Source organism: Lontra canadensis, unplaced genomic scaffold, assembly GCF_010015895.1.
Source record: "Lontra canadensis isolate GAN:19392208 unplaced genomic scaffold, GSC_riverotter_1.0 scaffold55, whole genome shotgun sequence".
Classification (NCBI taxonomy): domain Eukaryota; kingdom Metazoa; phylum Chordata; class Mammalia; order Carnivora; family Mustelidae; genus Lontra; species Lontra canadensis.
This window is the reverse complement of record NW_022631049.1, coordinates 10,661,218-10,805,396: the sequence shown is the minus strand read 5'-3', so window position 1 is coordinate 10,805,396 and position 144,179 is coordinate 10,661,218. Positions and strand designations below refer to the sequence as shown.

The 144,179-nt window shown below is 41.3% G+C and overlaps 1 protein-coding gene across 2 annotated transcripts; it reads left to right on the top strand.

The window, feature by feature from the left end:
• Window positions 1-47,727: 47,727 nt before the first annotated feature.
• TMEM260 (transmembrane protein 260) lies at window positions 47,728-115,724 on the top strand. 2 transcript variants are annotated; one of them, XM_032875315.1, is made up of 16 exons: window positions 47,728-47,954; window positions 52,795-52,826; window positions 53,549-53,700; window positions 70,625-70,802; window positions 71,898-72,011; window positions 84,268-84,447; window positions 86,440-86,480; window positions 89,914-89,997; window positions 91,653-91,767; window positions 93,067-93,236; window positions 95,630-95,801; window positions 99,824-99,972; window positions 107,082-107,258; window positions 108,749-108,802; window positions 110,738-110,828; window positions 114,817-115,724. In XM_032875315.1, exons 1-16 carry the CDS (start codon window positions 47,795-47,797, stop codon window positions 115,069-115,071), a joined length of 2,124 nt encoding a protein of 707 aa, XP_032731206.1. In that variant the 5' UTR covers window positions 47,728-47,794; the 3' UTR covers window positions 115,072-115,724. The 2 variants fall into 2 exon arrangements, with proteins under 2 accessions (XP_032731206.1, XP_032731207.1); XM_032875316.1 differs by lacking the exons at window positions 91,653-91,767; window positions 93,067-93,236.
• The last annotated feature ends 28,455 nt before the right edge of the window (window positions 115,725-144,179 follow it).

Sequence of the window (144,179 nt, the reverse complement as noted above, 5' to 3'; positions counted from 1 at the left end):
ACCTCCCCAGACCAGCGGATAAATCAGCCAAAATTTTTAATAGGCGACAGATGAATATATCACAAATTCCAGGTGATAGACTAGTAAGCATGAACCTTCCAAAGCCTTGGTTTTCGACCTTGGCTGCATCTTGGAATCACCTGGGGAGCTTTTTAAAAGAACTGCCCGGTCTCACACCCAGAGATCCTGAGGTATTGGTCTGGAGTACGTCATGAGTTTTGAGGATTTAGAGAAGCTTCTCAGGGGATTCTGATGTGCATCAGAGTTGAGAACAACTGCTCTAGCAACATCATCATTTGAGAAATTCTAGAGTCTTCAAGCATTCTGCCAAGTCAGTCCATTAAAGTGTAGTTGGAAGCAAAGGGTCATCAAACCATATCACCCTGGGAAAGGAAACTCAACAAAACACACGCTCAAGACCCTTCTAAATTGTCTCTAGAAACAGAAGGAGCTAGAGAAAACTGCACTTAGTAGGACACGTTTCAGGGACAGAATTGTGACAGGTTGGAAGGAATTCTCTGACAGTATAATGATTCAAACCCCAAAAGGCATGCTCCGAAGGGCAAACAACAGTTACCATGCTGTCTTCTATGAAGAATGGGCTCAGTTAATGATAGGAGTTTTGTTTTGCTGGTTGGGAATTAGAACTTTGGGGTCAGAAGAAAAAAGGAAAAAAAGAGAAATTTGGGACCAGAGCTGAACCGTTGACACCAGCAGCCGGTGTTCCCAAACCTTCCCACCTGAAGCCCTAAGGCTTTTTCTACATATTGAATAAAATTGTAAAGAATATCAGCTTGAATGAGGTCCAAGTTATGAAGTCCTCTTGTCTCACTCTTGTACCTTCCTCCCGGTAGAAAACCTCTGGTCCAGGTCCTCTGTCTGCAAAGACAGGGACGTCCAGCCCAGTCTGCCATTTGGTAATGAAGGGGGAAGGTCAAAAGCATTGCTTTATTTTGAGACAACATTTTATTACAGCTATTGTAAAACCTCTGACCAATTTAGATTTTTTAAACTGTGCAGTTATAATATATTTTTGCCATGTTTCATTTTTTTTAAATCTTACTGATGCTGATACTTAAGCTTAAGCATTTTTAAAATTTTAGTTCTTTTCTTTCTTTCTTTCTTTTTTTTTTTTTTTTAGTTAATTCTTAAACCTTCTTAACAGATACAAAATGAAAGCACGGGTTACCTAAGAAGGAGTCTTGAGTGGAAAGAAGCATCTTTTTGGCAAGTAGTCCAATGACAAGGCAGTAAAGAGCTAAATTCCCCAGTGGAGGGGCATCAGAGAACATGTAACTAACCGCCATATGAAGTCAGCCTGGTACCTGGATGCAACCACACAGCTAAAGCATTTTCAGTTTCATGACCCATGTGTTTGGGCGGCTGCCAAAGGGGTGTCTTATCCTCATATATCATAAACTATTAAGTAACTGAATTTAACAGGCACTTTAAACCAAGCCCTGGAGTAGGTCTTTGGTAGGTGTGGTCTCACGCTTCCAGGAACTTATAATCCTCATGGGGAGAGAAGACATTTTCCTACACTAAGCAGTTAGATACAAAACTGTATCTCAACATAGATGTTAGAACAGGTACCTATATTTTAACTCAGGCAGTTCACCTGCAAAATGGAATAATAATACTTACCCACAGGGTTGTTGCTGAGTGAAATAACTCTATGCCATTTGAATAAAATATTTAAGCCCTGAGCATACAGTAACAGCTCAAGAAATGTTATTTCTTTTCCATCTATTCATCAAGGGAAGAGAGAACTTAAAGATCACCAAGACTCGTAGCTTCATTTTTTTTTTTTTAGATTTATCTACTTATTGTGGGGGAGGCAGAGGGAGAGAGAGTTTTAAGCAGACTCTGTGCTAAGCGCTGAGCATGGACCCCAACGCTGGGCTCCATCCCATGACCCTGAGACCAAGACCTGAGCCAAAACCAAGAATTGGGCACTCAATTGACTGAGCCACCCAGGTGCCCCAGTATCTTCGTTTTAAAAGTAAAACTCAGAAAGGTAAAATGAACTGCCCAAAGTCACACAGTTAAAAAGAGGCAGAGCTAATAACCAAGGAAACAAATTGTATTTCTCTTCGAATTTCTCAGAAAGCGATTGCCAGTGTTCTTCAAAATTCCACATTGCTCCCTAAAAGGAGGGCCCCAGAGCAATAACCTGAGGTCCTTTAAATGACAAAATACAAGTCCCCCATCTAGGTTTAAAGCCACGGTCATCTGTTTTCAGTTGAGAAAGAGGCTAATGGCTCTTACCATGCCTTTCCCAGTTGAAGCACAGAACCAAAACATTTGCAGCCTGAGGATTCCCTCCCATTGCTTGTAGATCAAACACAAACAGAAGCAGTGGGAGCCCGGGCCATCTCTAACTGAGAGAATCAATATCAATGAAACAGACAAAATCCCAAAATCTCAAAATAATGAAAACAAAGATATCCAAGTAATAAAATCTGCTAGAATCACAAAGACAACACAACTCCGATCTCAGCTGGCTCAAAGAAAGTGTCCATTAACAAGGGATTAACACAAGGGAAGTACACAACCAGTCAATAAGAAATGAAAACATTTCACGCAGTCTAGTCGCATTTGAGCCCACCCTAGGATTATGGATGAGGGTGTGTTGAGATGGTGTGGTCCAGACTAGAGGAAGACAGTCTCCAGAAACCATTAGCCAGATGCCAACTTAAACACCCCAAACTTGACTGAAAATTTGGGCTGACCAGCCAGCAGATAAGGCAAAACACTGATTAACTGCCCTTAATTAGTCTTGTCCATTGCAATTTTCAAATGAAAATTTGAAAGAAAGTCTCCATTAAAAAGGGGGGGGGGAAGGCAAAAAAAAAAAAAAACCCCTCAAAAAACCCCAAAAACTGTGGAATAAAATTTTATTAGCTTATTATAAAATAAGTAAAATGGCATTCCCATTCCCAGTATGAAGACAACATGGGCACTTTTCAATATAAAATATTACAGTTTGGATGAAATAGAAGGCAAATATCAAAATTAAATATAGCTGACCAGTGCGCATAAATTAGTATAATAATTATATTCCTCTAATGGCTGTAACATTCTTAGTTAGCAGCCACACAGTCCATAGAATGGAATCAAAAGTATGTTATTTGTAATATAAAATTCAAACATTTCTGCAAGGGTTAACATTTAAAGTAAAATGAATATTTTTTTTTTTTGCTCATTTTATTTGAGGAAAATGCTCTAACTACATTCACTTGATTAGCATATCTGTAACCAGTATATTGATTTCAGATAAAACAGATCTCATGTATTTGTGAATCATTAGCAATTCCAAGAAGGTTGTCAATTTAAAAAACTGCCTGGCCCCATGAGCACACCAAACTCTGTAGTCTGAACCTAAAAACGTGAGTTGGACCCCTGGAAACTTGTTACAAAGAAAAGCAACAGAAAGGAACAGAGAAGAGGGAATGGCCAAAGTTTGAATCTTTCATAGATGCTCAACTATAGCAGTTCAGACTATTTTAATAGAAAACAAGCCCAATAATCATCAGTCTCTCGTGGCTAAAGGACCAGAGTTCACACATGACAGATCGGGACATGCCATCACACATTCAATCTGCAATGGGATAGATTATCTGAAAGTGGGACTGCCTCAAAAAGTCTGACTCGTCCCTAAGAGTTTCCCTATGATGGCCTCCAGGGTCACTATTCCAGAAGAAAGTCTTATTTACGATGGATTCTCCCATTCCATCCAGAGCTCAGCCATCCAGGGTCAGTCTCAGCAGCTGCTGTCTGAAAAATCTTTCCTCCACATGTTTTATGTCTACACGTGTAGATATAAGCTCACGGAAATCACTTATCTGTTTCCCAGTTACTAACATATTCCTCATTTCATCTACTAAGCATCCCATGTCTCCTAAGGAGAAAACATTTTTAGCAAAAACATGAAGCTTAGTCCCCAAAGCTTATTCCTTAAATTCAAAGGATTTGAGGCAGGTCTTTGGGGCTATTAGAAAAGGCTTAGATAGAAGAGACAAGAGAAGTTTGGAATTGTTTTCTGTATCTAGCTGTTGGGAACATCTTTTCATGTAGATGCTCTCCTAACCTTTAAACACACACACACACACACACACACACACACACACACACACCCACCCCTTAGCGAAGTGGCAAGGGTTTTGAAACTGGGTCACCCTAGAATCCAGTCTCGAAGTGACAGACAATATAGTTACTTGCCTAATTATTCTCTCCTTATCCTTGCTAAAAGAATCCCACTTTGGGATCTTTATTCAGATAAAAATGCAGTTTCCTGGACTTTGTACAGACTGAGTAGCTGTGAAACACATCCTGGCCATGAGATGACTGGATGTGGGTATGAATTCTGGGGAAACTTTTAATTGGGAAAGGTGGCCTCAGCTGGCAGGATTCTTGTCTCCCTGTCCTTCTTCCTTCTTCCTGCTAGAGTTCCAGCAGCCACACGGCAATGATGAATCCAAGGACAAAAGTCAACACACTGAATGGCGGAGTGGAAAGACATAGAGCCTGGGTCCCTGGGAATTTCAGGCCAATGCAGTGACCCTAGACTGTCTCCCCATGACATCTTGTTGCATGAGCCAAACAAGCCACCAGCTGTCAGATACTCTACTATTTGCAGCCAGGGCACCTCTGAATGATAAACTGGTGTCTCTATCTTCATCTCCTTACCTGCAAAACGGGGATGGAACCTTCACCAAGTGTCAAGATTTGCTGTAAAGACTGGTTGGTAACTACATAATTCCTAGCCCAATGCTCACAGTAATAATTGGATGCTGCCATTATTATTTTTTATTAATAAGATTGAAGTGAGTATTTCTTTTTCTTTGGGAAAACTTAGAGGAGCAGAGTGAAGCTTTTCCTGAGATGAGGACTATCTTCCGGGCAAGGTGTTGAGGTCATACTGGGTAGAAACTGCTGACTGCACTCAGCTTTATAAGGACCCTTACCTTACTTAATAGGCAGCCTATACACAGTCAATATCCAAAGACTGGGTCCCTCTGTCCTTAGTTTAGGAGATTTTTCTGGCTTATTGCTAATGCATACTAGCTATTTTTAACACTTGGAGAGCAAACTGTTGCTTTCTTTATAATGAAACCAAATCCCTTGGCTGCATTTCATTCCTAAGCAACAATCACACCAGCAAACTGTAAAATTAGTATCTAATAGCTCATTTCAATGAAAAACCAGAAAAACGTTCTTCGAGCACCATGGGTTTTTGCCTCCAAAGATAGCACTTCTTTTTTATTTCCTGAGTATGTGAAATTGCCCTAATTCTGATTTATTTAGTGTGATATGCATTTGGCTTCCTGGTTTCAATTTTGTGGCCAGAATGATCATTGTTGCTCTTTTTTTTAAGCCTGTATAAATTAGTTTTATTTGAAGCCTGTTGGTATGTTAGTCCAGCACAATCAATACAAGGGGCTTAAACATAAATCCCATGTAATGATTTAGAGCATCCTCTGTGATGTACGTCCCAGCATCAAGACACTGGGCTGCAGCCCTTTCCCAGGCTCTTCCATTGCTTTGCTTCAATTTGGCTTAATAATATAACCTAAGAAAATTAAGGATGCTGGTCAGTGGTGGTTGAGATTTGGTTAGGGCCAAACCAAACCAAACCAAACCAAAACACCTGTTTGCTAAGAGGCCCATTTGAGGAGTAATAACCAAAATAAATGGCCAAAATGAATCTTATGGTCCGTTAAGTAGGAGTTTTTCCATACCACAGAGATTTCAGTCCATTACTGCTAGGTATTTCAAATTTCTCAATTGTCTGGAGGAAGCTCTGTACCAGCTCTCTCCAACAGTAGCATAATGTGAACCACTAATGTGAAACATACAAGTAATTTTAAGTTTTTTATTAGTCACGTTGAAATAAAAGTAAAAAGACCCAAGTAAAATGAATTGCAGTAGTTTATTTTACTTAACCCCCATATATATCCTAAGTACTATCATTGAACATACGATCAATAATAAAAATTACTAAGATATTTTTACATTTTTTCTTTGTATGAAATCCTTAAAAATCTGTGGCGTGTTTTACACTTACAGCGCGTCTCGGTTCAGAACAGCCACATTTCAGGTGTTCAATAGGTACACGTGGCCAGGGGCTAACATATTCAATAGCTAAATTTTATATTTAGCTAACATTTTATATGCTGCCTTGACATCCTTGAACCTCATGGGGGCCCCCAAGTCCTAACTGTGAGTTCCCCTGCTTTTGCCACCCAGTGGGAAAGGCTCCCTACCCAGCTGGTTTCCCTAGCAGCCAGACCAGCTGTGTTCCACCTGGTCCTCAACCTAACGAGCTTCACGTCTCTGCAAGCCTATGGAATTATTCAAACAAGCCAATCACATCCTCCTCTGGGAAGCGGAAGTCACCTTACCTTCTTGTTACTACAAAGCTAGCCTCCCGCCGTCCCTGATGCTACGAGGCTCTGCATGGCGCGTGGCGTCCCCCTCCCCCAGGCTGTGAGTATATGGGACTAATAGACTATGGCCGATCTCCAGTTCTGTCCAGTGTCACACATTCAGCTCTCCCTAGAACCCTAGGCCAGGGCTCTCTCTCCCACCCATGAGGCGGAGAAGAGGTGAGCAAAACAACAGCCTGAGTCTATACTTTTTAAGAGAGCTATCGAGTCAATTTTTCAAAAATATCTGGAGGAATCTGGACTCCTTTCTCAGCTTTTTGACATTTACATTGTCGGAAAAACCTTAGTTGTAACTTTGTAATATGTTTCCTCACTTTGTTAATATTTTTGATATTCCCCGGTGCTAATGTTTTAGCTCAGCTTTGTAGCTGCTTGTGCTTGGTTCTGTATTATTTTGTTGTATGTTCTGATCTTTAGCACTTACGCTGAAGGGACTGATGAAATCACCATCATTAGACAAGAACATGAATTTCCTTCAGAGATAAATGCCTATTCTGTGGCAAGTAGTTTAGTCTGAAAAGGATGACATTCATTTAGTCTGAAAAGGATGACAAATTCCTGGCAAGCACACTGTCCAGCTCTTCCCCGACCTGAGGCAAGATCACTAAACCAGCTCTCCAGCTCAGAATCCTCTTGACATTGGAGGTGAAATCTTATTGTCACCTCTGGTCTAGAAAGCCTGAGCTATCCTTGAGCGTTCAGGATGCCCCGTCTACAAACAGCAATCAATGGGCTGCCTCTCCTTCCCCCAACATACTACCTCCAAAGCACCTTTTGAATATATATCCCTCTTCACGCACATCACATGCCCTTTCATCCAGGTTTCCAGTGTGTCTAAGGGGAGCCATTAGGTTTGTGTTCCAATGGGGCTCCCTGTCTCCAGGCCTCTACCTTCCCTCCATCCTCCACTATGCAGCCCAGGTGGTCCAAAACTCAGAGTTCACTCATGACTTTTTGTCTTAAATACCTCCAACTTCTCTTCTTCTACCAGGTAACCCCCAAATCCCTTAACCTGATAATCAAGACTGTTAACAATCAGGTCCCAGTCTATCTTTCATTTTGTTTTTTTTTTAAAGATTCTATTTATTAGAGAGCTAGAGAGAAAGTGAGCATGAGCAGGGGGAGGGGCAGAGGAAGAGGGGCAAGCAGGCTCCCTGCTGAGCAGGGTGCCCCAAGACAATGCAAGGGAGGATCCCAGGACCCTGAGATCATGACCTGAGCCGAAGTCAGATGCTTAATCGACTGAGCCACCCAGGTGCACCTACCTTTTCTTTTTAACCTTCTGCCACCTTTTCTTAGTTATCCCTACGCCAGATTATTTCCAGAAAAACCCAGGACCTTCATGCTATGGAATCTTTATGGAAGCTGCTCTTCACTGGGCTTGGACTGTCCCTAATTCCTACCCTGAAAAAATAAAAAGGTAGAGAGATTGGATTGAACATATTAAAGGAAAACCACTCCTTAGAGTGTGGGACACTGCCTCATAGAACACAAGTTCTCCCTCATAAACCAAGCACAGACTACTCTGTCAGCCATGTTGGACATGAAAGATAGCCCTGAGTCCTCGGCTGCTCCCAACCGATTTATTCATGTGATTAGCATTATCAGGATAAGTAACTGTAAAGAAAAATTTTATCTATAAACACATCATAAAATAAAAATTATATTTCACTTCATTATAGTTCATCAAGGCTCAGCTTTGTGAGGATGGCTCCTAGAGTGGAAGAGGGTGGAGAACACCATCACTGCGTTCATTCGGAAGGAGCCATAAATCCTGGCTCTAGCAAATAGTTCATGTGGTTAGCCTCCCCGGCCTGTTTTCTCATCTGTAGAATGCAGGTAATAAGTTACCTACCTCCTAGAATTTTCAAAGGATGAGGGGAGAAAAATCTGTATCATGTCTTCACACAAGACCTACAAATAGCACCAGTAGTGGGAATATCACATGTTTATTTTAAATTCTTACATTTATCGTAGTAATTAATCTTAGAGAAAAAAAAACTGTCTCTGATTGGAAACACACTTCAGTAAAAGCCTGCTATAGAATAGAGGACCCCAAAGGTTTTTGTTTGTTTGTTTGGAGGGGTTGCTTGTTTTTTGTTTTGTTTTTTTTTTTGTTTTGTTTTGTCACAAGAATACACTGTTTACACCAACCCTGCTGGTGGTAAGAGCCAGAGGCGAGTGGTATCTTGGTATCTCCAGTGTCTGGCACTGAAGGAAAGAAAGCAGCAGGCTCCCCTAGCCTTGGGCAGGTGACTAAACTTTTCTTAGAGTTTCATCCTGCTTATCAGTTATTTACCCATATTTTTCAGCTTGGAGAAATTTCAGATTTTTTTCCCCCAGAATAACTGGTGTGTGTGTTTGTTTGTTTGTTTTAAAGATTTTATTTGACAGAGAGATCACAAGTAGGCAGAGAGGCAGGCAGGGGTGGGGGGCAGGCTCCCTGCTGAGCAAAGAGCCCAATGTGGGGCTCCATCCTAGGACCCTGAGATCATGACCTGAGCTGAAAGCAGAGGCTTAACCCACTGAGCCACCCAGGCGCCCCAATAACTGGTGTTTTAAACAAAAGATGCTGGAGTGTAGGAAGAGGAAGCTTGCCAGGGTGGAACGGGGACACACGGGAGAGAAAGTGCTCAAACTAGATTTCTCCCACTTCACCACCACCTGAGGCCAGTGCCGAGAAATTATCATCTTAACTGACAAAGAGGAAGGAACTGAAAATCTATTGAGTGTCTACCTCACACAGGTGCTTTGCTTGGCGAATGATAGAATAATAAAAACAACATTAGCTATCTTTTTGCCATGCACTATACTAATTTTCTTACATTTTTTTCAGTTTATTCGCATGATGATGTTGTCAGCATTTAGATAGGTATCTCCATTTTACAGAGGAGGAAACAGAAGCTCAGAGAGGCTAAGTAATTTGTCCAAGGTCACACAGCAAGTTATTTTAATTCCAGCTAGAACTAGACACTGGATCTGCCTGACTCCAGTATATTTGTATGCTCAAATCCGTGTACTAACAATAGCTATCAAAAGGCAAAGATCTCCAAGGGAAAGACTACCATTTCCTACTAACGCCCAGCTCTAGTAGAACCCCTCACTCATCGTGGGTGCTCAGGTAATGTTTACAGAATAAATAAAAGTAGAAAAAAGATGGAGCAAAGTAACCATGGAGTGTTTCTATATTGCAAAGAAGCAAGCGCAGGAAATAAGAGAAGGGACACGAGGGTATCCTTCATAATTCAGAGTGACACCCTGTAACACGGGTGTGCTGTTGTTGGTCAGCTACATTTAATGATGCCCATAGTCAGAAAGAAAGTCCGCTGCCGCCACCATCGTTTTGCAAGCCCAGTTGGACTCTTTATACCTGCTGATTTCCATTAGATGCTGTTTAGAAAAATAATTGTGTGACCCTGTTGTCATTAAGTAGAAATCATTGGTTTGGCTGCTAAAATGGAACACTCGAGGACTGCAGAGAGATCAGCAATTTTTTTTTTTTTAAAGATGCTTTCAACGGAAGGCAGAAGATACTAGATGGCCTCCCATTGCAATCGTCCACACGTGCAAGGCTCACTCTGCTGGAGGCCCTGGGCAGCCCAAGTCACAGAGCCATCAGTCACGGATTACGGCTGCGAGGGGTGCCTGTGCTTAATCTCATTTTTGAATGAATTAATATTATTAGTTTTGACAAATTAATGGTATTAAATGTGCAAGGTGAGTATGAATTATGTCCATATCCACCTATAACTAAATGTGCCTCATTCTTGAGTAAGAAAGCTTATTGAATCCATTCAGTGGAATCCCCTCTACTTTCTGTGTTTGAAAATGCCTTCTTAGAAGCCTTAAAGAGATAGGCTTATGCACCTATGGACACATGTTTAATGATCCAAATCTGGACTTCAGCAGGCTGAAAGGGGCTACGTAATTGAGTCAGTCAACAGGGGAAAACACAACTTTGTGGGGACTTACTGTACATCCTTCCGAAGGTAATTCTAAGTATACTCTGTCCGAGAAAATCCTATCTTTTAGAAAAACTCTGAGCCTCCCTGCCCGCCCTTCCACCTTCCAATAAGTCAATACATGCTAAGGTATATCCATTTCCTTGGTATTAAAAAAGAAAAGGAAAAAAAAAAAAACAGCCATATGTTTCTGTGTATCTTTTTCACTTTGAAACCATTTTTTCCCCTAACTTAAGTCTAGATGAAATGCATGCTGTTAAGAGTCCTAGGTCAGCAAAACTAAACATGATTTCTGTGGTTGTAGATGCTGATCAATGAGTCGGAATGATTTTCTTAATTGATGCTTTTCATGATTAATTTATAATGTCTATAGTCTATAATGTCAGATACTGTCAACCTGCTCATTTTCTTGACCTGGACATTGTCACAGCAAATGTCACATGTATTCCCTGTATTAAAAACTCAAGACTTTGTTCAGATAATAAGCAGAGATTCCTTGATTTCAGGAAACGTTGATTCCCTCCCCCCATACACACACATACACCAACTATGGTAATCCCATTATCTTTTGTAGTGATTAGTGACCCAGTTCTGGCCACAGAGATATAAGCAGAATAAAGCTTTTGAACCCCAGTGTCAGACATAATACCTGGTACTCAATAACTAATTATTGTACTAATGAGATATATTCAATCTATATGTTCTCAATGGGTATTTAACAAAAATATTCTTTTTTTTCTTAAAAATTTTATCTATTCATTTGAGAGAACACAAACAGTGGGTAGAGGCAGAAGCAGAGGGAGAGGGAGAAGCAGACATTCCACTGAGCAGGGAGCCCGACACAGGGCTCGATCCCAGGACCCTGAGATCATGACCTGAGCCGAAGGCAGATTCTTAACCATCTGAGCCAACCAGGTACCCCAACAAAAATATTCTGTATACCCATTCCTTTAGTAAGTCTAACAGACTTTCTCAGAAAATGTACATATATGTACTCAAGTGACCGTATCATTCCCCACCGGATTCCTCCTGCATCTTCTCACTTAAAATTTCCACCATTTTCCATTTATTAGAGCCTTTTGCCAACATTCAATAGAAGTGCTGTCCCATAGAAATATAATGCAAACCACACACATAGTTTTAAGTTCACTGGTAGCTACATTCAAAAAGTCAAAAGAAACGGATGAAATTAATGTTAATGACTTGTTTATCCCCAAATGTCCAGTATTATTTCAACACAAAATAAGTATAAAAATTATAGAGATATTTTACCTGCTTGTTTTCATTTTAAGCCTTTGTCTCAGTACATATTTTATACTGTAGCTCATCTCAATTCAGAATGGCTTTCTCTTTCTCAATCTAACTTCTCATCCTACTGACCTGGTTCATTCCACATCATGCTCAATGGTTTGAAATGTTCTCTACTCCAATTTATCAAATTTTCATTCATTTTATATCTTTCAATTTGGTGAGTATGTGTTATTTAGTGCCTACTATAAAGAACAAAATATTTCCTGCCTTTGAGCTGCTTACATGGAGCTCTGCTCCAAGCTCAGGACTCCTTCTTTGCTGTTCCCACTGTATTTTATATGCATCTCCCTTACAGCAATTGTTAGGCTTCCTGCATCTAGGGAAGGGCTAAGGAGACAGAAAACCGTGTCTACTTACAGAAGTGGTTTTGCCTGTGTATTAATGATAAGTCGGATTGTATATCATAGGAGTTTGAATTGAAAGAGACTTCAGAAAGTGCAATGCTTAACTTTATGTGACAACTTGACTGGGTCACAGGGTACCCAAATACTTGGTCAGACATTATTGTAGGCATTCCTGTGAGGGAGTTTTGGATGAGATTAACATTTAAATTGGGAGGTTGAGTGAACCAGACTGCTCACCATAATGTGGGTGGGCCTCGTCTAATCAGTTGAAGGCCTGAATGGAATAAGAGGTGGACCCCTCCTCTGAGTAAAGAAATTCATCCTGCCTGAACACTTTCGATGGAGACATCAGTTTTTTCTCTGCCTTCAGACTTGAACTAAAACATTAGCTCTTTCTGGGTCTCAAGCCCGAGGACCTTCAGAATGGAGCCACACCATCTGCTCTCTAACTCGCTGACTCACCCTACAGATGGTGGGACTTGCCAGCCTCAATAATCCTGTAAGCCAGCCCTTTATAATAAATTTGTGTGTACACACACACACCCTTCCTTGGTACTTTTCCTCTGGGGAAACCTAATACAGAAAGCTTTTTATCCAACCTCTTCATTTTGGAGTTGAATCAACTAAGGACCAGAGAGGTTACTGATGGCTCAAGGTCACACAGGAAGTTGGGAATGGATCAGGACTAGAAATAAGTCCTTGAATTCTTATATTAGTGCTCTTGCACACTATACCCCACTGGTGTGCACGGGTGTGTGGATGCACACACACACACACACACACACACACACACACACACACACCTTTTTAAAAATGAAAATGACCTACTTAAATGAGAATTTTGTTTTTGTACCCAACAGGAAAGGATATTTGGAACTCAAGTAAATCATGGTGAGAAGTCCATCAGGTTACACATTAGCAGGGGGTACAAATAAGGTTGGTGGTAAGGAGTTTGAAGAGATGGTAGCGATAGCTTTTCAGTAAGGGTGGAAAAGGCTGCCAAGGGTTTTGGCCCTGCCAGCAGATCTGGGTTGATGATTTCATGAATAAGCAAATGTGAGATTTGAGGTTTCTGTTAGGCACATTTTCTTGCTACAGTGCATTCCAACCCAGCAGTACCGGAACCTTGAGGAGCTAGGGGTCACGCTCAGCTGGAGTGAACTGGAGGTCCCAGAACACAGCTGCTGAGGCAGCCTCTCATTGCCAAGATGCAGTAAGAACAGCAATAACCAACATTTATGGAGTGCAATGGGCTGGGCATTCTTCTAAATCTTCTCTGGAGTTAGCTTATATAATCCAACAGGAACTCTATGAGGAGCCGCTGTCATTATCCCCTTTCTGCACTTGGTGAAACTGAGGTAGGGGGAAGTTGATAAGTGGCGGGTCCGGATGCCGCTCAGGTGTCCAGCTCCAGAGCCTGCGCCCTTAACACCACCCTACCCCTCTCATGTAGATGCCTGAGTATTTCCTCTGGAAACTCAAGCAGTCGTAAGTTCTATTCAAGTATCTGGGCCAAGAAATCTTCTGACCTCCTAACGCTGCTTCCTGAATGAAGGCGAGATCTGCTTTAGTCCTAGCTCTGTCACTAATTAGCCACCTGCCTTTGGCAAGTCACACAACCACTTCTAGGCCTCCATTTCCTCATATACAAATTATGTTGCTAGGTGAATTCTGACCATCACATCTAGGATCCTAACTGCTTTGAGATTATACTTTGAGACAGTCATTATACAGATTCTTATTGCAATCTTTTTAGATATACTCAGGAAATACCTGTAATAATATATAGATGACTTGCTAATTTGAGAGTAAAAATCTTCAGAGGGCATATGTCTTATCCTTTGGATGTTATTTTAACACCATGCACCTTCTAGTATTTTCAAATGGGATCAGGCAAGAAAAAGGGTTTCTGAAGGAATTTTTTTTTTTTTTTTAAGGAGACAAGGCTGAGATGTGCATTAAGGTAAATGTTCTAAATATACATGGACATGTCACGAATGGGGAAAAGCACAACGGTTTCATTCATAGAGTCCCTTGTACGTAGTTTTCATTAGCCGTTGTCCAGTGAAAGAGCATGGTCTAGGCAGACTTGAGACAGGGATTCTGGCTCTAGCTCTGGCACCACAAACACCTGTGACCTTGGTTGTCTCCTTGCTTCCCCGACCTCAGAATTCAAAGGGAGCTGTTTCTGTTTAGTTCAACTAATTTCCTTGTAGGTCCAATGGTGAAGACATGGGCGGGGCCTCCCCAAAGGGTTGGGTTCTGGGGCCACGCCCCTAGTGCCGACAACCGAAGGCAACTGCACCTGAAAGGAAGTCTCACTCTTGGCATCTCTCACAGGCTCCATCAGATATAGGGTTAAAGCTGGGAATTTCAAAGTTGTATCAAAATAATGCTGAGAAAAGAACAGAAGGATGAATGCCCCTTTCCTTCTCTCTGGCTCGGAGCATAGGATCTAGTTCCTGCCCCATGTATCATACCCAGGAGACAGATTCCAAAGCTCACGTTTTCCTCAGAGTGTAATGCAAGGCTACTGTCTCTGTGACTAGTTACCTTAGAAGCAGGGCTCTCAGAAATAATTCTCAGTTTTCACCAAATCCTAGCATCGTCCCTATTACACATGTATTTTGATTCACTTGGCCCTTTGGTGAGGAGGCCACATGAGATTCCATCTGGATCTTTCCCAGAAATTCACTTTAATTCGATTCTGTTCAGTTCCACATAACCCGCCTCTGGATATGCCTCCTGAGGGAGGAGAGGTCTGGCCCCAGCTCTCTCACTCTGTTCTAGACCTGTGATCTTGGACAAGCCCCATTCCCTGTGACCTGCTCTAGGCCCTTCCCAGGAATGCTCTATCCCAATTCCTAAGCTAATCTTACCATGTTTTGCTGGCTGGAGAACTAGTCCATTAACTGCTTTATGAAACGACTGGACAGGTAAAGAGACAACCATTCCTATCTGTGGCCTCTGTGTGTGTGTGTGTATGTGTTTCCCAAAACTTCTTCCAAACTTGAGTTCTGTTAACCTTAAACACCTCTTTGGTTCTTCCTGGAGACCCCTGAATGTTATTTTTGTACCAGTATATTTGGTACCATACTTACCAACCCTCAAGCAGGCACTAATCCCCCACAGTGATTAGCCCTAACCAATATTTAAGTGCTTAATTTTTTTCTGGTTCTGTTTGTTTTGCCCATGACTCTAATTCATGGGTAGGTTATTACAATGGTGACCATTTAGATTGCTAGAGACCTTATTTTGGGGAGAGAAAAAAAAATACCTAAAGGGTTGTTTATGTTGTCATTATTTTTGTTTTAAAATTCTGCCAGGATTTTCTCCCCGCACTTCCCTTCATTCTAGGTATTTTAGGAATAACTAACAGTGAACTTGTCGGTGTAAAACTGCCCTGAGCTATTCTTTAAGTTAATTATCACTTCTTTTGGTTCTGTGAATGGCTGTTCAATGACACTGTCAGCAAGTGGAATGAACCAAATTACTTTAATTATGGAGTAATTGCATAGAGTGATGGTAATTAAATCTTGATCAGTTTAAGTGAGTGAATTAATTGCTTTAACTTGGAATGCATACCACAGCAAGAGGAGTTGTTTTGTAGTTTAATTAACACCATCCACTAAAGTCTTATTGAATCTAAAATGTAGACAATTAATGAGTTTGATATTATTCTCACCTTCACAAGAACTAGGACAGAATACATGCTGAGAAAGGTAGTGTATTAGGGGAATGAAAGAAAACTTAATATTCTTGTCCCTTGTATAGATGTATTGGTTGCAGTCTCTGCCTTCTGGAGAAATGTGCAAATAGAAGTATTTCCATATAATTAGCTTCTGGCCCCATTTCATTTCAGTATTCCCTGATCTGTGCAACAGTACACATTTCCAAATTTGTTAATGTTTTTCATTTCCACAGCCTGAATTTACCCATCACTTGCTTCCTTTTCGTTTGGAGGAGTCTTGGCCTCGTGCAGGTGTGCTTGGGGTCTTCATAGAATTTGATCATTTATCAGTCATCACTTAGTGGTTTTCTATTTCCATGCTTTCTATTCCCGGTGCTGGGAAAGGCTTTATGCCCAGATCTACATCAGCGATACTCAGCCTAGACTCTGACTCTGACCTGCAGAACTTTAAAAAATTGCCAAGACCCAGACCCCCTCCGGAATTTTGAGGGGGTGGGACCTAAGCATGAATATGTTTTAAAAGCTCTTCTGGTGAGTCTAATGTGCATCACAGGTTGAGAACTGCTGCTTTAAAAAGTCTATGCATCCCACCCCATTAAGCCTAAGAGAAAGATGGTATTGTCATGTATTTCCCTACAGAGACCTTCTGCTCGTTGGAGTGGTCAGGACTGGTTCCAATCCTCAGACTCTCTCCTCCCATGTCTTAAGAGACAATTCCTCATAAATCTATTACAGCTGTACTCTAGAATAAATCAAGCTGATAAGTCCTAGTTTGCAAACTAGAGAAGCAAAGAAGCAAAGATTTATTTGGCAGTCTTGGACATTGTCTTATTAAGCTCCAAATAAGGAAAAGATGTATTGTTCTAAGCCCCAGGACTGTTAATATGTGCACAGTTGGTTTCAGGGTCATTTCTTAAGTGTCAAAGAGTCCTGATGATTAAATAGAATTAGTTGGGGGGATGGCATTTGCCAGCTCGGCCCTGATTTGAGTTATAAGTAAATTTCTCAAGGTCATATGTTGCCAGAACTTGAATCTGGTCTTCTCTCATTTCAGTGTCCACAGACGTGAGCCTCTACTTTATAGGATCTGGCTCAGAGTTAATCCAAGACAATGGCAACTTGGCCCAAGAAAATGTATAGGTTTTTTGGAAGTGTTCACACATGAGTTGACAGGTGAGCTGGATTCTGAAAGTAAGATAATTTTCTATGGGCAGAAAGAGAAAAGGTCCTAAAAGCTAAGGTGCTAAAAGATACGTGTGTGGGAAACTGCATGTGGTGTTGTTCTGGCTACAGACACACTGTGGAGGGTGGAGGTATGTTAAAGTCAACGGCCCCAAACCATCAATAACTCCTCCTTGGTCAGAAAAGCAACTTTATTTAACTTGTTGTAGCAAGAGAGAACCATCAGCAGAAGGTCCATGGAGCCTCTCAGTAATAGAGAGGTGGGAGGGGCTCATGACAGGATGCAGGATCTTGCTGGGCAGTTCTAAGGAGCGTTTGAGAAAAGTGCAGAGTGTTCTGAGAAAGTGTTCCATATGGAGGGCTATTAAGAGCAGGGGTGATTCAGTAATTGGGCTTTTAATCGTTTTATCCAGGGGACAGAAGCATCGCACTGGGACTAGCATCATCCCTGGTGAGATCTTCTGTATTAGCTGGGAAAGGGGGATGGTCAGCCATTCTGTGGTCTGTGAACTCTGCGAACCAGTTCGTGTTGCGTTGGGCATGTCACAGGCTAGCTGCCAGGGATGCTTTTTCCTTTTTGAGGGTCCAGGCCCTTGATTGTCATTTAAGGAGCTAGGACTAAAATGTTGAAGAGTTTTGCAAAGTGGAATGACATAACACAGTTTCTCTTTTGGGGAGACCAAAGGTGGCAAGACTGGATTCAGATGGCCAGTAGCAGCAGAGGCAAGAAAATGCCCCAGGAATGGAAATGCAGAGGAAGGGACAGCTAAGAGATGCCACAGGGCAGACAGGGGATACTCGTGTGACATAACAATTCAAAAAGAAGTGATGATACCAAGCTACGTGGACAAATCAAGCATGCCTCTTTATCGCCAGTGTTTCACTGGGGAAAACCATGACATTTTAAAGAGTTTCCTTTTCTTTGAAAACTAAAAGTCAGTGTTTACTATGTTCTTGCTGGGCGAATACAAATTCTTTGGCATGTGAAACTTGTCACAGCTCTGGTAATGTCACCATAGTAGGCTTTTCTTAGTCAGGATGCAAAGTTTGCAATATATTTGTCCTGGTACAAGTCAGAACAAATACACCAAACAAAGAGACTGCTGGTCCCAAGGTTTTTTTTTTTGGGTGGGGGGTGGGAGGTGGGAGATGGACTCTATATGTTGGTCTAAGGCCATTAGCCCTGAATCAGCTGCCAAGAGACTGAGCAGCAAAGAGGAAGGACAGGTGGGGAAAATAGGGTCAGATTACCTGGCTCAGACAGTCTCCACCCTCTCCTCATCCCATTCTACCCCAATGGGCAAAAAAGAGTAAATGGACTATTCTGGGAAAACAAGAAATCAGTAGAATATAGTAGAACTCTGGAGATTAGGAGAACAAGAACAACAAAAAAGAAAATTTTCTTTAGGGTAAGGCAGAAGATTGGCAGCCACTAAACATAAAGGAGAGGAGACCATCTTATTTTTTAGAAACAGTACTAATCATATCATTGACCTGCTTTTTTTTAATCCATGAAATTGTCATTTACTGTTAAAAAAAAAAAAATCGATGTACGGAGAACACTCAAGTGATAGAATGGAAAATGAACCAAAGGATGAAATCCGTCACCGTAAATCATAGAGCATTACAGCTATTAATGGTCATAAGTTAAAGTGGGAGAAAGGATAGGAAGAGACCCAAAAGTCTTTCCTTTTAGTCTTTTTGTTTGTTTTTTGGGAGATTGCCACAAGTCACTTAATTTTAATCTGTGGCAGCACATTTATATAAATAGCTTTGCACAGAGTGCTTCTTAACATTTACTTCTACTCCATTTAACATAAACGTTTTGAGGAGCAGACATTGGTTCGAGAGCACCATTTCATAAAACTCAGATGTCTTATTTCCCTAGTACTTCTACAAGCCTATCCTGTGGATTAATCTTTTCTAAAACTGGTTTGTTTTTTTAAAGCCAAATGAAACCCTCAGAAAGTGAGGATTCTATTAGTTCATGACCTTATGTTTTAGTGGAGAAAAAGTGGCTTTGCAACCCATAAAATGCATTAATGTGGGATAGAAATCTTTATCCTTCTACTTATACTAGGTCCAGTCAAAAGGATGTATTAGGCCTTACCTAATCTGTCATTAGTATTAAAACAAACATTTAAAAACATATGTATCCATTACTGGAACATTAGGTATAGGGCTTTATTTCTTGGTATTAAGATATATCCCGACCCCAAAAATATTTAGCAGAAATCATGACTATATGTGAAGTTGGGTTGGGAATACAGATTGTGACTTACTTATATCACTTTTTCAGGTAAAGATTGATGGCCACTGAAGAACTGATCAGTGAGGCAGCAGGTTAAAAAGATGGTAACTTGGGGCACCTGGATGGCTCAGTCCACTGAGCACCCGGCTCTTGGTTTCAGCTCAGGTCATGGTCTCATGGGTCTGAGATGGAGCCTGTGATGGGCTCTGTGCTCAGTTGGGGGAGTCATCTTGAAGATTCTCTCCCTCTGTCCCTCCCCCCTCTCTAAAATAAATCTTTAAAAAATAAATAAAAAAAATAAAAAGAAGATACCTTGTCACATATTCTGTTTCTCTGCCATTGACGGTCCACCTGCAGTGTGGAAGGACATCTGCGATGAGCAAACAGCACATCAGTGTTCAGATCACACAATGAAACTGTGCTGTTGTTAGCAAAAAAGGCATGTGAAAGTCTTCGAAAACCATAAGCAGTTCAATTATCAACAAATTGGAAGTGGCATTACATACCGCTACAGATGTGGTTAATTTAAATTATTTTCTGAATATATAATTGTACATATTGTAAAATGCTATCCGATTGCCCAGGTTTTTCCAACACCTAATTATTACTCGTTTCATTAACGCATTTTATTTTGAGCTCCTGCTATTTGTTTTCATTCTGACAAAACCCATGGAGTATAGAGATGCATAGTATATTGTTCCTGATCTCATGGAACTTAAAATCTACAGGAAGATTCATTAAAGGTTAAATGGTGGCATATTAAAAAAAAAAACCACAAAATCGATGATCAAAGCCACAATATATTCTCTGCTTGTGACTGGCGGGAATCATTGTGGGACTGAAGTAGTCAGTTGAAGCTTTATGAGGAAATGGGTATTAACCTGGCTTGTGAAAGACGGATAAGGGCTACAGAGTGCTCAAAGCTCCCAGTTCTTGGGCTAGGGGAACCTGATTTGTAGTTCTTGTGGTTTCCCAAAATACTTCCACCGTGTCTGATTTAAAGCTACGGAGCTCACGTCAGGGATCATGAAGTGGGAGAGAGATGCTCACAACTGGGTCTTGTGAGCCTGTGTAATCTGAGTCCAGCACACGGAGCGGGAGAGTTTTAAGTGGGGAAGATTCATTCAGTTCAACAAGTGCTTTGAAGAAAAAGAGAGGATGGTGTGGTTTTAGGTCCTCCTAGAGACAAAAATAGCATTTTGTCTTATCTTTTCCCCCTGTCAATCCCAAATTCAAGCTCAGTCCTAATTATAAATCCATTACCTTTGAAAACTGCACTCAGGACCTTTCCTATTAAAGGTGACAACAGTGATCTGGCACCGGCAGGGCCTTGGAGGTGCTGTCCCCAGGGTTGGTGATAGTCTCACCCTGATCTACGTACCCCTTCTTTCTCAGCATCTCTTATGAGCAGGACACACATTTCCAAGATGATGGGCCCACATAAGAGGCCCAGATTAGAAGCCCAGGCTGTGTTTCCAGAACAGATCAAAGTTACATACAAGCACAGAATTACGAGATTTAAAAATTGGTAGAACTTGGCCGATTTGCTCTCTCTCAGCTATACGTTTGAGGTGTTCAGCAGAGACACCAAATCCTGATCTCGTCGCTCAAGAAATGTTAAAACGCCTCTAGTGATTCTGACTTTAATTCACCATGACTGCTAAAACAGGCGCTTTGGAAAAGAAAACGGTAGTAAATCTGTGTGAGATCAGAGCTCTTAGGGGGACATTTCGTGGCAGCTTCCTCAGATATATGCGTGTATCCAAAAAAAAAAATTAACGTGACATATTCCTAGCACTTTTCAAACTGCAGATGTATGACTGGGAGGAGGGGGAGAAAATGTAATTTGCCCATTCATTCATTCATTCACTCGTTCAACTATAAAGAGACAAAAATAGACCTCATTCTCTCTGCTTCAATCCTCGCCTCCTTTCTCCTTCTTTTTCCCTTTCATTTTCTCTCCCCACCTCCTTTTATTTCCCTACCTCCCTTCCCATGAACCTTGATTAATGCACAACCTCCAAGCTTACAAAAACAGCTTTTGGGAGAACTGTTCTGACAGTTCCTGGGATGAGACTGATCCAGGGATCTCCTGCAAGTCATCGAAACCCAGAGCAGTTTCCAACTGTTGGCCACACAGCAAATATTGCAGCAGTTAGAGATAAAGAAATTGTAACCTGGGCCAGACCACAAGGTCCCACATCCCTCCCTTCTCAGCCAGTAAGATCCCAGACTCCATCGTCTTGGAGAGTTAATGTGTCTTCAGATCCAGATTTGCATCAGCTGAATAAAGCCTTTAACCTCTGTTAGAAAGACTTGAACTATTTCTTTTTCCCTGACACAAGAAATGCTTATGGAGCATTTCCTCTGGCCCCCACACTTACCTCGTTGCTTTAGGAACATCTGTGAAAAGACCCCTGAGCTCATGGGGTCAACATTCCAACTATCCACCAAACCACGGGCTGACTGATTTTGGACATGGGACAGTAGGCTTATGTAGGGGAGTCATAAATATAAAGGCTGAAGGCATATGTCTAGGATTCTAGACCTACTGTCCATTCCTCAAATATTGTTTATGTCCATAATCCCCTCTCTGTTGTCCCATTTTCATTCTAAATTGGATAATGACCTTTTATCGAACACTGCATTTTCCAGAAAGGACCCCCAAAGTACCAGACTCTTAGTATGGTATGAAGTGGGAGACTTAAAATACAAATCTTAATTTATTTGACAGAAGAAATGGAAGTTCAAACACTTAAGACAAAAAGACTATTGATTTCTCTGAAAGTACATAAGAAGCACCCAGCTCAGTGTTTTGTAAGAATTACTAAGGCAATAAAGGACTACTACCAGGATAGTCTTTTATTGTCTAGAATTCCTCATGTACTGTGATAATAAAAAGTGGACTCACTTTTAGTTGATTTTATTGTTTTTAGACTCTCTTCAGATAGTGCACTGCAATTCTGCCCGTACCCCTGGGCTGAACCACCCTGATCAGCTCCTACCCTTGGGGACACCACTGTTCTTCCTTCAAACATTTTCTTAGATTCATCTCATCTGGAGAGTTTTTTAAAAAAAATATTTTTATTTTATTTATTTGTAGGCAGAGGCAGGCGGTGGGGGGTGGCGGGGAGCAGAGAGCCCAATACGGGGCTCGATCCCAGGACCCCGAGATCATGACCAGGGCTGGAGGCAGAGGCTTAACCCACTGAGCCCCTAGAGAGTCTTTTTGACCCACCTATGTCAAGCTGATTCCTACTATCTGTTTCTTCCATGACCTCTAGCTGTTACAATCCATTTCTCTTAATTGGCCCTTATTTAAATGCAACCTGGAGTGTGTGAATTACTCCTTCCTGCATATCCTGTATCTTCTCAGACTTAACATAATGAGGGCAGGACTGGGTCTGGCATCCATCACCCACCAAATGATAGGTGCGCAGTAACTTTATCAGTTGGTAGCAAAGAGGATGTGGATGGCTTTGGGCAAACCACCGTCCCCCTAAAGGCCTGGTTCCTCTCATGGTAGGGGAGCTCATCGGTGTCCCGCCTGGGCCCAGACGGGACTTCCCCGGGAGACTCAGCTTCGTCTCATGATGCAGTGCAACCAGCCTACTGGGGACGGAGCTATCAAGCCCTAGCTGCCCTAGCAGGGACATTCCAGGAAGAGAGGGCAGAAGGCTGCTCAAGGGCAAGGTGGGGGCTTATGCAGGAGTCAGAAAGAGAAAAGGAAGGTCAGGCAAATCTTAGTGAGACCTTGAAGCCCAAGCAATACTGCCTGGAACCTGGGTAACAGAATGTGTCTCCCGCAGGGCAGGACTCTGCCCAAGTTTGCCATCAGTCCCCGTGAGGTCTCCAGACAATGGCAGGAGCTCTGTGAGAGAGCAACAGGATGGGGAAAGAACGGCAGCATCAGGGAAAGAGCCGTGGTGACTGGCAAGGGTGCCACCTACTCATTATAAAAACCCTAACTTTCAGGGGCACCTGGGTGGCTCAGTCTGTTAAGCATCTGCCTTTGCCTCGGGTCATGATCCCAGCATTCTGGGATCGAGTCCTGAGTCAGGCTCTCTGCTCAGTGAGGAATCTGCCTCTCCCTTTCCCTCTGCTGCTCTCTCTCTCTCAAATAAATACATGTTTTTAAAAGCCCTAACATTTATTGAAAACCCACCTTTTTGCAAACACTAGGCTAAGGTGCTTTATGTATATTATTTTTTACTCTTCATAATCCTTTGAGGTCGTTTGATCTCATGGATATGATGTGACAGAACCGGGATTTTGATCAACACACGTGAGGCACCTCTCAGGAAACATCAGACACGCTTGTGGGGTGAGCTCTCCACGGGCTGAATATTGGGGTGAATTTTTCTGGTGGCTATTTTATTTATGTGACCCCATTTGATGTCACTTCTGGTAAAACCCCAGAAAATATAGGCGATGATAATAAAATAATCGTACCAGCTGAAGGAGAAGAGAAAGTAGATAACCCCAAATTACAGATAAACAAAGTAGTCTGCGCTCCAATATCTGGAGGGCTGGGCTGGGCTGGGATGGAGGGCACTGTACTGCCCTGATGTCCCCAGGGCAGATCACTAACTAGGGAAAAACCCATTAGCACTGAAGGCTGCCAGATTGCTGTCCCCACAGGAACTTGGAGAGGAACAAGCCTTGAGGGTACGCATGGGAGGGATGTGGGAAGTCTTCCCCTTCCCTCCCCACCACCCTCGGGGAAGCTAATTAGCCCCTGCCAGTTCCTAGGCCAGAAAGAAGTAACTGCTCCTTACACTGAGACCTGTTTCTCAACCTATGCTGAATGCTGGACCCACCTGGGGGCTTTAAAAATGGCCCTATTTACTGGCTCAGAGATTATCATCCCCTGGGCTGAGGTGTGGCCTGGAGGGGCAGATCAGGGGTTTCAAAGCTCCCCCAGGTGATTTTAATGTGCAGCTGTCTTGGTTGAAAACCCTTGGGTTAGGGCAAGCCCAGATGAAGCACCTAGTATTTATTGAACCACTACTATTCCCAGGCACTGTGCTGGAGGCTTACGTGGGTCCTTTCTGATCCTTAAAATCAGCTCACAGGTAGGTAAGCCTCACAGCTAAATTGAGGTCTATCCCATCTGCCCGCCCCCAAACCCAATCTTTTCCGGCTCTATGTCCTGGCCGGACAGCTCCGCCATTGCAGACTCTGAGACGTGGAAAGAGACCAGAGATTATCTTCTCAAACACTCTTTACGAGAGAGTATAAAGACACGAAGAGAGACCTCAGACACCTCCTCCTCCTGCATCCCATGACTGCCTTTGAGCCTGTGTCCTTCCTCACAGCGGAGCTGCCATCACCTCTGAAAAACGTTTGCCTCTGTTCCGGGGAGTACTTCACCTTTCTCGTTCTAATAGTGGTGCACGCCAGGTGCTAGGGGGGTATCAGGGAGACAGAAGACGCAGTGCCTGTCTTCGGGAAATCTTTTGTTGAGTCGAGCAACAACTATTAAATGAAACCACTTTGGAACAGTAATCTGCGGTAAGGGGGATTATTTGAAAGGCAGAGAATTGCTCTAGCAATGGGTGGTCCTGGGGGGCTCAGTCAGGTAAGCAGCTGACTCTTGGTTTCCGCTCAGGTCATGATCTCAGGGGTGAGAATCGAGCCCCAAGTTGGATCCCACCCTGGGCGTGGAGCCTGCTGAAGATCCTCTCTCTCCCTCTCCTTCTGCCCCTACCCCCCAAAGAAACAAAGAAGTCTTTAAAAAAATAAAAGGAAAAAGCAAAGGTGGTCCTCAGACCAACAGCACAAACAGCCTACAGGAGCATTTCAGACAGAAATGCAGAGTCTCAGGCCCCCAACCCAGACCTAGTGATTCAGAATCTGCATCTTAAAGAGCCCCCAAGCGACACATTTATACAGTAATGTTTGGAAGCAGTGGTCATGAGCAATATTGGCATTACCTGGGTCCCATGTTGTTGCTTTAGGAACATCTGTTTTATGCACTTTCTCCTATGACTTTCCCCCGTCACACACTTTTTTTTTTAAGTGCATCATTGCAATCTCCCTGCCCTTCTTAAAGTACATGAAACCGAGATGAACAGGGAACGGGGATCCTGTTCATAACGAAGTCTTTTGTCAGGTTTCCCTCCATGGCCCCAGGTGCCCTGGCACAGCTGCTCATATTTAGTGACGTTCTGCACCAGCAATTCTAGCATTTGGGAAGTGAAATTCATTTTTTCTCTCTGGCTTATGAAAGCCTGGGGCAAAGGAGGTGGGGAAAGGGGAGCTCGGAAATCAGTATTGCAAGTATCAGGTGTAGCAGCAAGGTCAGCCCATTTTTTATCTTAGGGTCCTGGCGTTTTATTGAGGCCTGGCCAATCTATCCCTTTAAATGCAGATGGGAGAATTTCTTTAATAAGGCCACAGACAAAGGTTTGTAGTTCTAAGGGGCTCTACATCTGACTCACAAGTCCTTATATTGAGTTACACCCTCGACGGGGATCGTGTTCTGCTCTCTGTTTAATTACTCTCGGAAATGATCAGTGAGGTCCCCTCAAGCATGGTCTTCAGGCACTTGTAATATTAATTGTTCTATTTAATAAGCAAACCACAGGCCCATTTAACCTTTCATGGATGTATGATTTTCATCTAGTCAAGTAATAAAGCCAATCACTTTTTTAGGTCCTAGATCGCCTCTTTTACAAACAAACCTGTTCTCCTTGTTTTAGCATTAAGACTAAAGACCTCCCTTCGCTACTGAACGGATTAAAAAACAAAATCTACCCAAAGAGAGGAATGAATTTACAGATATTGGGAAACTTTGGAGTTTCCGGATTATGGGTGACTTTGAAACAAATTGTATTATTCCTGCAAAATTGCAGAATGATGCTATATAATGTCTGCATTTGGGAAAATTAATCATGATCTGAAGTCATGGGTCAGAAATATAATTAAACTGATTAGTGTCATAGGATAAAAATAAAAAGCAAGGCCTGTGACAGCTTCCTGCAAAACCCCCCTACCCAGCTCCCCAGAAAGGCTCTTAAAGGAACATTTAAAACACAAGCCTTTGTTCCCTCAATCTATGGTGCTCAGGTCAGGTGGACCCTGCGGCGTGGCTGAAATATTTCAAACAGTCACTCACAAATGTGTCATTTGACCTGCTGTTCTTCCAAAGAGGTATGAAAAATGTGTTTCTTGCTGAGATAACTTGAAATCAAATAAACATAATCTCTTTAATTCTTTCTAAATAGTTCCATATTTTATGTCTAAGCACAATAGAACACAAAGCTTCTAGCTTAAAAAAAAGTTTATTTCTTTTACATGTGTGTTGTTGGATATTTTTTTTTCCTTCTGGTTTGTGTTAGTTAGATTTTAAGGGTATAATTTACACTTCAAACCAAGCGAATATATTTCCTTCGGTTTAGAGAGATACATACACGAAAGATGGCACCATCTTTACTTGATTAAATGTATACGTGTGCTTTCACAAGAGTGCTATCTTCAAGCAAAGACAGACATTCTTAGTTATATTAACCATCACTTGTTAAACCAGAGGAAAGTCTAAACCGAGGCTTGCAACAAAATTGAATGATATTTCCTTATGCAAAATTGGTTCTGGTCCATTGTTTTTATTTATATGCGATAATGGCACTCACTCAAGTTTGTAATAACACTGTCATGGCTGAAGGGAGTTTGTTTTAGGTATTATATCTATTATCTGCTTCCTCTCCCTTCTTTAAACAGAATCTCCAAGGCGAAAGTCTGTATGTGGCATGGATTTAAGAAGAAATGGAAAATCAAAAGCTCTCCTAAAACCTCACTGGGTAGGATGCTATTTTAGATTGTTTTAAGATTTTTAAATAATTCTTGTTTGTTTGCCCTTGGCATTGAACATTGAATAACACAGAACGTGCCTTATTCTTAGTGGAGAATTATAAGGCTTGGAGTCCTCATATAATGTTCTATTCATTTCCTTTGCTGCCTCCAGGCAAGCCTACCTAACCTTTTGCCCAAACAAGGAGTATTTATCTAGAGCTCCCCGTCCACGGATAAATTGAGCGGTTTGGAAGTGTGTACTTTGCATCACCACCACTAGAGTGTGCTCTAGTGCCATAAGATTTGGAAGGTTTGCTGCAGCTGGTTGGCAAGGTACACGGTTGAAAGGCCTAGAAAAATTCTTTCCATCTAATTGCATAAGTGTTCCTTGAAGTGTCTTGGTAAGACTGGATTATGTTCATGGATTTGATTAAGGTAGAACTGAAGACTTTACCTTCAATATGAACACATGACAGTATTGGGCAGAGTGCATTTTTGGATTTGAATTCGCTCCACTTAGCTCCAGTGGGGTGGCAAGACATAGTAATTCCCCCTCCAGCCACATGCTCTATCACCAGGCAATAACACTGTCAATTTACTTGTAAAATAGCGTCGCTGTGGCCCAGGGCCTGGATGTACAGTGGGGTGACCTGGGAAGAATGGACTTCTGTGTGTCAGTGGTCCTTGTTGCAAGTCTCCGGCAGAAGGGTCATGACGAGAGCACAGTCTCCTCGGGTGTCTGAGCTGGAGGCCGCACGTGCTCCTCTGTGTGCTTCCAGCCCCTGTTAGCAGCAGCTCCCTGGCCTTCAGCACTGCCTTTTGCTTTACTTCTCTCCCCGCCCCGCCACTGGGAAAACCAGATCAGTGAGACTCTCTTCAGGCACTGTGGCCCCTCAGTTCCCAGTGACCCACAGTCCTTTTGCTCTTGGTACTTTCAGGAACTTCAGACCCAATGACACCTCCTTCTCCTGGGGTCAGCCACCGTTGCTCCCCCACAGTCTGCAAGGTCCTTGTAGCTGGGACTGCCTGTCTCCCTGAGACATCTAAGGCTCTTTGCTCAGACTTCACGGACCACCAGCTCTGACCAGAAGTAGCCTAAGACCACTCTCGCAGATGTCCCTGGGTCTGCCTGGACAGATGGAGCTTCAGCCCAGGTCCAGCCCGGAGGCCACCCTCTAGAGACCACAGCCCAGGGAGCCATGTGAGGGGGCCCAGTGTGCCTGGCTTCCTTTTCCCCCAGATGGGCCTGGATGGATCCCCAGCGCCTGTATGGGACTTTGTGCTTCCCTCTCTGTACGAACCCAAGTTAGGTCGGGAACAGACAGTATCCCAGTGCTCTTTTCAGCAAGGCAGTGGTGGCGCCTCACTTCAGCTGATGGTTTCTCTAGTACAACAGGAACGCGAGAAGGTAGCTTGGGAAGTTTCAGGGACACCTCTTCTCCCTGTGCACAGTAACGTCCACCTAGCCCCTTTCAAAGCCACACCAAATAAAAGTGGAATCTAAATAAAAACAGTATCCTTGCTATGTAAGTACAACTGTAAGCCAAGTCATGCGATGAGCGGCCTCTCCAGCTTCCAACCAGAGCCCCATCCATATGGACGTCCAGGAGCCATGTTTCCTCTGATGTGGTTCCTGGGCCTTCAGTCCTGGAAACCCAGGGCAGCCAGTCCCTCCCGGACTCAGCTTCCTGTGGCAAATGAGCACCCTCTGTCCTGCTGCTGACCCCAAGATTCTATCAGGACCAGAAGCCCCAAGAGGCCCCTTTTGGATACTCCACAGGTTTCTAAGAACATTCATGGAGATTTTGCATGTGACACCAAAGCCTCCAAGCCGACCCTGACTCTCCCTTTGCTCTCTTGAAGTTCCTTCAGCCTCCGTGTTTGTATGACTTGCAGACAATCTTTGATCAGAAAAACAAACAAACAAACAAAAAAACCCACAAAAAACACAGAAACCCAGCCACCAACTTCTTACTTGGGCAGCGGCACAATCCTGTGTATGGGAAGAGCCTGTGCCCTTTCTCCAAATTCTTCAGTGTGTCAGTTGTGCGATCGAGGGAGTTTGCTCCAACTTCCTAGACCTCATTTTCCTTTTTTTAAAAGGAGAGGTGCTATGGGAACAAGGCTTAGTGCGGTATACTTCTAACCCCAAAGTGAAAATCGGCACTGCGGCCTCAGGCAGAGAATGGGGCAAGCTGAGTGTGTAACCGATCAGCTCATCGGCACACCGTTCTTGGATCACATTTGCCCAAACTGCCTTTCACAAGGAAGTCATCTGTTCTTCCTTCTTGGGTTTCTCTTACTTACCGAACAAGTTGTCATTTCAAAGCAATGAAGGTTTGCCAGACTTGAAAAGAGAAAGAGAATTCTGAGAGTGGCACAAAAATAAATATTTTCCTACCACAACATGGTGTTTGTACCACCGATCATGCCATAATATTTTGGCTTTTAAAAACCACTTAGATTACTTAACTGCAATTTATTCAATGTGCCATGGGAGAAGTTGGAGATACAAAGGTGAAAAACCAAAACCAAAACCACAGGGGTTCCTGTTTCTGAGCTTCTCTCATGCCACATGGGGACAGACCCACACAACTAGGAACTGTAGAGATTGTTAAATACAATCCATTGTGCGTAATTATAGTTGCAGTCTATGATGACGAACACCAGCTGATAATCTCAAACCAATACACATACACTAATATTTGAGAGTATTTCCTTCTAAAGCATTTTATTCTTGCAGCATCATGGCAGGAATAGAATATTGCGGAAGAGCATTGGACTATAAAGCCAAGTTCCGGTTCTGCCATCAACAAGCTGTGTGGCTCAGGTGAGACCCTTACCTTCCGGATGTCTGCTTCTCTATCAGTCAAATGAGGAGCTGTAACTTTCCATCAGGGAGCCCCAGAGCATGCTGATCAACGGGGTCATCTGGGGAGCTCTGAAACGTGCGGCTATCCTGGCTCTACCTGGAACTGCTAATTAGAATCTTTAGGGGTGGGCTCAGGAATCCACACTTTTTTAAGAGTTCTGTCACATGTTTCTGATGATCCACCAGTTTAAGGAATGCTTTGTTAGGATGCTGGCCACATCTGGCCTTTCTTTAGCCTGCCTCTTTTCTCACCCTGCTTGGAAAGGTGTCTCTCAGTCTCACCTGGTCTCCGTGAAAAACCTGCTGCCTGCTCTGGGATTTCATGACATACCCCTTTGCATCTGTGGCCTTATTAAACACACCTCTGCTCCTTCGGTGTCCTCTGTTCCCTCCTCCCCTGGGAGCCCCACACTGCCCTTACTGCTTGGGTTCCTGTCCCCCGCAGCTGACTGATCCCCATGGGTGAGGTCACCTATCAGGATGAACCCAGCCCCTCTCTCACCCCCACCCCCACCCCCCACACATCCACACATCCAAGCTCCAGGGCCAACCCTAGCCCAAGACAAAGGCACTCCAAATATTAACTCAAGGATTCAGTGTCCAATCAAGGGGTACAGACAAGATGGTTTCCCACTGTGGTTAAAGTGGGGGCCCTGCGATTAAATATGGGGGTCTGAACACTTGTTCCACCACTTACTGGTTGTGTGATGTGGGCAAGTTACCTAATCTCTCCATAACCCCCTTACCTCACCTGTAAAATGGGAATACGAATGGCTTCTAGCTCACAGGTTTCTGGGAATGTAAAATGAAATCAGGTATCACAGCTAATGTTTTTTGAGTGTTTGTTATGGAGCAGGCAGTGCTGTAAGCATTGTATGTGCATTAGTACATTTCGCTGGTGGAGGGCAGTCTCAAACCTGGGCAGGGAAGCTCAAAATCCATAGTCTCAGCCACTGCTCTATAATTTATGTAATAGACTTGCTGAAGTGCCTAGCATACGGTAAGAGTTGAATAAACGTTTAAAGAAAATCCAGGATCTGGGCTCTTGCTCTGTCCACTGTGACTATTCCTTTATCTTATAGTTCAACTTCAGCCAGACTTTGCATTATTTTTTAATCCCAGATGCCATCTTCCCGCTTTGTCTACTTACCCAGTGACCCCAGGACTCAGCCACCTCCTAAGAGCTTCCTTTTATAAGGCCTTCCTTCCTGACCTCATGTCTTTAACCCCACGTGGTTTCTCTGCTCTTCTGCCATTACTATGAGAAGGACATGACTGTGCTAGCCCAATGGAAGGTGGGAGACCCACAGAAGGGACTTATGTCACATGGGTCCTCCCGGCCAAGGCTGTCCGAGACCAGTTAGCAGCCAGCAGGTCCTCAGACCTGCGAGCAAATTCAGCCAAGATCAGCAGTCACCATGCAGACTCCCCCATGGGCAAATATAAACCCTTATTGTTCTATGCTGCTGAGGTTTTGTAGTGTTTTCTTACACAGCCTTAATGAAGCAATAGAGGACTGGTGCATAGTTGTTAAGTGATACCACATGGATGCAGTAATAAAGGTAGAATGTGGGGAATCCTACAGGATAAATTATCCAGTTTCTTCTTTTGTCCTGTAGAATTCCCCAGATTTTGAAGGGAGAAATGTTACAGATTAAAGGAGACTTAAGAAACAGATGAGCCGGGGCGCCTGGGTGGCTCAGTGGGTTAAAGCCTCTGCCTTCGGCTCAGGTCATGATCCCAGGGTCCTGGGATCGAGCCCTGCGTCTGGCTCTCTGCTCAGCAGGGAGCCTGCTTCCCTTCCTCTCTCTCTGCCTGCTTCTCTGCCTACTTGTGATCTGTCAAATAAATAAATACAATTAAAAAAAAAAAAAAGAAAAGAAACAGATGAGCCAAAGGCAGTATCTGGATCTTAGATGAACCTCATTCAAATAAAACTACTATTATAAAATATTTACGAGACAACCAGGGAAATTTTAACACTAATAGGATAGTTGATAATATTAAGAAATTATTGTTAAATTTTAGGTGTTATAATGGTAATATAGTTATTTATTTTTTAAGATTTTATTTATTTGACAGAGAGACAGCAAGAGAGAACACAAGCAGAGGGAGTGGGAGAGGGAGAAGCAGGCTTCCCACTGAGCAGGGAGCCTGATGTGGGGCTCAATCCCAGGACCCTGGGATCATGACCTGAGCTGAAGGCAGACACTTAACAACTGAGCCACCCGGGTGCCCCATAGTTATCTTTTTTTTTTAAAAAGAAACCGTATCTCTGAGAGACACATACTGCAACATTTATGGATGAAATTATATAATGTCTGGAATTTTCTTTAAAAATAATCCAGTGAGGCAAAAAGTAGGGGAGAGTAATTGGTGAAATAAGATTAGCCATATATTGGTAAGTGCTGAACCTGGGTGATGGGTACTAGAGATTCATTACACTATTCTCCATAGTTCTGTGTATGTTTGAAAATTTCCATTATAGGGGCACCTGGGTGGCACAACGGGTTAGTTGTCTTACTCTTGGTTTTTGCTTGGGTCTTGGTCTAGGGTTATGGGGTTGAGCCCCATGTCGGGTTCCACACTCAGCATGGAGTCTGCTTGAGATTTTCTTCATCCCTCTCCTGCTGCCCCCTCACTTGTGCTCTCTCCCTCTCAAATAAATAAGTCAATCTTTAAAAAAATAATGAAGAAAATTTCCATTATAAAAAGTAAGGGGAAAAGGAAAGAAAGAAGGGAGGGAGAGAGAAAGGAAGAGAAGAAAATGAACAAAATGGTAGGGATGAGTGATGAGTCACAAAATAAGATCAGAACTAAAGACCTGTCACCAGTGTCACTTATGGTAGAACCCCAACTGAGCTATTAAGACCTAATTCAAAGCTGTCGATACTTCCATGTTAAAGGGGAAGCAACTATGATATGGTCTTAGGTATATATGAGGAGAAACTCACAATAGAATATGCATGCAAACAATCATCTCAAGATAAATGAGGGTCTAATAGAGTCAAGAGATCCTAGAAGTGGCAGAATCCATATCCAAGGACATAAATACAATAGAGCAAGTCTCATGACATTAAGAAAAAAATAGCAAGCATAAAACAAAAACTGGAAGTTATGAGGAAAAAATCTTATAATTATGAAATAGGAATAGGACAATAAAGAATAAGAATTAGAAATCATGAAGTGAAAAACACAGTTGATTATATGTACTATTAAAAAATTCATTAGATGAGCTTGCTAGTATAACTGAAGAAATATTTAGTAAGTTGGAAGAAGGAATTGAGTAAATCTCTCAAAATGTAGCTCAGAGAGATATGAAATGGAGAATATAAAATAGATGTAGAAACAAAGAGAAATCCAATTGGAGTTCCAGAAGAAAAGGAAAGATTTTATAATAAAGAGGCAATCTTTGAAAATATAATTGCTAATAATTTTTCAAAACCTAAAGAACAAGGGATTAGCAAAAAGAATATGAAAGCTCTATGTAGAAAGTTCTATGTCCAGCTATATCACAGAAAATTTAAAAATAATAAAGGTGAAGAAAATAAAATACTAAAACTTGCCAAGGTAAAAAAGAAGGCAAAACAGGTGAAAGAATGATAATTACATTAATGGATTTCTTGGCAATAGATGACAAGGGAAAAAAATAGAGTAATAAAAGTGCTGAGGGGAAAATGATAAATCTAAAATTCAATACCCAGCTAAATCATCATTCAAAATCAGGGTGAAACAAAAAAGATAAGCATAGATCTACAGAGATTCAAAAATTACTAAAAGATACATTATTTTAAGAAAAGATGAACCCAGAAGGAAATGTCATAATGAAAGAAGAAATAATATCAAAAAAGTGTTGGTAAATCTAAGTATTGCCTGAGAAAGCACTTTATTTTTTTACAAAGTTTTTTTACTTGTCAGAGAGGGAGAAAGAGAGAGAGCCAATGCACAAGCAAGGAGCTGATATGGGACTTGATCCAAGGGTTCTGGGATCATGACCTGAGTCACACAGGCATCCTGAAAGCACTTTATTTAAATATAAGTATTATAATGTGTTTGATTGCATTTTTCCCTGTCTCCACTACCATTACTCCTTAGGACTGAAGTCAGCTCTCACCTAGATTACTAGTTTGGTTACTGATAACCACTTTCCCTGCCTCTAGTCTTACTTGTCTTTCTTCTCCATTCTGTAGCCAGAGTGAACTCTCTATAGCATAAATCATAAAGCCCTTTGACAATTTCTTAAGAGTTTTAGGAAAGAGGTCTTAGAATTACATGTGTGAGCAGATAAAATACAACACCAGCTTGAGTTTTGTTTTGGCTGCTCTAGATACTTTTTCCTTCTCCATCCCAGAAAAGAAGTTAGATCTCTGTGTTCACTTGGCTCTGTGTTGGAGAACTAAAAAGAGAGGTTACCAGTAAGAAGACAACTCCAGGTTCAGATTTCACTTGTGACATTTGGGCTTATGAGTGTTGGCTTGTCCCAGAGAGGGAGAGGAAGGGCAGACGAGCTGAGGATTTAAGACACAGAAATAGCCAAACTAGAGGGGTGAGAGAGATTGCCAGAGAGAACAGATCAGATTCTTGAAGGTTTCCAAGCAGGTAGAGACCCAGGTTCACTTATTAGCAACACTTGAGACTAAGCACTGATGAAGAATGCCAATAGTCAGGTAAAGGGAACAAGGATGAGGCTACATACACACAGAGATATCTCTTTCGTATCCAAGGGGAATATTTCTGCAGACCCAAACTTGGCACTGGTGTTGATGACATCTGCCTTCAAAGAAGAATATGGCTTTGGACAATGGGCACACCAGTAGAGGCCACCATACAGACTAAGCCTAGAGTGTCCTGGCTGTATAAGCCTCAAGACGCTCATGTGACCTGGATAAAGTGGAAAGGAACCTCAATAAGGACTGACAACCAAGTGGGATAGAGACTCAAAATAAATTAAGTTTGATTTATTGAAATAAAGTCAACGTGCCCTTATGGTGTACATTAAAATTCCTCTGCATTCCACTTGGGTTACCATCTCCGCATGACATAGCTCCCATCCCCCTCCTCTAACCTATTTGGCCTCCCCCTTCACAGCCTACCCTGTGCTCTGCACTCTAGGCCCCCAGATCTGTTTGCCTGAGTATACCATGTCCTCTTCAACTCCAGGTGTTTGCACATGCCCCATTCTCTCCTTCCCCCAGGCAGCCCTTATGTGGCAAACTCCAAACTTTTTCTTCACTTCAGGTCTCAGCTTCTTTAAAGCCACCCATGTGATCCTATAATGTCCTGCATGTCCCCTGTATAGCCCTCATCACACGGGGTTGTAATGGCCAGATTATTTACTGTCTTTCACAATAAGGTCTGTAAACTCTGCGAAGACAGAAATAATGCCTACCATACGTCTAATTGTTTACCAATACACACAGTAGATAGAATCCCAGTTGATATTTTGGAGGTGAATAATAATAATGTTAGTAATATATAATTACTATTAATATAATAAAAATGTTGTTAGAAACATTTGTTGAAGTCTTTACTCTGTGCCAGCCTGGCTGCTGAGCACTTACCCTAGATTATTATTATTTTTTAAATTCTCATAATACTCCCATTTTATAAATGGGAAAAATAAGGTACAAGAAATTAAGCAACTTACCTAGCCAGTAAGTGATCATGGTGGGACTGATCTCAGGCAGTCTAACACCAAAGCCCATGGAGTTAACCACTGCATTCTAGTCCTGAAAAGAGCATGGGCCATGGTAGGTCAGATACCACATGCTCTCAGACTCCAGCAAGACTACCACTCTGCTGAGAGGCCCATCTCACCGTTCATGACCACTTCTGGCAATCCGTGCATGCTGCCTGCTCACTCCCTGCCCCCACCTCTACCACTCTTGCAACCTTCCCTCATCTCTACAAATGTGTATGCTTGTGTACTACCCTCGTGTCTAGGATGTCGCCTTCTAAGGTGAAAACCTACTGAACCCATCTTCTTTCATGTGCATGGGGGAGGAAGTTCTCATTCGTCCCTCAGCATATTTGAATCCAAATGATAATGTGATGAATGGTGCCTTGAGTGACTCCACTCATTTAGTCAGCTTATTGCAAATCCTGAGCCCAATCTCGTGATTCTGTCAAATGATGCACTTGACAAGGTGTATTCCTACAAGAAAACAAAGCCCTTTTACTGGGTTTGTGGAAAAAACAAAAAACAAAAAACAAAAACCCACACTGGGAATGGCATTAACTGCCAGGTCTCCCATATTCCTTCTCCTGATGCCTGATGGAAGTCTCTTGTGTTCTTCATCTTGGCTTATCTTTGGCTTCCTTTGGACTCGCTGTTACTATCCTTCCAAGGTGGGGATTCAACTCTCAGCATCCTCACCTTTCCCATCTCGGAGAGACAGGAAATAGAGACAGATCTTGGCCGTCATCTAGCAGGATGTAAAGCCAGCCCCAGAATCCATGGGGCTCAGACTCCACAGCCACCTCCTCTCCCTACTGTACTTAAGTTCTCATCTTTATTGCAGCTCCCATCCTTCAGAGAACAGCCAGTTTCCTATTGGGCTCTGTTAACTGAGAAGTAAGGGGCTTCTCCCTCACTTGTCCCATTTCATTCCTAAGGTCGAAACAGAAGAAAGATGACCCATCTTATCCTACTTAGGCAGACAAATTTAACAAGACACTCTTCGCATGGGTCGTGAAACAAATCTTTTGACTCTCGAAACACTTTGAGCCAATGTTTGCCTTCTTCTAAACCCCAACTACTACTGTACTGCTATTTATCTAATGGGAAAGAAAAGTATCAGTCTCAGAAAATCATTAAAATACAGTCTGACACCTATTGTACATTTTTTTCTCCCTAACTTCCAAGGTTAGATCATCACAAGGAAACTGACAATTTTAAAGGCAATATTCCCAACTTTGGTGTTTAGTGTGGCTGAATGACTGACTAATCATAGAACTTCAGGTCAGGGAGAAGTAAAGAACAGGGTCACAGCTTGACTGGTCAATAGGGTCTTGGGTAATTGATCCTCCAAAGGATCTCCACTGCCTACATTCATAGACCACTGCATACTCCGTGATAGGTAGACTTGATTTATTTATTTTTTAAGAGATTTTATTCAAATTCTAGTTAGTTAACATACATTATAATATTAGTTTCAGATGTACAATTTGGTAATTCAACACTTACATACAACACTGTGCGTTCATCACAACAAGCACATGTCCCAGTCCCCATTCCCTATTTAACCACCCCCCCCACCTCCTCTCTGGTCTTCATCAGTTTGTTCTCTATAGCTCCGAGTCTGTTTTACATTTGTCTCTCTCTTTTTACCCCTATGATCATTTGTTTAGTTTCTTAAATTCTTTGTATGAGTGAAACCATATGGTACTTGTCTTTCCCTGACTGACTTATTTCACTTAGCATAACACTCTGTAGTTCCATCCACGTCATTGCAAACGGCAAGATTTCATTCCTTTTTGTGGCTGAGTAATATTCCATTGTTTATATGTACCACCTCTTCTTTATTCAGTCATTAGTTGATGGACATTTGGGGTCTTTCCATCATTTGGCTATTGTAGACAATGTTGCTATAAATGTTGGGGTGTGTGTTATCCCTTCAAATTAGTATTTTTGTATCCTTTGGGTAAATACCTAGTAGTGCAATTGCTAGGTTGTAGAGTGCCCCAGTTTGCATTCCTACCCACAGTGCAAGAAGGTGTCCCTTTCTCCACAGCCTCACCAAGATCTGTGCTGTTAATTTTTGCTATTCTGACAGGGGTGAGGTGATATTGCATTGTAGTTTCAATTGTATGTAGAATCATGACTTGTATGCATATAATTGAAAATATTTGATTCATTTTATCAACTACGTTGAATTCATCAACATATTTCATATCTATACTTCAGTAACTTTTCTTTAGATGTTGAAAGCCTCAGTGCTGGAACCCCAAAATAAGAAAATATACTAAGCTGAGAGTCAGGTGTTAGATCATTATTCCTGTGATTCGGAGCTTGCAAACCCTGTCACATGGAAGCTCCTTTACTGTACTAAGTAAATGCCTCTGATGACTTTGGGTATGCTAGTTTGGGCAATGTGACATGCTGTACAGAAAAAGGGGGAAGAACTTGGAGTTTGCAGAGGCATCTTGGGAGAGAGGAAGATGAGGATGAGAGCAAGTAGGAAGCTGAGGTGATGGCTGTGGGTGAAATACTTCTTTCCATTCTACTAGAACCAACTCATTTGGCACAAGTGGATTTCCATGGAAACTGGAGAGAGGGCTGAGTTTGGGCTGATGCAGCATGACAGAAGAGCTAGAGGCAGAGGAGAACATGGTGGAGATATTTTCCACCCTGAAATATTAGGAAGGGGTTTGGACTGCCACTGACCATGGAATTGGGTGTTTATCCAAGTTAGACAGAACTCCCAGGGAGCAAGGATCTTCCCAGATCACATCTAGGCTGCAAATGAATGCTTTGTTTCTTTCACATATTTTCATTTCTAATATATTAACTTTGAAATGGAAGTAGAAAAGTATAAGTTTTACTTGTCCTATTTTAAAATCACATCCTTGAGTATTTCTTCCAAAGGTTAGATAATAGTAATGATAGCAAATATTTATTGTGGCTAACAACGAGCCAGGTTTTGTTCTTTCTATTATTTTATTTATTATTCAGGCCAAACTTATTGAGGATGGCACTATTGTCATTCTCATTTGTTGTTTATTATTTTATTTGCCATTCTCATTTTTTAATCTGAGAACCATAAAAGTTGAGAAACTTGTTGAAATTCACAAGGATAACTACTAGAGCCATCCTTGCCTCTCGCGAGCTGCTCCCTGAACTATTATGAAAATGTTTAATGTCACATATGTGCTATAATTTCTTTCTAAATTAGCTATGTAGTTATATGTCTCTTAAATTTGTTTTGTCATTTAATTTATATCTTCTTAAGTCTGGTTTAGGGAAGGATCTTCCTTAGAGTGGGTGGTTTAGATATAATCTCTTCTGAAAACAATTGGTAAAGTTAGATATCCTCTCTATGACATTTCTACTGCCAATCATCGAATACTATTTGAGTACTTATTATGTAGGTACTATGACAGGCACTGGGATAAATCCACAGTTTTAGTATTCAATATCCATATTCAATCTGATAGGTACATTTTAATATCATCTTTACATAAATTTTTTACATCTGAATGTAAAAAACTTCATTATTTGACTCTGAATTAGAACAAAGATTTAAACAACTCTAGTCATATTATTCAGGTATAAGTCCACTGGACTTTAGTACCATAATATCTGTTATGGGAGTCTTCTGTGTGGGGGCCAGATATTTTTCTTAAATGCGTATTGTGTTAATGGTTTGACTTTTCTAGCCATCCTGTGTCAAGTGCGTTTTCTTTGGTCAGGCAGAAGAACAAAATAATATTTGCCCCATATATCTTCTTAATTTTTGAATCAAGGGTCTTATTGGAGGGAATATTAAAGTTGGCTATAATTTCTTTCCTATTCTCTCTTTTTTTTTAAAGATTTTATTTATTTATCTGACAGATAGAGATCACAAGTAGGCAGAGAGGCAGGCAGTGGGGGTGGGAAGCAGGCTCCCTGCTGAGCAGAGAGCCTGATGCCAGGCTCGATCCCAGGACCCTGGGATCATGACCTGAGCTGGAGGCAGAGGTTTTAACCCACTGAGCCACCCAGGCACCCTCCATTCTCTTTTATAGGTAGAGCCTAACTTCCCTTTCCTTGAATCTGAGTTTGTCTTAGTAACTTGTCTGACCCATGGAATAGAGCAAAAGCAACATTCTGGGTCTTCTAAAGCCAAGACATTAAACTAAACAGAATAAAACAAATACACCTGCAGCTTCCATCCTTGCCTCTCATAATTCTTTAGGGAACTTGAACAGCAATAAGGTCAAGTATCTCGAGAATGTGATGCTGGAGAAGCCCTATGTGGCCCCTCAAAGCAAGAGTTTCAGCTGAGCCCAGTATTCCGGCCATCCCCACCCAGGCATCAGACGTGTAACAAAGGCAGCTTGGACCTTGCGGACCATGGACCTGCTGAACGCCACCAAGTGACCCCAGTCACACCACACAGAACAGGAGAAACTTAGAGCTGAGCCCTGTCCACGTTTCTCACTCGTGAGATTGCGAAACATAGTAAATGGTTTTGTTATATGCCACTAAGTTTTAGGGTAGTTTTGTTTTTGCTTTACTTTTTATTTTTTTAAAGATTTTATTTATTTATTTGACGGAGACAGACACAGTGAGAGAGGGAACACAAGCAGGGGGAGTGGGAGAGGGAGAACAGGCTTCACACTGAGCGGGGAGACCGATGTGGGGCTTGATGCCAGGACTCTGGGATCGTGACCTGAGCCAAAGGCAGATGCTTAATGACGGAGCCACCCAGGCACCCCTGCTTTGCTTTCTTTCTTTCTTTCTTCTTCTTTTTTTTTTTAAAGATTGATTTATTTATTTGAGAGAGAGAGAATGCTTGTACGTGTGAATGGGGGAGAGGGAGAGGATCTCAAGCAGACTCCCTACCACGTGTGGAGGCCAGAGGGGAGAAGGGGTTTCGATCGATGACCCTGAGATCGTGACCTGAGCAGAAACCAAGAGTCAGATGCTGAATGGACTCAGCCACCTCGGTGTCCCTAGGGTCGTTTTCAACACAAAAGCAAATAACGGGAACAGAGATTTTCAAAATACTTCATAAACAAGTAATTTCTCTAATATGGTTACAATTATATTTGCAAATCAAAGCAGAATGAGTAAATGAGAAAATTTTTAAGATGTAATTCGAACAGGAACAGCACGAGGGCAGACATGTATAGGTCTCTCATAGTCCAGGTTCTTCATACACATATAAGCTGCAACTCAAAGCAGCTGTGGTTTTGGCCTTTTTTGCATTCTCATTTGTTCCCTTACAAATGTTTTCTTATTCTTTATCAAAGTAATACAATGCACATGGCAAAATGTATAATAGTACACGACAACTTATAATGAAAGCAGTACCCTCCATCCCGCTTCTCCCCTTCCACTAGTCTCCTTTTTCAGAGTCAACCACTTTCAGCCTTTTCTGGTTTGGGTCCTTCCCATGACTACTCCCCCAATAGTAGGCCTCCAAAGCTACCTGTTGATTTATCGGTTTAAGACATTATCTCCTGATGAATGAGGAGGATAGACAGACAGACAGCATGAGGATGGGGTTCATCACTATGATCCTCCCCTCCACTTCTAATTTGGAGAGTCGTTAGGGTTCCTTGTCTAATTGTTGCTTTTGTGCCTTTAAATAGTATTCCTTTTTTATGCACTATCTTAGAATTTTGTTTAAAGAAACCGGTTCATCGAAACTTTGAAGACTGCTGATAGACACTATAAAACCAAGTATTTGTTTTTGCCAAAGGTCTGGAGAAATTTATGTTCAAAAGTAAATTGGTTTCAAGAGTGAGTTTGGTATGCCATTACAGTAGATCACCAGAAGGGATTCCGAAAGGAAATTTACTTTCATGCTGAAATCTATTTTCCTTGAGTATAAAACACTTCCCTATAATCTCTTATATTACAACAAACTAAAAAGATGCAGGGACAATCATGAGTTATCACATGCCAACTCAGAGTAATATTCTGCTTAGCATTCATTACAAAACTGTTCGCTAGACAACTGAGCCACAATCTCCCTTCCTTCCTGTTTTTTCATGGTGAGATGTATCACATATAGATAGGAGAGAGTGTAAAACATTTATAAATAATTTAAAGAATAATTATAAAGAGAATACCCAAGTAGCCACTGCCCAGGTCAAATACAGAAACACAGACAGCACAGTACGGGTACCCCTCCCCATCACAGTCCCCCAACAACCCCCAAGGTAACTACCATTATCCCGACATCGGTGATGATTTTTATTTTCTTTATAGCTTAAAACTTTATGGATACATCTCCAAGCCATTTAGCTTAGTGAAACTTTAACTTTAAATAACTAGAATCATTCTATCTCTACTATTAAACAATTGTTTCTTTTGCTTGGTATTTTTTATGAGAGGCATCCATACTTTTCCAAAGTGGTTAACTGTAGTTGGTTCAATTCTTTTTGTTGCATAGCATGTTATTGTATAAATATACCGGGATTCATTCCTCTGTTCCACTACTGAGGGGTGCTTGGGGTTGTTCTTATTTGAGGCTCTTATGAACAACACTCCTATGAACATTTTTTTGTAACGGTCTCTGGCTTCTCTAAGAATTGCTAGGATCCAGCCTCCACATATCTTTGTCTTTCCTAGAAAAATGTGTGCTTTCCAAAGTGGTTGTACCAATTTACACTCCTGCTAGCATTTCCATTGTTCTACACACTTAATGACATTAAACATGGTTGGACTTTTATTTTTGCTAAGTTGGTAGGTGTATAGTATCCCACAGGGGCTTTATTTTGCATTTCTCTGATGACTAATGAAGTTGAACACATTTTCATACTTTCACTGACAACTCTAGGTCAAATTATATAGATATCTTATAGATTTTTGATACATGTAGCTAAACTGCCCTCTAAAATGTTATACCAAATTACTTCATCACTAACATGCTATAGATTTTAAGTATTTTCAACAATTGGAAAAATAAAAAATTACGTTTGGTATTTATTTCAAATTCTTTTGGTTACTAGTACATTTGAGTGTTTAAAATTATTTTTCTAAGGCCCTGTACAGGGAAATTTATGTCTTCTTGTACCGTCCTATTGTAGATGGATTATTGGGTGGTATTCCAGCTATCTGATTTCTAATCTAAAGTCCTGAATCTAAAATTTCACAGGCATTAGTAAGATTAAGACACATCTGACTATTTTACGTGGGGCTTAGTTATAATAATGACTTCTAAATGACAATTTTTAAGGCAGATTTCAGTGCATTAATGTCTGTGAAGATGCTGCAAATGTTCAGAAAGAATAAAACAAAGGGGAGAGACTCCTGCTTCCACAAAGGTGGAGTAGACACACTTTTCTCTATTCCTCTTGCTAAGTACAAGTAAACATTATATGTAAGACAATGATAAGACGACTTCAGGTGGAGAGAAGAAGCCAGACCAGATAGGAGCCTCAGAAGTTAAAGAACAACATGCTAGTGAGTTCCCTGGGTTTTCTTTTTGCCTCATAGATCCTAGATTGAATGCTAGAGAAGCTGACAAGCCAGAGATGCTGATTGGCACAGACCAAAAAAGCCCCAACAAAAATGTGCTCTTTCTGGTCAAAGAATAGGGAAAATGTCAAGACAGATATGTTAAGAAAATAACATCTCGGGCGCCTGGATGGCTCAGTGGGTTAAACCTCTGCCTTCGGCTCAGGTCATGATCTCAGGGTCTTGGGATCGAGCCCCCGCATCAGGCTCTCTGCTCAGCAGGGAGCCTGCTTCCTCCTCTCTCTCTGCCTGCCTCTCTGCCTACTTGTGATCTCTGTCTGTCAAATAAATAAATAAATAAAATAACATCTCTACTAGAGCCAAAAAGCAAAGAAAAAACTGTGGCCCCAGCCCCTACCCAGCAAAGGTTCAGTAGGGACCTAAGCTTCCGTCCTCTCCAGTGTCCCCAAATACCCACCAGGGTGATGTTGGAGAAGATGGAGGAAGGAGCCAGAACTTTCATCCTGGTTGGGTCTTAGTGGGGCCCCTCATCTCCACGGTATCAGTGGAGACCACATGGGGAGCCCAGACTTCCACTCCCACCCAGCAGTAATGAGCTGTCCCTCTCTCTCTCTGATAGGATGGTATCAGATGGGCCTAAAGGAGAGTCAGGATTTTCATCCGAGCCCCCAAAAAGGAGGTCACTTCTCTGTCCTGCTTCCTCCTCGCTGTGGAGTCAGCAGAAGCCACAGGGGAACAGTAATAAGATGCTCCTACCCCCACCCCGGTCCTCCCCCCAGCTAGGGGGTATCAGTGGAAGCCTAGTGGAGAGCTGGAATTTCCGTGTCTGCCCAGCTGTACCAAGCCATTCCTTTAGGTGTCTACAGAGGCTAGGTGCTGGTAAAAGGTGCCAGGAGACTTGGATTTTCTTGGGGACCTAAGAGGGTAATGATCTTTTTTTTTCCTTTTGTTTTGCTTTCAAGAGTCCCAGAGTCAAATCTGGTATACCATAGGCCTACACATTCATGTATTTACTTTCCCTCAATCTGATCTTCTATTTCTGATGTTCTTTGGATGAATCACCTTGGCTTGGCTACGTTCTTCAGTTTTTCAATCAAACATTAATCTGGGTTTTTTTGTGAAGGTATTTTGTAGCTGTGATTAAAGTCTGTGACAATTGACTTTACGACAGGGAGATTATCCTAAATAATCTGGGTAGACATGATTCAATCAGTTGAAGGGCCTTCAGAGCAGAGCTGAGGATTCCCTGATGAACGAGAAATTCCACCTGTGGATAGCAGCTTCAAAACCCCCCACCCCATGCCCAAGACTTCCAGCCTGCCCTTCCTGACGACCTGCCCTAGGGATTTCATACGTGCCTAGCCAGCCTCCACAAACACAAGAGACAATTTCCTACAATAAATTTCATAGCACCCATGTATCTCCTTTTGTTCCTCTGGCTGAACCCTAAGTGGTACTCATATTTTCCTAATTTATAGTATGTGTTACAGTAGCTGCCTCTAACCCACTGTGGAATGAACCAGAGCATGTATAATAGGTATATGTTCCTTATATATTTCATTTTCTCCTCAAGGGTTAAGTTTAATTGTTATGTGTTCCATTAATTTCCCTCCTAAACTCTAATGTTTTCATCCTTCCTCTTCTTTCTTCCTTGGTTCCATCCCCTCAAGCCTCCCATCTTTATTTCACTACTATCTCTCTCCAAATATTCTCTTAAATTACAAAAAACTCATTTGACACTTCAATCCCTATGAATTCCCATACCACTTCTCTCTCTCCCTTTGCCTCCACACTTCCATTTCCTCATTTCCTAGCCACTACTGCATGGTTTCCGTATCTACAACTCTACTGAAACTTACCCCCTGAACTTTCAAGGTTCAAATACTTCCAACTCACCAAATCTAACTACAGCAGCACCTGCTAGTTGCATTCTGATAACCATTCTCCCCTTCCTCCTTGGTAATAGAATCCTGAAAAACCATCTAGCCTCAAAGGTACATTTCTCAACTGCCTTTTCCCCTAGGAGTGGCCTGTTACTCAACTGTGACCAATGAGATGTAGCATTATTATGCAATGGCATTTCCATAACCCTCTTTAAAAGGATGGGACACTCCCATTGTTTCCCATCCTTTCTCTTTCCTTCTCAAATACAGATGAAATGTCTGGAGCATTAGCATCCATCATGGGTCAAGAGATGACCTTCAGGACACAAGTTGAGAAGGATGGGGCAGAGAGATAAGAAGAAGCTCAGTTTCTTCCTTAAGGACACGAGAGAGTTGCCAAATCAATGTTGGATTGACTGCTTTCAGACCCGCGTAAGAAAATAAATGCCTGCCTGTTGAAGACACTGTAACGGAGTCTCTGTTACCAGCTGCTAAATGCAATTCCCTAATGGATACACCAGTGGTCTCTCATTGTGCATGTATCCCTCCATTACACCAACATTTGTTAAGTACTATTTTGTGCCAGTCATCATTTTAGGCATGGCATACAGCGCAAATAAGACAGGCAAAGTGGGCCAGGTTTGAAATGTTGTTTAGATACATAAATAGGGAAATTGCAGTGCAGTTATTTTCTTTTAAAAGCAGCTGCTTAAAGGAAAGGATGGCAGTGTGTAGTTTTGAGATTTATTAGACTACATTTGCTACTTAAAATTTCAATAAAATTATTTTGGGAAAGGACACAGAAAAAGGAAAGTTAGTCTACAAGTGAGCCCTGGCCCCCTCCAGTGTTTGGAGGTCTGACAGAAGCAAGGCAGGGGCAGAGAGGCCAGTGGTACAAAGAGCCAAAGCAGTATTGTCTCAGGGAAGCCTGGAGGAGATGGTGCTCCAGGTGGGAGGGAAGCATCAGCGCACATCCTGAGAGGCAGAGCCGGGCGCAGACCGAGAACTGGCCCAACTTCATCCTCAAAGGAGATCAACCGTGAGGCTAACAAAACTTCAGTTTCATGGTCTGTCACTAGCAGGGGCTCCTTCCAATGCCTGTACCTAATTTTGTATCTGCAGTTTTGTATTCTTTTGCTCAGATGATTCTCCAAATTGTATGAACTCAAGCCCCACAAAACCTCGATCTGGCCCTCTTCACGTCCTTCACCCCTCTGTGACAACCTGACCACAGAGCCTGCACCGACATCTTTTCTTTCTGAGCTTCTTGGGACACGTTACCCTTTGCAACCGTTCTCTCCTCCACGCCTGCCATTCTGGAAATGAAGATAGGGGCTAATACTTGACCTTAACCTTGTTCTTGATACACTGTGCCTCGGTGAACTTATTCATCCTTCTCATCCCTACAGGAGAACTCCCAAATTCCTACTTCCAACACTGATCTCTCCTACCCATACATGGGCAAAGAATTATGCCCTTTCAAAAATAATTTGCCATGATAAAAATGTATCTTTTTATAAAGCTCAGGAGCAAAAGATGAAATGGACATGCTTGGCTCAGTCAGCATGAATCACTGGCACGCTCTTTCAGGAAAGAAATAGAAAGCAGCCTGTGTTAGCATGATGGAAGTCAGTTTTTTATAACCCTAATCTGCAAAGTGACATCCGTCACTCGTGCCTTATGCTCCTGAGCGCTCTGGACCCCACACAGGGAGAGGATCACAAACAGCAATCAATACTCGCAGTCCGGGGATCACTGGGCACTAATTTAAAAGCTGCCTACCACACGGCCCCTCACCTCCAGGAACCCCCAGTATGGCCGAGAAAGTATTATGTTAAGTACTTAAGACAAGGGCCTTGCCGGCACAACCACCTATCTCTGTAGGTGTATGTCACTCTTCAGTTGAGACACTGTGTTCCCATCAGAGTACTTGCGACATGTTCCAGATTGTCACTAATCTTCGGTGTATTTGGAGAAGCATTCCGCAGAGGATGCCCAACTCGCCTCCCACTTCAGAATAATTACTATAATAATGGAAAACGTAAGCTTAAAAATCTTACTAAGAGCCGTGCTGTGTGGTTGTCCGACAGTCCCCGTTCTCTCTCGCCTCGTAGCTCTGTACAGAGTACAGTGTCTCCGTTTCACTTGTCATGCTGTGTCAAGGCTCTACCGCAACAGCCCTGTTCATTAGAGCAGGAGACAACTTGAGCAGGATATAAATTACTGGCATTGACCCAGACACTCAAGTTTCTCAACTCATCGGTTGAGTTTTCCTCGTGGCATAAGGAAAAAAATAGACCAACGAGCGTACTTTCATCTCTCTGGAAGCAACTCTGCGATTTAATAATTCGCACACGGGATCGTCATGAATAGTAGTGAACAGGCGATGGGGTGCGACGTACCGGCCTGCTTCGCGCCCACCGTGCGCCCGCTTTGCGCGGCGCTGGCGCGATGCGGGCTCGGGCTCTGGACCGCAGCCCCCCTCGTGTAGTTCCACCCCACACCAGAGGGGGCAGAAGCGGGCCCGGCGCACCCCGGTTTGCGACCCCGCTCTGTCTCTGGCAGACCCGACCAAGTCAGTGTGAGGTGTGTGTGTGTGGGGGGGAAGCCGTACATCGGCAGCCCCGGGCCAGGGCTTCCTATATTAAAAGAAGGCTCTTGCTCGTGGTGGGCGACTGTAAAACACATTAGAACCCCGTGGGTCCCACCGCGTGGCGCGCTACTCGCGAACCCCTGGCCGGCTCGTGCCAGGCGGGCCGTGCCCTCTCCCCGCGCCCGGCGGAGGAAGGTGCGGTCCGGGGAGGGAGCCGACGCCCGACCCGGAAGCCGCTGAGCGGGGTGCGCTCGCCTGTGGCTGGGGAAGCTCGGGGCTGGCCGAGTCCTTGGGCCCGCCGCGGCCTCCTTCCCCGGGCCTCACGGGCCCATGGGTCCCCATGGCGACGTCAGGGGCCCGGCCCGGGGGCGGGCAGCCCGGGTGGGGCCGCGGCGCTCTGGGGGCCTCCGCGGCGGCGTGGCCGTGTTCGCCGCCGTGGCCGCCGTGTTCACCCTCACGCTGCCCCCCTCGGTGCCGGGGGGAGACTCGGGTAAAGTATCTCAGGGCCGCCCTCCCGCCCCTCTCCCTGGTGGGTCAGCTCGCGCCCCCCGCTCCGCCCGCCCGTGCTCCGTGCCGGGTTCTGCGTGCCAGGACCACCTTCTGTTTTCCATTCCCGTAACTGGTGTCTGTAGTTCTCCGACTTTGAAGAAGGGACTGGCTGGTTTCGCCTGGTGGGATTTAGCGACCTCTGCACCTGGCCAGGTCATTTTTCGGGACCCGAGTTTTTGCTTTCCATTCCCTTTTAGCCCACCGATGTTACTTACTGAGTCCTCATTGCGTTCCAGACAAAAGGGGTCAGGGGGAGTGTTCTAGGGCGGGTAGAGACTGTACACACACTACTGACCAAACAGCGACGCACCGTCGGAGGGAAGGAAGGTGGGATAGACGGGGGCGTGGGGCAGAGTGCCTCCTCCAGAATGGCCAGTCGGGAAAGGCCTCCGAACGCGGTATTTTAGTGGAAACCTGCATGTTGAAAAGGAGCCGGCCACGCCGAGTATTTGAGGGAGAACACTTAAAAGAGTGGAAGCCAGTTGTGGCTTAAAGCAAGCTGCTTCTGTTAAAAAGAAAAGTGCGGACCACTGAGAGCACATCAGCAATTGTTACCTATTTGTTACAGGATGGTTACACGCTTGGGCTGAGAAACAAGAGCCGGGGTTCGTTTTTGGTTTTGTCTTGCTGGCAGGTTAAGTGCCCATCCGATAATGCCAGTAGTGCTGTAACTTCTCGAGGGGGATCTATAGATTGAAAGAATGGAGTGTACTAGTTATGTCTTGCTTCGTAACAAGATGACCCCAAAGTTAGTGGCTTAAAACAGCAGATGTTTGTTATGTCACCTTTCCTGTGCATCAGGAATCTCGGCGCAGGTTAGCTGGGTGCCCTTCCTCAGGACAGGGTTGTTGTCATGGGTGGGCGGGAGCTGCGGTCTTCCCAGGGCTCATCTTGGGGGAGGATTCAAGCTTCTCACCTCAATCCCGTTCTTTGCCACGTGGGTCCCTCGGGAAGCCGACTGTTGTGAAGAAAAAGAGATGGCACCTTCATCTCCCACGTCTGTCATTTCCCGAACCGAGTCGTGGAAGTGATTGATAGACCACTGCCCGGTTTTATTCTTGGCAGTTCGTTTGTAAATCCAGCCCACGCTCATGGGGGAGAGGATTATATAGCTAGAACACCAGGAGTTGGGGGTCACTGGGGGCCATCTTCCCGGGCTAACTTCTAACTGAGGCTTCTTGATGTTCCTTTTATAAATCATTGCCTTTATTCTTTCTTTCAAATCCTACTGAACAAATAGGAAGTGTGTTTCATTAGTATAGTTGGAAATGGAGTTACTGTGTTTCCAAGGCTTACATTAAATAATAGAAATACCTATAGTTTTGAGAGTTTTGACAATGGAGAGCATTACTTAAAGATTGAGTAGTTCTGTACCTTGAGAGAAAGAAAGGAAAAGAGAGGAAGGAAGGAAGAAAACATTGACAGTTGCTTACCATGGTTCTTCCAGCCTGAAGTTTTGGGTGAGATGAATAAAAATAATTAACACTTACTGAGCACTTACTATAGGCCAGGCACTCTTCCAGGTGCTTTACATGTATTGTTGTTTTAATCCAGTTCTTAACCCCCTGTGAGGTAGGTACTATCAGTATCTTCCATCCAAAACTGAGGCTAAGCTATGTCCAGAATCACACAGCTAGAAAGCAGGGGCAGTCAAGGAAAGAACTGAAGTAGATTGACTTTAGAACATACACTCTCTTAACCCCATATATAGTGTTATTTAAAATCTGTGATTGGTGTCTTTATTAATACTGTTATTTTTTCCCAGTAGAATAAAGTTACTTATTTACATTAAGGTATCAGACTCTTTAGGTATTCTGATTTGTTTAGTGTGATGCTAAATAGTGGTCACATCTAATATTTTGGTGTTCTTTGTTGGGAATGATAAACTTTTCCAAGTATTGCCAGTAAAATTTGTATAATGATATCTTTGATAATCTTGTTTATATGTTGAAGGTACTGTCCTCCTTGAATGTTGTGGGTTTTTTTTTAATCAATAAACAGAACACATCTCAAAACCAATATAAAGTATGTATTTTTCTTCTTGATGAGTCTTAAATTATGCTCCATAAATCTTTCACATTGGGTAGCCTTGCCAAAATTATTTTTTACATTGTTTGATGCACAGTTGGTTTATGGGTGGGAACACTCATGATCCTTTGGAGGAGAGTATAGGAATCTCGCCTCCACATCGTTTACTTGGGAAAAATAAAGTAGCCTATTTATGTGTTTATATATTTTAAGGATACTGTCTAACAGACTTGATAGATGAGAATATAGTTATGTAATTAATATTAGAAAAGGTACAACACAGAGGGAGCTGGTTTTTGTAAAGGTTAAGCATCTGCTAACAATTCTGAGCTTGCCTCCCATTTGCATCTCAGACTGAAAAACTGTAATTCTCAAACTTGAATGTACCTCAGAATTGCCTGGGAAACTTGACCCTCAGTGCCAGAGGGTCTTAATATAGGTAGGTTTGGTCAAGGAATCTTCATTTTTAAAAAGAATCCAGGTAATTCTGGTGCAGGTTGTAATAAGACTTAACTTTGAGGAAGCTGTAGGTTAAGAGGTGGGAGTAACCATATCCAGGAGGCTCGTTTTCCCCTCCTAGTCACATTCTCTTTTCTCTTTATCATACTCAATTTTAAGAATAATGTTTCCCCTTTAGCTTTTTTCAAGGATATATTTATAGACGTTGAACTGTAGCTATCTTCCCTATTTAGATTTTAGTTTTAACATTTGATAAGAGGAGGTGATGGAAGTTTGTCACATTCCTGATTTTTATACCTACAGAAATTCGGTAAAGAGTAACAGCATTACGATTTTTTAATGGTAAGAAGTTAGAGAAAGTAGGGTATTTTTCTTAATGTTAAGTGCAATTCTAAATACATTTTACATGGAGGAGAATAAACCTTGACTTTGAAAGTTTGAACTTAACTGTGTTTCATCATACCAACAGAAATACCAAAAAGCTGATTAAAGCAGTTTGGGACTGAAGACAAGCTAATCCATTCTGGATAAAATGTCTTTGACAGTAGTTACAAAGGGAAATTAGTTTAAATATTTTTAGACCATAAACTATTTCTTTAAAGAAGTCTATTAAGATACCGAAAGTGCCTTTGGTTTCCAAAATGCTCTTGAATATGTCCAGAAAAGTTGAGGGTATCCTTGAGTTATCTAACTGACTTAGATAAGTAGTATCTGTCTTTGGGTGCCCTTATGGGGCTTCCATGACACGAGCAGTCATTCACCCTAAGATAGGGGTGTCTGAGTAGCAAGGATGACAATATGATTTGTCTTAACTGTCAACCTGTATGCAGGACTTGAATTAGTTTCTTTGTGGGACCAGAGGAGGAAGAGGTGGTGGTGTCTTCGACAGGCCCCTGAAATGGATAGGATAATATTTTCAACTTAGAAAAGACAGAAATGAAAACAACTAACTAGAATATAAAGCAATCTAAATGAGTGCTAAATAGAGAAGTTAGAGCAGGTTCTATGGAGGAGGAAGAAGTGATTCATTCTAGTGGGGGAGGCTGGGGAGGGGTGTGTATAAGGAAAGGTGTCACTGAGAAGGTGGCAATTGAACTAGGCTTTGAAAGATTTAGGAGAGAATACTGGGTGAGAAAATGAGTGATAAGAGGTGCAAAAGAACCATTCCAGAGGAACAGTGGGTAATCAGATTTGACTGAAGCAAACATAGGTTTCACTGATCTATGCCTTAAAAAGGGACCTTGGAGCCTTTAGAGGGCTGAGGAATGTGAACTTCATTTAGGAAGCAGAGAGTAGCCATTGAGAAATTTTGAATTAGTGATGACAATCCATCCTGTTTCGGGGAGATGGCATGGCAAGAGGTGATTTCAGTAGGAAGATGAAATAGAAAACTGGCCAAAGCTCTTGCTGTCATCTAGGCCGGAGGGTAAAGATCTACATCGTGGCTGGGACCTAGAAATTAAAGAAGAGCACTGATACCCATCAAAAGGTAGAAAATGGACATTAATACATTAACTAATAAATACTAGTAACTCTCATAAGCCCATCAACACTGATTACTTACATTGTTCTATACTGCAGTGTACAGGAATGAGTCATAAATAGTCCTTGTGCTCTGGATGCTTAAAATATTAACAAATAGACATTGAATTACTGCATTGTAATTTTAGAAATAATCACGGATGGTGAGGAATTACAAGGACTATGTAAATAATATAATGATTAGTGGTTTGCAAAAATATATGGTAGTCAGAGCTTACCAAAATAACCTGGAGCTAATAAGTGCTTGGCAATTATTTAAAGATACCCGACATAATCAATGTAGAGAAGGTATTCAAATGCCAGTTTAGGTCAGAATGGTACATGTGACGGAGTGTCCACGCCTCAGAGGTCTGCACATTTTACATTATCATAAAATTGCATCTTTGTAGACATTTTTATACTAAATTCTTGAGGACCATTACAGCATATTACACTAACATTCTATGAGAAGTTTCTATGTTTTTGCAAGTGTGCACAACTTTTAGGAAGGAAAATAAGCACTTATTAAGAACCAGAATTCACCTATGTTTCCACTGACCAGTTATTAAAGACTGATACAAAGATCATTTGTTCAGTAAGACCTAAGGGAGAAAATATCCTTAGACTATTTCATGCTGTTAAATCTCTACAGATTTACAGTTTTATCCAGTCAAATTAATGCAAAACCCCAGTGCAAGCATTTGGATTTTGGAAACTTTGGAGGAGTGTCATTTTCTAATAGTAATTATTGGTTTTACATTATTTTTTCACAGGGGAACTGATCACAGCCGCACATGAGCTTGGAGTAAGTATTAGTTTTATTGTTTAATCAATGCTCTCATTAACAGTTTTAGGAATTAAGAAAGTTTAATTAAGCATGGAGTAAAGTAGATTAATTTATTTTCAAACCCCAGTTTTTAGTAACTTATAAGTACAGTACGTGACAATTTACTTTAAGTTTTAAATCCAATTAAACTAAATTATAAAGCAAAGCCTTTACTATATGTACAGTAGCTAGCTTATTATCACCCCAAATTTTGTATAAGCTATGGAGAATAAAATAAATCGGGTTAACAGTTTTAATAAGTTTATTATTTAATAAACTTTATTATGGTTCATGATCCCTTTAGGCAAGACCTTAGGACTGTCAGCATGGTGGTAATCCGATAGCGGTGTGGTCTTTCAACTTTCTAACCAATACGAAATTTCAGAACCTGCTTTTTTTCAATAGCCTTTTACATGACCCTAATGTACTGTGAACCCAGAGAACAAACTGCTTAAGAACTGACAATGAAATATGTCACCCTTTCTCTAGGTGACACACCATGTGTTAGACGTTGCCAAATCCGCTAAAGAAAATATTTATTTGTATTGGCACAAAAGGATTACAATAGAAAACCACTATTCAAACATGTCGTCCTCGCCTCTTAGTCTTTATACTTGCCCGAGCAAAGGGCTACTTTGCAATTAAAGCCAGTGTGACTCTTGTGGAGGTGAAAACCTTCTAACTCGCTGATTTTTCCATAGGTTGCCCATCCTCCTGGCTATCCTTTGTTCACGCTGGTGGCTAAACTGGCAATCATACTCTTTCCTTTTGGTTCAGTTGCCTACCGTGTCAATCTCCTGTGTGGCTTTTTTGGAGCAGTAGCTGCGTCATTACTTTTTTTCACCGTTTTCAGGTAAAGTAGTTGATGAGTTAATATTAAGCTTGGCTAATTGGAGACGGAGCGTTCTGATGGCCTAGGTACATACATTAAATGAAACCCCAAAACGAGACTCTTTCATTGCTTGAATGGTTTTTTCCTAATCACTGCTGTGAATTCACTTTCTTAATTTCCAGTAATTTCATACGTACTTGACCCCTCAGATGATTACACAGTTGGATGTGCTTCCTGCAATGGGGTCAAGGTGTCACCAGTTCATTATCACAGTTCTAGAGTTAGGCAGAACTAAAAAGATTTGTTATTTTATGAAGATGCAGATGGGCCAGTTTATTTCAACAATATGAAGTTCCTATTTTGGGAAATGGTAAATATCATTTAATTACTCACAGTGTTGCTGATGGGCAGCTGCTTACCAGGTCAGAGTTAATGCCTAATTATATTGTATTCTAAATATATGCATCTTGTATACTCTTTGAAATAAGGCTGTTAATTAAGGAAATCAGTTTGGGATATGGTTTTGGTAAGGTTTCAGTTTGTTGCCTTATAGCTGTAGGGAAAGTATGCAAATTAGACCCCACTTACTTCACTGATGGAAGATTTTTTTAGTTTGGAAGGCTACCTTGCTTTTACAAAAATGGGTCATTAGTTTAGGACGTTGGTAAACTTCTTTGTCTTTGCTGCTCCTGTCTCCTTCATTCTTAACCAGTCTAACCTATGCCTAAGGAGAGTACAGTAAAAAATACAAGTTATGCTTTCTGCAAAGGGAGAACCAAATTAAAACAATTTTTTGTATGCAAATATAATTTGAATAGACAATTTCAAATGCCATTTTTGGAGACTAATGTTTTTATTTGCGTTAGTCATAAAATTGCCCTTTACCAAATTCTTTCTAAATTTCCTTTTTAATTATTTATAAAAGGGTAAAAGTTAACATAATTTTAACCCTAAAGCTTACTTTTAAATTTATTTGTGGAAAGCTTTCAGATTCAAATATTATAATTGTTGATCATTTACTACATTTGTATCTATATTATTTAATTCATCTTTATTTCAGTTTTACAGGTTTTCAGTGATAGCCAATCTTTCAGTATGAAATGATGAAAGTAGTATCTCTGCTTGGATTGATTAGTATTATGAACACTTTCTTTTTCTGAGTAATCAGAATAATCTTTAGAATTGTTTCTCCTGAATCCTATAATTAATAATCTGTTGTTATTTCTATGGAGAGAAAAACTGATCTTTAAAAATTTTAAATATATAGGTTGAAATGTAGAACTATTTGTATTGAATGTGTGAATTGATAATCTTCACAAGATATTTAAGACAAAGGCATTTAAAGAAAATTAGTACTTGTATTTATCTTGGTAGTTCATCTGTAATTTATTTTTTATTTGTTATTTTTTTATCTGTATTTTAGAAGATCATTTCTATAACATATTTAAATGCTATAGGGCTATCAAAAGCTCTTATGCAAATAAAGTAATTTGTTTTCTGAGAAAACCTTTCCATGTTTTTCAATATATTAATTGGTGATACCATTCTACATGAAAACCACTATAAAAATCATACATAAAAATCATGATTTTACAGAATCCAAATAGCTTTGGACAATAATTTTCCTTTGAGTTGTCTACATTTTAAAATAGCTTTTATTATCCTCCATGATTGTAATGGGTTTTAGATTAGCACACTTAACCTGTGACCCCCTTTTTTAAAATACAGTCTTAATGGTAAATTTGTATATTTGCTGGCATAGGCTTTAAATCAAAAACCCTTAATATGACTAAACTGGATATATGAGTGGTTTAAGAATGTTTGAGTAATATTGTGCTTGGGAAAGTTGCTTTCTTTCAGAAAAGGGATCTCACAATATTATCTCTTACATACATTTTAATATGAAAATACTTCATTATTTTGAGTACAAATAATTGACAAGGTACACGTCCTCTGGGAACAACCCAGTTCAAGTGGCAAATCTGTTTTGTCAAACAATAGACACCCTTCAGGAAAGAGCAAGCCATCTCTATGGTAATAGGACTAACAGTAGCCTATTGATTGAGTGGAAGAAGACATTATACAATGTCAGCTGGCTTGTTACAATTTCATTTGTTGTATGACCTGAACTTAACCTTTAAAACCTTTCTTCTGTGAATATAAACCCAACAGCAGGACACAGTACCTGTGCAGCCATTACAGTGACAGCTTTTTTCCAGTCCAGCGTATAGTAAATGTATTCCTTTACAGGTTGCCTCCTTTATTAGAATTTGTTGAGGAGACATTTTACTACTTTATTCATTGACAGGCCAAATCATCATTCCATTTTGTTGTGGAATATTGGAGGGTTTTGATCCAGGAAACAGTTTGATTCTTTCTCTACCCCATCACTTCAGAGAACATTACTGTACACGTAGGATTAGTGCTGACTGGTGCGCAGTAAATTAATTCTTTTAACAGGTTTAGGTTTTTTTCAGGTAATTGTTCCCATGGCATTCACTATATTTAGCTCTTGGGGTGGACATAAAGACCTTCTGTACCCTTTAAACAAAGATTGTATTTTAAAAGCAAATTTCTGTTTAAATGTGTTGATGTAAAAAGCTCCATTTTTTTCAGTAAACATGACATAGATTGAAAGAGCAATTTATTCGTTGCTTCCAATTACTATGTAATTTTTTCCTTCCTTGCATCTTTCTCTTGCTTTTAAGAGCCATAAGATGTCATTAACACTGCATTTTTTGTCAGTCTTTCCTAATGGTTGACAAGAACTCGTGTATATTTGCTTCGCCCTAATGTAGGAAAGCATAGGAGTAAAACAGCACTTTGAAAGCTGTATGCGTCGCTATACTTTATTGAATTAAAAATAGTCAGATTATGGCATTAATTTATATATTGTCTCCTTCAGGGGTATTTTTCAGCATTCACAATGTGAAGGGAGTTTAATACATTTCATTTATATGAAATAGTATTCATTTTATTAACGTGTACATCTGTGTTTTTAAGACTACCTAACGCAGGGGTTTGTAGGAACTGGGATTTTTCTCTTTTAAGGCCATTGAAGTAAATGATTTTTTAAGTTTGATGGTACGATACTTTAAGTGTCATTTTGAAATTCACAAATCTTAATAATATGAAATTTTAAAAGTTACAGGTCAGATAAGTCACTGATATGAATGTGATTTAGCATTGCTTAGTACTTGAATTTCAAACTTATTTTCTAAGCAACCTCAGACTAAGTCCTATGTACTTAATAAGGGAGGAACACTGAAATTAATGTCTTGAAACATCAACATGCTTCCATTTCTTATGCTCTGGTATCACTAAAAGAGAATGGAGTATGTTGATAGCATTGTATAAAAATTCTTTACCTCAGGGAGGATTTAAATTGCTTCTGATCTCAGATGAGGACACATCTTGTATCGTTTATTTTGGTAGGTCGAGGGCAGGAAATCTATTCTCAGTAGGCTTGAGAGTCAGCGTATCCTTTCCAAACTATTATGGGCCAAATGGAAGTATGGAAGAATTCATTAACAATGTTTGTTGTGAATCGAAAGTAGAACTATTTTAGTTTTTATAACCAAAATTCAGCGTTTACTTAAGACAAAGTTACTAACCATTGAATAAACAGTTTTTCAGGTATTTTTTTCTAGAAGGTACTGTTCTAAGAAAATTGCATTAAAAAACTTTCTAACACCGTTAACATTGTACAGGAAGAAATCAGATCTCTTAATGTCCACCAGGTTACCTAGAATATATGAATGTTAATGATAATTGAAGGTATATTGAAACTATGCCTGCTCACTACAAAGAACAGACAACCAATTGCAGTGATATTTAAATATCTTCTGGCAGATCATTTTGTGCCAGTATTTTACTTATGGGGTAAGTATGGGGTTTACTTTATTTTTTATAAGTTACATAATTCTAAACATTACGCTGCTGCCAAAAATTAATTCGATTAAACTTTCGGAAGAGGAAGATTTGATTCTGAGCGCTGTGTCTGCGATTCTTAGAGCTCCAGCTAAGATTCCATTCAATAAAGAATAGGAAATTAAAATGCCATACCTTAGAGAATGTAGAATCTCCTGCTTAAGGGACATTTGGATTTTCCAGCTCAAAGAGTATTTTAGATTATTGCCATAGAGAATAATGTCAAGCTCTTCCTAATTTCAGAGGTAACTATGCATAAGTAACAAATAGTCACCAAGTTTTTGTAGTTGAAGAAGAATGGAAAGTACTGGAGCATTAATTTCCATTCAGGGGACTATCTCTCTTGATCCCTGGTTAATTGATCACATATTTCTCTCAAACTTGTCTTAAAATTGCATTGACTCAGACTGGTTAAGCATATTAAGAGCTTGGTTCATTTGCATTTTCTTCTAAGTAGAGGGACATATTAGGCTCAAATAGCAGCACTTCGTTCTGAAGCGGGGAGAAAAGCAGGGCAAAAACTCTTTTTTAAGACTGTAGAGTCTTTTCTGACAGCTAGTCAGAGTTAGAATTAGTTCAAGGAAATGTTAATAATGCACTGCCTGGCCTAATCCCTTTGATATCACCAGGTATCCTCCTGTTCATGGGTTAATTGCTTTAAAAGCGAAGGCAATATTCTGAGCGGTGGGCCGCTTCACCTTTTCACAGCTGTTACCATTGAGTGACAACTAAATCCCATGTGTAAGATGAGGAAGAGCTCAATCTCCAATTGGGAGAAAATTTATGTAAACCACAATCCCTTCAGAATGTGCGGAAGTCATAGACTTTCTTGATTTACTCTGCTTTTCCCAGAAAGCTCTATTGTTCACTTTCCTAAGTCCCATCAACCCTTTGTAGCAGAATATCACAGCGGCAGCAGATAGCTTGAAATATATAAATGCTATCATAGCTCTGATTAATAGCAGTGCTTATGAGTCAAGTCTGATAACAGTGCAGCTCTCCACTCAATTTCAGATACTGCTAATGGAATCTGTCTTCTCCAATTGTAATATGAGAAGGCCTAATTTGCCATGGAGCTTGGAGCTGTCACCAGTAGGGGATTGTGGGGTCAGATGGGAGCTGCCAGGTTTTTGCCCTGCAGCTTGTATCTCTCACTTTGAATAGAGCAGCCCCCTGCCTGCCAGTTAGCTGATAGGCCGCTGTGGGGTTTATGCCACTATGTACAATAGGAAAGGGCTACATAGGCTGACTTTATAATTGTGAAGCTAGCTCATATTTCCACAGCTACTGTGCTGCATAATTTCTAATAAGTGGTTTTAACAAATGTCAGATTATGAAAAGTTTCCTCAATTACAAAAACTTATAAAACATTCAGATGGCTAAATCTGTTTCCTGCCGAGATTTTGCCACTGGAACTAGGCATCAGTCATTAACGGCTATAATATTTCTTAAAATTACAAATAAAATTCTAGATCGTAACTCACCTCTATAGATGGGCTGCCTTGCAGAGCCATAAAAACAGAAAGCGGTCGTAAGGAACTGATGTACCAGGATCTGCTTCATAACTTTGCTTGATAAGACTACTTATCGTTAAGTCTCTGTTTATCGAGTTGGTTAGTGTTGCTGATGCAAACTGTTCCATACCCTCATTCTGCTGATTTTAGTTATTTGGATCTTTTAAGTTTACCGCACCTACATTTAGTATTTTAGTGTTTTTAAAAAGTATGCAGCACCTTCTAAGTTTTGAGTGAAAAGGGACTTAGTGTGATGACAAGCCAGGGCCAGGGCCTCTGAAGAATATCCTGGGATATAGTTTTTAACCATTCAGGTTAGCTGCTGAACACAGAGTAACACTATTAGCTTGAGGAACAAGGTTATTTGAGGTCTTCTGTGTTTTTAAACATTTCGAACAAGATACGAAAGTTTGTAATTTGGGAGTTATTTTAAAGCAGCCTGTGCTTTCAGAAGAATTCCCTCTCCTTATACGAGTTATTTGGCATACCAGGAGAACTTAGTAAAAAAGTAAAGTGTATGATGGTGAAAAAAGCCCAGCGTTTTTTCTTTTAGATAATCAGGTAGAAGTTGATGAGATAATAAAAGGTATTGTTCTAAACCTTTATGAGTTATTGGTTAGTGCATAAATCTGAATTTTAATGGGAATTGTGTGATTATATCTTATTTTCAGATGCTATTCATAATCTTACTCCCTCCCCGTCAGTTGTGGTTTTTTTTTTTTTTTTTTTTTTTTTGTGGGGGTGGTTTTGTGTGTGTGTGTGTGTGTGTAACTCTACAGTTTTTTCTCCAATTTTATTTAGTGGCTTAAAATCAGGAATAATACTTTGTTCTTTTAGTGTACTGGTAGTTGGTATTTATGTAGCTGAAAATTTAGGCCAGAACCTGAATTGAATCTCATGAAATAGAACAAACCTTGGGAGGATTTTATCTGGAGTGAAAGTAAATTTTCATAAAACGTGGGAAAAGGGATTATTTGCAAGTTTATTAAAGGTAGAAGTAAGTGTATATCTTTTTAGGTGCAGTGGTGGTGGCTTCCATGATGTTATTTTAATATACCACGCCCTAAATGATTGACTTATGTTAATTAGGTCCAAGCTTTAAAATGAACAGGAAAGTTCAGGTTCTACTGTTTATTACATGGCCACTGGTTATAATTTGCCCACAGAATGCCTGGAACATATTAGATGCTCGTTGTGTTTTTGCTGCCACTAGGTTGAGTGAACTACCATGGAAAGAGAGGCTCAGCAGTAGCTAGCTTCCCAGTTTGATCTTTTTCCAAGGACACAGAAGAGATGAATATATGGGTGTTGATTATGTGATTGAGCCAGAAGGTAACATTTATATATTTTCATAAACAAGACCAGAAAGATAAGCACTCAGGAGGATGGGGGTGGTAGATTTGCTGTTCATTGTGTCCTGCTTTATCTTACTTCTCCCCTCTAATCCATTACTTTTTTTTTAGTCATCAGTGTGAGTTGACACTAATAGTCACTTATTTAATGATCAGTCTTGGAGGCTGCATTGTGGCCTGCCTACTTGATCCTACAGCCTTCCAGCAGGAGTTTGCAGCGTAGAAGGAGGGTGGTGTACCCTCCATGTTGGGTCCTTCGCATGCAAGGAAGGAACACTGAAGACAAACACATCCATGAATTTTATGAGGCACATCAAATGTGTGTTCTGAAAGAATTTCAGGTTTCTGTTATTTGCCTTTTGATTGAGGGTTAGACAAACATGTGACTACACATGAAAATCAAATACCATGTAGTGGAAAGAAAAATATACCTTATCATCAATAGCAAACCTGTGTCAATGGTGTAAATTGTAACCTCCTGATTTATCCATTGTGTCAACAGATGAAGAGTATTCCATCAGTGAGAAAACTGCACAATCAGTACCTTTCCTAGGAATCTTATCTAGGTTTCATGGATTTCATGGACCAAAAAGAAGGCAGTTATGTATTAACCATAGAATTCTGAGCTTCACGTTTGTTAGGATAATCTTAATCCTCACCCTATATTCGTTAACTCAGTGGAGAATTTTTGTTATATGTGTCATCTGGGTGACATTTTAAATACTTGACCACCCTTCCCGTACCGTCTGTCATACTCTTGGTATATCTCTCCCTATTGAGTAACCACTGCTTTACTAGAGTGGGAACTACATGATGTGAGTGTTAACCCAAGCAAAGAGCAATTAGGAAGATTTATTTACTGCAAAATACTGGAAAACATATTATGTGTCACATAAGAGTGTTTATTTATATAAAATATACTTCAGTGACTTTTAGGTTATTTGATGTTACCAATCATCTGTATGATTGATTTACACCATTAAGATGAGCCCTTATATTCAGCATACCTCTTTCACAGTGTAAAAACTTGATTTTGATTGTTAGCAGTAACATGTAACTCTCTTTTACAATGTAGTGGTTGTGTTATTAAAATTATCACAGTCGGGGCGTCTGGGTGGCTCAGTGGGTTAAACCTCTGCCTTTGGCTCAGGTCATGATCCCAGGGTCCTGGGATCGAGCCCCGCATCCGGTTCTCTGCTCGGCAGGGAGGCTGCTTCCACCTCTCTCTCTCTGCCTGCCTCTCTGCCTACTTGTGATCTCTGTCCGTCAAATAAATAAATAAAATCTTAATAAAATAAAATAAAATAAAATAAAATTTTCAGTAATGGTGGTGTAAGTATGCAGTCATTTTTTCATATAGCCTCATAAGATGTTATCTTCTAGAAATCAGGTTAGATTCTAAACGTATGTATTTCAGTTGAAGAAATGTCTTTTTTGATTTCTTTCTATGGGGCTTTATGAGAATCAAATTGAGAATGGGAAGTACTTTTTCTTATATTGTATCTAATTCATCATAAGTTGTCCTTAAGTTAAAATGGAAAATAGTGGAGACTATTTTGCAATTTATTCTTGAGTTCTGATGAGAAGACTTCTTATTTTATTTGCAACCTCATTCGACTTTCTCTCCTCTTTCTTTTTTGTGAAATCATTTCATCGATGTCGGTAGAAGAATCTGTATCTTTTAATTTAGGGAGCTCATTTTAAGATGCCACTTTATCACGTTAAATGTAGATAATTAAATTCCCTAACTCCTTAGTTGCTTTGTAAAATAATGATAAGCATGTTTATTCAAAAGAATAAAATGAAAATGAAAAGTAGGACTCTTTGATTGCCAACTGAAATCACAATGGTGTTTTTGATTATGTCAGTTTCATCCAGAAGAAAAAAATCAGACAGAGTCTATGAGTAGATGACTGTTGTTTTGCCTTATTTTGGTGCTACTTATATTTTTAGCCCATTTGTACATCTCACCTTCTGGATGATACCAAACAGCTCATTTTGTGGGTTCAGAAGAACAGTTTCATTCAAAAACCCATGGTTTAGGAATAAAATAAAATAAATAAATAAGTAAACACTAGGAATAATGTCGGATTGGCTATTCTTTCCATTGCTTTTAAAAGAAAGATTACTTAGCCAGAAATTTAGACTACCAATTCATTTGACAGTATTGCATGCAGTAAAGTATATGAACAGTGTTTCCTTCTACTGACAAAATTTAACTCTGCATCTCCTCACACCCCAACCCCCGAAATTATAAATATTTGTTACAGCCTCCTCAGGAAAAAAAAATTGTGGAGCATATGTTCTCGTTAGAATTATTCGCAAAAAGAGGTTACAACTAACTTGTCTAATCATTCACTCTGCAGAGAACCCCCTTCCCTGAGAGGGATCCTGTTTGGCCAGTTTCATAAACTAACAAAGGCCCCAGCAATCAGAATAGACGATGGATTCAATGGAGGCTCTAGGTATTCTGCGGATTTGTACAAAAATACTTTTTTGAAGATACACATACACAGATAATAAAAGGATTTGTTCAGAATTCTTGTTTGCTTAACAAGCTTAAAAATTAGATTCGCCTTCAGCCATATTCACCAGTGTGATTTTTACAGCATCACTTAGGTAAATCTTCTGCACATTTAATGTCTTCCATCTCAGACTTGCAGTGACTTATTGAATGGGGTGGTTCATTAATCTTTGGCTCAGTAAGATATAAGATGAAAAATTTGAGGTGTTTTGTTTGAAATTTCAGAAAAACACGAGAGAACCTAAAGGACTTTATTTACACGTCAGTATGCGAAAGACAATGTGTATGAATAACTATAAACCTGTATTTTCTCATTTCCTTTCAAATATTTTATAGACAAGGAATAAAGTAATAATAAAAATTACTTTAAATAAATTATTATGCCTATGCTCTTGTCCAAAGAATATTTAAACACTTGAATTAAAGTACGGGGTGAAAGGAAGCCTGGGTGGCTAAGTTGGTTAAGCCTCCAACTCTTGGCAGCCCAGATCCTGACCTCTGTGGTATGATTGAGCCTTACCCTCAGGCTTCACAGTTAGCGAGGAGTCTGCTTGAGACTCTCTCTCTCCTTCCACTCCCTCTCCCGCACTCTCTATTTCTTAATCTCAAATCTTAAAAAAAAAAAAAAAAAAAGTATAGGGTGGAGAAATTATTATTCCTTAGTTTCTGTAAGATATATCCATATGGACATCACTTTATTTTTTAAAAAATCAATGTAACAAAAATTGATGTTATAACAAAATCAAAATAAATCCTTTAATTTTTCCCTCAATTTCATTTGTTACTAAGCCACCACTTTTATAATAATAAAGGACAGCACCAATGAAGGACTTGGTTGTTAACATTTATCCCAATACCAAACCATCATTTCTTTCAAAATTTTTTTTGCAATTTAAAGTTTTTAATTATCTCAACCTATATCCAAGCATTTCCAAATAATGCTTTATCATAAAGTTATTTATGGAGATGCCTGGGTGGCTCAGTGGGTTAAGCCTCTGCCTTCAGCTCAGGTCATGATATCAGGGTCCTGGGTCGAGCCCCACATCTGGCTCTCTGCTCAGTGGGGAGCCTGCTTCCTCCTCTCTCTTTCTCTCTGTCTGCCTCTCTGCCTACTTGTGACCTCTGTCAAATAAATAAATGAAATCTTTAAAAAAAAGTTATTTATGCTATTATTTAGAATTTATTCTTTATTTTTTAGTTATTTGAAGAGCATTAAAAACTAAAAATAGAGTATGTCTGAAATATATAGGTGGAAAAACATTTAGCTTCCCAAAAATCAAAAGGCTTTTGTAGGGACGCGCACACATAAACATGTGAAGTGAAACAGACTTATTTTTAAAATGCACGAATATGCTGAAATGGCTATATCAGTAGTCCAAAAATAATTCTCTTGGCTTTGCCATTCATTATTTAGAGGATTTTAAGTTCCCTAAATCTGATTTCCTTACTATGTTTAGATTAGGTTACAGTTAAAAATTTCTATTCCTTAGGTTTGCAAAGTTTTAGAAATACAGAAAAACCTGTCTATTCAGTATCCATTTAATATATTTAATAGACTCTGGAGAAGGGGAAACACCCTGGTCTTAGTGAAAATACTTTAGGAAAAACTTCTTGTGGGGTGGCCAAGTAGCTCAGTCAGTTGAGCATCTGCCTTTGGCTCAGGTCATGATCCTGGAGTCCTGGGATCGAGCGCCGCATTGGTTCCTTGCTCAGCAGGGAGTCTGCTTCTCCCTCCACCCCTCTCCCTGCTCATGGGCACGAGTGATCTCCCTCTCTCTCTCATGAATAAGTAAAATCTTAGAAAACAAACAAAAAACAAAAAAAAAACTTCTTGGAAAGGTATGCCTATGCTGAGTTGGAAAGAGTCAGTGGGAATCATCCACATAAAGGCAAAACCGCATTCCTCCTCTGCAAAAAAATGCAGAGATGGAGGAGAAAGAGCTTGTAAGTACATGAACTTAAAACTCATTTAGTGTTGTTAGAACACAAACTATGAGATGGGTTATGTCAAAAAATGAAGCTGCAGGTGGGCAGATCATAAAAGATCTTCTCTGTTGTAATGAGCTTGTAATATGCTTCTTTTTCTTTTTAAGATTTTATTTATTTGAGAGAAAGAGTGTGTGTGTGTGAGGGGAAGGAGGGGGAAGAGAATCTGAAGCAGACTCTGCACTGAGCACAGAGTCCTACACGGGGCTTGATCTCAAGCAGAGTCTGCGAGATTGTGACCTGAACTGAAACCAAAAGTCGGAAACTTAACCAACCGATCATCCTGGTGTCCCTTTGTTATGTTTTATAATCAAAGAGGAGTCCTCATGGGGTTGGAGGCAGAAAAATGCAAGATCAAATATGTTTTAGGTCCTTCACTCTGGTGGCAATGGTGGGCCTAGGGCTGGAGGCAGACCACATACAAAGCTGTTGAATGGGGGTGAGCCTGACAGCTGAGGTGGGGCAGTGATGGTATGCATGGAGAGGAGGATGAGTTTTTAAAATGTTTATGAGGTAAAACTGGCAGGATGTGGTATGTATGATGGGGAGCTTTGATGATGACTCTTAGGTTTCTTATCTTGGGTAACTAAACTAGGTGGATATGACAATCACTAAGACAATACTGGAACAGGAATCATTTGGGGAAGAGGATGAGAAATAACCTTTGCACGTGTTGATACTAAGGGTCCGTTGGACACTGAGAGTTGGAGTGGCTTTGTGGTGAGGTGTAGAGCAGTCCATTGGAGATGTGTCCCTTTGAGACTTAAGGGGGAGGTAGCGCTAGAGAGAGATTTGGTTATCTCAGTTTGTGGTTGGCAGGTGACCTCAGGATAGCGGATAAGGCCACCCAAGTGGAGTATGTAAGAGTGAGAGGAATTGTGTGAGAGTGAAATCTTGGGAGCACCAGCTTTAAAGGAGATGATGGAAGAAGAGGAGCCATTCAGAGAAAACAAAGATGGAAGATCCAGAACCCCAGAGGGAACACCTGGAGGGACGTGGAGCCCAGTTCAGCTCAGCAGAGTGTGCTCCGGGCTGGGATCAATCCAGCAGCGAGGTTCTGAGAGCCTGTTATATGTGGCAGTTAGATGGCAGCTGGGTGCTATTTTAATAGAATGCTAGGGTGATTACAGAGCATAGAGGCGACAGATGTGGACAGCAGGAAGCTAACACTGAGCCTCACCACGATCCTGAACTGTCTTCGTGAAGTCATCTTTGACTTCAGCTGGTCTTTAGTCATTTATCTCTGTCTTATTAGGGTGAAAGGAAGCAAGCTCAGATAATGTGATATGCCTTGCACAGTACAGCGAGACTGCCTACCTACAGAGTCAGTGAATGAATTGAAGACCTCAAGAGTCTTCAGAAAGTCCTCATGGCTTGGGACATCTGGGTGGCTCAATCGGTGAACTAACAAAGTTGCCTGACTTTGGCTCAGGTTGTGATCTCAGGGTCTTGGGATCGAGCCCTACTTTGGGCTCCTTGTTCAGCCGGGAGTCTGCTTCTCCCTCTCCCTCTACCCCTCCCCTCTGCTTATGCTCTCTCTGTCTCTCTCAAATAAATAAATAAAATCTTAAATACATCTCAAAAAAATAAAATCTTAAAAAAAAAAGTCCTCATGCTGACCCCTGCTGATGTCATCCTTTGCTTGTTAGCAGATGAGACTCCGCTCTCAGTGTGCTGACGTGGGCCCTCACCCCTCCCTGATAGCATGCATACGGTGTCATGCCCTCCGCCACACACCTGTCTTCCTACAAGCACTCACCTTGCAGACTTACTAGTGTATGCTGTACTGCTTGTCTTTGGGACAAATACTTAGTTTTACTAAAAATCTTACGATTTTGAAAACAGCTTTATTAAACCATTTTCCATCACAGGCAGCCCTCAACAACAGTCTTGTTTAGCTGAAGCCAGTTCCATCCTTTAATGGTTCCAGTGATAATTAAGGGTCAACCCACTTTGTACTACCTGGTCTGACTTTAGCTTTCAGTTCACTCTTCTCCCCAGTGCCTCTGCACTTATCTTCCTTTTGACTGAGACCTAGAACCCTTTGCTCTTCCTTTTTATTGTCTTCATCAGCCCCCTGCTGCTTTGCTTTCTTCCCTATCCAGCCTGCGCCCCCTGGCTTATTTCAAACTCCCTTCCCTCTTGTTCTTCTGTCCCTACCTGTGTAGTGAAGCCACTAACCCTGGCTCTCCCCAGCCTTTCCCAGCCAGCTCTGGCTGCTTCAGACCTTCCACAGCCGTGCTGACAGATCCGGCCCCTCATTAGCCTCCGCTGAGCCTTTACTGCTGCGTACAAATCCTTGCAGGTATCCTTCAGCTTGGGAGTTTTTCTGCAACAGGTGTTTTGCATTTTCCTTGTTTTCTTAGTCCCCTACATGGCCCATGAATGTTAATTGATTCTGAATCTTAGCATAAAGCAAACTTAAAGGCAGTATGTTAAAATACATATGTTTCAATGGACATCCACAGTTTAATAAAGTTCAATGAAGTTCATACAAGCTTAGCTTATATACAGTAGCCCCACGAAAACTCCACATCGAATAGTAAGATGATGAAGCCTCCAAAATGTTTTTTTAATTAATTTATTTATTTGACAGAGAGAGAAATCACAAATAGGCAGAAGTAGGCAGAGAGGCAGGCAGAGAGAGAGGGAGAGGCAGCCTCCCTGCTGAGCAGAGAGCCCAATGTGGGGCTCGATCCCAAGACCCCGGGATCATGACCTGAGCTGAAGGCAGAGGCTTTAACCCACTGAGCCACCCAGGCATCCCTCCAAAGTGTTTTCTATACTACATATCCTATATATGGATGCACACGCAACTTTATGTTCTCGGACATACTGCTCTCTTCTGTTTTTCACAAAGCTATGACCTCCTCAGCATTTATTTTCAGAATTTGCTTATACATTTTCAAGTTGCCTCGAAACCTTAATAGGAACTACAAAGAGGGAAGGCAATGTGTTTTAGCTAGGGCTCTTAGGTGCAAGCAATGGACTCTGGCTGTGTTTAGCAGGAGAGAAATGTAGGGAAAGATAGTTGAGAAGAACTCTACAATACAGAGGACAGTCTAATTTTTAAGCAGGGAGTGGGAGTGGATATGAATAAACTTCTCCAAGGAAGACCTACAGATAGCCAATAAACCCTTGAAAAGATGCTCCATATCACTGGTCACAAACAGTATGTGTGTGTTGTTTTGTTTTTAACCATTTAAGAGTAAGCTGCATAGATGCTATCCTTTACCCTTAAATGCTTCATGGTATGTTTCTTAAAAACAACACATTTTCTTACATATCCGCAGTGTAGTTCTCAAAGTCAGGAAATTATCACTGATAAAACATTGTTATCTATGGAGGTGATTCAGATTTTGCCAGTTGTTCCAGTAATACCCTGTTTAGCAGAAGAGAATTCGAGATCATGCCTTTTGTTCTGTTGTCATTTCCCTTTAGCTTCTTTCATATAGACTCATGGTCTTTTGCTTTTTGTTTTTGTCTTTCAAGACCTTGACATTTTCTTTGATCTATATCGGCCAGTTATTTTGTAGAATGTTCTTCAATTGAGTTTGTAGGTTCAGGTAATACATTTTGTCAAGAATACCATAGAAATGATGCTCTTTTCTTTTCATTGGAATAGATCAGGAAGTATATGAAGTTTGTCCCATTACTGATCTTTAACTTTGATCATGTGGTTAAGATTGTATCTGCCAAGTTTGCCCCTGTAGAGTTACCATTTTTCCCTCTGTAATTAATCTATTTATAGGGAGATACCTTTAGACTACATACATATTTCTGTAAAACTTTTACTCACTAATATTAGTATCCATTATTACCATAATGGCTGCCAAATTCCATTGTTTCTTCTACAGTTATTAGTTGTTGACTTTCTGTGGACTTTCTCTTCCCCTGTTTGTTTATTTATATCACTTTAGATTCATAGATTATTTATTCTTTGGGTTATAACCTATTACTGTAATTATTGTTGTTCAGATTATCCCTGACTTGACCCATTTAAGCTGGATCCATGTCTTTTTTGTCATGTTCTCTTTTGAACCCTTCCTTACTTTCTGGCACAAGAGATTTCAGGTTCATTTTGTACTTGACCTGTCCCAGATCTGGAATCAGCCATTTTTCCAAGGAAGCTAATTTATGTTTTAAGTAGAGGAAGGAATCTTGTATCTTATGCTTACTTTCCAAAGTAGTATTGGCAGATGAAACATAGAAATTCCTTTAAAAATGTTACTCATCCTTTAAGATTAATTCATTGGTTCATGAAGTTTCCTTTCTGTGCTTGGAGTGAAAGACTTCCCATATAAATGAAACTTAATTCCAGTTCACATTTTAAAAACAAAGTTGAAGTAATTATTAAAGGTAACTGCAAGCTACACATGTTCCAAGATGAGCTAGAAACCTGGGAATTAGAAAGAAATTTGAGAAAAGAGTAAGGCTTGAATAAGTAGAAGGAATCTGAGAAGACATTTGGTTCATGGGTACACCATGAGCGAAGGTGTGGCGCTGGGAATAGGCGTGTCTTATCAGGGAATTTTGAGGAACCTAACTGGGTGGTGGAGATAATAATATTGGTGATTAGTGGCTACGTACCATTTATTGGGAACTTTAACTTTTTTTTTTTTTCTGTGATGCTTGATTAAAAGGCATAGAATGACTCTACAACTTTTTATCCAAAACAATATGTTTTAGTTTAAAAGTGGTGATTTAGGGCCATATATTATCATTAACTATCAGACATGGTAATACTTGCTGAATCATAACAATTGTTACCTATTTGGTAATAGATATTTAATCATTTTAGATATATGGGGAAATAGGAAGTTATTTTGCTTTGATAGGCTCTATCCACCCCATTACTAGTTTCACATCAAATCTTGGAATTGAGATCCAGATTCCTGATTGATTTGATTGATTTGATTGATTTGAAATGTCTGGCTCTCACTGGTGTTGGGGTTGATAAATTTATTTCCAAGTGTGGCTTTTTATTCTTTTTGTGCTATTGAAGTTCACAGTCCCATCCCTATCTTGAAAAAAATACTTCATTTTCAACTTCAGCTATGTGTAAAGAAGAAATCACTAGAAACTAAGGACTTAGCTTTCAAGATCTTAAAATCACCAGATATTGTGACAAAGACATCTTTGCCATATGCTGGGAGATAAACTTTAGTGCGGGCGTGTGGAAAGTGCCTAGGCCCAAACATTCCACAGGAAGTGAGAATGAGTATTCCTGAGTAGATGTTTTGCCATTTCATTAATTCTTACAATTCAGCGTAGTTCCATCTTAACCAGACCATCCTTCTAATTTGTGGGTAACAGGTTTGTTATCTCTCTAGCTACTGTCTCTTCAGGCTTTCTGAACTGGCTGGAATCCTAGAGGTTCCATCTAAGCACTAAACCTCCTTCAGTCCATAGGAGACTGAATGAATTTTGTTCATTTGTTTGTTAATAAGTTAATATATGGACTTCCTAATTAAAATCTGTTGGAAGAAATTATTATACGAAGTCATGTATTAATCATATAATGTGTTGGGATAGTGCTGGGCGACTGTCATAATTTCTCCCGCTACAGTTTATAAAAAGGGAAAGAAAGTCGGTTCTTTTTGTTGGGAAAGAAGATTTCATGTTATCTATATTTGCAGGCTTTCTGGCTCACATGCTGGAGGAATTCTTGCTGCGGGGGTGTTTTCGTTTTCTCGTCTAACATGGCAGTGGTCCATTGCAGCCGAGGTTTTTAGCTTAAACAATCTGTTTGTGGGGCTGCTTATGGCTCTTACTGTACATTTTGAAGAGGCAGCAACTGCAAAAGAAAGATCAAAGGTAACCTATTTTGATCAAAGTGAAATCACTTTTTGTTTTAATTTTTAGACAGATGCTGTATTTCTTTTTAACTTTGGGTGCTATTTATCTGTCCTGATTACTGGCAAGGTAATCTGGGCGCATTGAGAGAGAAAATATTCTGAGTTCTTTTACTGTGAACCATGATAGCCTTTATAAAGCATGGGGCTTTTTTTTTTTTCCTTCTTCTCCCAGAGTTCAGAAGTTTCGTGCGTGTGTTGCGTGTGTGCGTGCGTGTGTGTGTGTGTTAGTAAGATGCCAAATTTTATTTGGATTGACCACCTTAAATTATATACCATTATGGTACATTGACTTACTCTCTAATTGCAAAAAAAGACCAAATTTGTACTTTATTTTTTAACTATCAAATGTATAAACGAAGTAGTTTGGAAGAGGTTCCAGTGAATTATAAGGCAAACACTAATACCAAGATCATTTGAAATGTGAGGGAACCCTGTCTTCTAAGAGCTTACAGTCTGTACAACGGGAGGTATCAAACCGTCTTAATAAAGACGGCCTTTTGTTGTTAAAGAATATACAAACGGAAGAACACCATGGTTCCCATAGACAGATCTATGCTGCTATTAGAGTTCATTTTTGGTCCAAAGTAAACTTTCTTCTGATTATGAAAATTGCACATGTTCAAAGAGAGCAAAAACAGCATCCGTAACCTGGTTTTTAAATAAAAAATGTTCTATTTTATTTATGTAATTTAATAGGAGAAAAAGTAAAATGGAAAGAATGCCCGAGTTTTAGTTATAGACTTTAATAGGAATTACACAATATCCTATTACTGGTAGGACTTACCTAGTTATCACACAGGACTTTCTAAAACTTACTTTGAAGACGGTCATATCAGGTCAAACTGCAGTGATGTGATGAGAATGGACAATATTATTTAAAAAAAAAGCAGTGCTAAATATTAGTGTCTGTGGAAGTGAGACTGTGTCTGAAGTTGACTTGAGCCTGACCTATGGTACAAATGCTTGGTTCTCATATAAAGAATAACTTTTTACTGTTGTGCTTACTTAAGAGTTTTAGATAAATTTTTAACTTAGTTTTTTTTTTTTTTCCCAGATAGCTAAAATTGGTGCTTTCTGCTGTGGCCTTAGCTTATGTAATCAGCATACAATAGTACTCTATATTTTGTGCATAATACCATGGATTCTCTTCCGACTTTTAAAAGAGAAGGTAGGTTTTTGGATGTTTTTAATGAAAATTCACAATATTTTGTTAAGGCCTGATATTTATGGCATAAAATGTGGGGCTTTCAATTTTTTTTTTTTTAGTTTTATATAAAGTGTAAATGACCCGAGGCTCTAACAACATTGACTGAAAAAAAAATAGGATTTACAAAAATTATGCAGTATTGATTGCAGTGACAGCTGGTCTGATTCATAATTTTCTTACTGATTCTGAGCAGCACCTTGATAATAATAGGCTAAAATGAGTGAAAACGAAATAACAGATTTCCTTGATTATGTTATTGTATGTCCTAAAACAAAGGATAGTGTATGAATGAGAGTTTATTCATTTATCCCACTGTCTGTTGAGGGCCTGATCAATGCCGATCTAGGTGCTAGAGATTGAGCTCTTCCGACAAAACAGACATCATCACTGCTCTCGTGAACCAAGTAACAAAATCTCTGGACAATCACAACCCTGTTTTCTCCTAACAGATTTCTCTAGAATAAAAATGATTTATTATAGTTTTCCTTTTCCCTCAAAGGAAAAAATGATTATTGATTGAAATGGTGGTGTAAAGCAATGTAAGAAAATTACTGTACTGTGTAAGTCATTGTGAGATGGACTGAAGAAACAGGGAGCTGAGTTAGACGTGAGGTTTTGGAAAGACAGAAGCCCTTTATTCTGTCAGTCTTGCTCCTAGAGGTTAAAACAATCTTAAATACAAAGCCAGTACTGGAGTCATTTTACTTATTATTTCTTTGTATTGTTTGTATTATTATACCTCAGCTGCATGTGTTTGTTTCTCATTTCATTCTTTGCTGCTATAGTCAGAATTATATTAGAAAACACAGGTTTAGTAAAATTATTATACAGAAATAGGGAAATTATGACAAAACTTTAGGTGATTGTATTTACTGTACTCGAATATATTTTGTTTTTAGCTTCTGGCAACAAAGCATAAAGGATAATATGGAGGTTATAAAATTCTTACTGTGTGTTAGAAAAAATGGAAGTAACAATTGACAGGGAAGATCAGCTTTTTCTTGGAACTGAGTGCTGTGAAGTCAGTCACGTCCAACCTTACATGAAGAATACCCAGCAGCATAACAGGTCGTGTCTAACAGTGGTTTTGTAGAATATACAGAAGGTTCTTTATCTGGTCTTTTATTATATAAACTCTTGATTTTAAATAATGGAGATATAACTTAAACAGTGTAATTCAGTGAAGACTTTCCCATAGATTGCAAACTAAGAGGCCCAAATACTTTTCTTGTGGATTGATGGATGGGTAGATGGGGATGCATTAACATCCTGCTGTGAGTTATCTTAGCTGGGCTTTTTTTTTTTTTTTTAATTCAGTCTTCATTTCTTTCTCTCCTTTTTTTTTTTTTCCCCAGCTTATTGATATACAGTTGACATATAACATTGTGTAACTTTAAGGTGTACAAGATGATGGTTTGATATATGGAGAGATGGTAAAATGATCACCACAGTGAGGTTAGTTAACACATCTATTGCCTCACATAGGTACGCTTGTGTGTTTTGAGAACTTCTAAGATCTACTCTCTTAGCATCTTTCAAATATCTGGTACAGTACTATAGTCCCCGTACTGTATATTACATTCCCCAGAACTTATTCATGTTATAACTGGAAGTTTGCAGACTTTGACCACCTCTTACCCATTTCCCTCGTTCCCTACTCCACACCTCTAGTGATCACCAATCAGCTCCGTGTTTCTGGGAGTTCCATTTTTTTCAGTTCCACTGTAGGTAAGGTCATACAATATTTGTCTTTCTCTATCTTATTCATTTCATTTAGCATAATACCCTCAAGTTTTATCCATGTTGTTGCAAATGGCAGGATTTTCTTTTTGTGTCTGAATAATACTCCATATTGTGTGTGTGTGTGTGTGTGTGTGTGTGTGTGTGTGTGTGTGTGAAGGTTTTCTATGTCTTCTCTTAGGAGTATGATGGTTTCAGGTCTTACAATCAAGTCTAATCCATTTTGAGTTAATTTTTTTATGCAGTGTAAGACAGTGGTCCATTTTCATTCTTTTGCATGGGACTGTCCAGTTTTTCTAACATCATTTTTTGTTTTCTGCTTGAATATTTTTGCCTCTTTGCCATAAATTAATTAACCATATATGCATGGGTTTATTTCTGGGCTCTTATGTTCCAGTGATTTATGTATCTGTTTGTTTTTTTTAAAGATTTTATTTATTTATTTGACAGACAGAGATCACAAGTAGGCAGAAAGGCAGGCAGAGAGAGAGGAGGAAGCAGGCTCCCTGCTGAGCAGAGCGCCGGATGTGGGGCTCGATCCCAGGACCCTGGGATCATGACCCGAGCCAAAGGCAGAGGCTTTAACCCACTGAGCCACCCAGGCGCCCCTATGTATCTGTTTTAATGCCAATATCATACTGTTTTGAATACTGTGGCTTTGTAGGATAGTTTGAAATCAGAAAGCATGGTGCCTGCGGCTTTGTTGTTCTTTTTTAAAATCGCTTGGACTATTTGGGATCTTTTGTAGTTTCATACAAATGGATTGTTTGTTCTATCTCTAAGATGACTGTGGAATTTTGTTAGAGATTGCATTGAATCTATAGATTGCTTTGGCTGTTTTAACAATACTAATTCTAATAATCCATGAGCGTGGAATATTTTTCCATTTATTTATATCTTCTTCAATTTCTGTAATCAGTGTCTTATAGCTTTCAGTGTACAGGTCTTTCACTTCCTTGGTTAAATTTATTTATAGCTATTTTATTCTTTCTGATGTACTTATAAACAGAATTGGTTTAATTTCTCTCTGATAGTTCATTGCTAGTGTGTAAAAAAGTCAACAGCACCTGGGTGGCTCAGTGGGTTAAAGCCTTTGCCTTTGGCTTGGGTCATGATCCCAGGGTGCTGGGATTGAGCCCCGCATCGGGTTCTCTGCTTGGCAGGGAGCCTGCTTCCTCCTCTCTCTCTCTCTCTGCCTGCCTCTCTGCCTACTTGTGATCTCTGTCAAATAAATAAATAAAATCTAAAAAAAAAAAAGGCAACAGATTTTTTTTTTTTTAATATCGATTTTGTACCCAACAAATTTACTGGATTCAGTTAGCCATTCAAACAGTTTTTTGGTGGAATCATTAGGGCTTTCATTATATAAAATCATGTCATTTACAAATAGTGAAAATTTCGCTTCTTCCTTTCCAGTTGTATGCTTTTTATATTTTTTTTCTGCTCTGGCTAGGACTTCCAATACAATGTTGAGTGAGTGGGCATCCTTGTCTTATTCCTGATCTTAGAGGAAAAGCAGCTTTTAGCTTCTCACTGTTGAGTCTGATGTTAGCTGTGGGCTTGTCATATATGGCCTTTCAATGGCCATATACCTACTTTGTTGAGAGTTTTTATCATAAAGGAATTTTATAAATTTATCTGCATTTATTGAGATGATCATATGATTTTTATCTTTCATTCTGTTAATGTGTATCATGTTGATTAATTTGCTGATGTTGAACCACCTTGCATCCCTGGAATTAACTCCACTTAATCATGGTGTATAGTCCTTTTAATGTATTGATGTATTGTCAAATTCATTGACTAATATTTTTTTGAGGATTTTTGCATTTATGTTCATCAAGGATATGAAGGATATGGCCTGTAATTTTTAAAAATTATTTATTTATTTTTTTATTATTTATTATATATTTATTTTTGGGTCCTTTTCTGGTCTTGATATCAGGGTAACAGTGGCTTCATAAAACACATCTGGAAGCATTCCCTATTCTTCAATTTCTTAAAAGAGTATAAGGAGGACATATATTAAATCTTTAAATGTTTGGTAGAGTTCCCCAGAGAGGTGTCTGGTCCAGGAATTTTGTTGGGAGTTTTTAAGTTACTGATTCTGTCTCCTTACTAGTAATCAGTCTATTCAGATTTTTCTATTTCTTCATGATTCAGTCTTGGAAGATCATATGTTTTTAGGAATTGATCTGTTTCTTCTAGATTGTTCAGTTTGTTGGTATGTAATTATTCACATGTTCACAGTAGTCTCTTACCATCCCTTGGCTTTCTTTGGTATCAATTGTAACTTCTCCTCTTTAATTTCTGATTTTATTTATTTGAGCCCTCTCTCTTTTTTTCTTAGTCTAGATGGAGGTTTGTCAATTTTGTTTATCTTTTTAAAGAACCAGCTCTTAGTTTCATTGGACTTTCCATTGTTTTTTCTCTTTTTTAAGATTTATTTATTTATTTATTTGACAGAGATCACAAGTAGGCAGAGAGACAGGTGGAGAGAGGGAGGGGGAAGCAGGCTCCCTGCCGAGCAGAGAGCCCAATGCGGGGCTCGATCCCAGAACCCTGGGATCATGACCTGAGCTGAAGGCAGAGGCTTTAACCCACTGAGCCACCCAGGCGCCCCTCCATTGTCTTTTAAGTCTCTACTTCATTTCTTTTCACTCTGATCTTTATTATTTCCTTTTTTCTACTAGATTGGGGCTTTGTCTGTTCATATTTTTCTAGTTCCTTTAGATGTAAATTAGATTGTTAATTTAAGATTTTTCTTTTTAACTGTCTCTACTTACTTGCCTCTTAGACCTGGTTTTGCTGTATCCCATAGATTTGGTGTGTTGTATTTATTTTCTTTCTTTCTTTCTTTCTTTTTTTGGTGTGTTGTATTTCCATTTTCATTTGTCTCAAGGTATTTTTTTAATTTCTTTTTCGATGTCTTCATTGATCCATTGGTTGTTCAGTAGTATCTTGTTTCATCTTCACATATTTGTGATTTTTTCCTGTTTTCCTCTTGTAATTGATTTCTAGTTTCATATTGTGTTTAGAAAAGAAGCTTGATATGATTTCAGTCTTATAATTTACTAAGACATGTTTTGTGGCCTAACGTATGATCTATCCTGGAGAATGTTCCATGTGCACCTGAGAAGAAAGAAGAAAGTGTATTCTGCTGCTTTTGGATAGAATGTTTATAGATACATAGGTATATGTATCTATCTATCTATCTATCTATATATATATATCTCCATTATTCCATCTAATTTATTGTTTAAGGTTGATGTTTCCTTATTATTTTCTGTCTGGCTGATCTATCCATTGATAAAAGTGAGGTATTAAAGTCCCCTAGTATTATTTTTATTCCTGTCATTTTCTTCCTTTAGGTCTGTTTGTATTAGCTTTATGCATTTAGGTGTTTCTCCATTGGGTACATAAATATTGTTAAATGTTGTATCTTTTGCTGGATTGACCTCTTTATCATTATGTAATACTTGTCTTTGTTATTTATAGTCTTCTTTTAAAATCTATTTTGTCTGATGTCACGATAGTTAGCCATGCTTTCTTTTGGTTTCCATTTGCTTGAAACATATTTCCATCCTTCATTTTCAGTCTACGTACGTACTTATATCTGAAGTGAGTCTCTTGCAGGCAGCAGATAAATGGGTCTTGTTTCTTTATCAGTTCAGCCACTTTCTGCCTTTTGATTAGAGAATTTAGCCTATTTACATTTAAAGAAATTGATGGCTATGTATTTATTGCCATTTTATTGATTCTTTTACTCTGTTTTATAATTCCTCACTGTTCCTTTCTTCTCTTGATTTTTTACCTTGCAGTTTGGTTACCTTCTGTAGTGTTACACTTAGAGTCCTTTCTCATTATCTTTTGTCCATCTACTATGGGTTTTGCTTTGTGGTTACCGTAAGGCTCATATATAACGGTCTGTATATATATATATAACAAGCTATATTATAGTTGATAACAAATTATGTTTGAATGCATTCTAAAACTATATTTTTATTCCTCTTGCCCTGTGGTTTATTAATGTCATAACTTTACATCTTTTTATTTTGTGTATTCCTAAACTAATTACTATATCTGTAGTTATTTTTACTACTTTTATCTTTTAACCTTCATACTAGCTTTTTTTTTTTTTTAAGATTTATTTATTTGTGTGTGTGTGAGAGAGAGAGAGAGAGAGAGAAGTGGAGGGTCAGCGGGAGAAGCAGACTCCCTGCTGAGCATGGAGCCTGATGAGGGACTCTATCCTGGGACTCCAAGAGCATGACCTGAGCCAAAGGCAGTCGCTTAACCAACTGAGCCACCCAGATGCCCCACCTTCATACTAGCTTTATAAGTGATTAAACCACAACTATATGTTTACCTTTACCAGGGATATTTTTAAAATTTTTTTCTTTTTATAATCAATGCCCTTTCCTTTTAGCTTAAAAAATTCCTTTAACATTTCTTATAAGGCTAGTTTAGTGTCAGTGAACTCCTTTAGTTTTTGTTTATCTGGAAAGCTCTTTATCTCTCTGAGTGATAACTTTGCCAGGTAGAGTATTCTTGTTTGGAAGTTTTTTCCTTTCAGCACTTTGGATTCATTATGCCATTCTCTTCTGACCTGCAGAGTTTCTGCTGATAGCCTTATGGGGATTTCCTTTTATGTAACAAGTTGTTTTTTCTCTTGTTTTTATCCTTAACTTTTGACATTTTAATTATGTATCTTGGAGTGGGTCTCTTTGGGTTCATCTTCTTTGGAATTCTGGGCTTCTTGGATCTGGTTGTCTGTTTCCTTACCCAGGTAAGGGAAGTTTTTGGCAATTGTTTCTTCAAATAAGCTTTCTGCCCCATTCTCTCTTCTATTTCCGGAACTCCTATAATACACGTTATTCTGCTTGATATTGTCCCTTAAATTTCTTAAGCTGTCTTCAGTTTTTAATTTTTTTTCTTTCTGTTGCTTGGTTTGGATGAGTGTCATTGCCCTGTGTTTTAGTTCATTTGATTCTGTCTGCTTCATTTAGTCTGCTGTTGAACTCCTCTAGTGTATTTTTCAGTTCAGTTATTGTGTTCTTCAGTTCTGTGACTTCTGTTTCGTACTGTCTTATGTTTTCTCTGTCTTCATTGAAGTTCTTGCTGTGTTCCTCCATTCCTCACCCAAGTGTGGTGAGCATCTTTTTGACCATTACTTTTAACTCTTGTCAGGCAAATTGCTTATTTCAGTTTCATTAAGATTTTTTCCCAGGGTTTTATCTTGTTCTTTTGTTTGAAATAAACTCCTCTGTCTCTTCATTTTGCTTGATTTTCTGTGGTTGTTCCTAGGTATTAGGCAAAATAGCTGTCTCTCCCAGTCTTGCAGGAGTGGCCCCACGTAGGAGGTGAACCTCACTGTTTAACTTTGCTCTAGCTCTTGGCTGTCTCTCAAACCTTTATGATTGTTTAAGCAGCCTGAGTTTCTCTTGGTAGGTTCCAATTCTTCTGTCAAGACCCGTGAGTGTTCCAGAAGGAGGGATTTCAGTCAGCACCTAGTTTCAGGCTGATTGGAAACTAGCCCCTCAGTCAGCATCTTCAAGGTATGCAAATATATACAGTCATAGGAGACTGCAGTCATAGACCCTGCTAGCTTCCAGACCAGGTGATCTGGAGGATCTCCCCTTAGGGACTGTTGCAAATTCAGGGTTCCCGAGGAATGTTTGAGCTTCTTTCTGAGAAGTGCCAGCAGGCTGTGGTGAGGCCAGCTGAGAGCTCAAAAATGGTATCCTTCAGCCTGTGTTCACTGGGAGCACTTCTATAGCCCTTCCATGTGTGGTAAACCTGAAACCTACCCTCAGGCTGAAGTTTTTTCATAGGAAAACCAGGGGTGGTTTTAGTCTGTTGTCAGTGCAGTCCCTTGGAGATGGTAGCCTGCCAAGAACTGTCTATCCAGTTGTTTTAGATGCATAGGACCCAAAAATGTAATTCTCCTTGGCCACCAGATCCAGGCACTTCAGGGGTATCTCCCGTGTAGACTGTGCACCCTGGCTGACTTTGGTGGAACCCTGGTGGAGTGGTATGCGAGGTCGGGCATTTGCGTGGCTGGATTTGGCAGAGCTGCGATGGAGTGGCACACAGGACTGGGCGCACTCACTGGCACTAGCAAAATAGAGGAAGAAAGCCAGAAATGGCACCCTCCAGCATCTCTGTCCCCAGAGAGAGTTCTCCCAGGCTTCTGCCCTTACAACAGACATTTTAAGATTAGCAAATGAATCTTCTTCACTTACGGTCTAGCACTTTCCAGACTGCTGCTTCTGTACCAGGTTCTGCGGCGAGTGAGTCTGTCTGTGAGTCCTTAAGAGCAGAGTCCCTGTCCCCTACAGCGCTATAATTTTCCTGAACATTTGACCTGTTGGCTTTCAAAACCAGACATTTGGTGGGGGATCATCTCTCTGGTGCAGGACCCAAAGGTTGGGGTGCCTTATTTGGGGGCATAAACCCCTTGCTCCTCAGGGAGAAGTCCTGTATTTATAAGACCCCCTCCTGACTGTGGGTTGCAGCACTGGGGTGGGATTTCAGTGAGACCATGTCTGTACTTCTTCCACACATGTTCATGTGGCCCTTTTATTCCTGGTTATAGAAGCCCTTGTTCAGATAGTCTCCATGTCTTTGTAGATTTGTTGTGTCTGGGGGAGGGAGTTCAGAATCTTTCTACCCTGCCATCTTGAACTCTTAATGACAATAGGTTCACAATGTGCTTTGACATAGGAAGTATCACGCCTCCAGCTTCAGTCCTCTTTTGCAAGATTAGTTTGGCTATTTGGGGTCTTTTTTGCTCCCATACAAATTTTAGGATTTGGTTTTCTATTTCTGTTAGAAATGCTACTGGCGGCTTGATAGGGGTTTCATTGAGTCTATAGATGGCTTTGTGTAATATGGACATTTAAAAATATTAATTCTTCCAGTTTGTGAACAAGAGGTATCTTTCCATTTATTTGTATCTTCATCATTTTCTTTCATTAGTGCCTTGTAGTTTTCAGTGTACGGATTTTTCACCTCCTTGGTTAAATTTATTGTTACGTATTTTATTGTTTTTGATGTTATTGTAAATGAGATCATTTTCCTTTTTTTTCAGAGTTTATAGTTATATTGTTAGTGTGTAGAAACATTACTAATTTTGGCATTAATTTAATTAATTACTGAATTCCTTTATTAATCTAACAGGTTTTTGATAGAGTGTAGGATTTTCTCTATATAAGATCATGTCATCTGCAAATAGAGACAGTTTTACTTCTTCTTTTCTGATTTGGATGCCTTTTATGTCTTTTTCTTGCCTGAATACTCTGACTAGGATTTCTAGGACTGTGTTGAATAGGACTTGGTAAGAGCGGGCACCCTTGTCTTATTCCTGATCTTGGGAGGAAAGTTTTCGGTCTTTCACCATTAAGTATGAAAGCTATGGACTTGTCACATATGGACTTTATTATGTTAAAGTATGCCCCAGATCAAGTAAATCAGAATTAGTTGAGGGTGGGATCAGCTCCCGGCTCAGCTCTACAGATGGACGCAGGGGTTGGCTAGGATCTCTGCTTGGGCACAGCTGCAAGCGGGAACACCGTCCTCCAGATCTGAGTGCTGATTGCCGAAAGCCCTGCTCGCCTTCTGTCCGCATGATCCCCGGTAGCTGAGCCCAGCAGACTCCTTTCCACCATGGTAGTCAAGAGGTGAGAACCGAATGAGCCTCTTGGGAAGTGTCCTGCCGTGCTGGGGGAGCTGGATGTCTGCCTTGGACTCTCCTTTGCCACTAGAAAAACCATTACCCCTGGGGGAGGGCTGTTAGTGCTGAGCTGGGCTGGTGTGAGGGAGAAGTGATGTCTTGTCTGTAGATAGTCGCTAGCTGGTCTTTCTGTGAGGAAGACTAAAGTCAGGAATGATCTGTGTTGCCGTCCTGATGTCCTTACTCCTAGACAGGCTTCTGACATCAGAGCAAGTGCATTCAGATAATGGAGAGGTGCAACTGGCTGACTGACAAGAACTTAAAAAGTAAATATTTTGTGTTAGTTAATGGAAAGAAGAGCCATGTGCTCTGTATCAAACACGGAAGACTCAGAGTGGACAAGTTAGGAGGCTGGTCTGAGGGCCTGTTTATTTTGTGCTTAGGTCAGCAGCTGATGAATGATGAAATTGGGCAGGTATGACTCTTCAAAGGACATTTCATGTTCGCTAGTTAGATAGCAGAGGCTAAAAAATAAGGCCTACCAATGAAGTGACAGGGTTGGATCTCACTGGTCAGATGACTTGAGTTAGAGTAAGAAGTCCTGAGTCAGGGGGCGCCTGGGTGGTTCAGTGGGTTAAGCCCCTGCCTTCAGCTCAGGTCTTGGTTTCGGGGTCCTGGGATTGAGCCCCGCATTGAGCTCTCTGCTCGGCGGGGAGCCTGCTTCCCCCTCTCTCTCTGCCTACTTGTGATCTCTCTCTGTCAAATAAATAAATAAAATCTTTAGGGGGGCCTGGGTGGCTCAGATGGTTAAGCATCTGCCTTCAGCTCAGGTCATGATCCTAGGGTCCTGGGATTGAGCCCCGCATTGGGCTCCCTGTTCAGCGGGGAGCCTGCTTCTCCCTCTCCCACTCCCCCTGCTTGTGTTCCCTCTCTCACTGTGTCTCTCTCTGTCAAATAAATAAAATCTTTTTAAAAAAAGAGGAAAAAGGGGCACTTGGGTGGCTCAGTGGGTTAAAGCCTCTGCCTTCGGCTCAGGTCAGGTCAAGGGAGCCTGCTTCCTCCCCTCTCTCTACCTGCCTCTCTGTCTACTTGTGATCTCTGTCTGTCAAATAAATAAATAAAATCTTTAAAAAAAAAAAAAAAAGGAAGTCCTGAGTCAGTTGGTTGCAACCCTGGCCACTCAGATGATCTGGGGACCTTTTAAAAAGTGTGTGTATGTGTATACATTGATGTATATGCATGTATATGTACATATATCTTTATATGTATGTATATTTATGCTGACCCCACTCCAGAATAATTCCCATTTAATTGGTCTGGGGTGAGGCCCAGACATTGATATTTTTAAAAAGCTCTGCAGGTGATTCTCATGTATGTACAGCTCGGACTCAGAGCCACTCTCCTTCAGTCTCTAAAAAAGCTCTCGTGTAATCGTCTCTGTTGATTTCTCGCACAAAAGGAAAATTCTCTGGCAGGTGCATCATGCCACTCTAAATCATACTTTAGAACATGCAGAGAATGTCAAAATGTGAACATTTGGTTTTTTTTAAAACTACTTTTAAGAAGAGCAAAGGCATATTGCTCGATTAGATATTTCTTATACTCCCTTCATGCCATTATTTTTATGCATCTCATTACCCCTTTAGAAATAGCAAATGAAATCAGTCCTATAGTAAAAACACTCCATTTTCAATGAAGAGTGTCTATTTGAAAAATGCTAATATAAGTCAACTGCTTGTTCTCTTTCAGGTGAATGTGAACCTTGGTTATTGTAGTCATACGAATTTTCCCTTGTATACATATGAACTTTCCCTTTTTTATAAAGGAAAGGTTAGCAATTTCCAGTTATGATATTTGTAAGAGATCCCTTTTCCCAATTACTAAAGCAACCACTATTTGAATCTTTTAGTATGCCAGTATTTTTGTGGATGTAATCTTTGTAAGACTCTGTCAGTATTGTCCTTTGTTTTAGAAGAATGCAGATGAGGGGGTGTCTACGTGGCTCAGTCGGTTAAGTGTCCAGCTCTTGATTTCAGCTTAGATCACGATCTCAGGGTCATGTGATCAAGCCCCCTTTAGGGCTCTCCACTCAGTGGGTAGTCTGCTTTTCCCTCTCCCTCTTCCCCTCCCCCTGTTTTTTCTCTCTCTCTCTGAAATAAATAATAAATCTTAAAACACATACGCAGATGAGAGATACATTCTCTTATGAGGCAGCATTGTTACACACAACAAATTTCCGTTAGTACTCCTTCTTGTATGTACACTGAGGGAAAAGAGCATTTGGTTGAACTGGGAGGTTAAGTAAAAGCTAGCTTCATTTGTGACAAATACTTCCATGAAATATCCCAAACCCTTGCAGAAAGAATCATACCATCAGTGTGTAATCATAATAGAGAATATAGTTGAAGTCTTCTTCTGGTGACGATGAGGAAGGGAATTTTATTGGAACAATGTTTTGGGTATGTTCAAAATCAGCCAAACAATCATTTGCAAGCGTGTTATCCCAGACTTATAATGCTGCATGTATGACATGGTTTTAAATGTAAATATGATACTCCAGAGTCTTCCCTAATATTATTTGCTTCACTTTGATTTCCCCTGCCATGCAAAGGAGTTCAGGCTGATGCAATTTTCTAATAATCCACAGCACTCAGAAGGTTTAACATAGTATTCTGTGGTGACTTAATAGAAATTGAGAGATCAGCTCTGAGTAAACATTTTGATTTTTCCTTGATGTGTTCTTGAAGTTCCAGGGTGAATCGACTAAAAATAAACATTGTTATATGATATGCTTTGCTGCAGGAACTCTCCCTGGGCTCTCTGTTGAAGTTCGGTGTCTGCTTCTCTGCTGGCTTATTGCCTTACGTCTACCTTCCTATCTCATCCTACCTCAATCAAGCTCGGTGGACCTGGGGAGACCAGACGACGTTGCTAGGATTTTTGACGCATTTTCTCAGGGAAGAATACGGAACATTCAGTCTGGTAAATTTATATTTAAAGCCCTTTTCAGGAAGTAAGTGATGAAGCTTCAGTGTTCTGCCTGGGTCTTGACTGAAGGAAAACAGTGCCTATCAATGACAGTGCAGAATTTTCATTTCCGCTATTTGTGTAACAAACTTGCTCCTTGGAACGTGGCCTTTAGTGTACATTAGGAAAACCTTGGAATTACTTAACCTGATGTCATAATGTTGTATGTCCTGAATATGTTTTTCAGGATAACAAACATTAAAAAGACTCTGCTGCCAGCATTTGAAGCATTTCATTCTTCTTAGCATTGGGTACCATTTTGGTCCCTTGGTCTGTGATTTAAAATATTTGAAAAAGATTAGAAGGAAAAAAAAAAAAAAACTCTCGAAATTTTTAATGTACCTTGACCAAAACACTTTCTTTTTTCATATTGACAAATAGTGTTCATGATAGTATTTAGTGTAATACCTGTGTGTAAATACTTTATAAGATATAATTTCACTATGTTTTTTTAAAGTTCCAAAGGCCTTGCTTTCCCTGAAACATAAATTAGCGAAAAAACACTGTGGTTAGAGTAAAGGTTATCTGAAAAATAAAAGGACAAACACTATATATATATATATATTTTTTTTTTTAACTTTAATAAAAACATTGGATCTTTTTCTCATGGTTTGTGCTTTTTGTCTCAGGCAAGAAGGCAGATCTCTGAAGACTACATATTATATGACACGGCTGATACAAAATTCTAAACCAGGCAAAACAATCTATTGCTCAAGGATACATAGGGAAGAAGTAGAACTATGTATTTTTAGGAAGTAGGGAGTAATTAACACGAAATTCAAGGTAATATTTATCACTAGGGGGTGAGAAAAGCAAGGCCTGTGAATACTTTTTGATATACTTCATGGTGTTCATGCAGTTCTGGTTCTTAAATGAATGGTGGCTCTATAGATTTTTAAAAACTCTATCCCTGGGACACCTGGGTGACTCAGTTGGTTAAGCTGCTGCCTTAGGCTCAGGTCATGATCCCAGAGTCCTGGGATCGAGTCAGCCTCAGTCCTGGGGCCCCTTGCTCAGCGGGGAGCCTGCTTCTCTCTCTCTCTCTCTCTCTCTCTCTCTGCCTTGTGTCACTCTGCTTGCTTATGCTCGCTCACTTGCTCTCTCTCTCTGACAAATAAATAAATAAAATCTTAAAAAACAAAACAAAACACCTCTTTATCCCTTAAATATATGTTATATGTGTTGTTTGTATGGAGGAGATATTTCATAATAAAATAACTTAATGAAAGGATAATTATTAATTACTTTTTGACTTAGAGAGTCTGATACTATAAATTTATACTCTGGCTTACTTATATTGGTTATTCCATTACAATATTGCTTGAGGGCCATTCCAGATTTGAAACCTGTATAATTCACACATAATTGTGAAATTATAGACTAACATGTGGTAATGAGCTCTAATCAAAGTGCCTTAAAGACGCTCTGTAACAAAAGTGTCAAGTCAGTTAATTTATCAGTGTGTTAAATCGTTCCTACTGGAATGATAGTTTGACTGATTTTTAGCCCGTCATTTCTGCAGTTCTTCCTCAAGGATGTGTGCGTTTAGTTTCTAGTGACTTCTCTTCAAAATCTCAGCAAGGCTCTGAAGCAAAGACTGAATGAAGAGAGATGTTGCATTGTCTACTTGGAACATGTATATTCTTTTTTTTTTTTTTAAGATTTTATTTATTTATTTGACAGACAGAGATCACACTTAGGCAGAGAGGCAGGCAAAGACAGAGAGAGGAGGAAGCAGGCTCCCTGCCGAGCAGAGAGCCCGATGCGGGGCTCGATCCCAGCACCATGGGATCATGTCCCGAGCCAAAGGCAAAGGCTTTAACCCACTGAGCCACCCAGGCACCCCAGGAAACATGTATATTCTAAATCCAGATAGTTAAAATGCAATAGCTTAACACAGCTGCAGCTGAAGGCTTACGCAAATAAACTTCTCTCTTTTATGTTTAGGCCAAATCAGAAACAGGATCCAGTATGTCTAAAATTTTGCTGTGAGTATGAAATATTTGAAATTGGTTTTAAGTGAATTCTCTGTTAGTTCCTAGACGAAGTGATTTTGGGGGCTTCTGGGCTTGTCTTTTGTGAAGCAATGTGTCTGAGAAGTGGCTCTCACGGGTACGGTCACTAGTTGTGTGGACTGTCAAACATTCTAGCATTTCCTTCCATAAAAGAAAGCTGAGAATGAGCGATAAATACAACAGTTAGTAGTAGACTGTCAACACTAGAATGTTTCCACTTCCACGTGGATATGAAATGACCCAGTGCACTGTTGCTTTACACATCATTTATCCTTTGTTCTGATTTCATCTTTTTTTTTTCAGAAAGATTTTATAAAATTGTATTTAGCAATTTGATTGTTTTCTTTTTAGGATTGAGCTGTGTTCTTAAATTCTTTAGAGTTTCATTTGTTTAATGTGTCTTAAGACTTTTTCTTTAGGCTGTCCTTAAGCTCTATTTTTGACTTAAATTAATATCCAACCTTTTTAGAGCCAGTTAAGCAAATATATTTCATCTGTATAACCTACTAGGGTTCTTTGAAAAATGGGTTAATAATTGCTTTAAAATCCACACAGATTAAGACAACCTAAAAAATATCCAAACCAAGCCTGTACTATTTTTATAATATTTTCAATATAAAATTATGGAAGAGTAGTCTTCTATAACACTAAAGTGGTCTCCTAACTGATTATTAACTTGTGATTCCCAGAACTATTGGAAACTGTTTTTAAAAAATGGGGAGAAACAATGAATTTTGGAACACTGAAAAAAATTAAATAAAAAAAATCATGAAAAGAAATAAAATATGGGGAGAATGTTTCAACCTTGTATGTGAGGCAATTCATAGATTCTCACAGTTTCCCTCTTGTTAACTTGCTAGCTTGTTTGCTTCCTTCCATCTGTCTTCCTTTCCTTTTTAAATGTCCCTTTACCCTTCTCTCAAAATGTGACACATAATAGAAAGTTTATTATTATTATTTCATTATAGAAAGTTTAGAAAACCCAGGTAAGTGAAGGTAAGAAAATTAAAATTACTATAATTCCAACGTATAGAGATAACCACTGTTGTTAACCCATTAACATTTTTGTTTGTATCCTTTCAATATTTTTTATATTTTTATTTTTAAAAATAAGATCATAAAGTGCACAGTTTTATTAGCCCACTCATTTTCATTTTTTACTGTATCTTGAAAATATTTTCCTGCCACCAGTTATTTTTATATAACCTTTTGTTGGTTCTCACAACTGATTTTAAATATTTTTTTTTAATGTCCGACTGAAACCTTTATGGCTCCTTTTTCTTTTTGATTGGGGAAAGGTAGCAAGAAGCTTCACCAACGTCTGTGGGCTTTTATGGTATTCTGCTTTGCTGCAGACCCGAAGTCTCACTGCCTATTCTTTTCAGCCTACCTTGTAGGGTTGTGATCTCATTTGAGATTGGCAGTATATTTTGCCTTAATAAATCCCACACGAACTCCAGAAAACTCTCAAGAGTACTGCTAGACTATCCATCCAACTTTTATTAGTCACACATAAAACTTACTTATTGGGGGCCAGAAAAGCCTCCTTTATATTGAAGAAATAGCAGTTAGGTGATATGCCTAGAAAAAAGACCTGACAAAAGTGATGAGCACTCACACTATTTGTTCGAACGCTATTTGTTGGAACCAAATCAGAATGTAGATTGGAGGCATAATCCTAGCACTCTCTGACTGAGTGAGAGAATGTCTAGTCGTTAATTGTTTCAGGTGGACAGGAGAGTTGAGAAAAGCAACTCATAATTAACTTACTAGACAATCCTTCAAAATGATGGGACCTAATCATCTCTCCTCTTCCAGTCAAGCAAATTAAATTCTTTCCCCATGCATATCTCTAAGTTGCAATCCTGTACAAGGAAATTATGGAATCTAACCCTAGGCAGTGACCATGTTTTAGAGCTTACATTTAAGCAACAGATCTCCAAGAATTAATTTTGAGACTGACTTCATTCCTTTTGAAGAATGGTTTGAAATGGGCCCCATGCTGGAATCAATTTTTCAAGTGTGTTTGAAAATGAGTAAGAATATCTTCTCATAGTAGATGAGTCTCCATTAGTAAAATACACATTGTGTGGTTTCCATAATTATGGCATCACATTTTCTCCAGTAAAATTGCCAGCAGGGAGAAGAAAGTTCTTTGAGATGGTGTATAGAGTCATTATTTTTTTAAAAATTAGAGACTGCTAGAGCTATTTCAGAACTCAGATAACACTTGGGAAACGCTTATTAGTTAATGGAAGAATTTAGTTTAATTATAGGGAAAAAATACATTTCTCATGGCTTAAACATTTTTGAACCAAATAATACAGAAAAGAAGGAAGCCTTTTTTTTTTTTTTTTTTTTTTGAGGAAGAGAGAGCTCATGCCTACACACAGTGGGGAGGAAGGGCAGAAGGAGAGGGGGAGAGAGAATCTCAAGCAGGCTGTATTCCCAGCATGGAGCCTAAGGCAGGGCTTGATCTCACAACCCTGAGATCATGACCTGAGCCAGAATCAGGAGTTGGATACTTAACTGACTGAGCTGCCAGGTGCCCCTGGACAACAAGGAAGCCTTTTAAGGAAGAAGAATGATTGGAGATCACCTCTCTTGTCTTTTTTTTTTCTTCTTTAATAATCTGATCTCCAGAAAATTATTTGCATTAATTCTCTTTTCTTTCTTTCTTTTCATTTTCTTTATTATTTATTTATTTATTTTAGAGGAGGAGAGGTGGTGGGATGGAGGGGCAGAGAGAGAGGGAGAGTGAAAATCCCAAGCAAGCCCAATCTATGACCCTGATATCATGACCTGAGCCAAAATCAAGAGATGAATGTTCAACCAGCTAAGCCACCCAGGCAACCCACATTAATTTTCTTTTCACTTGCTAAATCACAGGAGGCTGTGTCTACACTGTTGACAGAAGTTCAAAAATTCATTTCACATGATTTCTTACTAAACCAGTTGGGGATCCAGATTGGTTTCATATTATTATTATTATTATTATTTTTCTTTATTATTATATTATTATAATTGGTATATTATTATATTGCTTTATTATTATTATTATTCTACTATATTATCAATACAGCATACCAGTATTACAAATACAGAAGAATTACTTGCTCTGCTCCTATCCCAAATATTATAAATTGGTAACCAAATATTATAATTAGAAAACATCTTAGAACCATTTAACTCTTTCTTATGGTACTTTTTCTCCCAAATTTTAAAGAAGACAAAATAATTTAACATCTGCCTCCAGCCCTCAAAACTATTCAGTGCAAACAAACAAACAAGCAAACAAACAAAAAAACTACTCAGTGCATAATCAGATGTATTTTACAAAGAATGTTGTATTTGGAACTAACCAACTTCATTTTCTATCCATAATAAATTAGATTGTGTTTTACAGTTCTCAAGTAACAAGTATGAGGACCCAACTCTCACTCAACATTCAAGGCCTCGCAGTTTGGGCAAATATATGTTTAGCAAGAAAGTAAGTAATATAATTTATTTTCCTGTTCTTTTTCCCATATTCATTAATTCAATTCATATTTCAATATGCCCTTGAAGAACATTGCCAGTATTATTTTATATTCCAAATAAATGACTCCAATAATTTCTGTTATAGCAAATATATATTACCTTCTTCCTGTTTTTTTTTTCCTGATAATAAATTAATGATTTTGGAAGATTGAGCAGTAGATTACAATCTAAGTAACCAAGTCATTTAATATCTTAAACTTCTGGTTTTATCCCATACTGTGCCTATAGCTACTCATTATTGTTGCATTGCAAAAGAAGTAAACAACTATTTGAATTCCTCTGAAGAAGAAAGTAACCTCTGATGATAAAAGAAAACCTAAAAAATAACAGCACTCTTAACCTCCATTATTTTTGTCCATTTACTTTCTAACCTGAGTATTTTATGTGAATTTGTATATGTACATACGTCTATATTTCTGTTTCCTTGACACTTAACATTATATTGTGAGCATTTGCCCTTATGGTAAAAAGACTTAAGGTCATTTAAATGTCTGTATAAAATTCTCTTCTCCGACCTAGGAGAATTAACTTAAGTGTTTTTCTATTTGGGAATCTTCAGATTGCTTCCACTTCTAATATAAGTAATGTTAAAGCATTTTTTTTAAAGATTTTATTTATTTATTTGACAGACAGAGATCACAAGCAGGCAGAGAGGCAGGCAGAGAGAGAAGGGGAAGCAGACTCCCCACTGAGCAGGGAGCCCGATGCGGGGCTTGATCCCTGGACCCTGAGATCATGACCTGAGCTGAAGGCAGAGGTTTAACCCACTGAGCCACCCAGATGCCTCTATGTTAAAGCATTTTTATAGTTTAATCTTTATACACATTTCTGGTTTTGCCTAAAGATTTATGCCCACATGTCAAATTACTGTGTCAGTGAGTGTGATTTTTTTTTTAAAGATTTTATTTGAGAAAGGGCACAAGCGGGAGAGGGGGGAGGAGCAAAGGAAGAGAGAAAAGCAGACTCCTCACTGAGCGGGGAACCCGATGCGGGGCTCTATCCCAGGACCCTGAGATCATGACCTGAGCCGAAGGCAGATGCTTAACCGGCTGAGCCACCCAGGTGCCCCAACTGTGATTATTTTTAAGGCTCTTGATATATGTTACCAAATTAATTTTTCTCAAGGATTGTACTCATATATGTGCTCATTCAATTGCATCCGTTGCATCCAATACTGAGATTTGCTGTTTTAAAATCGTTATGATTTTGAGGCATGAAATTATTCTTCTGTTGTGCATATGTTTAATTACATCTTTTTAGATTAACATGTGATATGTTATTTGTTTCAGGGGTACAGATCTGTTTAATTACATTTTAAATTTAACAAGATTGATCATTTGCATTTCTTCTCTGAACTTGAACTTTGTATGTCTTGCTGCATAGTTCCAAGTGTAGTTGTCTGTAATATGTAATACAGTGTGTAGTGGAGTCCTCTATTTCAGTTATTTATTCCAGCTCAAATTTTTTTAAACTGAGATCTTTCTTTGTCCACAGTTAAGTATGGAAAGTTTTATAGCTCTAATTTTTTCCTGTAGTTTAAAACTATGTGATATTTTTGATACTCATGCATATAAATAATTTTGGACATATTTAATTTTTTTATAGGGACAGACAAAATCCATCATTGGTATGGCTTTTTACTGGAATGTTTTGCATTTATTCGTTGTTCTTTGCTTGGAGAGCGAACTTAGATATATCAAAACCACTTTTCATGGGTGTGGTAAGTTTTACTTAGATATATCCTTTGTCCAGAAACTTGGTGGAGAGTGTACAAATTTATTTTTATGAATCTTGTAGAAGAGCAGCTGATCTCAGAAACAGCTAATTTTTATAGATCGAAAGTCAAATTCTTGAACCAATTAAGACTGAGGCCTTTTTTTTAGGGGGGAAAAATGCAGCAATTAGTTAACACAATAGTTAGGTAGAAAAATAAAGGTAATGTAGTTTTAAGTTAGTTATTTTATGTGTGTGCTTGCAGATATAAGTACTCCTGAAGATCTCCTGGAATTTAAAAAAACCACACACACACACACACACACACACACAAACAGCAAAGAAAGAAAGGTTGTAGCTGGGGGCTCTCATGCACACACTCCCATGGTTTTTACCTCAGCGGTCTCAGTGCTGTGCAAAAGAGCCACCACGTTTCTGTTTTCCCCTGGCTGCCATTTCTGAGATTGGAGTAATTCTCCTCTTTGTAGTAGAAACTATGAATGGAGACAGTTCCTTTTCAGTGACTCAAGCCAACTCTTTTCTATTTGTGTGTTCAAGAGGCCTCGTAAATAATACCCTTCTTGATCATCTGAGTTTTGAGTCACTTGAGAAACGAGATAAACCTGGACAACTACAACGGGCGAATCCCCTTTATACTGGGAATGCTGAGATGGGAGAAGGTGGTTTCTATCTGTGAGCAGGGTGCTTCCTCTTACTGCATTCCAGAATGGATGGACTTATCCCACCAACCCTACCGCCCTGCCCTGTCACAGGCACCCCTCACCTGCCCGGCAGGGGCCACACGGAAAGGGTCTGTCCTGGACATGTGTATCCTGTGGGCAGATCACTTCCCAGAGGAAGAGGTGGGGGTAAAGGGCAGGGCCATGCAAGCTCACTCCTGGCTGGCAGACTCCCTTTCAGCTCAGTGCTTACAGTCTCACAGGGAGAAGTGAGGGCTCTCCCACTAGGGGCGCTTCCCCACGTAGAAGACCTCAGAAGTAAAGCAAAAAAAAGCCTTTCTCCATCTCCACTTCTCAAGTGCCAGGAGTTCAAGGTGCATGCCATAGAATTGAAACGAATATGTGGATCCAAAAAAGGGAGCTTCATGTGTCCAACTGGAAAGGAGAAATGCTTGAAAATTGGAAAATAAAGCTACAAGGAGTTGCACTGGGGAAGTCCGCAAACAAGACCCGAGTGACCACGGGCTTAAGCAGCTCAGGGTACATAGTGTATTTGTTAAATCCACAATACCTGACTGATTGCCATAACCAGTCAGCCAGATGTCCTGTCTGCATGTCTCTGACAGGTGGAGAGGTTCTGGATGCAGAGCAACGCGGTGGTGGCCGTCCTCGCGGGCCTGGGTTTGGCGGCGCTGGCTTCTGAGAGTAACCGAGTACTGAATGTCAGGGGGCTTCAGTGTCTGGAGTGGCTTTCAGCAGCTCTTTTTATAATTTACCAAATATATTCTAATTTCAGGTAACACATGCTTATTTTTATGGAAGGAGCACTCAAGCAAGAGACACATGGATATTTAGAGTCTTGGGCTTTATTTCCATTTAACCTTCTCTGGTTTTCAGAGTGAGACAGCTGAGTCTAAAGGCAGTGCTGCTTAAACTTTTGAACAGAATCTCACTGTGCATGCTGTGTGGTTTCAGGGCATTGTAAACAAGGGCATGGGTGGGTCATGTAAACTAGTCGTACATTTTCCTCTAAGGAACCCTAAAGATACTTGGTAGGGTCTGGAGGATATAATAAAAGTCCATGATCTAAAATACCACTTAGATGGAGAGTAAAGACATTTGGGCCTTTTTTATGTCCTAAAATAACTCCCTTTTATGCTTCGAAGATTTCATCTTTTGAGTAACACCAGGTCCTTATCTAGTTCACTCCGTAGGAGTGAATGTTAATTATTTTGAAATAAAGTTCTAAAAGTTTCTTAACTCTTAGGCATTCAGAGATAGATATATAGAGATATATATCTCTGTATCTATTCAAAATCTGTTGAATAACATTGCCAGTGAAAATCTCAGTCTGGTATAAAACATGTCCAAATTTTAGATCAGAGTTCATTCATTTCCAGCAGTATTTGAGTAAACATTACAACAGTGGAAGATGCCACTGGAGTTTCATTGTAATGAGATTTGATTGGTATTTTTTTTTTTAAGATTTTATTTATTTATTTGACAGAGATCACAACTAGGCAGAGAGGCAGGCAAAGAGAGAGGAGGAAGCAGGCTCCCCACTGAGCCTGATTCAGGGCTCAATCCCAGGACCCTGGGATCATGACCTGAGCCGAAGGCAGAGGCTTTAACCCACTGAGCCACCCAGGCGCCCCTTGATTGGTATTTTAAAAGGTTCAGTTTCCCCCTGCCTTATTTTTTTTTTTTTAAGATTTATTTATTTATTTATTTATTTGAGGGAGAGAGATAGAGCACAAGCGGGAGGAGGGGCAGAGGGAGAAGGAGAGAGAAAATTCCAAGCAGACTCTGCTCAGAATGGGGAACCTGATGCAGGGACTTGATCTCATGGCCCTGAGGTCATGACCTAAGCAGAAACCAAGATTCAGATACTTAACCTACTGAGCCACCTAGGCACTTGAATTTCCCCTTTCAACTTAACTTTAAAAACTGATGTTCTTTATAATACCAGGGTAGAGCCAGTGTTAGGACGCCTGCGTCACTAGGAGGTCTGGTAGAGAGGGAATGTGTGTCTCAGATACAGCTTCATAGCTTGCTCAACAAGGGCTTACAAAACCCACTGTGTTTCCCAAGTTTGTTTTGCCCCAGTCTTTTCCTGACTTGGGTCTTTAGGGCAACCCAGGTTCAACACCAGGGCTACTAGCACAGGCTAGGCAGTTTTATTTTGTTTTAATTCTTGCATTTGTCCCAGGGGTATGAAATAGATAGCAACTTTGCTAGGGGGCAGAATGGGAACCATCACCCTGCAAAGTAGGGAATCACAGTGGGGAGTGGTTGCATCAACTACAAAGGCAAGGGTGAATATTTTGTTTCTAGCGGTGTTCATTTGCTGCGTGATGCTGGCCCAGTGATTTAACTTTAGGCTGAGTTTCTTAGAACCATTACATGTGACAGACCTGATAATAACAGGAAGGACAATGCTTGTTCCATTTTTTTGATGCTTTTGCTCTCTGTTAGTCTTTCTCTTTTTTTATGGGAAGCCCTCAGAATTCATGCCAGTTTTCTTTAAAGTTACAAAGTCTACTCTATCACTGAAAGGAGTTATACAGCTGTTGTTGGCAGTAGCAAAAAATGCCTGGAGAACAGTAAACAATTCAACCAACTATTCCTTCCCTTCCTTCTCATTGGACTTCTTCCCAAATGATTTTTCTGTCTAGAAGGGAGAGAGGACCCCAAGGAGCCTGTGGCTTGGGGAAGTGATCGAAAGGATCAAGTTTACGTGCAAGAGAGTTAAACCAATGCTACACAAAGTTATGCTGGAAACTGCCAGATTTCCTTTTGCATTTCTGATAATTTCTTTGGTCTAACTGGAATTGACTTGAAATTACCTTAATTCCAAGTGAAATCAGAAGCCTTACTTCTTTTTAGTGAAAAAGACTTATCTTGAGCACTAACCAATTCCCTTTTTATAGAAATGATTATAAATTCCAGCAGTAAAGCAGTACACTAATTTTTATTTAGTTGCACAATTAGTTCCTTCTCTTTTTCTTTCAGATGACAGCATTCTTTTTTCAAATATATGCATCTTCTTAGAAGATACAAATTAGACTACTTTGAAATACTACATGTAGAGTGTGTGATGGGAAAGGAATGTAGCAGGAAATAAACCCACTCTTGTACAAACTGTAGCAGTATGTTGCTATTTTAATGTTTCATTATCGTTTTATTTAGCATTTGTGACCAAAGGACAAACTACGTGATTGATAAATTTGCAAAGAACCTTCTAGCCTCTATGCCTCGTGACGCAATTATCTTACTCCGAGGAGATTTGCCAGGGAATTCTCTCCGTTACATGCATTATTGTGAGGGACTGAGACCAGATATTTCACTAGTGGATCAGGAAGTAAGTATATAAAGAAGATACTTAGAATATAGTAACAGTAAAACAAGTATTTTTTAAACTAATTTTTAATGGTAGATGGGTATAGTTTTCACAATTACTCTTAGGTAGAATATATATCATGTTCTTTTGTTTACTTTAATTAATGGTATAAGCCATATGAATTGCTTCCTTCTCATCTAAATTGAATGTTTTAAGAATTTATGTTTTTTGTGTTAGAGTCAAATAATAATTAGGTCTCTAGTTCACATGACAAACCATGAAAGTACTGTACTGTAAATTTATTTTTATTTTTTCCATTTTATTTTATTTCTTTTCAGTGTTCCAGCATTCATTGTTATGCACCACACCCAGTGCTCCATGCAATACGTGGCCTCCATAATACCCACCACCAGGCTCACCCAGCCCCCTACCCCTTCCCCTCCAAAACCCTCAGTTTGTCTCTCAGAGTCCACAGTCTCTCTTGGTTCATCTCCCCCTCCGATTTACCCCAATTCACTTCTCTTCTCCTTCTCCCAATGTCCTCTGTGTTATTCCTTATGCTCCACAAGTAAGTGAAACCATAATTGACTCTCTCTGCTTGACTTATTTCTCCTCCAGTCCTGTCCATGTTGATACAAAAGTTGGGTATTCATCCTTTCTGATGGAGGCATAATACTCCATTGTATATATGGACCATATCTTTTTTATCCATTCATCTGCTGAAGGGCATCTTGGTTCTTTCCACAGTAAATTTATTTTTAAATAGTTCTTTGATTGGGATGACTGGATGGGTCAGTTGTTGGGTGTCTGCCTTCAGCTCGAGTCATGATCCCAGGGTCCTGAGATCAAGCCTCGCCTTCCTCTCCCACTCCCCCTGCTTGTGTTCCCTCTCTAGCTGTCTCTCTCTTTGTCAAATAAATAAATTAAATTTAAAAAAAAAAAAGTTCTTTGACATTCAGCCAACCCAGCCATTCAAATTAACACTGCCTACTGGTCCCAGGATTAAAATACATTAGGTTGAATATAAAATAAGTTATACTGCAGGGACGCCTGGGTGGCTCAGTGGGTTAAGCCACTGCCTTCGGCTCGGGTCATGATCGCAGGGTCCTGGGATCAAGTCCCCACGGGCTCCTTGCTCGGCAGGGATCCTGCTTCTCTCTCTGCCTCTGCCTGCCTCTCTGCCTGCTTGTGTGCTCTCTCTCTCTCTCTCCTTCTCTCTGACAAATAAATAAATTAAATATTTAAAAAAATAAAATAAGTTATACTGCAGATGAGTAAACATTTCATTCAAAATAGAAATTATTAACCACAGTTCTGCTATAGGATTTGTGTGTAAACTTTTGGCCTTATGACAAAAATATGTTTGGAGAGGACTTGTGAAGATTTCCAGGTCTATTAGAACAGTCTTCTGGAACTGAAGAAATGTATTTAAGCTTTATGTAAGATTTATAATTTAAACTGTAAATACTTAAAAGGGAACAAATCTATCTCTGGTGTTTTTAGACCAGTCATCAGGGAAAGAGAAATTCCTCATCTTGATACTAATCTTAATACTATGATTAGTTTGATTGAGCAAATTATTAGGCATAATATTTATTAAATTTTATTGAATGAATGAATAATTTGAACTTTTTGAAGAAAACTATAGAAACAGATTTGCAAATATAGGGAAATTTGCACATTACACATTTTTGTAAGGAGTTTGCATTTATATCATTTACTCAAGTTGATTAATTTGATCTTCAGTGTAGATTCTGACAAAAGCTAGGCTGTTCGTTCATAATATGGTATCCCACCATGATTTTAAGTACTTAAAATCAGGATGGCAGCAACCATCGTTGAGAAGCATGGATTTCAAAGTTAATTAGACCTAAATTCAAGTCCTCATTCTGTCACTTCCAGGATGTGTGACACGGGGCTAATGATTTTTTTTCCTCTCAGAGCTTCTGTTTCCTGATCTATAAAATGGAAATGATCATCATATAAGTTAGGATGCTTTTGAATGCAAGAAACAAAATACCTGAGAGTAGCTTAAACTATGCAGTTTTTAATCTCACATAAGAAGTAGTCTGAAGATAGGAGGTTTTAGGATGAATAATATAAGCAGTTCAGTGATGTCAGCGTTCTGGGGCCACTTTTCTCCATCCATCTTGAACCGATGAGTGCCCAGTTCCAAACATCACGTCCTAAAATGGAGCAAAGTGCCTCTCCCCTACTCTCCCCTCCACTCGCTTCCTCTCCCTCTCTATCCTTCTCTCTCTCTCCCTGTACCTTCCTCTCTCTCTGCTGAGAGTAACATGTGCCCCAGAAGCCCCTAGCAGACCTTCCCTTCCCAGTAGTGGGTCATATGCCCATTCCTAAACTACTTTCTAGCAGAGGAGAAAGACTAGACCCAAGCATTTAACTTCACCTGATCCAAGTCAGGATTGTGTGAGGGAGAAGAGGGTTTTAGCTGTTGAGTGGGCAATCAGCAGTGTCTAATGTAATTATTCTCACACAATAAGGTTGCCTTGAGAATTATATGAGAGCTATTGAGGTCAAAGTGTGTAGAAAGTATAGAATTAATGTTAGTATCCCCAAGAACTGAAACTGTTGGGTAATAAAATCTAATTCAATAAATATATTTTGAGGGACGCCTGGGAAGCTCAGTGGGTTAAGCCTCTGCCTTCAGCTCCGGGTCATGATCCCAGGGTCCTGGGATCGAGCCCCAAATTGGGCTCTCTGCTCAGCAGGGAGCCTGCTTCCCCCCACTCTCTCTCTGCCTGCCTCTCTGCCTGCTTGTGATCTCTGTCAAATAAATAAATAAAATCTTTAAAAAATAAAATAAAATAAATATATTTTGAGTTTTTATAAAATATACCTAGATTAAAAGTAATTTGTCATTTCTAGTTAACTTACGTGTATAAAGCAAGTAAAACATAAACATAGTTGTTCAAAAGAGGGTATCTAAACTATAACAAAGCTTTGAAAGTGTAAATAGGAGTCTTTTCTTTAAAAAAAGTAAATCTGTACATATAAAAGTATAGATAAGTATAGAATTAAGAGAAAGTGATTTTTCCTGATATCAATGATTTATTTCAATCAAAAGAACATGTGGAGGGTCCCCTGGGTGGTTCAGTCGGTTAAGCCTCTGCCTTCGGCTTAGGTCATGATCCCAGGGTCCTGGGATCGAGCCCTGCATCAGGCTCCCTGCTCAAGGGGAAGCCTTCTTCTCCCTCTCCCACTCCCCTTGCTTGTGTTCCCTCTTTCGCTGTATCTCTCTCTGTCAAATAAATAAATAAAATCCCCCCAAAACATGTGATGATATGTAGCTAATTTGGATGTACTAGTAAAGTCACATAATTTAGCCAAAAGAGGTTTTGTCTTTGAGGTCTAGATGATCACGCATTGAGCGGCTCAAGTGCAGGTATTTTATCTTCTTCACTGTAGGTGAGCAATACTTGTTTCTTGAGTACATGCATGAACAAAAGAATAATGACACATCTCTGTATCTCTTGTCTGGCCACCCTAAACATTTCATTCAGCAAACAGAATTTGAGAACCAGTCAGTGCCAGGCCCTGTGCTAGGTGCAGAGACACAGAGCTGAAGACATAGTCCCTTCCCTCTAGAAGCTCACAGGTGAGCGAGGAGTAGGGTCAGAGCTGTGACAGAGGTAGGTGCAAAGTGCTGTAGGAGCAATCATTCTGCTGTGGAACCTGGGGGCAGGGTGTGCATCACAGAGGAAGTGGTACTTGAGCTTGGCCTGAAAGTTGGGTACACATCCTCTAGCTAGGAGAATGGGGTAAGATCATTCTCGGTAGTCCGTCAGATGCACGGAGGTGAGATCAAACAGGGTGCTTATGTTACCAATAATAGTCACAGCTTAAGAAATGAAATCCAAGGTTTAAGTCATTAGAGGAGAAGTCAGTGCCACATATGTGAGTTGTGATATTAATGTTTAATGAGTATATCTATATCTTCAAACTTTTCCATTATACTTTATAAACTTGATTCTTTAACAAGTGTATCAAAAATATGACATCATTTGTTATTTTTCTGATAGATGATGACTTATGAGTGGTATTTACCCAAGATGGCGAAGCATTTACCAGGTGTCAACTTTCCTGGAGACCGGTGGAATCCTGTGGAAGGAGTATTACCTAGTGGAATGGTCACGTTTAATCTTTATCATTTTCTTGAAATAAATAAACAGTAAGCATTCTTTTCATATAATAGCTTTTCTAAAATCTTAAGCTTTTCTAAAATTGTTTATGTAGCAGCTGTGCCTCATCCAAAAGACCAATTTTCTACTCCTATTTTCCTGTCACCGATGAGATTAGCTTTGTAATTAAATTGAATATCTGTGCATAAATGAGGCCAGGCAGAAATAAATGTTATTGTTCTGGGTAAAGGAAAAATAAAGACAGATTAACAAGAATAGCAAATAAGATCTTAGTACAATTCAGAGAAATTGGAGATGTGCCTGTCTACTTGAAATCATTGCAGGTGGATTGCAAGCAATTATAGCTTCCCCTGATCAACACTGTGGCCCCCTTTTAAGTGTAAAGCAAATGTTTTCCAGGAATAATCACTATATAAAAATAGCCTAAGGAGTTTTTTTTTTTTAATAAAGGATAAGGCATTTTTGTAAATAAAAACACCTACAGTTATGCTGGCTGAGATAACATATGAGAATTATGAATTCTATACTTAAGAATATAAAATTATTCATAGTTAAGGTCAAGAATGAATAACTCCTTCAGTGGTACAGTGTTGAACATTTTTCCTAGCCACAAAGTGCTTGGGATTGTCCAGGGTGTGAAGAAAACTTATTGGGTAGTTTCTATTCTCTTACCAAGGGAACTTGAAAAATTCTCTCTAAATTCCCAAGTTAAATTATCCCTTACTAAGAATATGATATGTGATGTTCAGAGCCTGAGTTTACTGTGGCTCATGAAACAGTAAGTAATTGGTATCAATGTGTTATGAGAGTAACATTTAATTGTTCTATTTTGGAATGAAATACCAAGAGCCATTAACATCCATAAAGAGGAATTTTGGGGGATGAATTTTATTTAATGTGACCCCACAAACTTTTATTGAATCTGCTGTGTTCCAGCTCATGTTAGGCCTTGGCAGTAAAGTGAGATGAGTTCCAGATTCAGAGAGACCACAGTCTAGTTGCATCTATACATGGGTATGCATGTAACTGTCTATAATATAATGGGATATGCTCTACACCGGCCAGGCTTTGTGTTTACTGAATGGGTGATTTAATGGGGAGATGGATGAAGAAGCAATTAATTCTGCCTGGTGACATTCCTTCCTCATTTACTTAATAAGCACTGAGTGGCCAAGATGCCCCAACAACTGTACAAGCTACGGACGCTTGGGCACGGCCCCTGCTCTTGTGGTCTTTCAGGGAGGGTTTCGGGCCGTGCGTGACGTCTGAAGCAGATAAATTACACTGTCATCCGGGAAGCATGGTAGTGTTGGTATGGACAAAATGTTGGGGACTTAAAGACAAGCTAGGAGTTTGCCAAGCAGGCGGGAGAACGCTGATTCAAGGGAAGTGCTTGTGTGAAGTCCTGGAAAGGGCTGGCTGAGCTCTAGGGAAACTGGGGGTGGCCCAGTGAGTGTGGAGCACAGGGCTTAGATGGCTCGGTGAAGGGATGAGTGTGTGTGGGGGGGTCCAGATGGTCAAGGGTGTTATCCCATAGCCATGGATGAGGCCTGGCCTCGTTATGGAAATGCTGTATGCTCCTTGGAAGCTCTAAAAAATACAGACAGGTAAGTGTAAAGAGCAGTAACCTCTGTCTTTAAGACAGATGTCATAGTCTTAACATCTTGGTAAACTTTTTGGAATTCGATTCAGTTTTACCATCAATTATGTGCTCACACAAACACTTAACCATTCTCACACAGTCATACTGTACTAGCTGGGATCATATTTAGTTGCCTGTTCAGTTTCTTTTCACCTGGTATCATGTCAGACACATGTCCCCATGTACTCTGAAAAATGCCTTTATTACTGTCATTTCTTGACTGTTTAATATTCTTATATAGCTGCATGATGACTTAACAAATATTCTGTTTTTGGACACTTTTGTTGTTTCTGCACTTTGGCTATTACAATATAACATGGTGATGAACTTTCTGGGCCATCAATTTTTGTTAATATTTTTGACTAACCAGGACCTCATGATTAATGTTGCTGATTGGTAACAGTTTTAAAATAAAATTTTTACTTTAAAGAGTAGCATTGTTCATTATAGAATAAGAAATGATTTTTTTAGGGGTGCCTGGATGGCTCAGTTGGCTGGGCAGCTGCCTTCGGCTCAAGTCATGATCCTGGAGTCCCAGGATCAGGTTCCGCATCAGGCTCCCAGCTCCATGGGGAGTCTGCTTCTTCCTTCTGACCTTCTCTCTCATGCTCTCTCTCAGTGTCTCTCTCTCAAATAAATGAATAAAATCTTTAAGAAAAGAAAATTATTTTTTAAACTAGAAAAAACGGTTCTGTCACCCAGAAATACAAATAAAAATGCATATTTTCTACAAAGTTGAAAGCATAATGCAGAAGAATCCTTTTTTTAATAAATATCATAAAACCATTTTTAATGCTTTTTACACACTCTGAATATTTTTAGTAGGTACATGTACTATATTTTAATAATAGAGGAATGGAACTATTAGTAGATATTTAACATGGCCTAATTTATAACCATGGTAAAATTATAGACTATTTTAAATGACTGTGTGTATAGTTTTTCTTTGGAGGGGGCAGAAGTTTGAATTTTTAGGATATTCTCAGAAGTGAAATTACTAAGTCAGAGGATGTGAACAATTGAGAGGCACTTGATAGAGACTTTTTCCCCCAGGCACTGAGCCATCAGTATCATATGAAAGCTCTCTAAATGGGTACTTTTTACAAGGAAGGAACAATAGTAAGTAACACTTACTATTTTATTTTATTTTAACATGCAGTAAAATTCTATCCTTTTTTTTTTTTATGTAGAGTTCTATGAATTTCAACACGTGTGTACACTTGTGTAAACTCCCACAACAATCAGGATACAGAACAGAGCCATGACCTCAGAAATTCCCCTTGTGCTGCTCCTCTGTGGTCACACTGTCCCCAAGGCCTTCACCCCCACCACCATTGGCCTGTTCTCCATTGCTGTCATTATACCTTTTCCAGAATGTCATGTAATGGATTCACGAAGTATGTAACCTTTGAATGCTGGCATATCACACTTAGCATAATGCCTTTGACATCCATCCGAGTTGTGTGTACCTATAGTCTGTTCTTTGTCATTGCTGAGTAGTGTTCCACTGTAGAAGTATACCACAGTGCCTTTATCCATTCACTTGTTGAAAGGCATTTGGGCTGTTTGCACTTTGGGGATAGAGCTGCTATAAACATTCATGGACAGGTTTGTGTGTGAATGTGGATGGGATTATTGGATTGTTTCTCTAACTATTGAGTTTTAAGAGTTCTTTATGTATTCTAGGTATAAATCCTTTGTCAAATAATATGATTCATATAGTTTGTAGCTTGACTTTTTATTCTCTTCGAGGTGTCTTTTGCAGATAAAAGTTTTTTATTTCAAAGAAATCCAATTATCATTTTTTTCTTTTGCAGATTATACTTTTCTCTTTTTTTGGATCATGCTTTTTGGTGTCGCATCTAAGAACTCGTTGCCTAATGCTGTGTCACAAGGATTTTCTCATGTTTTCTTCTAGGAGTTTAATAGTTTTATTTTACATTTCAGATCAATGATCTACTTTGAGTTACTTTTCATAAGGGTGGGCAGGGGATTGAGACAGGGTTCTTGGGGGGTTTTATATTGTTACTTCTTTTTGGCATATAAATGTCAGATTGTCCTCATATTAGCTGAAAATGCTATTGAATGGCATTTACATCTTCTCTGTTTTTACAAAAAAAGAATTCTTCTGGGTTTTTTTGTTTGTTTTAATTTGATTAGTGTTTTCATAGTATATTTTTTTATCCTTTTGTTTTTAACCACCTATATCATATTTGAAGTGGGGTTCTTGTAGATAGCATTTATTCAGGTCTTGTTTTATTTATCCGTTCTGACAATGTCTGTCATTTCATTGGGGCATTTAGACCATTTGCTTTTAGTGCAAATATTGATATATTTAGAGGTCAGTCTACTATTTTATGATTTGCTCTCAGTTCTCTCTGGTTTTTAGTCCACTGCTTCCCCTTTCCTGCCTTATTTTTGGGAAATCTGATTTTTTTAGTACTCTATTTTAAATTATTTTTTGAGATTTTTAGTGTGTCTTTTGGTAGATTTTTTTTTAGCAGTTGATCTTGGGAATCACAGTATATGTACTGAACGCTTCACAGTCTACTCAGGATTAATATTTTGCTACTTCAAGTGGAATATAGAAAATTTACTGCCATTTAATTCCCTTTAACCTCCCCACTTTTGGTTGTGTTGTCATGTATCTTAGACCCGTGATAATTTTTGTTTTCAACTATCATATGTACATTTTCAAATTTAAGAGAAAAAATAGTCCAAGATATTTATGCAGATATTTGCCAGATATGTTGCCTTTCTTTTGATTCTGATTGTCCAGTTGCCCTTCTGTATCATTTCTCTTTCATCAGAAGATATTCCTGTAGCATTTATTTTAGGACAAGATGGTTAGCAGTGAATCTCTTAGTTTTCCTTTATCTGAAAATGTCTTTACTTCTTCCTCATTTTTGAAGAATTCTGGATATGAAGTTCTGAGTTGTTAATGGGGGGTTTTTTGGTCCCCTCCCCCCTTACCAGCACTTCAGAAATGTTATTTTGCATTCTTTTGACCTACATGGTTTCTATTTGGGAAATCCACAGTCATTCAAATTGTTGTTCTCTGTGCCATGTGTTGTTTTTCTCTGGCTGCTTTGAAGATTATTTGTCTTCAGTTTTTAGCGGTTTGATTATGGTCTATTGGCATGGATTTGAGTCTAATCTGTTTGGGGTTCACTGAGCTTCTTAAATCTGTAAGAGGGTGTCTTTCACAAAATTTGAGAGCTTTTTAGACATTCTTTCTTTACTTTTTATGCTTTACATTTTTTCTCTTCTCCATCTGGGATTCTGATGACATGAACATCAGACCACAGATACCTGAGACTGTACATTTTTTTTTTTAGTCTTATTGTACTTGGTTTAAATTGTATTATTTCTCTTGATCTGTCTTCAAGTGCCCTACCTGCCAGTTCTCACTTTCTCTCTCTTTTTCTCTCTCTTTCTTATCCTCTCTCTCTCTCTCTCTCTCTCCCTCTCCCTCTCCCTCTCTCTCTCTCCAGTCAACATTAAGCCCATCTGGTGAATTTTTAATTTACATCATTGTATTTTTCAGGTCTGTAATTTCCATTTGGTTCCATTTCATATCTTCTATTTCTTTGTTGAGATATTCTGTTTTTCCATTCATTTCAAGAGTACTTGCCTTTACTTGTTGGTGCATGCTTATAACAGGTTTTTTAAAGGCTTTGTCTGACGATTCTAATACCTGTGTCATCTTGGAAATGACATCTATTGATTGCATTTTCCAATGTGAGTTGAGATTTTCCTGGTTCTTCATATGCTAAATAATTTTGGGTTGTATCCTCGACATTTTGAATATTTGGGCCTTATTTAAATCCTAAAGAGAATGTTGATTTTGTTTGTTTAGCAGCAGGTAAATCTCAGGCTGCAAGTTCTGACCTGCCTTCTGAGGCCTATAGTTCCAGTGTTGGTTCTGTTTTCAGTGCATTTGGAGGGCTATCTAAATCAGTCCCTGTGTGCTGCCCATTACCCAGTCTGGGACCTGGGTGGCCATCTGTCCAGTGGCTCATTTCTCAAAGTCTGTTAACAGTCAGATCCACACATACTGAGCTCAGAGATAAGCCAGGAGTTCATACACAACTTTATGGGATTGCTGTCTTGACCTCCCTCCTTTCTGTCTTCACCCTGGCCCTTCCCCCACCTTGGAGCCTTCTTTCCAGTTCTCTGGTCAGAAAACTGGGGCTTTAATTTCCCTCTTCTGCCACGTACTTTCTGTGACTATCTATGTCTGGGACCAGGCTGCCAGAGGACACAGGGAGGTAAAGAGCAGTGAGGGTTTGCTCCCAGCTCTTGCAACCACAGCTCCTCTGATTAGAGAGACATGTTCCTTTCCCTCTAAATTTTGGGAACCAGAAGGGGAAAGATGGCAAATTCACCACAGGTTTGGTGGAACTTAGAATTCTGGTGTCTACAAGTCCTCCAATTCCACACATTCTGTCCACGAAGTCTAGTGCGCAGTGGGAGAGACAGGGGAGAGTGTGCTTAGTCCATCTTCCCCAGAACCAGAACTCTTTTCATGTTCGAACACTGTATTTTGTATCAGTTACCTCATTTAATCTTAAATAGCTCTGAAAGGGTTATACCCATTTCACAGATGAGGAGACTAGACACAGGTAGTGAAGTAATGTTCTCCAAATCATAGGGGTCATAAATGGTGGGGGAAAGCCTTAAAATCTATGCCAAAAGTATCTCATTTCAAAGTTCATGAAGTTTTTCCACTTTCAAGTACTTTCTTCTAATATGCTCCCCGCCCCTCACGATACTTAGTAATAGCTACTCGGGCTTACACCATAAATTGAATAGAGCTATTCAGTTATAGTGAGTTTGAACCAAGCTTATTTAAACCATTTCTATTCCTGATATTTGCAGGATTCAAAGATCCTCATACTTTATTCAGTTTAACTAATTTTATTCAGCAAATATTGTGAATTAGCTAAGCATTGTGCTATGTGTGACTCAGAGTTAATTTAGAGCTAGAGAGCCTATCCTCAGGTGCTTCTGGGCTACTCAGGGAGATTTGTGAATGCAAACAATAAGTACAATACAGTAATAATAAAAAAGACAAAAAATAAAGGGCAGTGGGAATTGAGGAAGGAGACATCTAAGTAGGGAAATAAATGCAGCTGTATATTTCCACCTGTAAAATGGAAAAAAAAAAAAAGGTGTCAAAGTGTCTGTTTACTGTGAGACAGGGCCACAGAAATGGACACTAACAATGTTTGTCCCCACGTGATTTCTTACAATGTTATGAACAGATCAGTTTTATCATTTTTGTGAGTTAACTTACCCCAGCTCCCCCAGACAGCTTTTTTACACTAATGTAAAGTCTAAACAGCCCATATGGGAAAGATTTAAATAAGCCAGAATGTTCACGCATGGTTTTAACAATGGTTTAAGGAGTCAGAAATGACCCTTTGTAAATTATATTTATTAACATTTAGAACTTTGAGTTAAAATATATATATTTTTTTCTGTTTTCAATAGAAAAAAAACATTTGTTTGCATAGGAATTCATGAAGGTGACCCAACCTGGAAAAAGAACTATTCATTGTGGCCTTGGGGCTCTTGTGACAAATTAGTTCCTTCAGAGATTGTATTCAACCCTGAGGAGTGGATTAAACTTACAAGAAATATCTATAACTGGACCGAAGAATATGGAAGGTATGAATGGCAGCTGTGTTTTTCATCAGATCATAGCAGTTTTGTGTGCTTAAAAAACCTACTAAATATTGAGATGCCCATGCATATTTTTTTATTTTTTTTAATTAGTTCTTAATATTGTTATTTGCTGCCTGTGTGAATCCTAATAGAGAACATGTATTTCTTGTCCTCGTGTTTAAAGAACAGTAGGGAGATTGGAGGGCAAGGGGGGCTGTGGTTGAGGGGGCTCCCCGACAGTTTGGGGCACAGCATCTTCCACTTCCAGCTCTCATGACGCCATATTGTCTGTCATCCTCTGTCTCGCACTCTCAAAATGGAAGACATCCATTTTGAGGAATAGAGCTTTGCAAGATACTCTGTGTCTCATGAGAGTTTGCACAATGCATGAACTTACCCTATTCTTTAGGAACGGCATATAACTTCTCTCTGGGGGAGATTGGCCCTTGATGAGTAACTTGTTCTTCACAGTTGTTCGTCATTAGCCTCGTTATGTTTTCTGGGAGATGATCAGTCTTCCTATAAGCATCTCTACAGAGCTGACTCTCTCCCATGGAAATTGAGTCACCATCGATAGGAATGGGCCTCCCTTGCATATTTTTAAGTTATGAATTATTTAAAGATTTTATAACTATTGCTTATAATTCAGGAACAGGTAAGATGATATGAAAAATGCTGCAAAGGGGTTTTGGATCCATTTATGAGCAATCAGACCACATTGCACCAACTGGAGATGGATAAGTAGGTCTCTATCAAAGCACTCAGTGACCATCATGAGGAAAAGTTAGAAAATAATCTATTCTGGGGCACCTGGCTGGCTTAGTCATTGGGGCGTATGACTCTTGGTCCCAAGGTTGTGAATTTGAGCCCCATGTTGGATCTGGAACTCACTTTAAAAAAAAAAAGAAAGAAAGAATATAACCTTTTCTGCAAACAGGTGGCCAAAGTACAAGTACCCAACACCACTTGTTATGTCCATTCCATCAAAAAAGACACATAATAAGAAAGTTTAATTAAGAGAAAGAAAAATTCAGCAGATGGTTTAGCAAGTGTCCAGTGAGCAGCATCCTGGCTCCAGCAATGATGGTAGCAAAGCCAGGAGTCCCTTCTCTCAGGCTGATCGCCCTGCTTCTCAGCTCTTTGGTTCTTGGCTGCATCCGTAGAGCGACCCAGACGTCGCCCCATCCCTGTTGCCCAGCTAGCACTTCTTAAGGAACAGCTGGCTCTTCCATGCCTCCAGCCTCTTCCCACTAATCCTTAGTCCGCTCCCATGGGGCTCTGGGGCTCATTATGCAGATTAAGAACACATTTACCAAACTTTCAAATTCCTAGCGATCAGACTTTTTTAGGAGAAGTTTATTATTTCCATCCCTATCAGTACTTCAAGATCCAACCTATTTTATTTGCCCTGTGAGATTATAAAACAAGGATTACATGTCCATAGCAATAAATGTAGCCAGCAGAAAAATGTCACTGTTTTCTTGTAACTGCAGGTTTGATCCATCTTCTTGGGAATCTGTGGCCAACGAAGAGATGTGGCAAGCAAGGTGACCAGCCCGCACTTACGTGTTTGCAGTCTGTTTGGGATTCAGTGGTGATAACAAAATAGCATTTGTGAGCATTTTGTTTGAGGCATGGTGCTGATCGCTCTACATTCATAATCTCATTTTGCCCTCATAACAACCTATAAAGAGGTTGCTATTATCCCCATTTTACAAAAGGACAAACTGGAGGTTTTACAAAACAGAAGTTACTTGTCCAGAGCCAAATCGCTACATGTGATAGAGTCTGGAACTCGCCTCTGCCTGACTCAGGAACTCTGGGCTGCTCCGAGGCTCTCCTGCCTCAACTAAACCAAAGTGTAATTCATTGAGGGGAAGTTGATAAGGCCCTGAATCCATGGGTAATATGCTAATTATTTAAGCACTGACCCAGTACTTCTAGAGGCCAGACACCATGCCGCGTTTGGAAGCTACACCTATGAATACAACACGGTTCCGACCCTCTAGGAGCTCACAGTCCAATGGAGCAGACGGACTTGTTGAGTGCTGATATGCTGTTGTTCCTGCACAGAGCCCTTCACAGGGATGTTCTGGATGCCGCTGGTTCCTGTCGTTATTTTAAATATTCTGAATACCAGGGCGCCTGGGTGGTGCAGTCGATTAGGCATCTGACTCATGGTTTCAGCTGGGGTAGTGATCTCAGGATGGTGGGATCGAGTCCCAGGTGGGGTTCCACCCTCAGTAGGGAATCTGGCTCTCTCCCTCTCCCTCTGCCCCTTCCCACCACTCTCTCTCTCTCAGATAAGTAAATCTTTTAAGAAATAAATAAAATACTCAAGATATCTAACACTCACAGACTTTGGCCTAAATACAATATTAAAGTCCTCGGGGTGCCTGGGTGGCTCAGTGGTTAAGCCTCTGCCTTTGGCTCAGGTCATGGTCTCAGGGTTCTGGGATGGAGCCCTGCATCGGACTCCCTGCTCAGCGGGGAGCCTGCTTCCTCCTCTCTCTCTGCCTGCCTCTTTGCCTACTTGTGATCTCTGTCTGTCAAATAAATAAATAAAATCTTTTTTAAAAAGAATTTTTAAAAATATATTTAAAAAAATAAAGTCCTCAGTGGCATACCGACAGGGATATCAAGTACATGGGAAGCATTCCTTCAGCAAAGGAAGGGGGCCCTGTCTGAGCCAGAGACTGTGCTTTGCACTGAGGATTGAGTTATGATATAAAGGATTTACATAAGTTTAAAGAGGTTTTTTTTTAAAAAGTCAAGAAATGGAGCTTCAAAATAGCAATTACAAAAATAACCATACTGCGGTTTAGGCAGCAGTGTTTTTGGAAAAAGTCGGAAGACAGTCTGTTTGCAAGTGATCAGCCTAGTTATAGGGACAAACACTTGCTTTGAAGAACTGATCAAAGATACGCCGTATGTTTGCACAATGCTTCACTATGACTGAAGGTAGGAAAGCTGGGGAGGAAATCACATAAAAGAAGCAAGCAGGTCATGATCCAGGCAGGTATTGACTTAATGGGTTTGCCAAAGAGAGTCTGGATGAGACACATGGTCCGAGAGTCTGACTGCCGTTGAAGAACGAATCACACATGGCATGAGCCATTGCGATGGGCACTGCAGGGCTGTGCCGACGAACTCAGTGCCCTTGTGCCCCTCTTCCCAGCTGCTCTCCCGTGACAGTGATGCACATCTGGTGGAGAACCGATGTATAATCGTGATGAAGAATTTAAGCTTTTTCCTCAAAGCTTTGGCAAGCATTGTGAATGCCGCGTGTTAGCAGCGGGGAAAGAAGTTGTTGTTCTTGGTTCTGAGTAAATGTCTGTGACTATGAGAGGAAAAAGTATTCAGTAAAGCGTTTTTGTATATTCTCTATCAGTGGGAAGTCAGACAGATGTAGCTTTAAATGTGAAACTTGACAACATGGTTTTAATGAAGGTTCCTCTCCCTCCCCAAACCCTGACTCCCAGGATGAAAACACCGTTCTTCATCTTTAACCTGGCAGAAACTGCGAACATACCTTCAAGTGTGAAGGCTCAACTCTACACCCACGCGTATAAAGTATGTTACACTTTTATATCCCTAAATATGTTTGGTGGGAAGGTGGTGGTGATTGGAATGGAGAGTTTTTAGTAAAGTTTTTACTTTGTCATGTCTAGTTTTATTTGATTTGTAAAGCAGTATAAATGGAAAACTACTCGTGTATCACAAATAATGTCTAAAGTAAATGGTGCAGTTGGCCGATGATACCCCATCCCCAAAGATGTCCGTATCTTCATCTCCACAACCTGTGAAAAGATGGACGGGCTTACGTGACCGAGGGGACTTTGTACATGTGATTAAGGGTCTTGTGGTGGGAAGATGATCCTGGATCGTCCAGGTGAACACAGGGTACTCACATGGCCCTTCTAAGAAGGAGGTGAGAAGGTCTGAGGCAGAGAAGGAGAGGTGATAATACAAGCGGAGGGCGGATGGAAAGATTCGAAGGCACTGGGTGGCTGGCCTGGAAGGTGGAGGAAGGGGCCACAAGTTGGGGAGGGCAGGTGGCCTCTGGAAACTACCAAGGGCAAAGAAATAGATTCTAGAGCTTCGAGAAAGAGCACAGCCCTGCTGGTTTTGGAGAAAAAATAAAACAACAACAACTTGATTTTATGTATTTTAACCGCCAGAACTGGAAGATAATACACACGTGTTGTTTCAAGCCACTGTGTTGGTGGTGATTTGTTACATCAGCAACAGGAAACACATAGGAAGCAACTGGAACAGGACCCAGCTCCCACCAGACAAGTACTGACAGGTGGCCCTCCATGCAAGCGTCCTGCCCCTCACGGCACTTGAAGCAATAGGTTTTTGGCTGGTTGGGACTTCGTGAGAAAGATAAAGGGTCTTGGAGACTGGCTCTGTGCTGGGACTGTGGTCCCAGGAGGCTAAACTAGCCGTCAAGGGTGGGAGTCCTTGCTGGTGGGGAACAGGAGGACAGAACTTGCTGTTCCCCAGTCTTAACGAGTCCCTGCTTTTCTGCAATTCATAGCCCTGGGCTCTTGAGACGCCTTCAGAGACTGTCTCAGAGCCTGCTGTCTAGCAAACAGATGTCCTGGCAAGGGCCATTGAGACCCAAGCCCTGGAGCCATGTGTGTGGGCAGCCAAGGTGTCTGTGCTACCTCCAGGCTGCTGTGAGGCTGCCCACCCAGCACCAGTTCGGTGCTCGGTCCAAATCGCACAGTGTCCCATCAGCATGACTCGTTTGACTCCTAAATGTTGTGATCATGGGCTCAGTGTTTATTTGTGTCCTCATTTACTCACAGAGCTTTTCTTGATTGCCTAGCCTGTACCCAGTATTGTGGCAAAGATAACCAGGCATTGTCCCTGCTACCCAAGAGGTAGCAGCCTACAGAGGGAGACAAAAGATAGAGTCCTCAGTTACATTCAGTCTTGCAAGGGACACACAGGATTTACAGAGGAGCTGTGGGGACAGCAAGCTGTACATGCATCCCCTGTCCTGGAGAGGGGCTGGTGAGGAAGGGAGGGGAGCCTTCGGAGGAGATGTCCCTGGAGTGTCACCTTGAAAAGGTCAGAAGGAGCTGGCCAGACACACAGCGGGTCAGAGTAGTGAGAGGGTGGGTGAGGGAGGACAGTCCACAGGGACAGAGGAAGAACCCTCCGAGGCACCACTCAGGGACAGCAAGGGATGGATTACAGGAGACGACAAGCTGGAGTTCCATCTGGCAATAGCAAGGTCCAGGTTCAAGGCCAGCTCCGCCGTTAATTGCCAACTGTAAGCTCGCCTTTCCAGGCCTCAATTTCTTCTAAAAATAGAAGTGGGCTTTAAGCTTTATCAATTATCTCACGTGTCCTTCTCATGTCATATCTTGTTCATCTCTAATACCCTGTGATTGTATGAAAAACAAGCAGTATTTAGTGAGGAGAAATCTGAGACTTACTGTTATTTCATATTCTTATCATTGACGCATCCCATGGTCAGTGGCTAGGCCATTACTGAAGCTAATTCACAGATATATTGTCCCTTTGGGCCTGTAAACTTTACTCTTTTCAGTGGACACAAATCAGTAGGTCTTTTCTGTGTGTATGTCTCCAGATGTCTCCTTGTTTGCAAGCCAAATAAGGTCAAATACGTGATGTGTCCCCACAAATCCATCTCCTGGCACTGGTGGTTCAAGAACATTCTTACTAGGTGTAGGACATTTTTGTTGTTTTTTATAGTATTCCACTCAATAGCTTATACAGAACTTTAAGTTTGGGGGACCTAAAGTTCAGGAATAGTGGGGGAGCAGGGAATAGCCCTGTTATCTTTAGGAATACATTTGATAAATGGGTGTCCCCAGTAAACAGAATAGAGTGCCAAGACAAATGTCACAGTAACCCATAGAGGAGGAAATATAATTCCACGGGATGAGAAGTGACCAGCTTCTTAAGATACAGCACATGTGGCTTCATGCACCACCCCAAATAAGTCGATGGTGTGTCAGTAACAGTGTTCTAGAAACGGGCAGTATGCTTGTTCCATAGCTAGAGAATATCTAACAGGGAACACACGACTGGGCCTCTTGTTCTCTTGAGCCACTGGGACAGTGCTCACTGAAGGGCTGGCCTCTGTTTCGAACTCCAGAACCTTGGTAGGACTTTGAGCACTTGGGAAGGTAAAAAACCTGCACAGATCTGAGCTTGTGCTCTGTGCCGAGCAGCATGCCGTGCGCTTCACACGCATCCCTCCCTCTTCGAAGGGACGCTTGGGAAGAGAAGCAATGGTAGAGTCAACAGACCATGAGGAAAGGTAGAGAAACATTGGATATCTGACCAAGAGAATGGAAGAGTGGGAGGCTAGCTTCATAGCTATGATGTCCATGCAAGCTCAAGGTGACTGTTTCCTTTGTTCTGGAGGGAAAGAAGCGAAGGGGGAAACTGCTTTAAAAGCCAGCTTAAAGACTAAAGCTTATTAAATAGCAAAATGACACATCGAACATGAATTCTGAGATTTTTTTCCTGTGGATGAGATTTAAAAGTAGGTTAGGTAGGGATGCATTTATCTGCCCTGGAGTGGAAGTTGGGGCAATAGCTAGTATATTGGGTCCCTTTCCACTGAATGACATGATGGATACAGTTCTAACGGCGGAAGCCCCTGTCCCTGGAGAAAGCATCATTCCTTGTTCCTTGTTCTATGTGTTCACCGCATCTGTGGCCGACTTCGTGTTCCTGCAGATCCAGCTCCAACTTGCCAATCTTCCAGAAGGCTGTGGAATTTCCAAATAAGCAAGTCTAGTATTCCAACGCGCAGATTTGGATCTACTTTATTTGTTAAATTTTAATGTTTCTCCCTGGAAAACTCAATATCAAAGGCTCAAATTCTGTCCAAATTCCTATGATCTCTGATGTTGCAAAACAAAATTCCTGATTTCTGTAGGCAAAATTTTAACTGTTGAAATTGTAATTATAGGATGCCCTGAAGATTTTTGGTATCTCGCTCTAAGGATGTCTCTTAAATTCTCCTATGCCCAGCCTATTCAATGATGGATTTGTTGGAGCTGGTTTATTGTTGCCATTGTTACTACTGTTGTTTCTAACGAGAGAGAAATTTATGTGAAAAGGAGGGTCAAAATTTAAATTCCTTCCAGTTCTTTTTCTATGCAGTTTTCTAAAGAAAGCTATTTTTTTTTCCTCCAACAGCTAAATTTAGAGTTTCAACCTTTCTGCCTGTTGAGTAAATAGCTTTCCATGAATTAGAGCTAAATCCCTTTCCCAGAACATCTTTCTGGAGGAAGAGCATTTTGTCCTGACACAGTGTGTCTTGGGTTCCCTCTGCAACATCCAAAAAACCCCAGAAGCAGTTTCAGATGAAGCACATTTGCTTCCTGCCACCGTAATAATTACAGTCACATTCTTGCATTTTCTGCATGGCCTGGCAATGATTCGATTTTTTACTATAGGCTGCTTGGATTTTTCCTCTTGTATGATTAATTCCTCTGTGTTTTCTGTGTTCTTAAAAAAAGTCAAGGGATAACAATGGCATACCAACATCTTTGCTGTTTTTCAGCTTTATAAGGAGATCGTCTCTTTACAAAAGGAACACCCAGTGAATTGGCACAAGAACTATGCCATCGCCTGTGAACGGATGTTACGTCTTCAGGAAAGAGGTGTAGACCCCGAAGTCTTGTTATCGGAAACCATCAGACACTTCCGTCTCTACACCCAGAAAGCACGGAATGATCCACAGCTGCCTGATCTTTTCGTTGCTCTAAAGCACCTAAGAAAAGAACTGCAAAGTCTGAGAAATAGGAAAAATGTCTAAGGCAGCAGGATGTGAAAAAGCTGCTCATCGTTCAGCTTCCAGAATTCCAAAGTCCAAAAGTTTTTCCTCTAAGAAAAAAAACTAAAAAATTTTTTTAAAAATTCAAGACAGTCATCTCCCAGATCTGGTACAGCAGTCCTGTTTAGTGGGGTGTTTGAATGATTGTGATGTGCTATGTATGCAAATTCTGTGTACCCCGTGTCACTTAGCATTTCAGTGAGAATCTTCCTGAAAACCTTCCTACTTCCTCAGTCTCTCGCCTGATGACTTTGCTTGATTAGATGCTAGAAGAGAATGGGCTATTTTCACTTACTTTAAATACCGATTGTGAGTCTTTTATTGGGATCAGTGTTGAAAATTGCTTATTGCTTATTGGGATCAGTTTTGAAGATTAAATTCATAAAATAGTAATACCAGACCAAAGACACATTTTTTTGTTTCCCAAAAGCGATCTTTTTTTTTAAAGAGCTGACTTTGCTCTGCTTCAAGTTAAAAATCCTTTTTTTTTCCCCCTGAGTAGCTATGGTTGTTACATAATCTCACACTTCAAGCTAAACACCAACCCAGTGAACATTCTGAAAAAAGTTGGGAGTTTTATTGTCTTTGACAATTCTCTGAAATGATTAAAAAATAAAGCTAATTTGTTTGCTTTCTTTCAGTTGCATAAAGTGGCAAATAAAAAGGATTTTGTATTTCCTTAGTTAATTTTATATTTATGTTTTCCTTCTGTTTGGGCTCGTAAATCCGGGCCCAATAATTAGTAGGCTCCTGCTGCCAAAATGCAAAAAAAAAAAAAAAAAAAAAGAAAAAAAGAAAAAAGGCGGGGATCGGGGGGGGGGGGGGGATGGGGAAGTGGTTCAATAAATTCATTTCTGTTACAAGCATCTTTTATACATATTACTAAAGAGAACATAGTAAGAAATGCAAATAATAGTTCTTTATTTTATTATGACAGTTAATTAATAGCAACCTGTTTTAATGAATAAAGTCACTCCGAGTCCTTCAGCATTTCCTAAGTAGAGGCCAGAATCTGTAGGGATTCTTTTCCCCCCAATTGTATAGCTCCTAGACTCCAAGCGCTATATAGGCCCCTGTATAGAAATGCTCACTAATGAAGAGGGAGGGCTAGAAGCTTGTCTGCATTCAAAGATCACTGGTGAGTCATTCAGCAAGAAAAGGCCCCTTACCAGGAATAGTCACAGTTCCGTGGCATTGTACTAGCAAAAGGGTCTGATCAAAGGTCTCCCGTGGAGCTTGCATGGTTCCCTTTCATACTACGACCATAATTAAAACCACTAATTCTCTTTTAAAATGCTGCAGGATGCCATGTAGGCATCTGTCTGGAGTGTCCTTTGTGATGTCATAAGCTGTTAAGGACCAGTGCCGAGGGCTTTTGAGTGAAATGCCAGTCATGAAGGTGCTTCAAGACAAGGGTGCCTCTCAAAGCTTGACAGGGCCTTGACTGCACAATTCGAGCTGAATTTGCCCCTTGTCAGCTGCCAGTAAATAAATCTCAAAGGGGGAAAAGCTGAAGTTTCATTACCTGATCCATGGGGCTTTGTTGGTTTTGGCATCACACGGGGGAAGCTCTTGCCCCTCCATTCTCTGGATTTGAAGATGTCCATTGGAGCCTGCAGTGCCTGGACAGGGTTCAGAGCGGAACCTTTTGAAGAGTGTCAATAGTTGTAACAGTTCAGCTGTTAGGAAGACAAATAAATGGAGGAGCTCATTAATCCGCTTTTGGCTCTCGGTGCCTTTTGCCCTTTTATCACAGCCTTATTAGGCTCCTACTCATCTTGAACCAGAAAAAAATGAATTGGAGTTGTTGAGTACTAATTGGCAAAGACTTTTCATCATGGGCCAAGAACTTTCACTGACTTGAAAGTAACTTCTCCACAGGGAAGGACCAAAAACCTGGTTTACCTTAAAACAAAAACCTGTTGGATGCGGCGTGGTGGAAAAATGGACGGAAGCCCTGAGAAATCGTCTAAGTTTATCCGTTTGAAAGAAATCGTGTGCGATTCGGATTTCCACTTTTCTTCAAGAGGAAAAGTACGATCAAATTCAAATGAACTTTCCCTGGCCAGGCGTTGTTTTTCTCGGTTCAGGAAAGAGATGGCGGGCACCAGTGAGGCGAGGGAGTATCTGGAGATCCGTGGGCATCTGTCCACACGTGGCGTCGGAAGGACCTCACGGAAAGCAACATTGCCTGTTGGTGGCCTTAAGGATGGCAAATGGCGGCCTCTTTCTGAGGATATCTGCCTAGTACGTCTGTGTTTCGCGGAGACGCTCCGTACGTCCGTCTGGATGGACGTCCGGTTCCGACTGTGGTCACATGGTGCATAGATTGTTCTGCCCGGTATTTTGTGTGGCAGTGGCTTTGGACCGCTCTCTCTCGAAGAAAGCAATGATATCTATATGATGGCCCAAAGTAGATAGGGTCATAATTATTTGAATTGCTAAAAACCCTCAGTACCTGCAAAAAACAGCAAGCTGAGACTTGGGCACATCGGGCTTATTCCCAGATCAACTCTTCTGAAGCATTCTCTCCCTTCTCTTGTGTGCCGTTAAACAAGTTGCTTTCCTTTTCTGGCTCTTCCTTTTCCTTGGCTGGTGCACAAGCACCACAAGACCTGACAGAAGGGGTCTCCTTTAGTCTCACCCCCCGACATGGAAGAGCATGCGAAGGAGGTGACTTTTCGTGCAGGATTTGGCCAGGATTCTCCTAGCAGTGTCCCCGGAGTGCCACGGGTTGGCAGGACGACAGGAACCCCACAAGGCCAACTTCTGCCTGGACTTTGGCCTGAGAGGCCTTCATTTGCCATTCTTAAGGCCATCAGTAGGCAATCTTGCTTTCTGTGGGAGCCAGCAAAATCGCCTGCCTCTCCCGGCGCTGCGGTGCCCTCCTGCCCGGCCCCGAGGCTGGCACCCAGCCGAGGGCATGCAAGGCAGGACACAGTGTCTCCGTGCCCTCTAACCCCCACCACCCCCAGCCTCATGCCCACTGATGAGAGCTGGGCTCCCTTCTTACTGTTGAATCCTCTTTTCTTTGTGTTTTTCAGAGGCCCCATTTTTTTTTTAAATGCTTTTGTTCTATGACCCATAATAAAGCCAAAATAGAAGGGCATCAATTTCTAGTGTACTTTCTTGAGATCATCTAATAGACATTGTGAAGTGTTATCTCTGTCCATCTTCCTAGTATTTTCTAATGATAGAACCATTGTTTCCTTAGCCTTTGTGATATCTAAACAAAGCCCATTTTGATTGAGTGTTACAGTGATTTTTTGATACCCAGCTGATTTCTTTAAGTCATCAGGCTAGGACATATGAAGACGGTTTTTAAATTTATATTTTAAAAGTTAAACAATGGGAATCCTTAATCACAGTTCCCATGAGTATCCCTTGGAATTTAGAAATGTTAATACTTTTAGTATTCAGAATGAAGAGTTTTAATTCCAAAGGTTGAAGAAAAAATGGATCCTGTTACAACAAATCCTTTTACTCTGTTTTAATGCTGGTATATTTTGTAAATGCACCAACATAGAGTATTACTTGTCTTCTCAGTGGCTCCAAGTCCTGTGGTTAGGTGAAGAAAAGAAATTGCAGCCCAGGAAAAGATTCACATTGCTTTATTCATCCTCCTATTTTGTTGTGGATGCAGAATCATTCTAGAGCTTACACTCACAAACAAATAAGGAACGTTTCCAGGGATTCTGGGAACATCTAAAGGCCAAGATCTTGGCACAGCGTTACCGGGCAAACAGGGAGCTACAGCTTTAGCAGCAATCATATTCGATGAAGACGTCATTGTCAGTACCCTCGAAAGGTCTGTTTGATTTGGATCAGCATAGGACAGTGCAAAAAAAGCCTCAGGAATAACACAATGTGCTTACCTGGATATAGGAAAGCAAACTAATAGGAATATATCTTGAGAAAGGGATTTTTCTGAAAAAAATTCTGCAGCTCTTCAACACTGTAATGTACATCTGGTGGAAAGGGTATATACAGAAAGGTTAGCTTAGGTCATAGTGCAAAAAGAAAAAAGTTGGGGGTGGAGAGGTGGGTAGAGGTTCCCAAACTATAGATAATAAAAATAATAAAAAAAATAAAAAATAATTGTGGAATACCACAGTTATTGACCTATAAATGGAAATTTCTGGATCTTTTCCTCAGATCCCAGGTGTTACTGATTAGGGTTAATTTTCAGTGACCTAGGTATTGTGGGGATTTCAGAAAAGTCGAGTTGATAAGGTAGAGAAACTTGCAAGATGCGGATCAAACACAAAGGCAGATAACTGCCCCGAGTTTCCATCCCAGGGATGGAGCTCTCCAGCTCCCTAGTAGTCTTGCCTCGTCCATAATTGCCGTTAGGTGAGGAGGATGTTAAATAACATTCTAATGAAAGGTAAATAGAAATCCAAATCTGAGATTTAACCTCATAACTTCAATTGTTGTAAACCTGTATAAGTAATACCAGGGGACAGAAATATAATAGGTGGAGTATAATCTCTATATATTCTAGATTACAAACTGATAAATGGACATTATGTCCTGTTTTTGAAAATATGCACACCACAATCATCATCTATGTAGAAGTGTTACCTAAAAAGAGGTAATTTTGTAATGGAACCTTTTAAAGAAGATATTTTGAGATTTCTCTCATCTCAATGAAATAATCCCAGGATGGTGGGACCATTGGAAATACCCTTCCTGCCTGTGGTTGCTGCTTGTTATGGGAAAGTGCATACCCTTGAACCCAAAAGAGAGCACTGCTTGGGAAGTGAGACCCAGTTTTCTCATCGTGGGCTAATGGTGGGATGGGACCTACATGGGTCACCTGGTACCCTAGATTGTTCGAGACCCAAGAAATCCCAGGGATACCCTGGCATGCCAAGATGTGAACTCAAACACTGCAACAGAGGGCTGTCTGGGATCTGAGGACAGGGTGAAAGATGCAAGGACTAGAATCTTCTTGCCGTATCGCCCCTCAAAATAGGTTCCAGAAGTGGAAGGAAAACATTATATAACTCTTACCTTTTATTAACAGTGCTTTTAAAAGTTACTATACAAAAAGCAAAGCTCTTTTAAAATACTCGAGCAAGGGCGCCTGGGTGGCTGGCTCAGTTGGTTAATCATCGGACTTCAGCTCAGGTCATGATCTAGGGGTGGAGGGATTGAGCCCCGCATTGGGCTCCCTGCTCAGTGGGGAGTCTGCTTGTCCCTCTGACTTTCCCCACACTTGTGCTCTCTCGCCCTCTCTCAAATAAATAAATAAATAAACTCTTTTAAAAAAATACTCTTAGTAAAAGCTACAGAAACTTTAAAAGGGATTGTTTATAAATAGAAGATGATTCATTCATTTATCAAAACACCAGGGTTCCTATAACTGAAGAGTTAAAGGACAGTCTAACAGGTGAGAGGAAGTTTTAAAAAGTTTTGTTTCCAAAAGAATGAAAACCCGAAGTTCAACTATGCAGCACTTAAAACGAGAAAGTTCCCTGGTGGAAAGCACTTGTACTTAGCAGTTGTTTTTAGTACTGCGTCATAATTTGTTTGCTACAATTAGAATACATTCCTCCAATATTCCTTCCGCTGTGTATCTACCTAGTGTTTATGTTTTTCTTTCAGTGATCAGAATTTATTTTTTAAGATTTTTAAAAATTTATTTACTTGAGAGGGAGGGAGCAGGAGACAGAGAGCACAGAGGGAGAGGGAGAAGCAGACTCCCCATTGAGCAGGCTGCCCCACACTATAGGGAACTCGATGGATCCCAGGTCTCCAGGATCACCACCTGAGCCGAAGGCAGACACTTACCCCACTGAGCCACCCAGGCGCCCCTCAGTGACTAGAATTCTACCACGTCACCTGCATTCCCCTCGAGGCCATTCCTCAGCATACAGGGCTGTGCCTGGTTATGGTGTTTTTCAGCCTGGGTCGTGGCGTCAGTTTAGTGGAAATTGGGACCATCTTTTTCTTAATGAAATAGAATAAAAATATGATGATGCATCCAAGGTAACAGGGGTCCGTGTTCTTTCATGAAACTTTTAGTTTCATTCCTTACATATGGGTGTGTGGTTACATGTGTAATAGATGTATCAGGCTATGTATTGAGAGTGTGTGTGTGTGTGTGTGTGTGTGTGTGTAAAAAGCACTTGCATATACATATATACATGTATGTGAACTAGGTCATAATATAAAATGTATTTGTTATTGTGGCTCACAGAAAAGAATACCTTGGAAAGCCACTGGCTGAGGGGGATTTATCCAACTTTGTTGGACGTGAATGCCAAAAAGTTAGTAAGGGATCATCTAGCATAACCAGCACGGCAAATTCAGTTTCGTGAATGAGGAAACGGGCCTGCACTCAGTAAGCAACTTGACTGACTTCACAAAGCCAGGCTGTAGCAGAGCTGGAACCAGAGCATGAACTGTTTGGCTCAGTAAATGTGATTTCCATCACAGCTAAATAAAACCAGCTACGCTGCACTGTCCACTTTGTGTCACGTTAAAGATCCCAAATAACGCGGCCATATGAAAATGATGATAGACTTTTCTAGACGTTAATGGTATCTAAAACTGAGAACTATATTGTAGGATATTGTTTAAAAGTCCATACACTGACCTGCTTTCTTCCCCTTCTCCAAACCTCTGGGATATAATTTTTTTTTTTCCCTTCCCTTTTAGACAGAGTCTGTGTCCTTAGCCTTTGGCAGAGAATTTTCCTACCCATTCTGGGTTTAGGAACATGTATCCAAATTAAAACACTGTAAGTGTGATAAGAAAATGTCACTTCGAAATCTTGGAGATTGTTAGCATAGATTATATTCCAGCTGAATCAACTACTGGAAGCTCCATTCGAAAAATGTTGCACTAATTTATATATTCCTTAACCCTTCTGAGCAGGGTTCCTAACATAATAGTATTTCTGTCTTTTGCAGAAGGAAATATATCCCAGCTCCGCTGGAACGTTCACTGAGGTGGGGATTCAACTTCTGTTCCCAGAAACCAATGCCATCTAGAGTTAGTGTTCATGACCGTTTTGTTTGCTTCAGCCACTCTATTAAATTTTTTTTGTGTCCAAAAAGGCAGATTCCTCTTCAGAGACCTAAATGTCCGGTTCCCTAGTTGTGAACATTATCAATCCAGTGTTTCGGTAATAGTGATTTATTTCTTTCCACATTTGGCTCTTGAGTCATAGGTGTGATTTGTAAAAAAAATATAGAACAGTAGTAATATCAATAACTATGATGGTTGTTGATAAAGCAACTAATTCCACTGAGTAGCCATTGAATGGCTTCCATGATCTGAAATCCCCCTAAATGTCCTGTGTTTCCTGGCAGAGTTGGAAGTAGTTTGGCCCTTCATCTTTGGGAAGCAAGTATGTCTGGTGTAACCCTTGAGACAAAGACCACACGAGCCACACTGCAGAACTCTGGGCTAAAGGTAAAGGAGATTTATTTCGCAGGGTTAGCATTTATGTGACAGTACTTTTCTCCTTCTCCACATCCCCCGTGGACAGTCCGTTGATCTCAGGTCCTGAACCTGTTGACTGTTACGAGCCAATAACAAGGTGATGTGTGAACAAAGCAGAATGTGTGAACCTACGGAAGAATCAGGCAAAACTAGAACCTGGTTTTAAAGCGATTTCTTGAAATTTTAGTAAGATGGAGATTCCATGTTCCTTTTTTATTATAGTGCAGGACTGTCACAGGATTAAAGAAATACCCTAACAAAAACCTCCGTCTCATCCCTGAAAGTGCCCATCACAGAGCGCAGTCTCCCACAGGAACTCACCACAGCCCCCCGCGAAGGGCAGGGCCCCTCCCGTGCAGATTGCCCGGGTGGACAAGAACACAAAAGAACATGTGCCTGCCTGGCTCATTTTGTCCCTACAAGAGCAAAGAGCAGGAACTTAGTCCTTCCCAACTCTTCCCTTCACTCTCCCAGGTTCCAGGCTGTTCCAGAATGCACGGGCCTTTTGTGGATTGCACCAGAAGTGCTATATAGTATCATGATCAGAGCTAGACTCCCAGCTCTGCCATTTACTAGCTGGATGACGTGGAGCAAGTGTCTCTGTGCCCTGATTTCCTTTTCTGTAGAATGGAGATAGGAGAGATTCACTGAGGATACGTCGGTAAGGATGAAGGGGTTGCTCTGTATAAATTACTCATGGGCTTTAAACCAGCTGCTCACAGGGCCAGCTGTCTCCATGAACATGCCAGTAAAACCAGCTCCCATCCATTTTATACACCAGAGCAAAACAAGTCTGAAGAGCCCCCTGCTGCCTGCTGCCTTGCCTCTCTCTCCTTTATTTTAAAAAGGCCTCCCTTTTTATCTGGAAAACTTAAATAGTTCAATTTAGATGATGAATGGTTAATTATTAATTGAATAATAAATAACTTATTTACTTAACTTATATGGAAAACTGGCAGTTATAAGAGAGTAACCAAGAAGCACGGAGCAGACGAAGACTCGGAAGCCGTCCCATTCATAAGGAAAGCATCTGAGCATGCACACAAGGACGAGCCATCCCATGTGACCCCAGTACTGTGACGGTCCTTCCCTCTTCCTGTTGGCTTCCCCAAAGCATGGTCCACCTGGAAGGAAGCTTCAACATCACTACCATTTGCCTTCTCTCCTCAGACTTAGATTTTGCCATCTCTACATTGGATCTGGATCTGACTCTACCTTCCCCCAAACAACCTGGATTCTGGGTCCCGGAAACTTCTCCTATTCTCCAGAATAGTCTCCTTGACACAGATTCCCAGAGCACTTAGAGGATTGGCACGGGGCAGAAGGCTTGGAGTCGTGAACTCGGGAATGCTGCTGAGCTTTCGAAACCACGCGTGGGCCAGAGTCATGGGTGTCCCAGTGGGGATAAGTGGGGTGCCCGCCAGTATGTTCTGCAGATGAGTAATGCACCCACTCACCTATTTTTTTCTTCATTCATTTCATCAAAACCTTTTCTGAGTCCCTCCGATGTGCCAGGCCTGGGTACTAGGTCTTTGGAGGGAGAGGGGGAACTAGACAGACAAGGGCCTGTCCTCTGTGGAGCTTCTGTCTGTAAAAGGGTAGAAAGCCAAAATGCAAACCTTACAGATCTGCCCAAGGGTCCTTTTCACCACCGCTGCTACCCTCTCACCCCACCAAGGGTAATCTTCCTGTGTCTTCACTGTTACAAATGCTGATGGGAAACTTGACCACCGCTCCCTCACGCGAATGAACAAGCTCCCACGCAGGCAGAGGTGTGCGTCTCATCCTCCGGCTATCTAGAGCCCTGCTGAGCCCACAGGGGGCTGCGCTGGACCCACTCCCGTGTGGTCCTCCTCTGCCCATGCCCCCTCTTCCCCACCATCATCCACCATCCTCTGCCTTCCCTGGCCAACCCTCGTCCTGCAGAGCTCAGTGGCACCAGATTTTTAAAAAGCAGGAGTTCTGGGGTGCCTGGCTGAGTCAGTAGTGTGCGACTCTTGATCTCAGGGTTATGAGTTTGAGCCCCATGTAGGATGTCTATGCTTCAAAAACAAAACAAAACAAAACAAACCCCACAGTGCTGTCTGCCAATAGCAAAGAAATGTTCTCACTTCTCCCTTCGTCACCCATAGTAACAGAGAAAAGAAGAGGCTGGTGTGAGAAACCTGTCACGTGCTCTTAGGCTCATGCTTACCTCCCCTGAGACCCAGCACTCTGGTTCCAGAGGCGGACTGGTTCATTCAGGCCTTCCACACATGCCCTCGCTTTACTCCACTGCAGGAGAGGACCAGGTCCCACTTCTACAGAGCGGTGAGGAGAAATCAGCACTTCTGTAATATTCTTGCCCAAAATGTATAACCTCAACTTCCTTGTAAGAAAACATCACACAAACCCAGAGGGATACTTCACCAGTACTCTTCAAAAGTACTCTTCAAGGGGATGCCTGGGTGGCTCAGTCGGTTAAGCGGCTGCCTTCGGCTCAGGTCATGATCTCAGGGTCCTGGGAGAGTCCCACATCGGGCTCCTTGCTCCGTGGGGAGCCTGCTTCTCCCTATGCCTCTACCTGCCACTCTGCCTGTCATGAAAGGCAAGGAAAGACAGAGAATGTCCTAGATTAAAGGAGACTAAGGAGACAGGACAACTAAGTGCAATATGGGATCCTGGCTCGGCTTCAAAACAGAAGAATGGTATCAGTGGGAACACTGGTGAAATCTGAATTGAAGTCTGTAGTGTAGTCAACACCACTGTACTAAGAGTTGCTTGGTTTGGATCATTGTACTGTCATGGACAATCCTGAATTAGGGAAAGTTCGGTGAAGGGTATTCAAGAGCTCCCGGAACTATTTTTGCAACTTTTCTCTATTTCTAAAATTATTTCAAAATAAAACTTTTTTTTTTAAACTACTTTAATGGCAAAGTACTCTCTTCCCTTTTGCTCTTTGTCATTCGTGTTTCCTGTTTTAAGCCTCAAGATGAATAGTAGTTACAACAGTGGTCTTTACTACTTGGGCACACCACTGATCAAGAGACAAGTTCCTTAAGGCCAGAGGCCACAGGCCTGCCACCAGCCCTGCCATCAGGGTAGGTGGCCCTCGTTGGCCCTGGACCTGAGCTCCCTCCTAGTGGCCACCCACTGGGAACTGGGTGAAGACTGGGCATCTCAGGGAGTCTTTGGCTGTGTTTCCAGCATCTTAGGGAGATTCAGCAGGGGTCTGTGGGATTAAGTTCCCTGAAAGCCACTGGACTCACACCCAGTTTAAAGACAGCAGGATCTGGTCTCGGATTATTCCTGTGGCCCCAGTTTCTCTCTTCAGGCAGTCACTACAGGAGAAGAGGGAGTGAAGGAGAAGCCCCCTTAATACCCTAATTCTTCCCGAAGATGATTCAGGTTTTTGTAGCTTCATTAGCATTTGCAGATAGAAAATACATTTTAAGTGGCATTATGCTAAGTAATTATTCTTACAGGATGTGAAATTAAACACATTTTACTCAGCATGAAATTATTCCTGCCACGTACTGAGTTTGGTGACAGCTTGAGAGTTTGGACAGAGGGTTGCAGGAAGGGGAGAAGCAATCTACGTATTAAAAAAGAAATCCACCCCAAAATATTCCACCAAAGGTAAGTCCTTGTAGCGAAATAATTTTGGCTGGATGGAATATTAAACCTGCTACTATAAATTTCACGCCTTGCATTCCTAAAGCAGATGCAGTGTGATGATGCCAAAAATTAATTGGAAATAATGCGACTTGCCTTGTGTACTCTATCCAGTAGAGGGCATAGCAGATAAGCGTTGTGTGCGTTGGTGACTTAGCGACTGATAAGGCTTGTTTGTAATTGCTTCTGTAAAGATATGTAGCAACATGCTTGGATGCTTATTTACATTTAGGAATGTGGTTCAGAATAGGAGGTTTAGATTTATAACTTTGTTTTTGTCTGTCAATACATGGGAGACTTTTGGTCGTTGCAAGCATTATATTTACCAATGGGCAATGTTAAATTGCTGGATTTAATTGTTACAGTACAGTGAATTATTCTATTATTTCTTACTTTTTTTATCCTAAGGAAAATTCAAACTTTCCAGGCTTTAGGGCAGGATAAAATGGCTCTGAGCATGTCAGCGTCTCAAGAGCACATTATTTTCTTATTGGATTGTATTAACTTTACAGATGGAAATTTGAAGGAGAATTAGAAGGCTTAGGGATGGGAAATTTGGAGAAGAAAAGAATAATGTCTTAAGATTTCTGGAGGGGTTAACTGGTAAGTCATTTTGAAAGCTGCTGATGCTAATTCTCATAGCAAGAGACATAGCGGACCCTAAAATTATCAGGAACGAGGCACAGAATCGCTAAGAAGGAAGAGAATCTCGTGTCACACTCAGAATTGCCAAAGGATTATTCAGGTTTCCTCTTCTCTTCTCCCTTGTTCTCACTACCTGTTATAACTGGCACATTTTTTCTTTTTTTCTTGGGTAAACTAATGGGGCAACGTTCCACGATGGGGGCAGAGGGTGTTCGGCAGCCCCTCTTAGTTTAAAACCCAAGCAGCCTTCTGCCTCACGTGCACACACTGCCACCCGAAAGCACAACGACTTGACATATATAAACAAACACTCGCCACAAGCACCACACCCTGCAGCCGAAGGGAAAGCCGTGGGAATGAAGCACAGCATCACAGAAGCTGACACAACATGGCGCTAACCGGAAGGGCGTGGACCCACTTCCTGCAGGCGGGTCAGCGATCTCCAGGAGGGTGGCCAAGAGCCGGCAAGTGCCCACATCCCCGCCCACGGGCGTGATCTGACCCATCCACGACCAGGCCCCAGTCTGTGAATTTGGAATCCTGGTTGCCCCCCACCACAGACTCTTGTCCCTATGGAGCTCTTCCCTACCATTTTGGAGGTTTCCACACCCCACCCCACCCCCACCACCCCCAGAGCAGAGGCGTTCCACGGGGAAAATGAGCTAAGGAAGAAACGCACATAGAGCGGGTCCCTGGAGGGGGAAGCAGGAGCGTGGGCTTAAGGGTGGCAGGAAACTTGCTGTGTGTTCTTTTTCGCTGTGAATTTTGTACCTTGAGCAAATATTGCCTAATCTTAAAATTGTAGGGAAGTGGAACCAACATCTATAGATATGGAGAGACTTGCCCATTCCTAGACCTGTGCTTTTTGTCAGCCTCTCCCCCTACCTTGGGAACTACTTTCTCCTTCTTGTGCTTTTCATATAGGAATACTGGCCCCTTCTCCCAGGCATGTGCTCTACCGCAGATCTTGTCATCATGTCTCCCTTGAAACTTTGGTGTGTCGTTTATATTACAAGGTTTCTTTGCAAATGGAGTCCCCTGTGTGTGTGCATGCGTGTGTGTGTGTGCGTGTGTATCTTGTGTGAAAAGATGGTGACACTGAAGGATTCCTGCAGGAGAGGAGGGAAGGACAGAGAGACAACAGGGAGATAAGAGGGAGAGGCCACTGGTCATTAGAAAGGTTGTGGCAGAAGAATTAGACCTGCAGGCTCATCAATTTATGGTTGAGTTTTAGGACAAGTTCAAGTTAATGTGAAGGTTAGTGTCTCCAGAGCTCTCTGCCTCCCATCTATGCCTCAAAATCCTGTTGGTGGTGCTGTCACAAAAGGTCCTAGGCACACCCCAAATGGCAAGAGCCCTAATTTGGCTCCTCTGTAGCTGCAGCTGCCAATAAAAGACCTAAATCTTGCCTTTCAGATAGCTGCTTCTCCTGCCTTGAGGTCTTTCTAATCAGAAACTATATTTAATATTGCAAATAAGTACTTCCATGGTATATGAGTCAGGTCCTGTTGCAAAGGACAGTATCCATACCAGCTAGGGAGGCAAGAAAGGGACCATGACAAGGCACTAAATGGCTCTCAGGATTGGAGGGAGGTCTGAAGAGACAGGCTCATTAACCTTCCAGAATGACCTCAGCACTGCTCTGTACCACCTAACCACCGTCAGAGCTAAACACAGCCTTCTACAACCAGGAAGCTCTGTCAAAATTGGAAACGACTGCTCCTGCCTTCAACTCCAGAACCTCAGCATCACTGTCATCCTCGGGATGCCACCGTTGTCAGGAGGTCCCTGCACCTGCTCCAACCAGAGCCACACAAGGGCCCACTGGAATCCCTGCCAGCAAATCGCCGGCCCACCACACTTGCAAAGCTAGTGATCAGACACAGGGAAACTGAATCTGCATGACTGAGCTTGCCAGCAAAATGAACAGAAATGAGAGCTATGTCTCGGTCCTGCCTTACAAATCCCATGGAGTACATCTGAGTGGGCTGAGCCATGCTCACATCTGAAACTCCAGCTGCAAGGGCATCTGGCAAATGCAGTTTTCATTGCCCAGGCTCTACAGTACAGAAAGCCTTCTAGAAGGTAGTGAAGTAAATGTGGAACATTAACACAGTGTATTTGCTATACTCCAAACGATTACAGAGATGAAAACATGCTTTTTTTTTAAAAAGAAGTTTATTTATAAACTATAGACAAGAACAAATAGTTTTTTTTAACAAAAAAAAATGTGCATTCAGAAATGGACAAATTTGTAATATAGGATTGTTCCACCTGGAATTTACAGGTACTGAGTCAACACAGAAAGGGCAAGGCAGGGCGGGTATTACTTTATTTCTTCTGTTGTAGCAGTAGAGGAATTAGCAAAGATCAGTGTGTTGTGTCTCTTCCTCTGATCAGGACCTGCTTAGAACACAGCAGAAGGAAAGAGGCAGGTGATTTTACATACTAATGACATGGAAGGTGGTGGGAACTTTCTTGCTGTGAAGACTAGAAGTGAGAAAAGGAACAACTATATCACTAATGGAATGGGGAAAGATACAAAGCGGTGATGGCCATTTGTAGGAATGGGTGTGCATGCATGAGCAATGAATCAACATGCTTCCAGAAAGGACAGAGAGCCTGCCCACAGGAAAGCAACACAAAACAGAAATGGGAGCCCCTTCTACTTTCCATTGTCACTTGAGAAGCCATGTTCGGACAACATGGATGTGAGCGGAAGTACATGCTTGGGAGGTTGCTGGAAGGCAGTGTGCGAAGTGCCCCTCACATGTCAGAACTGGGACGGTGCTACAGGGAAAGAACAGCTTAAAGAAGGAATTTCCGGAAACCCGAAGTCAAATGACCAAGAGACTACAGTACCTACACTGTCCCAAGCCTTCAGAAGCTAGAGGGCCACTTATAAAGAAAAGCATAACCTACAACCGAATAAAAGAGACCAAGGATTGCAGAAGAGACAGGAAGTGGACGGGAGCAGCAAGACACAGCAGAGATTATCCTGGGGCGGGGGGAACCTCACAAAGCTTCATGAAATTTAAGATGGACAGTTACAAGTCTGACTGAGAACCAGAGCATGAACAGGCAGTAGTGTCCCGACGGCCACGCAGAGGGGGGTTCCCTGATGTCACCAGTGCAATGGCATTGTGCCTGGAGGGGAAGCAGGATCAACTGTTGTAAAGCTCTGAGTTAGGGCGCCTGGGTGGCGCAGTCAGTTAAGCATTTGCCTTCAGCTCCAGTCATGATGTTACGGAGTCCACTTCTCTCTCTGCCCCTCCCCCCTGCTCACACTCCCCCTGCCCAAATAAATAAATAAAATCTTTAGGGAAAAAAAGCTCTGAGTTACTTATGACCTTCAGCATAGACATGAACTGTTTTCCTTATTTAACAGGTGTAGGGTTTTTTGTTTGGGTTTTTTTTTTTTTTGAGCACCTGCTATATGTCAAATAATATGAAAAATAAAGGTATGGTCCATTAAGGGGTTTATAGTTTTAGAGAGCCATGGGTCGGCAGAAAAGCAATTACATTACAACACAGTAACTGCTCTAGTAAGGGAAGCATAGAGGATTATGCAGAACCCATAGCCAGACTCAAAGTGGGAGGCTGTCCTGGGGAGCAGGCCAGTCTGAGAGGGAAGAGGGGAGAGGGGACTGGAAGGAGAGCTAGCAGGCGGAGGCGGGGAAGGGCTCGTGCAGCAGGAGCGAGAGAATATTGCCAGAAGAGGAAAGAGCAAGTGCAGAGCCTTGGAGGGAAAAGAGAGAATGGTAACTTTAAGGATCCTAAAAGAATTCTGGCTGGTTGAGAGGTGGAATTGGAAGTGGAAGAGGCAAGAAAGGAAGCTGGGAGGCAGTGTGATGGATGGGCTCATATGGGGTCTTAGGAGCCACATTCAAGAGTTTGGATTATATCTCGAGGGCAAAGGGACTCTCTGGGAAGTTGCAGACAGCGGTGGGATGCTTTGTGAGTTTGGTGACAGCAGTGGAGGGACTAGCCTGGGAGCAGAGCCAGGGCATGCAGAAGAGAAGCCCATGGGAGGTGGCTGCCATCAAGCAGGGGTGTTGGCCTGATGGGGCTGGGTGGCCACGGGCATGAAGGAAATGGGCCTGTCCTGGAGACCCACTAGCCCCACCAGCCACCCCATGCGCGTGGTCTCTCACCCTCAACACAAACCAGCTTGCTTCTCTCCTCTCAACTCCTGCCCCCTTCCCTTACCTCTTAGCTGTCTCCTATGTTTTTGAGAAAACAGAAGCCATTAGAAAGGGTCTCTTTCTCCCTCACCATCAGTCCCACTGACTTCTGTGCCCTTCTTCCCCTTTTGTCCTCCAGAGACCTCGTCCCATCACATACCAATGCCATGCTGACCTGAAATTCTGTGCTGGCTGCCTTCTCAAAAACTCCTGTCCTGTGGGCCTCCGCTGCATCACTGGTGTCTCATTCCCTCTCTGTCTCTCTTTCCCCTTCTCCTCTTTTTGTGATCCAGCTCTGCCTTTCTCTCCAAGCTTCCTCTTCTGGGTCCTTTCACGTTTCAGCCTCACTGGCCTCAACTGTTCCAAGCACTTTCCTCCCTGAGGGCCTGTGTGAAGACCGCTCTACCTGCCTGCAAAAGATCTTGCCATTTGCACCAGGTTGAATAGTGGCTCCCAAATAATCAGGTTCACCCAAAACCTCAGAACGTGACCGTCTTTGGAAGTAGGATCCTTGTAAATGTAATTAAGATGAAGCCATACTGGACTCAGGGAGGTTCTACATCCAGTGACAGGGATCCTTTTTTTTTTTTTTTTTTTAAGATTTTATTTATTTATTTGACAGAGATCGCAAGTAGGCAGAGGCAGGTGTGGGGGGCGGGGGGGTGGGAGGCTCCCTGCTGAGCAGAGAGCCTGATGCCGGGCACGATTCCAGGACCCTGGGATCATGACCTGAGCCAAAGGCAGAGGCTTAACCCACTGAGCCACCCAGGCACCCGACAAGGGTACTTACAAGAGGAGGAGTGAACACACAAAGGTATGGACCCAGAGCAAAGGCGGCCATGTGATGATGGAGGCAGACATTGGAGCAGTGTGTCTCCAAGCCAAGGAGCCAAGGAGTGCCTCACAGCTAGGAGGAGGCAACGGAAGATTCTTCCCAAGCGCGTTCAGAGGGAGCATGCCCCTGCCGACATCTTGATTTCTGACTTCCAGCCTTCAGAACTCTAAGAACAAAATTCTCTCGTCTTTAGGCACCCCACATGTGGTCACTTGCTATGGCAGCCCTAGGAAATGAAGACGCCATTGTCATGAGACCCAGCCCTCCTCAGCCCTGTGTCTTCCTCCGGAGGGCCTCCCTGGCCACCTTACTGAAGATTTCTCTCATATTTTCTTCTTTGTTGAAACTAGTTCATTTTCTTTATAGCCCTTATTGTGAGAGGAGATCATTTTTTTTTGTTTTTATTGTCTCTTTCCCACGCTAAGCACCGAGAGGACAGGGATCGTGTCTGTTTACCTCGCTGATACTGGTCTGAAACCTAGTAGGTGTTCAGTAGTATTTGGTGAATGGGGAAATAATGAATGCAAAGACGAATGAGTTATTCAGGCGCTAGGAATGGACAGGACTCGTGACTGGCTAGATGTGAGGGAAAGGGGCAGGGATTCTGGGTTTTGGCTGCAGTCAGGAATCTGGGTGCCCTTCATTGTGTCATAGAACATGGGAGGAAGAACAAGTTTGGGAAAAGGTAATGAGTTCAATTTTGAGTCTGAAGCGCCTACAAAGTACTCAAAAGTAGAACCCAATTAATCGGTATCCCTATTTCTGTCTGCCCCCCCACCCCTCCCTTCACCCCATCCCCATGTATTTGTAATACAACAGCCAGCATGAGCATTTATTTACTTATTTATTTTTTAAGATTTTACTTATTTATTTGAGAGAGAGAGCGTGCGCGCACGAGTGAGGGGTAAAGGTAGAGGGACAGGGAGAAATAGACTTCCTGCTGAGCCGGGAGCCTGATCCCGGAACCCTGGGGACCATGACCTGAGCCGAAGGCAGACACTTAACCGACTGAGCCACCCAGGCGCCCCTAGGGTGAGCCTTTAAAAACCTGCACGGATGAAATCCCTCCTCTGCTCACCACTTTCCAGCGGCTCTAACATACTATTTGTCTTTCTTGTTTATTTCTTGTCTGACCTCCCCTGCTCTAGTAAAATAGGTGCTCCGTGAGGGCAGGGCTGTTCATCTGTTTCGTTCACTACTCTATATCCAGCATCTACAACAGTGTCTGGCAGCCAGGAGTCCTCAAGAAAAAAGTTTGTTGAATGAACGAATGAGATTCCATGAGGAGTCCGGATTTATCAGTCTGGCCCTCAGGAGTGAGTTCTGGGCTGAAGAGGAGGGTTGGAGGCCATGGGCGGATAGGTGATACACGAAGCCTCCAGAGTGCATGTGATCTCCCACGGGCTGGGTGGAGAATCGGAGAAAAAGAGGACCCAGGACGGAGCCCCAAGGAACATGAAAGAAAGGCAGAGAAACTAGGGCCCTGGAAGGAGACAAGGAGGCATCAGCCCATGAGGCATCACACGACTGAGGGGAGAGAGCTGGGCGGGGAGAAAGTGGGCCACAGTCAAGTGTGGCAGAGAGGAAGCAGTCCAAGGTAGGCGGCTTTAGGAGCCGGCAGAGGCAACCCTCCGATTTCAGGGCAGAGGGATGAGGCAGGGAAGTTGAGCAGCCGGGATGGACCACTTTCCAGGAAATCAGACTGAGTAGGAGAAACAGGCAGATTCCTGGAGGAGGGCTAGGGATCAAGAGGGAGGTTTTAATGTCACGATTGGAGAGAGCAGAGCCAGCTTGAGTGCTGATGAGGAGGCAATCAAGAGAAACGTGCACACCGCTGAGAGACTGAGGTGCCTGACACAGCAGGGTTGAACAGATAGAGAGAGGGACTCGTCCTTCTGTGCAGGAGGGGCCGCAGGAAAATGGGCAGCAGCTTACGACAGCAAGGATTTGTTTCTTGCTTACGCATCTGCGATTAGGTTGGAGTTTGGCTGATCTCCGAATTGGATACCGCTGGCTTCGGTTCCAGGCTGTTCAAAGTACCTCTCGTTTTCTGGGACCAGCATGAGACCATGTTCCTCTCATTGGAATGGCCAAAGCCAACAGAGAAAGTCCAACAACGCAAGCGCGTCTCTAGCCTTTGCTGACATCCCATATGCTAACATTCCATGGGTGAAAGGGAGTCACTTGGCCAAACTCAACATCAAGAGGTGGGGGAGGTATGCTCTGCCCTCGTGGCAAGGCTGTGAGTGGGTGGGAGCGGGTGAAGAATGGAGGCAAAGATGTAGCCTACCAGAGGTGCTAGCGTCACCATTTTTATTACCATCACCCCATCGGGGCTGCCTGTGGTACATCACTATAGCTCCCAACCAGCCTCTGAGAGATCCTGCAAGACACCAAGCTCGGCCTCCTCACATGGCACAGTCACAGTGTCCCTCCTCTTTCCAAACCCTGCCTGTAAGAGAAAGCCCAAAGTCCTCTGCCAGGTATCCAAGGCCTCCAAACCCAGCTCTTAAAAGGCCTTCCCATCTCTAGGATGGGCTCTCCACTCTGGTGTCTAATTCTACTCCCTTGCCTGCCTCCCCTCCCCCTTCTCAATCGCTTCATCACTTACCTCATGTTCCCTCCTCCATGGTGAGGCTTCCATGATTTCACCCCAAACCTGTCTTCTGAACTCCTATAATTAAATGTCAGTTGAGTTTGTGGTCCTCTTTTAAAAAACGTAATTATATAGGACCTTAAACATAGTGACTTGAATTAGGAATACCTTTTGTTTATTTATTTACTGGACAAACTTTTGTTTCTCTCAGAGGCCACCTGTCAACCAACTAATGGGGTTGGCCCCACATGGCTGGCCACTGAGTGGAAACCTGGCAGTTTTGCCCCTGAGGGGTTTCCAACTGAGGACTAGAAACAGGTGGGTCAACAGGGCAACCACAGCATAATAAATGCTGCCCTGGAGGTGAGCCTGGGCCATCATGGGAGTCTACGGGAGAGCGCCGTAAAGGATTTAGAGAAAATGGAAGGCTTTCTAGAGAACCGAGAGTAAGGGGCTAACCAAGCCTAACAAGGGTAAGGTGTCCTGGGTGGGGAGAGCAGCACGGGCAAGGACAAGAGGATTGAAAGCATGTGGTGTATGGGGTGCCTGGGTGGCTCAGTGGTTAAAGCCTCTGCCTTCGGCTCAGGTCATGATCTCAGGGTCTTGGGATCGAGTCCCGCATCGGGCTGTCTGCTCAGCAGGGAGCCTGCCTCCTCCTCCTGTCTTTCTCTGCCTGCCTCTCTGTCTCTGCCTGCCTCTCTGCCTACTTGTGATCTGTCTGTCAAATAAAAAAAAAAAAAAATCTTAAAAAAAAAAAAAATAAAGCATGTGGTGTGTCTGGGCAATAAGTAGGCCTGTGTGCCTCATAAGTGGGCGTGGGGACTGAGTCACAGGGAGATGGGGTGGCATGGTAGGTTGAGGCCATCTGCTGAAGGCTCTTGTGTGCCACCCTCAGGAGCTGGAACTTTGTAGGGGAGGTGAGGACGGCTTGAGACCAGAGAAACAGATGTGGAGGGAGTGGAAGGGCCTCCCTTGGACAGTTGTGCTCAGTGTCACCGGAACTAGGATTTAGCTCCCCACATGACAACCAGATACCAAAGTATAGTGAGAGCCATGTGCCATTGCACGGCCTGCTTCCCGCATTAAGATGCCTCAGCCCAGACCTGAATGGGGGTCTAGGAGATGACGGAGCAGTTTCCCATTCGCAGACAGCCCCTGGATTCCGTGTCTGAACCACCTCCCAGTGGACCGAATAGTGACTCCCAAGCTGCCGCAGGCCCTCTTCACGCCTGCCCCCACTAGCCAGGGAGTGGAGTAGCCTCTGAGGCCCTGTTAACTTAGAATCGACCTCCACTTTATCCTTGATTTGAAGGGGCTATTCTCTATGAACTGAAGTTGGCTTTCTTGTACACTGATCATGGTTTTGCTTCCTGGAACACATTAGGTGAATCCCTGGCTCCTCTTCTAATAGCGCTTTCCATGGTTTATCAAACACAAGGCCTCCCTCAGTCTTCTCCAGGTTAGACACAACTAATCTCTTCACACACACCACACACACACACCACCACCCTCTCAAAAAATTGGCCTCCACAGGTTCATACTGCCCATCGTGGTCACTTCTGGGGCCAAGGGGTTAAAGGTCAATTTTCCTCTGGAAAGGCAGTTTCCAGAAATGAGTCCAAAGCCATAGGTATGAGCTGAGCAGTACGGAAGCTGGGAGGGGCTGAATAGGCCCCTCCCTTTGCTGATGCTATTTCAGATCAGCAACCCTCAGCTGGACCCACAAGCCATGATCATTACCACTATTTGATTCTTATTGAAATAACAGAGAGCCAGGGGCACCTGGGTGGCTCAGTGTGTTAAGCCACTGCCTACTTGTAATCTCTCTCTGTCAAATAAGTAAATAAAATCTAAATAAATAAATAAATAAATAAATAAATAAATGAGAGCCCGTTTCCTTTCCAAACAAAATGGACTTATTTTATAACACCCTTTTGGAGTTTCCTGATTTAGAAAACTGGGAGGTATCTTGGCATCCAATAAAGAAAATTCATGAGTTTCAGAGTCGAAGAGAATTGAGTTTGAATCCAGACTCTGGCACCTCTTATCTTTGTGACCTCAGGCAAGCGATGACCTTCAATGAACCCCAGTTTTCTCATCTCTAAAATGGCAATATCGATATCTAGCCCCCAGGACTGTGTGGACATTAAATTATATACTACATAACAGGTGCTTAGTAAATGTTAGCCTCCTTCCCTTGAGCCGTGCTACTCACTGAGCCTTTGCTTCTTTGAGGACAGCTCTGAGACACAGAGAATGCACCCTGCCCTGGGCAGGAGGAGCCTTGGATTCTGGTCCTTACTCCTTCATCATAGCATGAGAGCCATGAATTCTGTTTGACACAGTCCTTATGGCTAATGTGTACATCAGCTACAGTGTAGGTGGAAGTGTCTTTGAAAAGATAAGCACTTAATAAATATTAGAAAATAAAATATTATTTATTTTTATTTGGCCAGCAGATATTTAAAGTGCATCTGTTGAGGGCCAGACACTACATTAGGCAGAGAGGTTGCCGTAGTGTGAAATTTCACAATGCCCTCCTCCGCCACACTGAGGTTTTGAGGAAACCGAGTCCAGTGCCTCTATTTATTCATGGGGTTGGAGAATCTCTTCAGTCCTTCGCTTTACAGACAGACCCTACTAGATTTAGCTCAGGTTTTTGGGCAGACCCATCTCTAGTCTGAAATGAACTCCCTACCAGGCTACTTTCTGGGCCATCTGTGATGAAGCCACACACAAATGTTAGGAATTTTGTTCTTCTAAATACCTGAGTTTGAAAAGCACCTCCACCATCTTTAAGCAACCTTACCTACATTCCTGAATTTCCCTGAGCCTCAACTTGCTACCCTATAGAATGGGCACACTACTCACATGGAACTGCATACATGGGTAAAATACCAAGGTGCACAATTGCTGAATTGTATGGCAAGTCTTTGTTTAGCTTTGTAAGAAACTGCCAAACTGTGTTCCAAAGTGGCTGTACCATTTTGCATTCCCACCAGTAATGAACGAGAGTTCCTGTTGCTCCACACCCTTGCCAGCATTTTATGTTGTCAGTGGTTAGCCACTCTAATAGGTGTGTTAGTGGTAACTCATTTTAATTTGTAATTCTCTGTTGGTCTATGATGTTGATCATCTTTTCATGTGCTTATTTGCCTTTTGTACACCTTCTTTGGTGAGGTGTCTGTTCAGAACTTTTGCCCATTTTTTAGTCAAGTTCTTTTTGTTGTTGTTGTTGAGTTTTAAGAGCTCTTTGTATAGTTTGGGTACATGTCCTTGCAAATTTCTCCCAGTCTGTAGCTTGACTTCTCATTCTCTTAACAATGTCTTCGGCAGAGTAGAAGTTTTTAATTTCAATAAAGTTTAACTTAGCAATTTTTTCTTTCATAGTCATGCTTTTGGTATTGTATCTAAAAAGTCATCACCCAATCCAAGGTCACCTTGATTTTCTCCTGTGTTATCTTCTACAACTTTCACGGTTTTGCATTTTACACTTAGGACAATAATCTATTTTGAGTTAATTTTTGTGAATGGTGTAAAGTGTCTAGATTCATTTTTTTGCATGCAGATATCCATTTGTTCCTGCATCATTCATTGAAAAGACTATCTTTTCTCCAGTAAATTGCTTCTGCTCTTTGTCAAAGAAGAATTGATAATATTTGTATGAATCTATTTCTATGGGTCCATTCTGTTCCATTGGTCTATTTGCCTCATCTTTTGCCAATACCATACTGTCTCAATTTACTATAGCTTTATGGTAAATTTAGAAGTCAAGTAGTACCAGTCCTCCAACTTCATTCTTCTTCAATATTGTGTTAGCTTTTCTGGATCTTTTGCCTTTCATATAAACTGTATAATCAGTTTCTTAATATTCACAAATTAACTTGCTGGGATTTTGATTGGAATTGCATTAAGTCTATAGATAAAGTTGGGAAGAACTGACAGCTTAACAATATTGAGTCTTCCTATCCATGAGCATAGACTGTCTCTCCATTAATTTAGATCTTATTTGATTTCTTTTATTGGAGTTGTTTTAGTTCCCTTCTTCTAGATCTTGTGCATATTTATTAAATGTATACCTAAATATTTCATTTTTTGTGCTAATGCAAAGATTGTTTACATTATTCTATACTAGATAGGAAGTGAAATCAGTTGCTAAGGAGGGGAATGGTATTGTACATTTATTTTTAACAAGATTATTCTGCTAACAGCGTGGAAGACAGATTTGATTTGGGTAAACTTGGAGATAGGAAGACCACTTCGGAGGATTTTTTTTTTTTTTTAACATGTATGAGTAGAATAAAGACCTAAACTGAGGAAGTGGCAGAAGGTATGGGAAATGGTTAGTCTAGCTCAAGAAATAAGGCAAATAGTAAGGATCTTCTTTTCTGGAGGAAGCCAAGCAGACAGACCTTCCAACAGCCTTGATTACTATTCACCTAATCTTGATAACCCAGGGAGGGGACACTGAAAGACCAAATTGGCAGTGTTAGCTGCCTACCTCAACATCCATTTATCCCCTGCATCTCTTCCTGCTTAACACAATACTAATTTTGCTCAAGTACCCTCCTTTCCCACCTGACCAAGTACTACAGGGGAAGCCTACTCTAACCCAAACTTGAGGGTTGGCATAATTGGTCAAAGGGTGACCTCACCCACATCACCAGGACTGGACCAGGAATGGGCATGGAGGCCAGTTCTGGCCCATGAGACAAAAGAGAGAGTCTGCTGAACAGGGTGGGTACAGAGGCTAAAAAACATTTCCTCCATCATAAATGAAAGCCACAGGAAGAAATAGTCTCTTAATTTGCTCTGAAGGTTGTCCTATCTTTGTGGCTCCCAGAATTTCAAGAGCCATATTGCTCTCAGCCGGAAGATGGAGCCAACAGTGAAGGTGGTATAGCATATAGAGAACGTCACTGAGCTGCTGACTTAAGGAAACCACATCTCTTCATTGTTTTAGGCAATTTGAGGTGGGATTTCTGGACATCTGAAAGTACCCATCTGTTAAAACTGCCCTTATTTAGCAACTAAGCTGAAGGAAGCTTGCCTGCTATCTACCCATCGCTTTGAGGATACTAAGTTTTTTCTTAGTATCTGACAGTAAGAGTTTGCCTGCTTGTTTTCTGCTGTATCCCCCACATCTGAACCTGACTTAAGAAATATCTAATGAGTTAATGAGTTGAATGAAATACTCAGGAGCCAAAACTTGCGACATTTGTCTGGCTACTCCTCATTTCCCACTTTGTTTCCTCCCATCAGGATTTACCATTATTGAATTGTGAGTGATGTAAGTATGCCCTTGACAATTGCCAAAAATTATAGTAAGAAATAGCTGTATCAGAGTTCCCTCTACATTTGCTATATAGAAAGATTGTCAAACACACTGTATGATGCTTTTGGAGTTCCTATACAAAGTCCCCTCAGATAAACGTAATGCCAGGAAAAAAACAAAAAACAAAACAAAAACTCTTTTGGAGAATTGTTCTGCTTCCTTCCAGTAGGTTGTATGGACTATCTAACTGGGTATCCTTTTTTGCCCTGGCTACCAGGAAGCTCAGTACCTAATCTGAAGCTAAATCACAGTGACTCTATTACACCTGACAGTCAATGCAGAGAGAGGAGCCTTTCTCCTTTCTATGGCTTTGCTTTTCTAATTTTAGTTGAATGACCTTATTGTGTTTGCCTTTATTGTAAGTTGCTACAAATCCTTTTCAGAGAGAGGTGTGTATTAAAAAAAAAAAAAAATTAACAACTCAATTCTAAAAAGCCATGCAGAGCCTGAGTTGGCACCACTTGCTCTTTGTAATAGCCTGGGAGGGCCCCCAAAGTAGCCTGGTGCTTTATCTTTACAAACACATGTCAGCCAGAGCAGTGGTGCTCACCAGAGATCTCGGGAGACAAGGGCAAAAATCACCCGTCATTTTCTACTGAATGGGTGTCTGGAGGACCATTCAGGCTCCTAGTGGCTGGATTTGGTGGAGCGGATTAACGTGGAGAGCCCTTGGAAAACCAGCATCTACCCTGCCCGCCCTGCCTATTGTTCCAGAGGTGAGTCGCTCTGTCTGATTTGGAAGATGGACTCTCTCTGGGCCCTGGGCCCCAGCCCCTCTGGCTTAGTACACTCAGGGTCCTGTGTGCCCTCTCCCCCACCTCTGGGCCACCGGCCTCTCCAGCCAGCCCTCCCTGCCAACTGGCAGAGGGTGCTCTTGGATAGCAGATCTGACTCCCTCCCCATGAAGGAGCTCCCTGGACTTTCCTGATCAGCTGGGCTGCCTCCACCAGCTGGGGGCCCCGAAACCCTCACTTGGGCAAATTGTTTTTTTTTCCAAAACCTAGCCTAGGCCGTGCCCTCAAACCACTGCTGAACCGACCTCACTCCCCTTTGAGCTCGTGTGTCTCTCTCTGCACCCCGGTTTCCCCTGCAGGTCGAACAGAACAAGGCTGTTGATGGGGGACATAATTTGGTTTGCGGATAGCGTATGTTGGTGGGGGCGAGAGAAAGAGAGAGAGAGGGAGCGCGCATGTGCGGAGACACACTGCCCTCTCAGAGCTCTGCAATAATAGATTTCATGATTTAATTGGAAATTTAGTAAATCTGCTAAAACATTTAGTGGTTTAAATTTTTCCTGTTCTGCAGAGAAACAAAGGCTTCTGGTTTACCCTGTGTCTTTCAACAACTTTAATTTCATTTGTAAATTACGGATGGAAGTAGCATTTCCACTCGATTGCATACTGGGCATTAAGAAGACAAAAACCTTCATTGTTTTCAGCCCTTGGGATTTTTTTTTTCAGACATTAAGCTGTAGGTGGCATTCTTTATACTTGACATCAGAGCACTTTTGTCAGGCGTTTAGTTGACAGGATTTACTGCCAGCCCATCCTAGGTGTGTGAAGCAGAGAAAACAAGAAAATATTTCGTTCAGGTGGGCAGAGAGAGGAGCCCAGAGGCCCCTCAGCCCGATTGGGTAACCGCTGCTTTTCAAACTGCGTAATTAAAGATATTTAGAGTTCTTCGAAGGGAACTAATTAGTAGAGAAAGGCTGTTTTGTTTACAGTCTTTATCATCAACATAATCAAAAGCCAGCCTAGACACTGGTGGCAAATTGGACTGAATTCTCCCAAGCCAAGGGCGCCTCACGCCAAGCTTGCTTTCCGAGGTTTGCTCCATCTGTGCCTTAACTTGCCGTTGGGCAAAGGGGAAAGGCCGGGCGGGGGGGTGCTGGGCGTGCGGAGTGATGCCCTGTGGAGGGGTAGAAGAGGGGTGTTCAGGAGGGTCAGAACATCCGTGGGTGGTGTGGAGTTCCCATCACTGGTACCCACCTGTGTGTATCAGTCTTTAGATTCCCCTGTCCAGATGGCTTGTCCATGGGTGACTGTGTTTTCCGGCCCAGACCGCTGCACCTGGGAAGCCCTAAAGAAACCTTCCAGTAATGAGTCACAGTGGATATCACCATCCTGGCCTGGTGGCATCAGACATAACCTGGAGTGCTTCATAATAAATGCAGATGTCTGGGTCCCACTCCGACCCACTGAACCAGAACCTTCTGGGATGGGACTCAGGAATCTATGTTATTAACTCATTAGGTACTTCTGTTATTTGGCAAGGTTTGATATGCAGAATGATTGGTCTAGACCTCCAGGAGACCTTATCAGTCAAAGGGCTGGGCAGGAAATGGGGAAAAGGGCAGGGGTACCCAGGAAGATTACGCTGGACCAGACAAGGCTCGTCACAGGGTATTATACCCACGGCCTCTGAGTAAAGACTGAAGCTGCAGCACGGAAGCAGCGAGAGTCTTTGTGAAGCTCAAATCAACACTCACCTTGAATGATCATCCAAGAAACCCGGCCTCAGCAATAGGGACCATTCTCCAAGCCGAGAGAGACTGCCGGGCAGCTGCTGCCCTATTATTCCCCGTCCCTCCAAAATCCCATTTCATGGTGCCAGGGCATGTTTGAAAGGACCAGCAGCCTGAATGAAGGGAGAGGCTGCGTTGGTCAAAACCATTGTCCAGCTTGTGAGAAGCAGGTCTCACTAGGACCTGGGTGTTATAGGCCCAGTTTCATCTGATTGCATTGCTGCTAATATTCCAGACCCTGTCTTGCCTGAGCTTGACAAGAGCTCAGAGATGGCTTCCTCGGCTGTCCCAAAGTGTGTCTTGACTTGGCCGCCTCTGCAATGCACGCATACCATTAAATCTGGGTCTCCCAGAACCTCTAGTCCCAGCCCTTTACTTTAGTTTCATTGTCAAAGATTATATCACAGGGGCACCTGGCAGGCTCAGTCGGAAGAGCATGTGACTCTTGATCTCAGGGTCATGAGTTCGAGGTTCACGTGGGGTATAGAGATGACTAAAAAATTTTCATAAATACACTTCAAAAAAAGTTTATATTGTGAAAGTAATACACATATGCTGTTAAAAATAAATTTTTTTAAATGAGTCAAGGTATCCCAAGTGAGGAGTGGAAGCTCTTTGTGTCTTCTTACCCTTCAGAGATAATCCCTCATTTTCAAGATGTGGACACTAGGTTTCAGAGAGGTGAGGTCAGTGATTCGGTGGCAGAGCAAGGTCAGGGATTCCTGACCCATTTACCCAATGCTCTTTCCACCTACTCGTCTTTGAAGGAGGCCTGTACCAGCACCCCGTGTCTTCAGAGAATTTTTGATGCCACCCAAAGGAGGGGGCTAGCTCCTTTATCATGCATCAGTAAACACTTCTCTGGAAGCCTGAAGCCACAGCTCCAAACCGTATTCTTCGGGATTATAGGAAGCATACCGAATGGCTGATTCCCCCTTCACCCCTCTGGTCTTTACACCCATCAGTATCTCAATGCAAGGTTTCACTTTTCTGAACCAGGTTACCAGAGCTTACAGATTCTTGACAAAGAAAGCAGAATTGAGAATTGTCGGTAACCGTTGGTTGAGTGGGGTCTTGGGAGCAGAGCACCTGTGGCCATCTTGGAAAATGCCCTGGGGAGAGCCTAGGGGAGAAGGCAGGCAGGGCCACAGTACCGCTAGAGGAGCTCACTGTGCTGTGTTCTGAGAGTTCCCCTATGAGCCTGTTCACTTTGTCCCAGGACTCCTGGGCACTCAAGCCCGCCGAGTAGTGGTTCTCACCTTCTCCCACATACCATCCGGGGAGCGGGCAGGGTTTGGAATTAAATATCCCTGGCTCCCAAGCAGGGAGTGGGGGGGACACGGGCTCTGTGTGGTTCTAGGGAGAGGTTTTCACAACCCTTAGCCAAGTGGAGGTTTATGCCTTGGGGCGTGTGTGCTTTCTCCAGGAGTCCCCGTGGACAGTCACTCTCAGGCCAGCTCTCAGTACTTGCAGATTCCTCCTGGGACAATAAAAACGTTCATGACAGAAACTGTTGGTTATGAGGCACCAAGCACGTGCCAGCAACCAGGCCAGGTGCTTCCCACAAAGTATCTCATTTAATCTTTCCTTGCAGAGGGCGCTCCTATCATCGCTTCAAGAAGCTGGCTGCTTCATGAGTCAGGTTTCCAGCCCAAGTTGATTGGATCGCAAAGCCTGACAGTCGATCAGTGTTAATGCAGGCCTGGTGTTGGCTCTTGGCCCATTCCTTTCCCAGCCTGAGACAGAGCCCGAGGAAGAAAGCCAGGTCAGCTTGAGGGAGGACCGGTTTCTCACCCTTAATCCCAGCAAGGGGATGCCGAAGAGCAAGACCGTCCTCCTGTCGTGCTGGGTGAAACGTTGGG

What these genes read in the sequence shown, in the direction of transcription:
- TMEM260 (XM_032875315.1), top strand. Translation starts at nt 47,795, where the DNA reads ATGGGTCCCCATGGCGACGTCAGGGGCCCGGCCCGGGGGCGGGCAGCC. An exon ending in TTTCACTAGTGGATCAGGAA is followed by an intron (nt 95,802 to 99,823) that starts GTAAGTATATAA and finishes TTTTTCTGATAG; the next exon opens with ATGATGACTTATGAGTGGTA. An exon ending in GAAGAGATGTGGCAAGCAAG is followed by an intron (nt 108,803 to 110,737) that starts GTGACCAGCCCG and finishes CCTGACTCCCAG; the next exon opens with GATGAAAACACCGTTCTTCA.